The sequence below is a fragment of the Centroberyx affinis genome, unplaced genomic scaffold, assembly GCF_046629955.1.
Source record: "Centroberyx affinis isolate AG114_WGS23_722 - 3 ecotype Tasmania unplaced genomic scaffold, CSIRO-AGI_Caff_v1 ptg000622l_1, whole genome shotgun sequence".
NCBI classification, from domain to species: Eukaryota; Metazoa; Chordata; class Actinopteri; order Beryciformes; family Berycidae; genus Centroberyx; species Centroberyx affinis.
This window is the reverse complement of record NW_027279251.1, coordinates 64,598-208,776: the sequence shown is the minus strand read 5'-3', so window position 1 is coordinate 208,776 and position 144,179 is coordinate 64,598. Positions and strand designations below refer to the sequence as shown.

Genomic DNA, 144,179 nt, shown 5'->3' with positions numbered 1-144,179 from the left:
ATGGCTCCCCTACCAGGCCCACCGACCCACCTGCAGAGAAAACAACAACAAACAAAAGTCGATTGCATTAATAATCATGCACATACATATGCAAAGGGAGACACACTCAGGCACAAAAATGCTTCTTTAACTTGTCTCCTTTTCATCAAGTACTGCCTGCACAACCCATATAGTCAAATTCCCGTCGCCCTACTTGGAAATCAAACTGGTTGTAAATCATTAAACTTTAAATAAAAAAACATACCTTTGGTGTTGCCACTGGCCTCCTGCTGTTTGTCATCATCAGATGTGGAGGTGCAGGATGAAGAGCCACACTTCCTTTTGACCGTGTTAGGAATGTTACAGCTCTCCAAATACCTGGATAGAATCAGAGGGGGTGATGAGGTCATTAGCCAGGACCTAGGCCAGTAATCCCCATCCCATCACCAAATCCCAGATAGTTTATTTTAAGTGAATGGAAACATCCAAAAATCTAGCCTTGAGATATATTGAAATGTAGATGATTCCACAAGTAATGGATCAGGAACAATCCAGCCTCATTCTCAGAGATTAATGTCATGACTAGTAGCTGTGGTTGAACAAAAGTGTCATTCATTGACTTATTGTTTACTTACTGCTGCCAATGTCAGGGCTCATTCACTCATGTGCCATGGAGAGCCAAGAGTCTTTGGCTGGAGTGAAAACCTGCAGACTCTCGGCCCTCCATGCCACATGATTGCCCACCCCTGGTTTAGAGTATACTGTCAGTTCTGTCCTCTTGCACTTTGATCTCCTGGCAGGGAGCGTACCAAACTGCTGGTCCTCAAGGCCATAAACTACTCTCCATAACAGCACAGGAAACCTTGACTTAACCTAATGGCCGTGTTAACCCCACTCTCATTGTGGAATCTAGTGTAAAGTTCATAACCTCTGCTCTGGTAACAGAGAGCGGAAGAGAGAGAATTAGAGAGTAGATGTGTTTACAGTGCATGCATTAGAGTGGAAAATGTATAGGCACCCTGACAATTGCTACTTCATTTAGTATTATTAGTATTCCACTTCTCATTTCTCCTCTGATTACTCTTTTCAAAGATTTTTTTCAAACCTTTCAAAGATTTTTCAATGGTTCACTGCTGGATGAATGACTGTAAAACACGTGTCTAGGAAAGCAACAGGCAAGTTCATCTCGAACACAGCAGGGTGAGATGCATGGTAAATGAGTCTACATATGTGTGTGTGATGGCCAAAAAAGAAAAGGCAGTGTAGTATCTGTTTAGCAGCAGGGTGACATAGTGATTAGGAAGAGCGCTCTTTAATCAAACGCTCCATGGTTGCTGTTCTGCAGCTGACCGAAAAGATGACTCTCTCAATCGGGGATAAATACAGTATCACAAGGAATGAAAACAGATGGGAGGATCTGTCATCTGAACTGGGCTGCGGCGGCTGTACACACACTCTCTCGCATGCACACACACCTTATGATGCTGTCCAGACAGTTGATCTGCTGGTAGGAGTAGCCAGTAGGGGGCTCCTTCCGTACGAGCGGCGTGGGAACCAGGGCTTTGGGCGGTCCAGTCATGTCAGCTATCAGACCTCTGATTGGGTCACTGGTGATGGCTCTGAAGCTGCTTGCTGTGCCTGGATGGATGAATGGAGGGGCGGAAGAGCAGGAAAGAAAACCTTCAGCTGACTAATACAAATCAGTTTTCATCCTGTTCAGTGTATAAATCCAAGGAATTAAGTCTTTAACATTATCCATGAAAAACACCTAGGATCTACAATTACAATTACAATTTCCCAGCCTGACAACAGCCTAAGTCCAAATCTAACCCAGGATCTACTTTCTTTTCTAAAAACATTTCCTTTGATCTGCAATTGTGTTGGGAATCCCTTTTTTGACTTGCAACTAAAACAGACAGAAAGTCAAAAAGTAAAAATATAAATCAAATAAACCCAGAGAAAAAAAAGCATCTGCTGTGGCTCAATAGTTTGTTTGGTCCCCCTTACCTGTATAGTGAGTGCCAGGATTGCTTCCCATGACATTTGCTATGACTGAACTTGAACTTGTGACGATGAAAAGGAGAAGCTTCAATGCAAAAAAGGGGTCTAGGATAGTTTTTTAATGTCAGTCAAACTCATGATGTAAATGTGTTCGTATGTAGTAGATAGTAAAAAGGTTTGAGAATGTTGCCAACAAAAAAAATTCCCAAAGCAATATTGAACTAACAAGTTCTGGGACGGAGGAAAATGCATTCTCTTTTTGCTTTGCATGATCTGTCATTGATACCTACCCACTGCTCTAAATCCACAATATGAATGTCTAGTTTTAAAATTATCCATTGCTCTTTAAAAGTCTCTTGCATTCAGTATACATTGACTTGAAATATAAATAGGACAGCAAACAATTGACATTTTATTTTACCTGTGCTGGTGTGTTTTCTGGGTGGTGGACGGTTACGAGACTCGATGAAAACCTGTTGCCCATTAGTCTTGACCATGTGAACGTCCTTACAAATCTGCTGGAACGTCATCTGGATAATTCAAGAGCCATGACACATTCCCATTCAGTTAATTAGACTGCTTACAGTGGCACAAAAAGGTTTGTAGTAGGGTTTATGCATCCCAAAATTATGCTGTAAGAGATCATCAGTCTGTCACAATGCCTCAACTTGCATGGAATTCTTCAACTCTTCACATACATTTTTTTAATATATTTAAAGGAAATCATTTTCAATATATTCAAAGGATGCCCAATTTGTAACAGTTACTGATGTGTAGACCCTCAGAATTCATAAAAGGCATTTTGTTACAGGAAAAATGTCAAAATAACACAGAAATAAGAAGATTTACGGGGAAACCATATGGTTTTTAACAACACTTCACACTTATTGAAACCTGTCAGAAAGCAGCAGATCAAAATGGAGTTAGACCCAGAACCCTCTGGTAGCTCAGACTCACGGGTTTGTGTAAGGCGACTGCGGCGGCGTCATCCATGGCGGGGCCGTTGCTGTCACTGGAGGAGCCGGCCGAGGCAGTGAGGTGCTGTTGGTGCGAATGCCGGGAGCCTCGCGAGCCATTGGACCCGAGTGAGCTGTAGCCCTGCGAGCCGCCGCTGTGCACTGGCTGGACCAGGAGCCGGTGGATCTGCTCGCTCAGCTGGACGATGTCGGGTGTGGTGGACCGACTCTCGCAGGCCCGCGGCATGGTGAACACGTCCTCGTTCAGCGGGCTCCTGGAGAGAGATAGTGTGTACCGTTTAGTTGAAGCATTTCCATTTTAGGGCTCTGGTGGGGTTTGTTTTTTCAAGCATAACATTGAATAAGCTTACGTTCGAACTTTGTGGCGCCCTACGATGAACGCCACCTTCCGGCTCCAGGGGTTGACGAAGGAGGACCAGCTGGTGTCGATGGTCAGGTATTCCCCATTGCGGGCACACATCCTCAGAGGGGAATGGTCAAACGGCTGTCCTGCAAACTGAAAGACTGAAGGGAGAAAAGAAGGGAGACAAGAACGCAGACGTTACACAAGAAAGATGTATGCAAGGTATTAAGCCTGGAAAGGAAATTCAGTGCAAATAGGCGAAAACTAGGGTCTTTTATTGATTTTCCCTACTAAATCCACTTCACTCATGAATGGGAGAAGAAGATGAAGGGGGGGAGACAGTTTCAAGAAGGAATTTTAAGCTTTGAGATATGTATTGTGAATATTAGGAAGTGTGCCGTACACTTTACTCATTGTATACAGAGGAGACACAAAGAAAATGTAAAATATAACAGAAAGAGACTCAGAGATTAATGGAGGGGGAAGGCAGGACAGAAAGAGGCTCAAGATAAGTCAATCAACTAATCAGATAATCAGATAAGTCAATACAAGACTTAACTGATCATCTATTATGTGTAGACGAAGACAGATGAACAGAGCAAAATAGACTCACTCTTCTTGTGTATGGCCACCAACATGGGTCTGTCCTCAGGGTGGATGTAGAGGAGAACGGGTGTTCCCACCAGGTCCTGGGGCAGGTAGCCCAACAATGGCACTGCCCTGCAGACACATATATTTTGTTACACAGTAATAGTGCATTTGTATGATTGTTGTGATTTTGGAAGATGACAGGAATACAGCTAGGATTATGATACTGAACCTCAAACAAAAATTGTGCCTTTGATTTTTAACCAAAAAACAATTTGTGTATTCTTTGAAAGATGACCACTTTGTATTCACATTCTGGCAACGTTTATGTACGTCAAAATATTCAAAAACAATTGTGATTCTGTCACTATTCTGGAAATATTCATCCATATTTGGACCAACATTTTATCATTTTAAACACTAGAACCAGAAGGTACAGCAGACGCCATTGGATCAGAAGATGGGTACTGACCTCTCGTCGACCTCCTGGAAGAGGCAGCTGGGAGTGTGGCTGGTGGTGAAGATCCTCTTGTCTGCAGGGATGCGAGGAGCTGACAGACAGACAGAGTGGACATAGTTACAATACAAGAAAAGTGTGTTTCGGTTTGTCAGTAACATGGGGATGGGCCGGATGATACGACCAAATGACTAGACATATAGGATAATGGGTTATTAACAAGTCTGAAATGCATCTAATCATTTAGCATCTGAGATATTATCCGTATTTAAAAGAATATGGTGTTCACACCAAATGTCTGTGAAGAGCAGAGCCCGCCTCCTCCCCTCTCCCACACAGAGATCATTGAATTACTGATTACATATTGAGATGCGTATCGAATTGGTCTCAGAAGGACAGATACACACTTCTACCGGCAACATAATTACTAACAATACTAGTCAATACTCATAATAATAGTAGAAGTAGTAGTATTAGTAGTACCCTCGTATCCGGAGTGGACCCTCTCGGCGATAAGCAAGCAGCAGGGCTGTGGCTCGGCGTCATCTGAATCTCTGATGGTGAGCTGGTAGGGCGTGAGGCGAAAGGGGTAGTAACGCATCTCGCCGCCCTGTGGCCGGTCGCCGCTGATCCGGCAGAACATGGACTTCTCCTGGGTACAGTCGGCCGGCGGAGAGACTGGAGGGGAGAGGGATGGAGAAAGACTCAGTCAGTACAGCAAAGAGTATATCTGAAGACAGTCGATGCCATCCTGTACAAGACTCCTACACATTTTCCATTTCAAAAATTCCAGACTTTTCCAGACCATCGTTTCTTGACTAGATCTGTAGAGTATTCCTGTACATTCAATATGGTCTTGAGATTCCTGGGCCTATTAAACGCCTTCTTTTCCCTCTCTCACCCCTAACCTCCCCGGTTCCTTCTCCCAAGTTCCCTCTGCCTCAACTCACCTGAACCAATGCAGGTGGCCCAGGGGGGCAGGCGGCAGGGCGCTGTGCTGCTGTAGAAGGTGCTGACGTCCTGGGGAGCCAAATGCTCGGAGAAGATGGTCCCCTGGAGGCACTCGGGCTTACAGCGCAGCAGGGACGAGCCATGGGGTGATACATACACAACCTTCCCCGACAAGAATGACACCGCCATGGAGAATGTGTCCTAGATAAATCAAAGAGGACAGAAAGTGAGATTTAGCAAGATAACTGCTGGGAAAATATGGATAGGGGAAGTTAATAAGACACACTCTCCCCTGATTCAACAAATAAGGTTTATAAAAGCTATTCACGCTAGTCACGTTCCACAGACATGTAAGACAGGTGGTCTGGAGACTTGCAGGTATGAATGCGAGTGTCTGTCTATCTGCGTTAGCCCTGCAATGGACTGGCAACCTATTCCCTGCCTTCTGCCCAATGTACGCTGGAACAGGCTCCAACCCCTTGGTTTATTCACCAGTGGATGGAGCAGAGGCACGTCATGGCAAGAAATGTCCCAAATGCATCTCATCATGTCAATGACGTTGCCTCCAACACTGTGTGAGTCAGAGGTAAAATGTCTTCCGTTTTTCAATGAGGTATTAATAATGTCCATTGTTTTGGAAGGTGTGGGTTAAGGGGAACTGATTAGTACTTTAAGTTTTTAACTAAAGAGGAGGTTATTATTCTAGAAAAGATTAAGTTGAATGGTAAAGCTTGAGTACTGTGTAGTTATTTCTGGACGTGGACCTATGAAAAGTTTCCTAAAACAGCAAAATTGAGTTAGTTTGAGGTACTAAAGAGATAAAATGTTTGCTTTATGTGGCATCATCCAAGTCCATGCAATCAGCCCAAAGGATCTGTTTCTGAGTGAGTACTCTACAAGGATTAGTGAGTTAATCACTCAGTGTGCATTCAGCAGTGGTTAGTTATTAACTTACAGTGTTTTTGAGGGTGTATTCTGAGGTGATGTTGTCCAGCTCCTCAATTGTGAAGGTGGACAAGTCCAGACTGCAGCCGTGACATTCCTCCACACTCCACTGGTGGTAGTAGTCCTGGTTGGCTGGAAAGGGTAACATATTTCTCAGTCAGGGTGTGGATACATAGATATATTTACAAGATATCTTTAGAACTGCTCAAGACGTTTTACTTGTCTGGCTTTGGGATTCTCCCTCTCCTGGTGTACTGAGACTTCATTTTAGTGATATTATGACACATTATATGTGTCTTGTTTTGTCTGTCACTTATGCCCTGCCACTTTCTTGGGCCGGTCTCCCTTGTCAATAATCTCAGTGGGACAAACCTTATTAGATTAACATAAAAACAAAAACAACCTCTCACCTCGGACTTGTTTGACACAGCTGAGGGCGTATTTGAGGGCATCTAAGGTGCTGGAGCGGCCCTTGCCCTTGCGCTCCGCTGGCAGGCGGATCTTGAGCTCCTTGAGGGCCTTCATTAGCTCTTTCTGGGTCTGGGCCCTTGCTGATTGGTCACTACTGCACCCTGAGGTGGAGGGGGGGTCCCGCTCTGAGTTGGTCAACAGCAGGCTGTAAGCCAGTGAGCCACTGGGGGGCGAGAGACTCTGGGAGTTGGAGCTGGGCAAGGAAGAACAGGTAAGATTAAATAACCATTTTTTACACACAAATAAATAACGGGTACATTGAGGATGATGCAATAACCATAAAGGGCAGACAAGTGGCATTTGTTTTTATCATTTTCTTATCATAGGGACAATCATTATGACATCTTAACTATGAATCTGTTGATTAATCATTAATTTGATTTCCAAACGGACGCGTTGCTTAACGATGATAGTTTAATTTTTTTTGAAAGTTTAATTTTCATGTTCATCACACCGCGCAAAAAGTACTATTCAGAGACTTGGTAAAAATTCGTTACAAACAGGTACTAGACAGAAGTTTCTCCTACAATTTGCTTCATGACTGGATATCAAAAGGTTTATTACATGGACTGTAAACCTTAATAGACTAAATCAACTTGAGTTTTATGCTGTCACATGCCCAAAATATGATCATTTCCTCATATTATGCAATGTTCTTTATCTTGATAGAACAGCTGATGTAACTGCTGTCCAACCTGAGAGCAGTAGTGGTATGTAAATTTGAGCATGTGCAGTGGAATGTGCAAGGCTTAACAGAACATCAAGAACCTAATAAATACTCTAATTTCCTCCCACATGTAATTTGTGTTAAAAAACAAACAGTGACAGCCCTAGTCCATGCATGTAACTACAAATCTTTAGAATGCTGTTAAAAGAATTTGATACAGTTAGCAGGGGAAATTAACGATATCCCCCTAGGAATGCAGTAAGTTGCAGCTATTTGGGTTCTGTATTCAGAGGTCACGCGTCAATCAGTCCCTGGTCGCTCATAAACGGGTAACCCTACACCGGGGTCTGAAATTAACACCCTCACCAAGCGCCAAATGCTGGTAAAATATGGTCTCTCTCAGGTCTTTTGCGGATTGATCGATAAGGGTCACCCGTCACAATGGCCGGGAACTTTTGAGATTATAATATTTGAATACCTTGGTTATATAGTCTTTGGTCGTTGCCTGTTCTCAAATTTTAACTTCAACAGTGTTTGTGTGTGTATGTGCGCTTCAAAATGCTTTCTTGTAATTTTAAAAATTATAAATTACAAACTTAGAAAGTTGGCCCATTGTATAGGTCAGTGAGCAAGTTTCAAGTTAACACAATACGTGATTATATACACAAAATAGTATTAAAAAGCGGGTAGGGTGACATATTATGAAAAAATGTATATCTATTTATCTTGTCAAGTTAAAATTCCAGTAAGCCCTTGGTAGGTGAGCCAAAATGTTAATTTTGGACACTGCCTACAAGTCAACATAGATGCAGAAAATGTATTCATTGATGATTTTATAAAGCATGAAGCAGGCCCATGCAATTTTAACAATGCTAATGTGGTGCAGGCAATGCAATGTGAGATGAGGTAAGAGGAGCAAATGGTGTTAATCAAGGAGGCTGTCATTTTTATTCATCAGGCCATTTATCTGTATTAGTATTGGGTCAAAGAATATTGTATAGGCTGAGTCCCGGTTACCAAGTGAGAGGAAGAGGGAAGGAATTATCAGAAGGGAAGAGAAAAAATGGGAATAATGAGAGGAGGTAAAGGGGTTGAGGCACTGGGCATGGAGAGAAGTAAGGTAAGAGGAGAACAGACTGAACAAAGATTGCGTGATTAAAAGGTAGAAGTATCAATGTTATCACAGCCTCATTTAGAAATTGCCTCTTTGCTGTATGCAAGCCTGCACCAACAATAACATTCTGCATTTATTTTCATATTATATTTTCATCTTTTATTTAGTTGATGTTCCACTGGTTGGCCGAGCTCTATTGTGCCAAGATGCTACATACTTGTGCACTCAATTGTATCCATCAGAATACAGTATCCCAATTAAAATACAAAATAAATAAATTAAGTAATTTGTAAAAAAAAAACCCTTCAATTTTGGAAACAATTTCTCAGACGTTTTTTTAGATGGGGCAGCAGGATTGTACAGTAAGGCAAGACTGCCTTTCACCCAGAGGACCCGCGTTCAAGCCCCTGTGTCAGTTTGCACCTGTCCTGCTGAAGAGTCCTTGAGCAAGACACCAGAACATTAAATTCCTGTGGAAGGGGCGAGCAAAAAGAAAATTTCCCTACATGACTCAAAGTAAACAATTTTTGTACACTCTGTTAGGTGAATTTCTGTCTCCTCTCTTCTTTTCTCTTACCTCTTGTTGCTCTCCGTGGTTTCGAGCATCATGCCAGAGTCCTTGCCATTGGACGAGCTGTGGGAGCTGCGTGTGGACTGGCGTCCACGTGACCCATTCTCCGTCCCGCCCTCGCTTTCCCTCTCCCCAGAGTCATTCCCGCTGGAGAGGCCATCCATATCATCTGAGTTGGGCCCCCTCTGGTCGCCGGATGAGCCTCCAGATCCAGACCCTCCGCTGGGAGATGAGCCACCTCCTCCGCTGCTTCCTCGCTCCCGATTGGTGACATTGGCGCTGGGCTGTCCACCATTGCTTCTTGGACAGTTTAACCCTACTGAACCTGCTTCTTGGTCTTTCTCTTTCTCACTGGCCCTTGCCACTCGCCCCCGAGTGTTGGAGTTGTCATAACTCATACTAGAGTAGGACGAGGCTGGTACAGCTTGATTGAGGTGTCAGCAAAGGGAAATAAAATGAACAATGTCTCTTTAATTTTAAGTGGGACTACTATCTCTAGACAGGTGGATCATAGTTGTTGTAGAGGAAGCCATGGTTTCTCCTACAAGAGAATTAAAATCCGTTTTTGGCTGCAAACCCTTCTTTGAGGATTCTCACAAAGTGTTGATTTTCAAAGGGCTGCAAAATCCTGCAAAAAAAACACCAGCAAAGACCAATCTCCTTCCAAGAGAAAGCAAATTATCTTCAATTATCTTTGGAAAAAAGGGCCAGTCCAAGTATTGCAAAGGGTGCAGAAAGGAGATGAATTTCTGCTTATGAAACACCCTTGGCATAAGTACTCCAACAGATGGGATGAGAGATTGTGAGGGAGAGTGAGAGAAACCGCTCTGGCAGGAGCAAAAAAAATTCTTCTCACTCTGTGCCTGGTCTTCTCGCCTTTTCTGAGATGTGTCGCTCTTATGTGCTAAAGACCACCTGAGAGGACAGAAAAAAAGAGAAAGGGATAAAGAAAAAAAAAATAATGCTAGGTGGAAGATCACAACCTTTTTTTCAAAGTGTTTGTCATGGTCCAGTAAATAGTTCCTCAGGGCCAAAGCTATAAGAAAAACAAAAACCCACAAACAAACAATTTTTTTTAAAAGATTTATCAAATTCAAATATGGCAAGGCAATGGTTTCTGTGCCTAGTGGCGCAGCATGGAAGGAAGTCTGTGAGGATATAAGTGTATGTGTTCGTTTAGCGCCCAACTGTTAGCCCATTTCCCAGATATCTGGCAAAAACCAGTCCTCTCATCTTGAAAAGAAAAAAATAAGAATCCCTTGCTCCTATTTGGATGCAGCAAGTGCGTATGCATGCACCTGAATATAGAACAGGTAAAAATGTACTGACACCAAAATTACAGGGAACTTTTGTTAGTCGTCATAGCTAAGTCCCCTTGTACGTAGAGGACATTCAAAACAAACGGTAGCCAGGAGGAGGGAGCAAAGCTCACCATCACAGGGCTGCTATATATTGGAAGTTATTTCTGAACAGCAACACAAGGTGTATATCTGGCCACCACCTACGCAAGTGAAAGTCTACTGCTATTTACTCCTGGGCGGGGGAGACACCCCAATAATCCTTTAAGCCCTACAGACGCCATCAGAAGGAGATACAGCCCGGTCCTCAACCGCCAATCCTTTCAATTTCATTCACTCAGCTCCCCTCCCCGCCTCCCCCAGGTGAGCTGTGCTGGTTTTGACATAGAATTTGTTCAGGACAGGTTTAACCCGACCGCTACAGGCATACCTCCTGACGCAAAACCCAATAAGGCTGACTGGACAGGTTCAGAGCAGCCGCCAGCTGGGGCCTGCTCATTAGGTCAGGCAAGAGGATAACAGGTGTGAACCCTTGATGACGAACGGGACTCATAAGTAACGGATAAACAGAATAACTCGGACACAGAAGGATTAAATACGAGCGGTGAGCACCTGCAGGTATTCGAGTTGCATCAATTCATTTGAATACTGCCATGTTGCAATGAAACCAATGCTAATCAGCATCATGTTCAGCATCATGTTTGGTCAGATGGATGATGCTCCCCAGCACATGACAAACCCTGTGTGCTAGGCCTGAACCGGGTGGGGGAGGGAGCGTTTATCTTCTGGAAATATGGGTGCAAGCAGGGCGTGAGTGGGCGTCAAGACAGGCTGGCATCCATGCATACTTCCATGGGCCATGGCGAAGACACACAGTGGGGGGAGGGCGGGAGGTGGTGCTCAGGCTACTAGAATACCTGGATATGCCATCCTCGTCCCTGCCACCCACCCACTTACTCGCTAAGCTACCTTCGGGCTGTATCTCTAAGTGACAATCTCTGTTAAGTGCTATTCTGTCTCTGTCTTAGCATGAGAGAGAGTATGTAAAACTGCTTGCCTAATTTGGAAGTTTAATGTTGCCTTGCTTATTGACAAACACACATAACTCACTGAGCATGTCTCAGGAACTTTGAGAATGGTGAAAGTACACTCTTCAATTCGGCATATATCTGATCCACCAAGCAGCAATTACTTAGATACAATGTCAACTTTTGCAACTGCTTTGCAAGCCCTCTGCTCTCTACTGCCCCGCTGTGTATTTTGGTGGAAGGAGACAAAGGAAGGACAGGCAAACCAGTCACTGAAGCTGAGATTTTTTTTTTTTAAATGTGTGCACTGCTTGGTGGATCGAATGAATACCTTGAAGAGTGGACTCTTCTGTAACAAGTCGGAAAAAGTTGTGAGTCATGTTTTCCATGAGGAATGCATGTCTGCTGTTGAGGAAGGCGACATAAAACTGATATGCAGTTGGACACATCATTCTCTCTCATAAAAACAAAGAGGAAAACACAGCTTAATAAATCATGCACTCACTAAAGCCCTTATTGCTCAAATCTAAAACAACAAAAGCATCACTGTAGTGGTGAAATATAATGCCGGGGAAACCAGAGAATTTAGCTAAGTCATACACTATCAGTGTAACACCATTTCATCCACTTGACTTCAGCTGGGCTCTGGTCCAACTCTAGTGACAAGCAGTTGGCTACTGATCTGCTAACTAAAAGGGTAATCTTTGTATCAGAAACAGGCATCCATCCGATATAAATATTGGATTTGTAAAGCCTTCCAATTTCACACCAGAGGGTAATTAAGGAAGAATTACTGAATGTATAACATCAGTGTACCATTCAAACGTCATGAATTCAAGGCATCCCTATAACCAAACAGATGATTCACAACATAGGAAATATGATACGTCTACGTCTGTACTTTTGAAAGTATTCACATGGGAGGGTGAGAACAACAGTTCAAAACACGTTTCTGTCACACTGCTGGCTTAAGGGAAAATGCACCCTGAAGCAGAATTTGTACACTATTTTAATGATGTTTGACAGAAATCTAGACTTGTGCTTATGAGCAAATCTCTGCTATAGAGACAGTGCTGTTGTGTGGTGGGTTTCACAGCCAACAAACTTAAAAACCGTGAATTACAGATTACAAATGATTCAAAGTCAACTTATTATCTTACCTGGTGATTAAATTAAGTAGTGGTAAATGTCGTATTTCACTTCAGGCCACTGTGTGCAATAATTTATCCAGCTTTATTGAAAAAGGACATTGATGGAGGCCAATTAAGTTCATTTTTTCTGTGTACCTTCTCCTCTCTGTTGGAGGCAGTGTGCTGAAATAATTCTTTGACAGACTTGTCTACTCGAAAACAGGAAAAAAAAATTGTCAGGCTGTCCATATCTGTTAAGATTTCCTCCTGATTTGTTAGCGCTATTGTTTTATATTGATATATATTGTGGGCGTGGCTTTCGAAGTATGACGCGCTCTGGCGTGTGTCTAAAGCTAAAGACAAGAAAACAAACTTCTAAAATTAAGATTATGGAAATAATAGAAATTCCGTGATTTCTCCTTTAATAATAAACTGCCTTTACTTAAACAGAATGCGCACTACGGATAACGATAGCGCATCGTGAAATAACACAGATGAGATCGATAACAGCAGTGTCCAGCAACACATGAATACATACCTTCTGGCCGATATATCATCATATTTTACTGTCTTCTAATCCGAGTAAGACGTCGCCCACGCAGTAATCCAATAGAAAATAATAATGTCACTTCAGTGGCCCGCTCGTACGTAATGTAACAGCGCAATTCCCTACCGTCATGTACAGATGGACGGCTGCAGTAGTGTGCGGTGTGGCTCCGTGCAAAAACATGTGAACTTGTGAGAGAAACGCCCTCCCCATAACAGAAAACCCTACGCGCACGAAACATTTACATTATTATTCAATACACAACGTTTATAGTTTCTACAGCTCAACTTCCCTCATCTGTCTGCGCGTACGTAAAATGCACGTCTGCAAATAGCATGAAGTTTTATTGCCCTGCCTGTGACTGTTCCTGTCCAGCAGCACTCCCTCGCTTTCCTGTGTACATACGGCACGTGTCCGCGGCTGTGCTTTCCGCAAGCCTCGCCCGCTGCTGATTGGACGACTCTCTGGACCAATGAAAAAAAGCGCCCTGCTGTGATTGGGCTGCGAACAGGGCCGGTACAGGCACAGGCGCTGGTCTCAGATCCGCCTCGAGTTTTTTTTGTTTTCTAAAGTTGCAATGAGTTGGGGAGGGGCGCGAGCTGATTCTAGATCCGTGTTTAAATAGACTCTGCACTGTACAAAATGTACATGAAGAGACAAAGAGACACGCTCCTAGCATGGGTTAAAAAAAGAGAAGAGGGCCCCCCCCTCTCCACCCCAAGGCCATAGGACTTCATACTGTACTATGAGACAAACCTAACAGCCCATTACAGAATTATTAGGTTATAAAAATTTGATTAACTCATTTATTGAATTAGAACTGGGAACAATTAAATTATACATTAAAACTAAATTTACACCTGACCTCATCCCAACTCTCACTTTAAAAACTAAGTTCATAAAAATGTGTTGTGTGGACTCATTTTTGCATTTAATTGATTAATCAATGAGTCTAGAAAATTATGACAAATGGCTATCACAAGTGACCAGAGCACAAAGTGATGTCTTAAAATGCCTTAATTAGACTTAGACTACCAGCCTAAAAAACGCCATAATTATCTGTCAGACGAGCTCCGGTATAAGACAGTAAAAGGTGTCAGTATAATATTGGGCTCTGAATCCAGACTTAAATGACTTATTAGGATCATTGGTCTACATTTAGAGCTAGGCGATAATTCAATATTATCATTTATCGTCTTTCAGTGGAATCATATCGTCATGATAAGGTGATTTTGAGAGCATGGAGGACTCTCTCTCTCTTTTTGTTTTTCACCATCCTCCTTACCGCAATTTACATCAGCTAGAGGCTTAGTTTATAGTGGAGTAGAGATCCAGTTGGAAGTGCCGTGTGCCTCCATTGGGGCTCGTAAAGTTACAAACACTGCTCTTGTAGCCAAAACAGGAACATTGCGGTACTGCTATCCTGCATCGCTCATTCAAAGCTCAGTCACAATGTACCACTCACTCTCACTTGAAAGCATCTTTGTGAGAAAACATGAATGCACCACCTCTGCCGCTGTCTGTCTGCCATCTCACCTTTTCTCTCACCCTTGCAAAATTATTTCTGCTCCTTGGTGTCAAAATTTTCAAGTTAAATAAGCTTATGCATAAACTGGAACATTGAGTTGTCCTGATGGGGCCGTTATCACCTACAATTCTTTCCTCTCCTAGATTTATCTGGGGGTCACACGTTAGATGAAGGAAGATTAGGCTACTTGGTGCTTGAATAATTTCATGGCAACAAGAGTGTGGATTTCTTTTTTCTTTTCGCCAGTTACGACTTGGTCCTGCACACTGCTCACATGGCCACAAATTAGCTCTTGTGATCTGCAGGGATTGCAACTGTTTACATTCCTTTGCACCTCTCTAGTAGCTTCTATGGTCTGCTATTGATGGCCTGGTGTAATTTGCCTTGCCTTTTATAGAACATAAAGCATGTGAAGACCACACAGAGATCTACAGTGCCAGGAGAGGGCTGCAGAGAGACATCTTCATAAATGTTACTACATGTTAGCCATCACAGAGGATGCACAAGTTGATCAGCTGAACACACGCTAGCAAAACCCCACACTTAAGCACAAAAGCTTGTGTATGGCCGATTTATAACTGTGTTGTAAACATCAAAACACATCTGCTAAGACCATGTGCTGAGGGCTGTTTGTTTGTATCCTGAGCCCACTAAGGCCACCTGCGTAGGTGACGTGCAGCTATTGCAGAAAATACCTGCACTCAGGCACGGTGCACAGACATGAGAGGTTTGCAACAGCTGTTCATCACACAAAGTCATCTGATTGGTGAGACACACATGCATTCTGCACAAATAAATGCATGATGCTCTATAATAGGCTTGTGCTTATCCACAACAATAACACGGATCACAAAGAGAGTATAAGAGAATATCAATTAAGTCTACTCAAAAAACGTGGAGACCAGAAAAATATAAGCAAAATATAACCTAAGCTTAATTACATTTCTTCCTCTGTAGCACTTAGAAATCCTGCCGTGACAAATAACCTACAGAGCCCATACATACTAGCTAATTTGCACATTAGGAGCACAGCAGCCTCTAGTGGATCAAAAGTAGAGTTCCACTTTAGTCAGATGTTCACAAACTACACAAGTAGGCTAATAAAACCGTTTAAAATGAAAAAATAGCACATTGTCTGCTCTTGCATCAACAGCTCAGTGAAATTTCTGAGTGAAAATGTCAAATACACAAATAAATCAAAACACCAGCAGCAGGGTGACAATGGGTGAAATGTGGGTGTCAAACTGCAAGGAGGGATGGTGCCTTTAATGGTCTGACATATTGGAATGATGATGTAAAATTATGCCATTTTACATTATCAATACTCATGTGGGTAGGCAGTGCAATGCATGTCACGGATTAACAAAAACGTGGGCTGTTGGTAAACACTGCAGATTGGAACATGTTTATTGCTTTATATGGCTTGGATCGTACGTGGTGCCATTTTGCATATCTGGAATAATAAACTTATCAGCAGCACTTTCGATTCACCATACAGTACATGATTCACATGTCATTATTGGCAAGCATACCACAAATACAGCATGGACCTATCACAGCTGGGCATTTTTGCAGTCTGGCTACTGTATTGTGCAATGTCCATGTGCATGTCCAGCCCCATGGAAACAAATCTCGAATTTCTCAAGTCGGAAAACTCAATTCAAGAAAAAGAAAAATCTCACCTTGCTGAAGACTTAACCCTTGGCTAGACTGAAAAATAGGTCTCGCAATTTGAAAGAGAGCCTTTGGTCTCTCTCTCCTCCAGCGGGTCGTACTATGCTTCTTCTAATGTTTCTTTCTTTTCATCAATGGTTTTGTCTAATAACATTATTAGCATGGATATGGATGAGCATTATGGATAGCTATACTAAATAAATATATAACATTAGGTAGTAATATCAACATTTTACATGCAAGTACGCTGGTATAACGATGTGATAGTATGTTAGTATGAGAAAAACACTCCCCAAACCCGAGAACTGTTTCCCAGCTTACCTTGGACAAGCTTCGTAATGATATCAAGAACTTTGATATTCCATAAATAAGTGTTTAGAAGTCTGAAATAGAGAGTAAAAACGTCGACATTCTCCTCTGGCAGTCTCCGATTCAGCTCTATAGACACTTCTCCTCACCCACAGTAGTGTACACGCAGGGATACACGTGCCCGTGTATGGTCTAGCGAGGAATTTTAAATCAACAAAAGTGATTGGACGCCACTAAGAATTGGCTCCGCCTAGACACGCCCCGGGACGTTTTCATTGGTTGAGGGGGGCGGAGCAAGCCGCACGGGGCTCGGTGATCACGTTGTAGGGTGACTGGTCCTATGTTAAGCTCAAAACATACTGGAACATAGGAGGGCGTATGTCTACACTTGATGCACCCCGAGGGGTCGTAATACCCTGTGTATAATCGCAACGACATTTAACTTGGAAACATTGTTCGGAGGTAATGTCATTATATTCCCCAGTAAAGAGTAGTGTGGCGGATTACTGCTTCAATGTAACGAATTGTATTTTAGTTATCAATCACCATTTAATTATCAATCCAAAAAGAACAAGTCAGACTGAAGGTGAACTATCCAGATCTATATCAATGACTCGTTTTCCGTATAATTAATCGTAATTAGTCGTCATCAGCGAGCTTATATGAGAATTGGCAAGAAAGTTTACTTTCTCTAAGTGGAAGTAGGCCTGTTCTCACTTTTCAGGCAAAAGGTTGACAACAACATTGTACACCAACGCTATTTTGGTTCCCCTGATCATTAACTGGAGGGGTAAATGACTTATGATTTTGAAGATAAGGATGTGCCCTAACCCTAACGATGTATTGTATAGTGAACTGACTAGGCGTACAAAACTTTTGAAATTAGTAATAGATTATTATTTGAGTAACGAGCTCATCACTCTCCATGAGACGTGGAGGCAGTCCCTGTTTATCGGCTGTATTTCACGCCAAGTCACGAACCACAGCGTGTTATTGGTGCGGGCTGTGGTTCGCGCTGCGCTCTTGCCTCGTACTTACGGCTGCAGCAGGGCCCGGCATGCACATTTCAACGTGCTCTCTGCAGCAAGAACAGGGTGACGTCAGATTTTCTCCTTTCCCACTCGACAGGCACGCGGCTGGCGGGGTGGTTGGTGAGGAGCTGTAAACAGTCAGAGCGCGGATATAGGGCAGTCGAGGGAGCTAGTGGAGCACTGGCCTGCACGAGGACCCCCCCCCACCCCCACCCCACCGACCCAAAACCCAACCCATTCACACGGAAACATGGACATAGTTTCTAAAGGGACACTGCATTGATCACCCATGGAGCTATTATCTGAGGGCATTCATAGGCAGACTATATGGTGGCTATTCAAAGCGTTAAGTGTTTCCCCCCGCTCGCCCATCACACACACACCCCCCACCAGCCACCCCAATGAAACCTAAAACACAACAATACTTCTGCCATGATACTATATCAATAGTATCAATAGTACCCAGTCAAAGCATTGCAATGTATATCATTAGATATTTTTTTTTATATTGGATGTTTTGAGCACTTTGCAAGACATTAGTAATGTCATGCCTGTGCTTAAAAGGGGGCAGCAGAGCAAACTCCTTTACACTTGGGGGAACGTGTGTCTGAAGTAATGCTGGCATAGACAGAAGCACATGCCTCACCTCTCTTCAACAGCTTACATTAGTCAGCGGTGAGCATTTAAGGGCACGTGATTGTTTTTATCCTCTCTATAAAATCATAAGACACTCGCCCCCTTCTCTTATCCCGTGTGTGTACAGAAACAATCTGGAGCTCCTTCAGATTAAAAAAAAAAAATGGCAAGATTCAGATGCCAGACTGCTAGGGGAAGCAGCTATTAGCGCTGCGTGGCCTGTAAACACAATTTTAGAAGTAGGCCTACAGCTATTTCACTCAGCGATTTCACATTTTCAGCAGCCTATGCAGTTTCACTTGGAATTTGGAGTCTCTCCCCAAAAGGAATTGTGCATGACTCTTATTGACAGAGCAGTGAAATTTCAATAACTGAATACCAATACTAGCTATTTTGTATAAACTGAATGACATAATCCAGAAATACTAGTTCTGATTGAGTGCTTGCTTATCTTGTATAGGGGCATATTTTTCTTAGGTGCTGGGAAATGGAAATCAATCTTCAATCAATCTTTATTCATATAGCACCTTTCTAAAACAAGGTGCTTTACAAGAGATAAAAGAGCAGCAAGAGACCATATGCTAAACAAAATAAACTATTGTGGTATAGGGTCCTGTTTGATACTTCACAGTTGTATTGCATGTCATTTTCTACCTGTAGTTTTCAGTTTTGGTCACATATTAATCTCATTGGGAGACATGCAAGTATATTCATGTGTTGTATTTTTTCATATTCTTGTATTTTCATGCCACTGTAGTGGAGGATTAACACCCATTTCTACCACATTTTTATTTGCAGAATAAAGTTTTCTTATCTTTTTACCTTGACATCTGAATCTCCCCTAAATCTTTATTAAATAAATTCTCAGTATAGCCTATATAAGTATGCATCATACTTAGTAGTATCAAACTGATGTAATCACTAATATGAATACCACACACATTTTGCACATCATTTAAGATGTAAATTCACATATTTGTTTTATTTTCATTCCCCTATTTTTCTCATTGTATATATTGCATATACTGTATCTTCATATTTGTATAATTATCACTTATTTCAAACTGCATATATTTCTTTTTTTTTTTGTATATTTTCATATTATTACATATTTCCATTCATTTTTTCCCCTGTGTGTTCAGGGGTTCACAGGGGAAGAAGCCTCGATCTTAGTTGCCATAGTTTCAGTTTCTCCTCCATGTAGGCTCACACTGACAAATTGAAGATATTTCATCAGGCATATTAAATATATTCAACAATATATTTGAAAAGGTGAAAAGTTTGCATGCCTAGACACTTTCTATACATATATATGACATTCTGTAGACCTGTTAATATTAATATGATGCATGTTTTGCATGATGCACATAAGCTGTAAATTCACATTTGTTTCTTATTCTCATATCACAGTATTTTGCATAGATACTGATTTTTTTTTAATACATATTCACATATTTCACTCTTGTTTTGATACATTTTCACATACCGTTTTAATTAATCATTTTCTTCATCTATTATGTTCTACTGCTGTTATTTTGCACACCCTCGTATTGCTGTAAAACTTATTCATATCCTGTTTTTCTTTGCTTTGTGCCACTATTTTGCTGCTGCAACAATCCAGCTTCCGCACAGGGAAAACCATTTTAATTAAAGTTTTATCTTATCTCATGTAAATTATATGAGGATAGGGTCTTTTAAGGGAAGCAAAGCACAAATCAATGTTTTTGTTTTTCTGAAAGTGGAATTCATTTTTGTTCATAATGGTTGTTTTTCCCCTTTTCATGATCCTCGACTGAAGCTCATAATTAACCCATGTTTTTTTTATTTCCCCACTATGCCTCTGGGGCAGTCCAAGCACCAACAGGCTTATCTTCCCCTTAATGTAGTTAGGCGATTAATTTTATTTCTTCTGTGAAATAACACACTAAATTAGTGACAGATGCTGGAGGACACCTGAATTCCTTGGGAGACATCTGTGTTCAGTTTGACAGTAACACTGAATCATATCACAGTATAAAGTAACTACTTGGCCTAGAAGATAGTTTTCAAACATATGTAATCTATTGACAATTAAGTTTTTTCAACAGTTCCAATTGGAGATGACTTCATTGAGTGTTGATATTGATTCTCAGAAGTTAAAATGACTTGAAGATTGCAGTTTGAAAACAGCAGAACAACTGGATGATGGGGAAGTTTCCTACAGCACAAAATATTCCTATTCACTGTATTGGAGAGCTGTTCAGCACCTTCTGAGTGGGTGGAGTAGGTGGGGAAAGTCCGTGAGCTCTTCCATTTCAGACACAATGTCCCGACTTCACCTCTCAACTCCTCTGACCTCATTTCTTACAATCAGTTTAGAAATGGTGTTTATTTGCTGTTGTCTCTGCTGCTTTTGAGGGTTTCTCTCTGAGCCTCTCATTATCTGCATGTTATAATAAATACAACAAATCTGGTGCAGCAGTTGTTTAATGTCATTATACATAAATCTTTTGATATGGGGGTGACAGATTAGTATTTCCCAATGAATCAAAATCCCACACCCAGAGGGGTTCATTGAGTTTGTGTAGGCCTATTCCTCATTTTTTCCATGCTACAACGGAGGACATGTTGCAGCCATTTCTTTAGTGCTAAGAAGCACTGATTATGTAATATGGCAATGATCTGCCCAAAATGCTGATTCAACTGCCATAGAATATCACTGTATTACACGTTGCTGTATGTCCTGAAGGGACGAGGTATTCACAGCTAACAAAAATATGCTGTTGCCATGACCTTTGAAGCAAAGAATCCCTTTTAATCAATGTGTGTATAATATCCCAACATGCTTTTCTTCATAGAAAGCCGCGTGGAACTGTAATCTGAGCTCAGCTGAAGACAGTTTCTTCTGGTAAAATGGCAGAATGTGTGGAGCGTTATGTAAGCTGGTAAGTGTTTGGGTGGATCACTTTGGCGAAAGCTGGCCAAATGCACTGAGCAGTGTAAAACAAAGAAGCAGTGAAGAAATATGACTCTAGTCAAGCAGATTTCTACTCTGATTCATAATTAGATTCCATTGTGGTTTTACATCATGGCTCTGAAGTGTCAGGCTGGGGATCTCTAGAGCTAGCTGAACTGCTTGCACTCTCAGAAAACTCTCAGAAAAGTCCTTCCCAGAAAAAAAGAGTTATATGTTTTGTCACTGGCACGATTTGTTTTTTCTGACCGTGTGGTAGACAACTTAACGCTGCAGCTGCTTCAAAAGCTGATGCAGAGTTTCTCAGTCTGACTGGCTGGTTATGTAACAAGTGGACAGCATTTTATTGGTTGAGCTGTACACAGCCCTCTGGACAGAGGTCTGTTTTGGTCTAATTGATGGTCACCGGCCACTGGCAGGCACTCTGTGTTCACACACACATGCATATGCACACACACACACACACACACACACACACACACACACACCTTTCTTGAACTGTGGACCCCTGCTTTCCAAAACCACATGACCACAAAAGTTGAGTACAGTACACAGTGTTATCCAACTCACCACTTCAAGTATTAAATTCAAATGAGGCAGGGTTTTTTTGGACAACGGAGATATATCATTTGGTATGAACCGTTTTACATAAAGTAATATGCCGTATTGACTTGTATGCTGTCATGTTTGGGGAAAAACCTTGTCAGTGTGTAAATGTTGGCTACTTGACATTTGGATGCAGTGCACAGATGAATGGCCATATATACAATTAAAAGATATTCAAAATCCTACGAAAGATTAAAAAAAAAAATCTTTCATCAAAAATTTCATGATAGGGAAGTGATGTAGCATTTATATGTAATTTGTAACAAATTTTTCACAATTAAAGGAATCAAACCTGTGAATGAAAATATGCAGTACTTTTAATGCTGTAAATATGTTTGTTTTTTTGTTTTTAAATAGGAAAATACAAATGAAAATTACAAATTTTTGAAATGTAAAAATATAAGAATTTGTCAAAAAATGTCAGATAATTTTCTTCATGAAATAGTCTTTTTTTTTTAATTGAAACAAAAAATAGAAAGCCTACATTTACTGTTGTGCCACAATGTTGCTGTACCACATAATCATGTCTATATGATTTCCAGTGGAAGCAGCAGAGAGCTTGCATGCTGAATGTTGTCTTAGATCAATGCACAGTAGGGCTGGAGGTTTATGAGGAAGCAGCATGATGTGTCCATTAGAGGGCAGCATTGTGTTAGATTGGTTGAAGGAAAACACTGACATGTAGGATTAAACCGTAACTGGCTGTAACTGTGAGGGCAACCAAGGACTTTGACATAGAAATGCATCCAGGCCCTTTCATTTTAGAATAATAAAAAAACAAAACAAAGATAAATGATAACTGAAACCTGAGTTCATAACTCAGACGGTTGCTTACTTGATCACCTTTACATGAACCATGTAGTGCATGTTGCCTCAGAGTGATTTAGAGTCAAGTATAATCACATACAGAATGAATTCTCAGTTACAGTCAAATGCAAAAAGGCTAATAAGACACCTTGAAGTGAGTTTTATGAGCAAATTAAGAAAACTTGACCACAAATATTAATATCAAATATGATCTCAATCTGTCTGTGTACCTTTCAGGCCCTGAAACAGAGGGACTAAGTACCAAAAGGCTTGTATTTCTTAAAACAATATGGATGCAAACACCCTCATATTAAACTAGACAGTCTCATATGAACCTTTGTGCCATTTAACATCCAAAGGAATAAGACTAAACTGGTATGGAGCCATCAAACTGTGTGTTGCTCTCCAAATATTTATGGGACTCACTGTACATGGAGCCTCTTTACATCCTTACCTACTGACAGTACTGAGAGTGAAAAACAAAAAGAGAAAAACAACATTCTTTATGTGGAAAAGATTTATTGATTTTATTTAGCAACTTCCCCAGAGAGCAAGTCCAAGGCACACAGCTGCTATTGACCAAACTATCTCCACGTCATGACAATAACAAACTGACTTCTAGGCAGATAAATACGCTGTCACTGAATGCGAAAATGCGAACCATATGAAGACCAGAACTGGCATCAAAACAATGGAGAAAAAAAAAACACTGAGATGTTTGATGTGAAAAGGGTGATTTCAATACATGTGCCCTCTTCCATCTTCACCGTGCTCCTCTTCCTCAGTCTAGAGGAGCAGGATGAAGATGGAAGAGGGAAATGGAGGAATTGAGTTTGAGGAGGAGGATCAAGAAGGAAGATGGAGATGGAGATGCAGGATGGGACTCAGGCCGGACCGGGACGCTGCGGTCTCTCCAGCAGGGTCGGGTAGTTGTGATCTGTGATCTCATCACCGGGCCACTGGATGTGCCAGCAGTCCATCCTAGTCTTCACCCAGTGACTGTGGCCTCCACCTTCTACAAGCTGCATGATGGGTCAGCCTGAAACACTTCAGCTGGACGACCCGCACACTGCAGAGAGAAAACAGAGAGGCGTGAAGCTGATGAAGGCAGAGAGGGAAGCGACAGCCTTACCTTTACAGGTCCCTGTGGTTGTTGAATTTTAGTGGTGGAAGAAGTACTCTGATCCTTTACTTAAGTAAAAGTATACAGCAATGTAAAAATACTCCATTACAAGTAAAAGTCCTGCATGAAAAATCCTACTTAAGTAAAAGTACATAAGTATTAGCAGCAAAATGTAGTTAAAGTATTAAAGTAAAAGTAGTGGTTTGGTCCCTCTGACTGATATTTTATTATATATGACATCATTAGATTATTAATAGTGAAGCATCAGTGTGTAAGCAGCATGTTACTGTTGTAGCTGCTGGAGGTGGAGCTAGTGAGAACTACTTTATATACAGTTAGCTAGTTTAGTCCAGTGGTTCCCAACCTAGGGGTTGGGCCCCTCCAAAGGGTCACCAGATAAATCTGAGGGGTCATGAGATGATTTATGGGAGAGGAAAGAAGAAAAAACAAAGTTCTGACACATAAATCTTTTTTCAATTTTTTTGACTTTTTCTCTAATCTTTTTTTTTGCTGAAATATTGGATCATTTGAACATATATTGAAATGAAACCATGTGAGGTTTAGAGGGAAAAATCACTATTTGGTGAAGCTGTTAACAACTCATAGGCATCTGAAATGTGACCCTGGCTACACACTGCTTTTTGTAAGACGTCAAAAGCCAAAAAGGTTGGAAACCACTGGTTTCATCTTTAACAATGTGTTGTATTTTAAAAGCTTGTTATATAATCCATTGTGTCAAATCTCCATCTGAAAAGTAACTAAAGCTGTCAAATAAATGTAGTGGAGTAGAAAGTAGCATCAAATGGAAATACTCAAGTAAAGTACAAGTACCTCAAAATTGTACTTGAGTAAAGAAAGTACAGTACTAACTACTAGTAAATGTACTTAGTTACTTTTCACCACAACACACAATTTCAACTGTAGTTGCTTGGCAAAGTTCAGGCACTTCAGTTTATGGGTTGCACTCAGTAAGGGCTTCTTTCCTGCAACCCTTCCAAAGAGCTTGTTGACATGGAGGAGGATTTTGACACTTGATAACCTCAGCACTCAACTCAACTGTGCAGTTGTGAAACTGTGATCCTTGGGTTCTTCTTTGCCTCCCTCACCATCTTCCTCCCTGTTCATGGGGACAATATGCACATGCGTCCTCTTCCTGGTGAATTTGCAACTGTTCCATATTTCTAAAACGTTTTGATTATTGCCCTGACTGTGCTTAGTGGTATTTAACTATCTGTCTCTGAGTTGAAAGCTCTTGGATTTTCCACAAAGTGATGGATGACAAATGGATTTTACATGTATGCAACCTCATATTTTGACCCCAGTGAAACAGGAAATGATGAAAGCAATACAGTTTCTGGATTCTGAGATCAATTAAAAAGGAAACAATAGAATTTTATTTATTTTATACAATACATTTTGCTCATTTTCATGAAGGGTGACAATAATTCTGGAGGTGACTGTATATGGATATTCCTGTATGATAATTTCAGAATTTTATAATGCATCAATTCGCAGTAAATGAAAAAAAAATTGACTGACATGGACTGATTGCAATGCAACACTGAATTTATTTTTTTGCCGTGGGATTTCAGTCCCTCTCAGTTTCCTTGGCTGTTTTCCTCAGTGTTTGGACCAGCCGACGGAAGAAGCGCCAGACTCTGTTCTTCTTCTTCTTGGTCTTTTTGATCTCTGAAAAATAAAAGAGGACAATGCCTCAATTCATCATCATGGAAGTAGACATGAGCTACAGTGTGAGCGGACCTGATGAAGAACTCCTACCTGATGTGGTGTGAGAGGATTGTTGCACCTCCTTCTCTTCAGTGCCAACAAGTCTGCTGGTCAAGCCTTCCTGGACTGCAGTAATGGCAGGAGCTTCAGTAGGGAGGGTCAGAGGAACCAGAGGAGCTTCAGAAAAGAGGCTCAGAGGAACCACAGGGGCTTCAGCAGTGAGGCTCAGAGGAACCACAGGGGCTTCAGTAGCGAGGGTCAAAGGGCCCACAGGAGCTTCAGTTGGGAGGCTCAGAGGAACCACAGGAGCTTCAGTATGGAGGCTCAGAGGAAGCAGAGGAGTTTCAGTAGGGAGGCTCACAGGAACCACAGGAACTTCAGTAGGGAGGATCAGAGGAACCAGAGGAGCTTCAGTAGGGAGGCTCACAGGAACCACAGGAGCTTCAGTAGGGAGGATCAGAGGAACCACAGGAGCTTCAGTTGGGAGGACCACAGGAGTTTCAATAGGGAGGCTCACAGGAACCAGAGGAGCTTCAGCAGCGAGTATCAGAGGAACCAGAGGAGCTTCAGTAGGGAGGCTCACAGAAACCACAGGAGCTTCAGTTGGGAGGCTCAGAGGAAAGAAAGGAGCTTCAGTAGCGAGGCTCACAGGAACCACAGGAGCTTCAGTAGGGAGGCTCAGAGGAACCAGAGGAGCTTCAGTACGGAGGCTCAGAGGAACCAGAGGAGCTTCAGTAGGGAGGCCCACAGGAACCAGATGAGCTTCAGTAGGGAGGCTCACAGGAACCACAGGAGCTTCAGTAGGGAGGATCAGAGGAAGCAGAGGAGCTTCAGTAGGGAGGCTCACAGGAACCACAGGCGCTTCAGTATGGAGGATCAGAGGAACCAGAGGAGCTTCAGTAGGGAGGCTCACAGGAACCACAGGAGCTTCAGTAAGGAGGATCAGAGGAACCACAGGAGCTTCAGTTGGGAGGACCACAGGAGTTTCAATAGGGAGGCTCACAGGAACCAGAGGAGCTTCAGCAGCGAGTATCAGAGGAACCAGAGGAGCTTCAGTAGGGTGGCTCACAGAAACCACAGGAGCTTCAGTTGGGAGGCTCAGAGGAACCAGAGGAGCTTCAGTAGGGAGGCTCACAGAAACCACAGGAGCTTCAGTTGGGAGGCTCAGAGGAACCAGAGGAGCTTCAGTAGGGAGGCTCACAGGAACCACAGGAGCTTCAGTTGGGAGGCTCATAGGAACCACAGGAGCATCAGTAGGTTGGCTCAGAGGAACCAGAGGAGCTTCAGTAGGGAGGCTAAGAGGAACCAGAGAAGCTTCAGTAGGGAGGCTCAGAGGAAACACAAGAGCTTCATTTGGGAGGCTCAGAGGAACCAGAGGAGCTTCAGTAGGGAGGCTCAGAGGAACCAAAAGAGCTGCAGTAGGGAGGCTCAAAGGAACCAGAGGAACTTCAGTAAGGACGCCCTCAGGAACCAGATGAGCTTCAGTAGGGAGGCTCACAGGAACCACAGGAGCTTCAGTAAGGAGGCTCACAGAAACCACAGGAACTTCAGTTGGGAGGCTCAGAGGAACCAGAGGAGCTTCAGTAGGGAGGCTCAGAGGAAGCAGAGGAGCTTCAGTAGGGAGGCTCACAGGAACCACAGGCGCTTCAGTATGGAGGATCAGAGGAACCAGAGGAGCTTCAGTAGGGAGGCTCACAGGAACCACAGGAGCTTCAGTAAGGAGGATCAGAGGAACCACAGGAGCTTCAGTTGGGAGGACCACAGGAGTTTCAATAGGGAGGCTCACAGGAACCAGAGGAGCTTCAGCAGCGAGTATCAGAGGAACCAGAGGAGCTTCAGTAGGGTGGCTCACAGAAACCACAGGAGCTTCAGTTGGGAGGCTCAGAGGAACCAGAGGAGCTTCAGTAGGGAGGCTCACAGAAACCACAGGAGCTTCAGTTGGGAGGCTCAGAGGAACCAGAGGAGCTTCAGTAGGGAGGCTCACAGGAACCACAGGAGCTTCAGTTGGGAGGCTCATAGGAACCACAGGAGCTTCAGTAGGTTGGCTCAGAGGAACCAGAGGAGCTTCAGTAGGGAGGCTAAGAGGAACCAGAGAAGCTTCAGTAGGGAGGCTCAGAGGAAACACAAGAGCTTCAGTTGGGAGGCTCAGAGGAACCAGAGGAGCTTCAGTAGGGAGGCTCAGAGGAACCAAAAGAGCTGCAGTAGGGAGGCTCAAAGGAACCAGAGGAACTTCAGTAAGGACGCCCTCAGGAACCAGATGAGCTTCAGTAGGGAGGCTCACAGGAACCACAGGAGCTTCAGTAAGGAGGCTCACAGAAACCACAGGAACTTCAGTTGGGAGGCTCAGAGGAACCAGAGGAGCTTCAGTAGGGAGGCTCAGAGGAACCACAGGAGCTTCAGTTCGGAGGATCAGAGGAACCACAGGAGCTTCAGTTGGGAGGACCACAGGAGTTTCAATAGGGAGGCTCACAGGAACCAGAGGAGCTTCAGCAGCGAGTATCAGAGGAACCACAGGAGCTTCAGTTGGGAGGACCACAGGAGTTTCAATAGGGAGACTCACAGGAACCAGAGGAGCTTCAGCAGCGAGTATCAGAGGAACCAGAGGAGCTTCAGTAGGGAGGCTCACAGAAACCACAGGAGCTTCAGTTGGGAGGCTCAGAGGAACCAGAGGAGCTTCATTAGGGAGGCTCACAGGAACCACAGGAGCTTCAGTAGGGAGGCTCAGAGGAACCAGAGGAGCTTCAGTAGGGAGGCTCAGAGGAACCAGAGGAGCTTCAGTAGGGAGGCTCAGAGGAACCAGAGGAGCTTCAGTTGCAAGGCTCACAAGAACTAGAGGAGCTTCAGTAAGGAGGCTCAGAGGAACCAGAGGAACTTCAGTAGCGAGGCTCAGAGGAACCACAGGAGCTTCAGTATGGAGGCTCAGAGGAACCGCAGGAGCTTCAGTTGGGAGGACCACAGGAGTTTCAATAGGGAGGCTCAGAGGAACCAGAGGAGCTTCAGTACGGAGGATCAGAGGAATCGCAGGAGCTTCAGTTGGGAGGACTACAGGAGTTTCAATAGGGAGGCTCACAGGAACCAGAGGAGCTTCAGCAGTGAGTATCAGAGGAACCACAGGAGCCTCAGTAGGGAGGCTCACAGAAACAACAGGAGCTTCAGTCAGGAGGCTCAGAGGAACCAGAAAAGCTTCAGTAGGGAGGCTCAGAGGAACCAGAGGAGCTTCAGTTGCAAGGCTCACAGGAACCACAGGAGCTTCGGTAGGTTGGCTCAGAGGAACCAGAGGAGCTTCAGTAGGGAGGCTCAAAGGAACCACAGGAGCTTCAGTAGCCAGGGTCAGAGGAACTAGAGGAGCTTCAGTAGGGAGGCTCAGAGGAACCAGAGGAACTTCAGTAGCAAGGCTCAGAGGAACCACAGGAGCTTCAGTATGGAGGCTCAGAGGAACCGCAGGAGCTTCAGTTGGGAGGACCACAGGAGTTTCAATAGGGAGACTCAGAGGAACCAGAGCAGCTTCAGTAGGGAGGCTCACAGGAACCAGAGGAGCTTCAGTACGGAGGATCAGAAGAACCGCAGGAGCTTCAGTTGGGAGGACCACAGGAGTTTCAATAGGGAGGCTCACAGGAACCAGAGGAGCTTCAGCAGCGAGTATCAGAGGAACCAGAGGAGCTTCAGTAGGGAGGCTCAGAGGAACCAGAGGAGCTTCAGTAGTGAGGGTCAGAGGAAACACAAGAGCTTCAGTAGTGAGGCTCAGAGGAACCACAGGAGCTTCAGTAGCGAGTGTCAGAGGAAACACAAGAGCTTCAGTTGGGAGGCTCAGAGGAACCAGAGGAGCTTCAGTAGCGAGGTTCAGAGGAAACACAAGAGCTTCAGTTGGGAGGCTCAGAGGAACCAGAGAAGCTTCAGAAGGGAGGCTCAGAGGAACCAAAAGAGCTTCAATAGGGCGGCTCAGAGGAACCAGAAGAGCTTCAGTAGGGAGGCTCAATGGAACCACAGGAGCTTCAGTAAGGAGGCTCAGAGGAACCAGAGGAGCTTCGGTAGCGAGGGTCAGAGGAAACACAAGAGCTTCAGTTGGGAGGCTCAGAGGAACCAGAGGAGCTTCAGTTGCAAGGCTCACAAGAACTAGAGGAGCTTCAGTAAGGAGGCTCAGAGGAACCAGAGGAACTTCAGTAGCGAGGCTCAGAGGAACCACAGGAGCTTCAGTATGGAGGCTCAGAGGAACCGCAGGAGCTTCAGTTGGGAGGACCACAGGAGTTTCAATAGGGAGGCTCAGAGGAACCAGAGGAGCTTCAGTACGGAGGATCAGAGGAATCGCAGGAGCTTCAGTTGGGAGGACTACAGGAGTTTTAATAGGGAGGCTCACAGGAACCAGAGGAGCTTCAGCAGTGAGTATCAGAGGAACCACAGGAGCTTCAGTAGGGAGGCTCACAGAAACAACAGGAGCTTCAGTCAGGAGGCTCAGAGGAACCAGAAAAGCTTCAGTAGGGAGGCTCAGAGGAACCAGAGGAGCTTCAGTTGCAAGGCTCACAGGAACCACAGGAGCTTCGGTAGGTTGGCTCAGAGGAACCAGAGGAGCTTCAGTAGGGAGGCTCAAAGGAACCACAGGAGCTTCAGTAGCCAGGGTCAGAGGAACTAGAGGAGCTTCAGTAGGGAGGCTCAGAGGAACCAGAGGAACTTCAGTAGCAAGGCTCAGAGGAACCACAGGAGCTTCAGTATGGAGGCTCAGAGGAACCGCAGGAGCTTCAGTTGGGAGGACCACAGGAGTTTCAATAGGGAGACTCAGAGGAACCAGAGCAGCTTCAGTAGGGAGGCTCACAGGAACCAGAGGAGCTTCAGTACGGAGGATCAGAAGAACCGCAGGAGCTTCAGTTGGGAGGACCACAGGAGTTTCAATAGGGAGGCTCACAGGAACCAGAGGAGCTTCAGCAGCGAGTATCAGAGGAACCAGAGGAGCTTCAGTAGGGAGGCTCAGAGGAACCAGAGGAGCTTCAGTAGTGAGGGTCAGAGGAAACACAAGAGCTTCAGTAGTGAGGCTCAGAGGAACCACAGGAGCTTCAGTAGCGAGTGTCAGAGGAAACACAAGAGCTTCAGTTGGGAGGCTCAGAGGAACCAGAGGAGCTTCAGTAGCGAGGTTCAGAGGAAACACAAGAGCTTCAGTTGGGAGGCTCAGAGGAACCAGAGAAGCTTCAGAAGGGAGGCTCAGAGGAACCAAAAGAGCTTCAATAGGGCGGCTCAGAGGAACCAGAAGAGCTTCAGTAGGGAGGCTCAAAGGAACCACAGGAGCTTCAGTAAGGAGGCTCAGAGGAACCAGAGGAGCTTCGGTAGCGAGGGTCAGAGGAAACACAAGAGCTTCAGTTGGGAGGCTCAGAGGAACCAGAGGAGCTTCAGTAGGGAGGCTCAGAGGAACCAGAGGAGATTCAGTAGCGAGGCTCAGAGGAACCAGAGGAGCTTCAGTAGTGAGGCTCAGAGGAACCACAGGAGCTTCAGTAGTGAGCGTCAGAGGAAACACAAGAGCTTCAGTTGGGAGGCTCAGAGGAACCAGAGAAGCTTCAGTAGCGAGGCTCAGAGGAACCACAGGAGCTTCAGTAGTGACCGTCAAAGAAAACACAAGAGCTTCAGTTGGGAGGCTCAGAGGAACCAGAGAAGCTTCAGTAGGGAGCCTCAGAGGAACCAAAAGAGCTTCAGTAGGGAGGCTCAAAGGAACCACAGGAGCTTCAGTAAGGAGGCTCAGAGGAACCACAGGAGCTTCAGTAAGGAGGCTCAGAAGAACCACAGGAGTTTCGGTAGCAAGGCTCAGAGGAACCAGAGGCGCTTCAGTTGGGAGGCTCACAGGAACCAGAAGAGCTTCAGTAGGGGGGCCCAAAGGAACCACAGGAACTTCAGTAAGGAGGCTCAGAGGAACCACAGGAGCTTCAGTATTGAGGGTCAGAGGAAACACAAGAGCCTCAGTTGGGAGGCTCATAGGAACCAGAGAAGCTTCAGTTGGGAGGCTCAGAGGAACCAGAGAAGCTTCAGTTGGGAGGCTCAGAGGAACCAGAGGAGCTTCAGTATGGAGGCTCAAAGGAACCACAGGAGCTTCAGTAAGGAGGCTCAGAGGAAACAGGGGAACTTCAGTAGGGAGGCTCAGAGGAACCAGAGGAGCTTCGGTAGTGAGGGTCAAAGGAAACACAAGAGCTTCAGTTGGGAGGCTCAGAGGAACCAGAGAAGCTTCAGTAGGGAGGCTCAGACAAACCAGAGGAGCTTCAGTAAGGAGGCTCAGAGGAACCAGAGGAGCTTCGGTAGCAAGGCTCAGAAGAACCACAGGAGCTTCGGTAGCGAGGCTCAGAGGAACCACAGGAGCTTCAGTAGGGAGGCTCAGACAAACCAGAGGAGCTTCAGTAGGGAGGCTCAGAGGAACCAGAGGAGCTTCAGTAGCGAGTGTCAGAGGAAACACAAGAGCTTCAGTTGGGAGGCTCAGAGGAACCAGAGAAGCTTCAGTAGGGAAGCTCAGAGGAACCAAAAGAGCTTCAGTAGGGAGGCTCAAAGGAACCAGAGGAGCTTCAGTTAGGAGGCTCAGAGGAACCAGAGGAGCTTCAGTAGCGAGCGTCAGAGGAAACACAAGAGCTTCAGTTGGGAGGCTCAGAGGAACCAGAGAAGCTTCAGTAGGGAGGCTCAGAGGAGCCAAAAGAGCTTCAGTAGGGAGGCTCAAAGGAACCATAGGAGCTTCAGTTAGGAGGCTCAGAGGAACCAGAGGAGCTTCGGTAGCGAGGCTCAGAAGAACCACAGGAGCTTCGGTAGCAAGGCACAAAGGAACCAGAGGAGCTTCGGTAGTGAGGGTCAAAGGAAACACAAGAGATTCAGTTGGGAGGCTCAGAGGAACCAGAGAAGCTTCAGTAGGGAGCAAAAGAGCTTCAGTAGGGAGACTCAGAGGAACCAGAAGAGCTTCAGTAGGGAGGCCCAAAGGAACCAAAGGAGCTTCAGTAAGGAGGCTCAGAGGAACCAGAGGAGCTTCGGTAGCAAGGCTCAGAAGAACCACAGGAGCTTCGGTAGCGAGGCTCAGAGGAACCAGAGAAGCTTCAGTAGGGAGGCTCAGAGGAGCCAAAAGAGCTTCAGTAGGGAGGCTCAAAGGAACCACAGGAGCTTCAGTTAAGAGGCTCAGAGGAACCAGAGGAGCTTCGGTAGCGAGGCTCAGAAGAACCACAGGAGCTTCGGTAGCGAGGCACAAAGGAACCAGAGGAGCTTCAGTTGGGAGGCTCAGAGGAACCACAGGAGCTTCAGTGGGGGGGCTCAGAAGAGCTTCAGTAGGGAGGCTCCGAGGAACCACGGGACTTTCAGTAGGGAGGCTCAGAGGAACCATAGGAGCTTCAGTAGGGAGGCTCACAGGAACCAGAGGAGCTTCAGTTGGGACGCGCACAGGAACCACAAGAGTTTCAGTAGGGAGGCTCAGAGGAACCAGAGGAGCTTCAGTAGGGAGGCTCACAGGAACCACAGGAGCTTCAGTAGCGAGGCTCAGAGGAACCACAAGAGTTTCAGTAGGGAGGCTCAGAGGAACCAGAGGAGCTTCAGTAGGGAGGCTCACAGGAACCACAGGAGCTTCAGTAGCGAGGCTCAGAGGAACCACAGGAGTTTCAGTCTGGAGAGTCAGAGGAACCAGAGCAGCTGAACCAACAGCAGAGTCCATTTCTGGGCTTGGTGTTGTGTTCTCTTCCAGTTCCACCTAAAGAGGAAGAGAAGCCATTTGAATTTTAGAAAATATTTTTTTTTCTTTGTAATATACAGTGTCTTCAGTATCCAGCTACTCAGTCGTACATCTGCACAGGCCTTCTTACCAATTTGGTGGTCAGCACTTCAGACATTTCCATGTGTTTCTGTGGCTCGAACATCACACAGATTTCCCCCACTGTGACGTCAACAATCCTGGTCAGCAGCTCTGGCCCAAAGCACTTCAGCTCCTCCAGCAGGACGTCTGGAGTGTACTTCTCTCTGACCTTGTTCTGGATAGAAAGGACCTTCTCATCCCGGATGGAGCGGGAGAAGGAGGCCTGACGGTCCGTGAAGGTCAGAGAGGCGGACAGCTTATCCTGAACGGCCTTCGTGAGTCCGACGGCCAAGTCGCTGAGCTGCAGCGGGGGTACGGACAAGAGGATCGCCGGATTAATCCAGAAGCCCTGCAGGACTTTGGGGACAACCCGCATCACCACTTCCTGGGGGCTGAGGAGGCTGGAGCTGGGCTGCTGCTTCTCCATCAGGCTCCTGATGGCTTTGTCAGCCAGACGGATGATCTGAGGGTCTCTGTCAATGAGAGTCGCTCAAAATGAGTTGAAATACAGGTTTTCTGAAAAGACACAATTTCCCCACAGGAATCATTCGACTTTCATCTTATCTCATAACTGTGACTTACTGAAAACAAGGACTGTTGGCTTCATGTGAGTTGAGCACGATTCGGGCTAAAAACTCAATAACCATCATTTTCATACTGATGTTCACCTCCCACATCTGAAACAAGAAATGGGATGCAGCATTCAGATTTGACATATTTACAGGATCAATCTAGTGTTATGTGATAATTTACTCCAAACTGAGTCTTTTCATGGTCTTGGTCTTACCAGTGTGAGGAGAGGCTGGACACTTTCATCAAAACTCTCAAGATCAAACCTCCACAATCTTCAAATAGAAAGAAAACAGAAGGTACATCTTAACTGTTGCTCTATTTTCTTCTCATTAGTAACAGACTATCTTAAAGGAATAATCCACACAAAAAATGAAAATTCAGTCACGTTTGCACGTACTCTAGCCTCGATAGGTAAACAAGAAAACAAGAGCCTTCCAAATAAAAGCGCAAGATTTTAAAATATAAATACTATTTTAAAGCAATTACTTTGTATTTAATTGTCAAATTCAATACGTGAGCACCCATATTAATGTTTGATGTCATAATAATAATGAAAAATGCCATAAAATGTGCCATTTTTAACTATAAACGCTGCATGTATTACACTGTGCAGAATACATACAGAACAGAGACTAAAGTGGGCATCAAACATTAAACCGATTTTCTACTGGCATGGGGGTGAGTAGATAATGCCTGAATTTTCATTTTTGGGTGAACTATTCCTTTAACATGAGCAGCGTTTAAGATAGATTGAGTGGTGGACTGTCTCACCGCTCCCTGAGAGATGTCTTGCCCTGCGCCACCAGCCAGTCAGTCATGTCCTCAGCTGTCAGCTCAGATGGGACCTGCTTTTGTTGCTGACGCCTCAAAAACTGCACCATCATTTTTTTCTACAAGACAACAGAAAACATCAAATGTTCTCATGTATAATCATAGGAGACACTTTACCAGAATTTGTCAGGTGTTTTATTTTGTGCGGGCCTGAAACAAAAGTGGTTCTTACTTGTACTTCATAGTACTTCCACTCCCAGCAGAGCTGTACAGTGTCTCTGTACACCGGTACATTGAGCAATGCCTTTGAAGGAAATGCGATAATGTCACTCAAAAGCCTCTTATGCTCAAAGTCTTTACAATTTAACTGCAATAAACAATCCTCACATACCTTGATGGGTCTATAGATGACCCTTTCTCCTTCAATCCAGTCCATCGATGTTTTGTTACTGGATGACAAATCAACAGTGCAGAAACAACGACACAATAAAACCAACTACCAAACTCACAACTTCAGAAGAGATGTAAAAGCACTCAAACACAGTTGATACTGGTGGCTGAAATGAACAGAGGGTGTTCAGGGAGAAAGTTTCTGTGAGGGACGGAATGGACTTATTGTTGAGTCACTGGGAGTAGAATTCTGCTCTTCATGACAGACAGATCCTGTTTTGTTCAACTGTTCAGGCAGAGATGACCAGGGAAAATACATGTCCGCAAATATGATGATCAAGTTCGATCAATAAGTTGCCTTTAAATGTTTTATTTAATCACACAGGAATGTCTTTTTGCAAGGCAACACTTGAATAGATGTTAATCCTGTGTTTTGACTTGGTTAGTTGGTTGGTATTGGGAGTGTAGCCTACATTGCCCTAAAAAACGGCCAGGTGTATCAGCACTTTTATATCCTTGATACACACACTGTGTAACATTTTGGTCAACATTGCAGGATTACACAGCCTAAGTAGATGGATAAACACTCTCACATTGTCTACATGGCAGTTCCTAATGCTATGGTATTATGCTGCAAGTCTGACTTCAATTCCTGTTGACCGACATGTTGCCTTGTCATCTTCTCCAAAATGTTGCTTGTTGTATCACAAGCTTTAGGTCCAAGATGCACAAGCAACATTTTGAAGCTGTGGAGAAGGGAAGTATCGCTCACAACAGGGATGGGACTGGCAAGCAGGACAAAATCAATGTAACCACACTGGCTATAGGACAATAATGAAAAAATACTTACATACTTTACATTGCTTCACAACACTTCCCATGTATCATGGCCCTTATTCCTCCCTCTAACACATTACACTGAATTGATCTATTAAAAAGCAACTTTTACTTTGAGTATATTTTAAATGAGCTACTTTTCTTTTTAATTGAGTAGGTGTTTACACCAGTGATTTTCCTTCTGCTTAAGTAAAATCTCAGCATACGCTTCCACAAAATTCAGCGTCACAGGGCTGTTAGACTCTTAGTCTTGTTATGCTATGGCCTGTAGGTTCATAACATAACAAAATCTCAATCTTCATCACTTCAGCGTTCTGACTAACTCTGCTAACTCTGCTAACAAATCAAGTTATGCTTGAAGTTTCACAGGAAGAGAGATCTTCTGCCATTGAAAGTGCATTATATTAATAGAATTTTAGGCCTGTTTTACCAATCCCCTAAACAAGCCTGGCAGGTTTACATGTGTGCCATTAAAATTAGCCAGCGTTAGAGCTGACACAGGTTCTCATTTCCTCACTTTTAGGATAATGCTAGTCGTCTATAATTACTTAACATACTGTATGCTAAAGCATTAGCATGTGCACCAGACAGAGCTATCTACCAGAGGCACAGAGATGATTTTGGTGCTAATAGACTACTCATCATTTGCATGTTGCAAGGCCACCAACTCACCTGAGAACTGCTGCTCAGGGATTATGGCTGAAACTCAAGGACGTCACTTTGTGTTGAAAAGTGGTGGGGACATAAGGGCTCAGATGAAAAAAAAAAATTTAAACGGTCTTCTACGATTTTAGGCAATGTAATGGGGGGATCGGTATGAGGTCAGAGTAGATCATTATGGCGAGAAAAAAATTGCATAATGGTGCATCAAAAGGGCATAGCCTAGGCTACTACAGAGTCGACAATATGAAAATACTCAGCATAAAACGCACAACAACGTTGACTGCGCCAGTACAGTCATCCATATGCATCACATCCACAGCTGCAACACCATGTCAAGTATTTGTTAAAGTTACTGATCGGCGCATGCACGTTTTTGGGTCATTTTAGAATCACTAGGCTAGGGGGGATTTTTTTTTGTTTTAGCTTCTGTTACTTTTTTTGGACAATACGCATTTGTTTCTTCTATATTTACATTGCATTGTATGTTTTCTTATTGTGCAAATAAACCTTTCTCAAAGCGTTCTCATTTGTTAGTTAACATTTCTTAGTGCAAGCTATTTTTCAGAACATTTTTAACAAATTATGCTTTTAAAAAGTGATGAGGACAAAATCGGCCATTTCAAAAAGTGGTGGGGACATGTCCCCAGCGTCCCCAGTGTAAATGACACCTATGCAGTTACATCAGATACCACCAAATACCTCCAAACTGTTTCTGTGATTTCCAGTGAAAGTGGTAAAGGGAGGCTGCATGCTCATGTTGTCCCATAGACCAGTGCACTTAGAAAAGCATGATGAAGAAAATGCCTCAGTGCGTCCATTAGAGGGCGGCATTGCAGGATTGAACTTTATATAGGAAAGTGTAGATGCCCAGGTTCTTTCTCTATAGATTAATAAACATAAATACAGAACTGGGCCTTTAAAGCATTATCTTTACTAAAGTGTCTAGGTGGTCTGAAGGAGGACAATGTGTTGTATATGTATTCAATTTTTAATTAAAACACTCATAAAGATGGAAAAAATGTGTGTATGGACACATGCCCCTTTGCCGAATGAGAAAATAAAGTACACCTTTATCATCATCTTGTCTTTACTATTCTCATTCTATTCTGACATCAACTGAAAAGCTTTTTCTCATCTGCAGCTATTGTGCAATACACAGTTTGACTTTTCAAGAAGTAAAAGAGGAGATGATATTGCTCCCATTTAGCCTCAGTCATTTCCTGTTTGATTCAAGAACTAATTCAGAACTGATTCAAAAATTCCATTGATAATATTTAAACTGACGAAGACTAGGACATATACACATATCAAGTGTCTGCTAATAGAGCAGGGAGGGCAACCATGTGCCATGGAGGGCTGAGAGTCTGCAGGTCCTCATTCAAACCCCAAAAATTAGTCATTTTTCATTTAAGCGCGACTTTTAAAAAGTTTGAGAACTACGGATTTAAACGAAGACGGAAGTGAGCGGGAGTGAACCCTCTCGCTCCCACTGCTCTCTGTCGGAGTACCGCTTTAAGAACAGGGCGTATCCGCGCGCTGAGAATGAGGAACTACGTGTCTGTTTGTAGAGCCAGATGAAGTCCCTCCACACAACAGTCGGTGACCAGCGTTCAATCTGACACTTGTCAAAAACATCACCAGACAACCGGCCAGCTGCAGCCCGGACCATCCATGGCTAATTCAAGCGTCGTTACGCGTGAGTTTCCAAAGCTTTTTCCCTTCTAGTTTGCACCGGAATGCTCGAGCTGCATGGCACAGTCAGAGTCGTTTATTTTCAAAAAACAAAACAAAAAAAACAACAACTCATCATCCCCATAAAAGTTTAGTTGAACTGTCTGTTCTTAATTCAAAGTAGACAAACGTTTTAGTGGCGCCAGGCTATCAGTGCCAACCTTATGAAAAGTTACTATAGAAATCCTACGGTACATTTTTACAGCAAAACTTAAAGATACTATGCAGCCACTAAAGGCAAAAAAAAATGTATGAAACACTGAAACACTATAGTAACTTACTATAGCAGATGCCAATACTATAAAGTACGAAAAGGTAGCCATAGACTCAGTATTGAGTACCATAAACACACTATAAATCCCTCTATGTATATTATGTTTCGTCAACATTTTAGACCTCATTAGCCTAACGAAAAAATCTACTTTAGTTTGTTTTTTTAATATCCTATAGTCTAACTCTAGCATTCAGTTTTTCTATGATATTTGTAGGCTATTTTAGTATCTATCTAAACATTGTTGTAGGATTACTGTAGTACTTTTCCGTAAGGTTCAGCTCGTCTCAGTAGAGTATACTCTACTGAGACATAGGATCGATTATTGATGTAACAAAGTTACACACATTAAGTGTTGTCATGAGGTTTACTGTACATATGACGTTTCATTAATAACTTAAAGGGATATTTCACTTATAATAGCCTACATGTAAATTCTTTGTTGTCAGATTTTTGTGTAATTTATCCCCCAAGAGATTTTTGCTGCAGTCTTTATTTCAGTAGGCTAGATATTCAGGGCTTGTCGTTTTTTTTGATCTGCCTTCCTAAAAAGTGTCATTCACTCTAATAGAAAATCTAACATGAAAACCTCATGACATCACCCAGAAGACAAGTCAAACTCCTTTTTCAGTACCTCTCAAACCAAATAGGTTACATTTTGTTCAACTTTATGATTGAGGGATCTGTATTAGATTTTGTCAGATTTCCTTTTTTTTTAAAGTGCCTCTTTAAAAGTTGTACTCTTCAATCTCTCAGCTAGAATATCAGCAGCATTACTGCATTACTAAGTGTTGAAAACGGCACACTTGATTTAATTTAAAAAAAGAGATCTACTGTCTGCAGAATTATTGAATTTTACCTCTCCTCAAGATGCTGCTTTGTGTGGATGAGTGGGACTAACTGACCTGCTCTAATGATATTGCAGGAACATTGAAAAATCAGTTCAGTGAACATTATCTCAGGTATTTTTTTGGCTATTATGCTTGGATGGAGGGAAACTGTGACACTGCTGTTTATTTTTCATTTGAAATTTACTTTTATTATGTATTCGGTAATAAAAAGCCAGAGTTCAGTAGTTTACTGCCAATAGTTACTGAGCTGAGTAATTTGTATATTAGACTATTTGCTCTATTATCGTTTGGCTCAATTATTGACTGGTCCTTTCAAATGATCAAGCTGTCATGGTCGATGAAGGCTTGACACCCTTCGGTTCAGAAAAGAGCCACTCGTGTGGATTTGTTGAAGTAAATCCAGGTATTAAATGGGACCATTTATGTGACCAACTGGAGCATATTCCTCTGCATCAAGACAGCGCTCTCTTTCAGTTCCTGTTTATGCCCCCCTCTTTATTTTTCCCTATAACCTGTCCAATGACATGGCCTGTGTGGGACATTTCCACTGCTGGGCCTGTTCCCATTCTCCATGACCGGCCGGAGAGCCTGTAACTCGCAAAAGGCCAATGCTTAATCCACATACTCCTTCAATTAGATCTTGTCATTCAGTATAAGGGCTTGGGATAAATCAAGAATATACTCACGTGGTGTGTGTGTGTGTGCGACACAGGCATACTTGGCTCAAACTCAGTGGACTCGTTCCAGCTGAGCTTGACTTTCATGTACAGGCTGAGGAGGTTTATGTGATCCAGATGGACGAAAAGTCAGAACATAAAGCAACTTTCATTTTGCAAAGGCTCAATATCAGAGCGTCACGCCAAATACTGTTTCATATCTCACTGTTCAAAGCTTTCCTAGCACATCACTTCCAAAACCAGCCTGCTGTTTGTCTTGCTTTTGAAACAGAATTGCATTCAAGATATTGGAGGCTTATGAGTGCAGATGAGCAGTCTGCTGGCACTTGAGGGAGGGGGGGGGGGGGGGGTATTAAACAGCGCACAAACTGTCAGCCGTATCCTATTCCCTGTCTGTTTAGCATCAACATTGTCATTCCTCCAAATGGCAGTAATTTGAACTGGTGGCTTGTGTGTGAAATGCGGATGGTCGACACGTTGCATCCAGTGATGTTCCAGACAGATATTTGCACTTGACCTGAACAAATGCAGCTCTAAACCAAACAGTTATAGATGAGGTGAGGATGGAGCGATGATGACCTTGTAGAGCTGCACTGTTATTTGCTGTGGCAAGCTACATTTTTTTTAAGTTGCTGTAGTGAAAAGATCCTAAGCTGCTGGATCTTAAGGTGATGTTCTTGTCCCACATGCCATCGAGGGTGATGAGTGTGCTTAGGAACTTGTGAACAGATAGTGTCATAGTTTAGACCGCTTGATGCCTGGATAGTTTTGATCCCTGAGTGTCCTGCAGCATGACACTGAACCCCTACCTGCATCAGGGTCACAGTAAATGGCCCACCTGCAAGAGAAAATAAATTTTCCCCAGTAGAGTATCACAAACAGAATGCAATTTAGCAATTGGATGCTGAAGCTTGCCATGCATATTGTGCAGGCTCACTATGAAGCAGGCTTGTGTAAAGGCAAACAATGTTAATGTGCAAGACAATTACTATCTATGCAAAAATTGTGATGTTTCACTGATTCAGATACTCAAAGTAGGTAATTTTTCATGCCATTACCAGCAATATAGCGGACATATTTGACATAATGTGTGACAGGAGTGCTGTATCTCTCACTGTGTAAGAGCCATGGCTGCAAATGAAATGATGAGGTCTCATCATCACTTGCTGATGAGCATGCTGAGTGATTTATCGACTACCCTACCTTCAGATTTAATTAAAAACTATTTTTCAGCTTTACGAAAACACCAGCCATTTCCTCTGCTGCATGGCTGCGTGACCAAGGGCTAAAATGACAGGACCGTCCCAAGTGAACTGGAATATTAGGTCACCTAGTGGGACTGAAATGTGCTTTCCCAGTTGCACATGATTTCCTGAATATCAGGAAATGGGTGAGCCACAGACAGATGGAACCTTTTAACCCTAATATTCAATGCAGAGCTGAAATCCACAAAGGCAGTTCTCATCCTCACGTGTCATAGTAGTTGAATGAAAACACTTTATATCCACTACGCACTACGTCAGCTTTTCAGCAGTTAAGGAAAAGATTTGTTGAATGACTCACAGTCATGTAGTCTATTTATACAGTTATCTAGTAACTTTTTAATGGGGCTCATACTGTATGGCTTGGGGCCACCAAACTGAGATGCCACATAAAGGATCTTGCCATGTAATTATATTCCAAACAAGACTAGGTTGACCTAGTGCAAGCCGGGCCCTTGATGTCTCGCCTCCTCTTGGCGTTCACACCCTAGTATAATTTGTGTTCTGCCCTCTGCATTGTAGTGATATACTAAGTGGCACTTTGTACAATTTTAAACGCCCATTCACATCTAGACCGATAACTATAAAGATAACTATAACTATAACTAAAAGATTGAAATCGTTCTAAGTAAATAGAACGTCTGTGTTCACACTATAACTATAACTGTAAAAACATCCAAAATGGCAACATATACATATGGCAAGCTATATTGTTGGTTCCATCTCAGAGCGATTTTTTTTTGGATGTAGAGACAATGATAAATCATTTTGCGTTACAAAATGCATTTGCGTTATCTTTTTAATGGCTATGACCGTAAGGTAACGAGTAGCGTATTGAAAACCTGTTGCCACGATGAGGTTACAGGTGTTTCTAGCCTCTTTGATCCACAGTAGATGTGGTGTTCAGAGTCACCTACTGGTAAAGAAATGAACAGCTTCACTTGGTGACTACCACTAGCTCTCATATAAACATGGCACAATCATGTCATCTAAGCGCAGTAAAAGAGAATTATTGATTCTTCTTATCCACATTCTTCTGCCAGCACTCTGGCATTTGACCATTTGACCTAATCAGAGCATTTATGAGACTTCCTGTTGATTGGGAACCTATAATAGGCCAGGTGCATCAAAGATGGCTGCTGCCAGGTTGACCCTGGTTACTAATCTGTAACGCCCCTTTCAACCGTGCATGGTGGGATTAGCTCACTGGTTCGTTAGATTGCAGAGTGTCAAAAATGATGTATTCAGTGAAAAAGAAAGTCACAAAGCTAATGTTGAGGGTACAAATCTACTCAAGACCAAGTGAAAATATGAAACTATAGCTTGAAGATGCTTGATGTTGTCAACATATTTCACACTTATAAAGCAACCTTGCATGCTTGCTAAATACTCATCTACCTTCCTGTTATGATGCTATTCACACTGGTACAGATCTGGAGGACTGTATGATGTAAACTACAGATACTTTAATGCACAAGGTCCATCTTACTGTCTGGCACAAGAGTTTGGGCTATTTTGTCCCCAAAGATGTGAGCACCATTTCGGTCAGCTGTGTACTCAAACATGAGCTGGTCCCACTAATGATGTTAGACTGTGTGAATTTTCATGCACCAAAATCTTGTCTATATTCAGTATTGTCCCTTTCATCCAAACTTCATCCAAAAACAATAAACATTGAATAACAAGCAATGTTTTTTTTTCTTTTCCTGTCATTAATTATAGTTAATAGAATACAGTAAATTATCTAAAAACATCATTGTGCAACACCACATCATTGTAAAACATTATCTTCCAGTTAGAGCGCTTTCAGTAAAATTACCCCACAACAAAATCGTTATTTTTAAGATTTTTATTTTTTTAACATAAAATGCAGGGAGACAAGGAGGGGAGGAGGCAGGTGGAGGTGAAACACGTTTCTATTCACGTGGCTGCTTCTGTCTGCTAAGACAAAGCTTGATTGAGTTCTTCACCACGGGAATGGGGATGATGGGGAGGAGAGGCACATCAGACAGGTCAGCAGTGGACTTAATTTGTGCCCTATTCTTCACTTCACTTGATGAAGTGTAAAATGATGATGAAAGCATCTTCTCCTTCACCTCTGCCTCCATTGTCATGCCCTTAGTTCAGTGAATGAATCGTTACCAGCTTTGAATTTCTTGGCTGGCATCTCTGACTGGGGAGAGCCTTGCCTCTTTGTGGCTGGTGGGTTCATGCTGGACGACTCCTGCTGAACCGACCCCAGTAGAGCTGCAAGGGATGTGGCACCCTTATTTGGGGTGGAAGAGGGCATGGCCATAGGGGAGGGAACAGACATGCTTTTGTTGCTATCAATAGACAGGTCAAGATTGCAGTCATTCATAGAGTAATGTAATCATTCTTCTCTAGATTTCCCACTAGTGTTCTGATTTTTGACTCTACTAGACCAACCCATTCGAGGTGCTGCTTCTTTGTTGGTGCACTTGCTAGCAACACAATGTAGTGCTCGTATTTTTCAAAGAAGTTTGGTGCTTCAAACAGTCTGGACCACTCTGCTTTGTTCTCCAATATTTTGATAGTGATAGCAAGACCCTGTTTGATTGCATCCATCATGACCATCCGGGTAGAGGTAGACACATTGTAGGCCGAGTTCTGCTGGGAGTATGCTGGGGTGATGACTGGCATCAGGTGGTAACGGTCACTTACATTAACCCTGGGGTCCCAAACTGGAAGGTTTTGCCTGCAGTCCTGAGTCTGTTTTAACAAAATTGGGATTGGCCATTCCCACACGGAGAAAACTTTGAAGAATTTCTCCACTAGAGTTGAGGCTACAGTGTTGGGGTAGAGCTGGCAAATCCTGGCTACCAGTATGGCCTATGATACCCCACGCAGGAAGTCCAGGGTGTTGGAGTAAATGTTGTGGCGTTTAGCCCACAGCTTGATGGTCCTCAAAGCGAGCCTGAAATTGTCTACATTGGGTATGAGGTTAAGAATCTCCTGTGTAACTCGGTAGCCGTTGAGACTCCTTATGCACTGGGTATTCATGCCCTTCAGCAGCCCATCATATTGAAGATCCAGGTTTTTGGGAATGACTGGCAATGCTAACTGGGCAAACAGCATGTCGATGTCAATTCCGTCAAAGGTTAATTTAATGACTGGACAAAGGCCTCTTCCACAGCCCGCAGGTCTTTAACCTCCTCTTGGTTTTTCAGCTTCTCATAGAAAGAACTGAAGAAGTCCGTTCTCTCAACATGCTGAGGTGCTATGCAGAGAGCATCGATATCAGCTCTTTTCGCATGTACCCCCATACAATAGGAGCCAAATGTTAAGATCATGCCTCCAACATCTATTAATGATATAAATCTTTCTTTTCACTGATGTCCTCAATCCACAACAGTAGGTTTAATTTATCTAACACCTTCTCTCTGTGCTTCAGCTCCAACTCTTCTTCAAAGCCACCATACTGTTGCAGGGTTTCATCCAACTCCTGGGTCAAAACCAGGTCAGCCTGCTTGGGCAGATCCAAGCTGATGGGAGATGTGACCCCATACAGCTTGGTAATCTGCTGGGCTGCTGGAAACGCTGTTGAATTGAAACGGCATAGCGGCGACAATCAACCGCACCGTTCTCTCCGTATTGTCCTTGTTGTCGTTGTGTTGTTCTTCTTTTCTCTTCTAAAACTGTAGCTTAAGCCTTGTAATGCAATCGCAAGCGAAGTCTGTAGCTTTGTGTCCACTAAATGCATCGCGCCTGTATTTTATCCTGTGCCAAAAGGATAGTGAGCTGCTGTTGACAGAGATGTTGACAATGTCTCGCCTCTTGGCTTTCGCACCCTAGTGTAATGCCTGTTCTGCACTGCCCTCTGCATTGTAGTGATATACTATATACGTGGCACTTTGTATAAACAGTGCAAACAATGCGATATCACGTATACCACCATGACTGTAGGTCTTGAGGCTACTTCTTGCGCAGCTTTCAACAATGGGTAGTCAGTCAGTCAGTCAGTCAGTCAGTCAGTTAGCTACTTTCACTCTTCTAGGCCGGTCCCATGGGCCCGGCAAAAAAAAAAAGCAGTATTGGAGCTGTGAGGTTTTCATTAGACAGCAGCAGTGTGTATCCAGAGATTGTCGAGTGGTTGAGTCTCAGATGGTCTCAGTTTGAGTCCCAGCAGGCTTTGTAACCTGCGTCTCCACTGTAGAGCTGCCGCGGTTACTGCATTACTGCATTACCGCGGTAACGCAATCATGTCATGCCCACCGCAGAGTCAAGCTGATCACCGCTTCACCGCTGGGTTTTTTTTTTCTTGTTTATTTTAGGCCTATTGTTTATGTTCCATGAACGTTTTCGCTTCAAATTAGCGAAACCCAACGTTACTTCTCCTGTTTGGGAACATTTTGGCTTTGAGCCCGATGAAGAGGGAAAGCCAAAGAATTTGGATGAGGCAGTGTGCCGCATTTGCAGCAAGAAAATCAACGTCATGTGAGGAAACACGACAAATCTGGCATCGTATCTTAGGACCACTCATCGCCTGTTATACGATGCAATGAAAGGCACCCCATCTACCTCGGGAGGTACCGGCTCGGCACTACGTCAGTTAGGAGTCATTTGCCAGAGTGACTAAATACAACCGGGACAGCAACAAGTGGCGAGCACTTACAACAACTGTAACACTGTTCTGAGGTTTAAATTATTTTTTTTATGGCGGTTACCGCGACGGTTTGAATGGCTTTGCTAATTTGTGCGGTAAAAAAGGAAAAAATCAATACCGCGGCAGCTCTACTCCACTGTCTCCCTCACTACTTACCCACCGCTTAAGAACAATAAAATAAAAGTACTGGGGATGAGTAGACTGCACACTCTCCTTCAAAACCCACAGGAGTAGACTCCTAGAGAGTGGAGGTCCAGAAAGGTCAGTGTAGTGGGTCTGCAGTCATTCAGGGCTGTATTCCTGGTTTTAATGGGAAGAGAAACAACATGAACATTTGATTTGATATTTGAACTGGTTGCTATTTCTTCCATACTATAATCTCTGTCTCTCTCTCTCTGTCTCTCTCTGTGTGTGTCTCTCTCTCTCTCTCTCTCTCTCTCTCTCTCTCTCTCTCTCTCTCTCTCTCTCTCTCTCTCTCTCTCTCTCTCTCTCTCTCTCTCTCTCTCTCTCTCTCTCTCTAGTGTATTCCTGAGAAGTATGTTACTAATAAGAATAGGTAAAGTCTTTGCAGTCATTTCCAGGTTGAAAGATTTTGCTCGGACTGGTTTTAAATTACTGCCACATCTGAAAGTGTAAGTAGAGGTTTGCTCAGAAGAAGCTCATTACATAAGTTGGCTGCATAACCGAAAACTGCTGAAAATATAATGTGGAAATCAACCAAACGATGTACTGCCTTATCACATGCTGTCTGGTGTTATGAGGTTTTCTGCTGATGCCAGCAGGGAGAAACATTAACTTCCTCTTTCCTGACCTTCCCCCCAGCAGCCTCCTTTAGACATCAACCTTACCCACTGACCATTTGTTGGGTTTGTACGCCTCTGCTTTGTGGCCTGCTTTAATATACATTAGTGCACACATCACACAAATGATGGGTGTCTTCATCATTACTAGTTCTGATATTCAGGAGAGTAGAGGAGAAGGAATGGGACAGGGAAAGAAAGTAGAAGGGCGAAGATTAGATGAGTGCGAAGAGGAGGGGGCAAGCTGTTCAAGAACACACTGCTAAACTGTCTGACAGCTCAGTTTTTGAAGTTATTTTATTCAGGTATTTCGAACCCAAATCATTCCCTCTGGCGTTTCTGCTGAGATTGATTTTACATCATTTTGCAGCAAAAGACGTCGATATCTTCATGCGGACAGAGCTACTCACAGGCTAAATCCTAATAAAATGGCAGGAAATTAAACTCTAACAGAACGCTGATGCTGACCTATTCAGCCTTCGCAAGGACTGTTCACTTGACACTGTGGACAGAAATACATTTGCTCCTTGAGAATCAGTTAAGGGAATACAACTTAACAGGGTGGAAATTAACACAGTCGAATGCTGTAGCTGGTTAGTATGTCTACTGTCATCATTTTGAGGTCCTATTCCTTTTAAAGTGGTCAAAGCAGCCAGTTAGTTTTGGGATTTACCAGCTACTATGCTCAGTAGTTAAAAACTTTCCTCCCCTCCCCTGTTTAAGAAGTCATGTTTTTCCCTGTGGCCAAGAACAATTGACCCAGTCAGTATTTGTTTGACTCTTTCCCAAATCTCAAAACTAGAAAATCATCGATATGTGCAACCTGCTACACAGAGCGTGAGTGTGAGACTGACTTTGTGCTCTCAGAAAATGTTTGTTTGGGCCCTCACACCTTTAACCAGAAAATAGGTCTCCATGCCGTCATACCACACACACACAAAATCACCATTGCTGCTCTTCTGCAGTTCATTTTCAGTGGAGCGTTATATCCATGTGACTTCATAGATTAGGCAATGAGCAAACTCTGTGAAAGTTTCTCACTGCTAAAAAACAAGATAGCAAATACAACCAGATTGTCCCAGGGCATAGGAAAAATATTTGGTTACTTTGGTTACTAAATTTGCAGTTCCCTTTTTTTAATATTAACCATCTCTAAATGGTAGCCAATTCTATCAAGAGCTTTCAGCTGATGTAACGCACCTTCGAGGGTCCATATTTGAGATCCTCAGCTCTTGGGCAACAACAACTGAGAACAGCTGATTGCATTTCTAAACTTTTGATTTGCCTGTTTCAGCAGTATGGAATAGACATGGATAAATTAAGTGCTGTTTTGGCTGGGGACTGTTTATTTTGTTACTGACACTCCTGACCTAATTTGTTAAGTAGCTTCCTGGCTAGTTAGGTATTTATTTATTTTTTACATTAACTGAGCAGACACTTCTCAAGCTACAAGACCGGCTGCTTTGGAGTCGGGCGAAGCTAAAGTTCAAACAGTGTCACAGTAACCTAAATTCTGAAACAAATCTACTTATCTGACCATTCACTGTTAGCTATAACATTAATGTATGAGTCCACACCTCTTTTTCAGACATCTCTCTCTTCTTGAGCCGGTAGTTATATATTTAGCCATTGTTTGTGCACGGCCAAACCTCCACTGGGACCTCCATGATGGTGCCAACTGTGGTTGCTAGGAGATTTCTGACGCAGCTGCAAAGCCTCCATAAGCAGTCTCTTCTACCCATTTGCCAGCTGCTATATTCCAGTCTTTCATTTTAATGGTTATGATACAGTCCTCTAATTGGCCCCTGATTACCCATGAGTCATTTGGAAAGCTATGCAAAGCACCCTGACTGGTCGTGGACCAGGACAGTCTACTAGTGTGGTCAGTAGCCTCGTTTCCAGACCAGAGCACATGGACACGCAACGGTCACAGGACGGTCACTGAGCACACAATGGGCTTTATCACTGGGCTCAGTCTGATGCACCAGGGGACAATAGGAAGAGCACAAATGCCTGTTAGGATAGGGAGGCACATGCTTAGGTATGCAGACACATGCATGCGCACATACACACACACGCACACACACACACGCACACACACACACACACACACACAGATATACAGCGACAAAATTGCCCTACATGAACATTTGATTTGATATTTTAATTGATTGATATTTCTTCCACACTATAATCTCTGTCTCTGTCTGTCTGTCTGTCTGTCTCTCTCTCTCTTTCTCTCTATCTCTCTCTCTCTCTCTCTCCCTGATGCGGACAGGAAGACAGACAAAAGCCCTCTTGTGTGTTGTGTTGGAATGCCTCACGTGGTGAGCCAACAGCAGGAGCCAGGGGAGCTTTCGCCTAGCTGACCATAGGTCGCACAGTCTCCCATTTGACCTGTTAGTCTTGGGGTCAATTCACTCAAATCAAAATGTAAAATGTAATCTAAAAGCAGTCATGTAAAATGAAACTGCAATGCACATAATCGCGACAGAGCTGTTATTCTCAGTAGATTCAAAATTATCGTTTTTTTTAGGTTAAAAAGAGGTATGGCTTTTTATTTTTTTGTTTTTAAAGAATTGATCGGGAATTGATTGAATTGAATGTGAATTGACACCACAGGGCCGCTCCACAGCACCCTTCCTAACACAGTCACCCAAGAACAGACAACACAGCAGTTGTAGTGTCTCGTGGCACCGTGATGGGTCTAAAGTCCTGTGTGTAGGTGGGTGGGCAGTTGGGAGTGGGAGCAGAGGGAGGCTTGAACTGAACTGATATAGAGTTTATGGCCGTTACATTGTGTGCTGTGTTCAGTTTGTGCAAAAGGTACACTAAACCAGAGTTTATTAGCAGGCTCAAATGAAAGACAGAAATTAACTGTCCTTATCAAAGCGCTGGCATCAGTGCTTTGATACTACTGATAGGCTCCATGCTTATCAAGTCACTTCAAAAGTACATTTTAAATCAGGAGCTATACAGTTGTAATTTTATAGTTTCTGGATGACGCTCACGGGAAGATTTGAAGGCATTTTACTAAAGGAGTAATGGTGAAAGAGAAAGCATCGGCAATACCAACAGTTTATTGGACACGTTGTAAAGCAATCCTTCAACAGTGAAACTGTACACTGCTTCTTTAGTGTCTGTCTATCTCTTTGGCTCTATCTTCTCTTAGAAAACTGCGTGAAAGAAATGGAGGGGGTGAGTGGCGAGTTTCAGGGATAACGGCTCTCCCTCTGAATCAGCATGTCTCTTGGGTGACAATGACAGTAGCTGTGCCTGCCTCTCTGGACAAACTCATTCATTCATTCATTTATTCTCCTCTCCCTCTTTCTCTGTCTCATCTTCCCACACACACACTCACTCTGTACTTCCCAGCTTTACTCTACAGTGTCTTTAACACGTTCTCTCTCTCTATCTTTCTATCTTTCACTGTTTTTTTTCTCTTTCTCCTTTATTTTTCTTCTTCTTTCTCGCCCATTTAGTTTTCTCTGTCTGTTTCTCGCACCGTCTCTCTCTCTCTCTCTCTCTCTGTCTCCCTTCCTCTCCCTCTTCCACCACGCAGCACCCTCTCAAAGCTGTGTGAAGGGGGGGACATGACAAACCGGCCAGTCGGATAGAGCTGAAGCTAAGGGCGGAGACGGTGGCGGACTTTTGATTCGGCCAGGAAAAGAACATGAAAGATCTGTCATGTTGCATTATTCCACCTGGGCTGACAGCTGATGGCCTTTATATCCCCTCAGCTGCTCAGCCGGGGCTTCAAGTGCGCCCGCAGACTGACTGTGGAGATCAGGTTGCGGTCAAGGGCGCTGTAACAGCACTCCATTGTTATGTTTCCTGTGTGGCATATTTTCTTTCGCAGTCACTTTTACATTTTCTGTGTGCGTGGTTAACTTGGTATCAGGCATGAATGAACGGTGGTTAGAGAGACTGTACAACCTGAGTTTAACCCCAGAGTTGGCAAGCATCCACCCTGCTGAAGTGTCCTTGAGCAAATCACTGAATCTCTCGCTGCAATCCATTGGAAGTCAGAAGTCGATGGTTCTGAGTTGGTATTACTGACTTCCGATCTAAATGCGTTCCAGTGCGTCTGTTTGGGAAAACTAACTAACTAACCACTAAAGTTAACATTAGCTATAGGCCTGGGCAATATATTGATATTATATCAATATTGTGATATGAGACTTGATATCGTCTTAGATTTTGGATATCATAATATCGTGATATGGCATAAGTGTTGTCTTTTCCTGGTTTTAAAGGCTGCATTACAGTAAAGTGATGTCATTTTCTGAACCTAACAGACTTTTCTAGCTGTTTTATTATTTGCCTTTACCCACTTAGTCATTATATCCACATTACTGATGATTGTGTAAATATTTTGTGAAAGCACCAATAGTCATCCCTACAATATTGTCGCAATATCGATATTGAGGTATTTGGTCAAAAATATTGTTATATTTGATTTTGTCCATATCACCCAGCCCTAGTTAGCTATCTGACAAAACTCTAATAAAGTTAGTAGGCTTCATACTAGCAAAGACTTCTATCTAGTAATGAAGCACAAGTCAACCGAACTACACATATACACTTATAACACAAAAGCTACATGTCAAGAAAAATCAAGTATTATTAAGTACAAATTGATGCACAGGGAATTCAGTTTACTTTTCACCGCGTGCGCCTCCATACTGCTGTGACGTCAGGTGTGTTTATGCTGGAGAACCCAGAGAATTACCCTACAGTGATCAGTGAAGTATCACATTATTATTAAACTCTTGAGCTATGTACACAATAACTACTGATGTTTTGTTTTCTCTTTCCCCTCACCTAATGATTCATTTCTCTCTCTTCTCCTCCTCCCCATCCCTCTGTCCGTCCTCCAGCGGGTCAGAATACAGATGCTGGGAAAGGTGGAGACGGAACGACGGGGGAGGCCAACATCGCCTTCGTCCTGGTGCCCGTTTTCTTCCTGCTGGGCCTGCTGGGCGTGCTGATCTGCCACGTGCTGAAGAGGAAGGGCTATCGCTGCACCACCGAGGCCCAGGATGAAGACGAGGAGAAGGACGAGTGCGACGGAATGGAAAAGGACTTGGAGCTGGGCGCAGGTGAGGAGGCATGAGGGGAGGGAGGGAGTTGAGGCTGCCTCATAGTAAAGTGAAATGCAGCATTGCAACCTCTTGGAAAATCCCTCAGTGACTTGTATCATGAGGCACAGACTTGTGTGAATAGTGTGTTGTCACATTGTGTCCTATTCAGAGCCTCTCCCTCCTTCCCCACCCTCTAAGTGACACACCAGGTGAAGCATCTGACACTACTGTGATTCGCTCTATGCATTATTGCACCAAGCTCTCTGTTAAGGCACCTAACATTCATATACACATCTGAGACGATTGCTCAGCCAGGCCCACAGGCCCATGAGGATGGAAAAGAGATTAGAGGAGAGGTGAGGGAGGTGAGATGAATAGGACAGAGAAGAAGCTAAAGATTGGTAGCAGGAATTTCCCAATGCTATGGGGCATTGCAACATACTGAAAAGTTGCCATATGATCAGTGTCAGGTGAAAACCTTGTGTCTCTCAAATCTCAACTTTTTTGAAGAAAAGCCTTGTTCTCCACAATGCATGTTTTACTTTATCCAAAGGGGTTTTGAAAGGGTTTCATAAGCCCAAGGGGTCGTAGAATTTTCTCAACCCATAGAAGACTAAGTGATCTGTCAATTGAAGTTAAAACATGGAAATCACCAAAACTTAGTTATGTTTTCACACAACAGTAGTCATATGCCATTTGTTGGATGCCTTCATTCCAAAGCTCCTTACAGCACCATGAGTACATATATTTTTTTTGCATGGGTGGTGCCAGTGGGAATCAAACCTCTAGCCCTTTACCCGTTGAGCTATACAGGATCGAAAAATGTATTCTTTATTCAACAAAATGAAAGCTTAAAAAAAATGCCAGGCCAGTTTCAGTCAGTGCACAATCTTAATGACTTAGACAAGGTGTTTACATTAATTACTGGCACTTTTTAATCAATATTTTCACAAAGAGGAGATGCTCAAAGAGATTAGCTTAGATACAATATGACAAGAAATCATAACCCTTTAGATAAAATATACAGTGATCAATGAGGTGCTCTACAGATACAGTGTATAGATAATGCAAGACCAGAAGCATCGTCTACTGAGCCAAACTTTGACCTTAAAATGTTGCTACACCTTTTTTAATATTACCTTTTTGCTGGTCAGTTTAATCAAATGATGAAAACACCTGTCTTCATTCATGTAACCAGAGAATTAGCTTTTATACTGCAATGTTTAGCTAATCAACCTGGTAAACCTCTGTACCTTGTCCCATTTTCTCCCTTCGCTTCATGAGTGCACATGGATTGAAAAAAAAAAAAACAGTAAAACATTAACTTCAGTTCAGTACCAGGTCACATGCTCTCGAGTTTGATGCTGTCATCTGGGGTGATTTTGCAATTTGAGCCGATGGAAAAGTAAATGCAGAAGAGGTGATTCCTCCTCTCTGGGTCTCCACATTAGTCATTTGTCTGCATGAGGTTTTCCATTCTCCCGTCAAGCTCATGTGATATTCATAGTGAGATTCAAGGTCAGCAATCATACCATAAAATCAGAAGATGCCCTCACCTGCCCCCTACTACTCATAGGGATGTGATACATTCCAGTCTTGTTATGACTGCATATGTGCCGGGTAGGTGGGGAGAGATAATGATAATAATAGACTTTATTTGTATGGCACCTTTCAAAACAAAGATGCAAAGGATGACATTGATTTTTCTCAGAGAAAAGGAGCAGGAGGGAGAGGGAGTTGGAAAGGGGGCGAGGCGAAGACACCTGCCATCATTTATCACCATTTTTGTGTGGAAAACAATGAAAAATGCTGAAATGCTAGGTCAGAGCTCGGTTATGGAATATATATTCGTGCCAGATGTTATTTAAAGAGTATGTGCTGTCGATAAAAAGGTGCCGTTCATTGGTATTCACATTTGCCCTGGTGGAAGAATCATCGGCAGTCCCTTGTGAAATTATAAACTTAAGATCAGAAGAGCTATAGCGCATCACTATTTAACTCATCACTATTTTCAATGGTGCTGCTGACAGTGGCAGCATTACCATTACCTTGTGAAGTCTCCTTCTCATCTCAGGATGTTTCTCAACCATATTACTCCATTGAGAGGGGGCCTCTATATCTTTCTAAGGAGTGGCAGCCAATAGAAACCAGCAGGACATACATTTCATATTCACATCACTCATGTTCTGACTCAGCTAGGGGCGTGTTGACTGAGGTGAAACAAAGTTGCAGGAAGATTTGCTCTGCATACGGCCAGAATAACTTACCTTGGTGCTTAGTGATACACACAGAAAAGTAAAGGTGAGAACTGGAACTGATGCCATAGAAGAACCATTTCTGGTTCCACAAAGAACCTTTCAGGTTCTTTAAAGAACCATTTTTGCACTCCTTTGCTTAGACACTTGCGTTGTGTTTTTGTGTATAGCCTCATTTGCAATTGCACAATATATACTATGGAGGGGTTTGGTTGGTTTTCCACATTTATGCCATCACCCACCACCCAATAACTAAGAATATATGGTTCCTTGGGATATTAAAAGGTTCTTGAAGGTTCTTCACACCTTTATTTTTCTGTGTGATACTTCTAGATAATGCTCAATTTCTGTAAACATTGTGTACATATGAAGAGTTTCCTGGCTTCTCAAAAGTCTGGGTTTTACTCTCTGAGCACCAACATGCTGAGAATATAAGCTATATTTACTCACTTACTTCCTCTTTAATTTGAAACAGATTTGCTGTATTTTTCATGACACTTTGTGCTGGTACAGTACTTGGCTTGACTACTCAGCGCCAATATGCAGTTCTGGCACCCTGTCTAGGCAGCTGGTGCCAAAGAGGAGCGAAGAGGAGAGGAGGTGAGGGCCCCCACTCTCTCCTCCAGTGCCTCTCATGTGCAGACTTGAAGCCTCTGGCATGGCGGGGTTGCCCTGGGGTATGTCACAGGCATGAGAAGAGGGAGGGAGAGCGAGCGCCGTGTACACTACGCTGCCAACAGGAGTGTGAGAGAATGTCTGTGTTGACTGCCTTTCTCTTTTCTCTCTCATCGTACAAGGAACTCCTCGACAGCTTTCCTCCGGACATATCTCCATTTTGCCGTGCCGACTACAGCAGCCCCAGATGCCTCTATTATATTCTATTAATTATTACACCCCTTGTCGAGTAGACTCAGCGTTCTCCTGTTGGTAAAGGAGAGGCCTAAAGCTGGTTTCTGTGTTGGCTTTTTTCCCCCCACTGAGGCTTTGTTGTGCTCTCTCTCTCTCTCTCTGTCTTTCTGTCTGAGTCTGTTTCTGTTCTCAATGGGCCCAACCCTTTCTATCTCACATTATGACGAAACAAAAGCATAGGAAAAGGAAACAAAACATTGCCTGTGTGTTCTGACCTCGCTCATTCAACCAAGAAACAGTCGAGCCAGTCTCCTCTCCATTCACCATGATCAGGTTTCCATCTTTCTTTGAGTGTCTCTCTCTTTCTTTGAATCCCTTTTTCCTACTATTGCTCGTAACCTCTGGAGTAAAAGTTGCACCCTTTACGTTGTGCAAATCTGGCAGTTGTGACTGTTGTAGAGCAAGGAGATAAGGCTGGTTATTGGCAAGGACCTCACGCTACGATTGTATCATGATACATTGCGATACGATACATATTGTGATACATTGCAATACTCTACATAATTTACGGAAAATTTAAAAATAGAGCTGAAAATACAACTTGCTGTGTACCACCTGTGTAGTCTAATATGTACATCACATTATATTGATAACTCAGTGGACAAATTGAGTCAAAACTGTTTAATTCAAAGGGATTTGAGGGAAATTTAAGGACATTTTAAATGCGTTTAAAACACGAATAAATATTTTTAATGTATCAATACGAGGGGCTGGAAAATCGATACAGTATCATGGAAAAAAATATTGCGATACTCAGCTGTATCGATTTTTTTGCACAGCCCTACCAGGAGATTCCCATAAGTCGCTGACAGTAGCAGCAGTTTTACCAGAAGTGGCCGAAACTCAGGAAGTTCACACTGGGGTGTGTGTGTGTGTGTGTGCTGGGTGGAGGGGCTCATACTCCATAGTCTTTGACATGCTGGTGGAAGGAAGAATGTGTATGTGTTGCATGTTTAAGTGGATTTCTGCACACAAGGATCTCATGTTAATAGGCAAACAAATGGTCTTTGTGTGTGTGAGCGTTTGCATTAAACCCTCATTGCTTGCATTACTGTTTAATCCAACAGTAAAACCAGTTCAATCACTAGGTTGGGATATAAACAGCTGCCCTTTACAAAATATGAGTCATGATGTCCATAGTGAAACCAAATGTGTTGGGATCAAGTTGAACACTTGTGATGTGAGCAGGCCTTTGCTGTCCGGCCCTGAGGCTGTGCCTGAGGAGCACTGGCTGGCAAAGTCACTTCTTAAAACACGAGGCTTTTATATAGTTTGCTTTACCCATTGTTGCTGCATTAGCCTGTTCTTGGAATTTTTTGGGGCTTTTATTTATTGTTTTGTTGTTGATGTTGTTGTTGTTGCTAGTCTGTTTTGAAAAGCGCTATATAAACACCATAGTGATTCATATTGTTATGTAATGTGTGTGAAGCTGTAGCCTAAATATTGTTGACTTTATTTTTGCAGGTACCCTGTCTTAATTTCTTGTATGTCCAGCAAAGCTTTTTGTGGATATTATAGTTTTTTTATGCTTGCTGCACAGTTTGTAATACACGTTTCTCTCTCTCTCTCTCTCTATGTGTGTGTGTATGTTTTTGTATTTCCAGATCTGAATGACACCCTGAGTGACAACAATGACACCGTGGGACAGATTGTCCGCTACATCATGAAAAATGAAGGTATGTGCCTGAGTTAGTGAGTGATACAGTGTTGTAAAATAAACATAGCTTAAATAAACAGCTTTTGCCACCTTGTAAAAAACCTTGTAAAAGTCCGTTTGATTACACATTGTGGTTGTGGTTCCCCCTTTTGGCTGGTCCTGCCGTTCCTTTTTTGGAACACGAACAATTCAAACATTTATGCAGAGCTTATATTTTTCAGCGCACATACGTTTGCCATTTTCTCATGTTTGATACTGACGGCCTCACAACATTTGATAAGGAGGAGGGTTTGATTTCGGTGAAGTCCAGCCTTTATCGGCTCTCTTCCCATGAAATCATTACAGCTGGAACTCTATCATTGTTTTGACCAGCACATAGTCACATGCTATTCGGGAAGGAAGCAAGTGTGTGTATTAGGGTGGGGTGGTGTGCACGTGATTTTCTTTTCCATCCGCTGCAGTAGAGTTTGATTCATGAAGGAAGGGTTTACTGATAGTTCAACACAAGGACAAGTTGGATACTGCAGTGGAAGTTGAAGGAAAATTTCTGATGACTGTCTTTCACACAATGAACTGTATGATTACATCACTATCATAGTTTCTCATAGGAGTCACATGAGAACTTCAAATATGATTTGATTGTCCGATAGTCATGAACTGAATGGAGACATTACTAACAAATGATTTCCCAGAGATGGAGGGTGAAGTTAGATTATATAACATACTCTACTCTAGTTCTACTTCTCCATGTGAATGTATTTCTTTGTTTTTTGAGAGTGTATGACATAGCAACAGGAGCGATTTAAATATCAGTACTAGCATTGTGCCTCAACCTAGTCAACCTGATTAGCATGCATACACATGCCTTTCCTGTCCGTCTGGATTATTTACCTCAATGCTAATTAACTTCCCATGACACCAGAGTTCTCAGTGAAATCAGGCTAACAACTGTTAACTCTTGTAGGCAGATAACTCCTGTCCAGAGGTGAAAAGAGAACTGAAATATCTTAGTTTAGTAGTGGAACTGCTATTTCAGTTGAATACTATAACTGTACTTCTACAGAATTACTTTAGTTTCCAAAGTGGATAAAATGTTTTTGCATGATCCTTGCAAATAATTTGATGGTTCAACATTAGTCCGAGGCTTGGGAATTATTCCTTTTTACCTTATTTCTACCAAGTAATAGTTCTGGGAGGTTTTAATGTATATATTTTTTTACTGTTCTACTCCAGATTTCATTTTTCCTCATGACTCTTATTTTTTAAAACAAAACCTAATTTAAGTAAAAGTAGGAGTAAATACTTGAAAAGTTACTCAAAGTAAAAGTACAGGCTCTTTACTCTGCTCTAGTTATTTGAATATGTTTTTCATACGTTTGAATACTTTATTTTCCAAGCTCTGCTCCTAACCCTCCATTATTATTTAGAGCTCTGACAGCCCGACAGTATCTGTGAGTCCTGATCTAGTCCTGACGCAGAATTCAACAGCGCCGTCCAAACCACCCTCCTCTCCTCTCCAATGACTGACAACTTTACTGAGAACGAGCCCCCTCCCCAGAGGTGGGAACGATTCTGTCAACCGCACGAACAAAATACATAAAAAGGCTAAGGTCGTGCCGTTGGGACCGGCCGTCATTGTCCTGTGATGGAAGCGCTCTTTGTGTCGGCCCTGATAAGCCGAGCGCCGAGCTGATTCACCGGTGCGTTCACAGTAACCGTAATGCTTAAGTCGTAGTCCATCACAAATATCAGGTGGGGTGCTGTGAAAATATTCAGTATTTGACGTAATTAAAATAATAATCCGCAACATTTTCATATAAATACAGTAAAAAAAGTTTCTGTTTTGCTACTCTCTGTCTATAACACAATAGTGATTCAACCTAGCCTGGTATCCAGCCCCTATGAATCACAGTTTTCAGCACTCTTCGACTTTGCATGCCATGCAAATTCGAAGAGTGCTGAAAACTGCGATTCATAGGAGCTGGATACCAGGCTAGATTCAACCTATACCCAGTTCGTGAAAGCTTTTACATTTGCTCTTCTAAACACCTGGTGTGTGGGAGGTTTTTCCTCGGAAAAATCCTCTGGCGCACACGTGATGCGTTTTAAATTTCCACCAACCACAACAGAAGTTTCTTTGGAATAATAGAAGAGGAACTGGGTGGTTAGACTGAGCAGCGATAGTCACCATGTAATCTCTAGGAAATGCAGTGCAAAAACACCACAGCAATGAACACTTAGTATGAAAGATGACACCAAAATGTTGTGGATTGCCACTTTAAGCTTAAGAATCATAGGAGATTCTAGTTTAACTTGAATATTAAACTGGTTTATTGTGTCTATACAGTGCAGTATAGTTGTGTTTTTATTATTGTTTTAAGTTCCTAACAGGCTCGTAACGTGTCATGACACATTTATTGGATGTACGTCTAACATGATTGCATAACAGACTTCAAAATAAAAGTCCCCCCAGATGATAACATTTCTAAAACACTAAAATCGTTGGTGTGGAAAGGAGCCCTTGCTCTTTTGATTCTGGGGAGCTGACACCAGAGCCTGGTGTTTACTGTTACTGTCCATTGTAGCTGCACTGGAAATACCTATCCTATACCTATATCTATCTACCTATATTTGGATAGTTATCTGCAGGAATAAGAAAAATACACCACCAATCAACAAAATGGGTCCAGAAATGCAAGGTACATCGCAAATAGCTCATTTTTTGTTTAACAGTTGAAAGTGTTTTAGCGTGGATTTCTCCATTAAAGACATTCTGTTTGCAATTCGACTGACCTTGGCCCGAAACTGAAAACCCTTTCAAATCATTTTTTGTGTGATTGATAGTCCTGCATTTATTCATCCAATTACACAGTCCTGAAAGCAAAAACCCCACCAACCTGGTACCTCAGTCAGGCTCGGGCAAATAAAACGACTGAAAGCAAGTTTGTAATACTGATAGCCTTGGACTAGAAATAACGTGTACTCACCAATGCGGTTATTGTGAAATACCGTCTGGTACATGATGATATGAGGATGATAAGAGGTGATAAGGAGGATGGCAGTTTGAGTCAGAGGTCCAAGCACAGTTACAGAATCACAACATGAACTCCTGTCTACCTGTGTAAGCTTGTGCTCCTCATGGTGGATTGAGTGAATGCATCAGGGCCAGGCTTTAGGGAAATCTGCCTTTGGGAGTGAATTATGTAAATCTACATCTCAAGTGTTGGCTCTTTGTTGATGCTGTTTTATCTGGTAGCAAAAGTAGGCGTCTAGTAGATGTTATTGTTCGTGTTCAGTAACAAAATCAGGACTATTTTCTGCCTCACCAGGGCCAAATTTAAAGAATCCAGACCTCTTATTTAGACAATAATAGCATCAGTACACTGAAATTAAACTGCTCCCAGAATCCTTTGTTGTTTTGAGATTGTGGCTGTGTTCGGAACCGGATACTAACCGCATACTAACGTACTATTCATACTACAGTGTGAACAGTCTGCTAGTAATGGCAGACTTAATTTCATAATTTCAATCATTTAGTAGGCAGTATGCAGTACATACTCATTGAGTATGTAGTAGGCAGTACGTTAGTATCCGGTTCCGAACACACTCTGTGTCTCATATTGTGAGGCTTTATGTTACGGTTTGTTGGCTTCGACAAAAGTTTTTGCTGGACTGGCATATTGCCCTGAGAATTTGATGAGTTGTGTACGGTGGTTGTGTGTTCGGTGGTTGCATGTGGTTTGCCGTTTAATTGTGTTAAGGAACTTATCTGTTGTACCCATCTTTCAATAAGCGCTCTGCTTTTGAAGTCGCTGGAGCGTTCTCCTTGCTAATTCCCACACTACTTTTATCTCTCCTTTTCTCTCTCTCTCTTGCTCACTCTCTCTCTCCCTTTTCAGCGAACTCGGACGCCCTCAAAGCCATGGTTCATGAGAACAGCATTGACTCAGATGGGTAAGTGTCCTCATGTTCTTTTTCCTGAATAGGTAAATTGTGAAATGTTACCTTTAAGTTGCTCTTTACCTCTATTTGGTTTGACTGATATGGTCAGCACTTACAAACTCAAACCTAAGTGGTGGAATTGATCAGAGGCCGGCTGTGTTGACCGTCACAACCACTAGATGGCAGTACAAGCCTCCATGAAAGCATGCTAGGCCTCCATGCTGAAGTGACAGAGCTAGGAGTAACCAGAGCAGGAATTGAACAGGCGAGGCAATCAGGTCACATTTCTCTTCTGATTCTTTCCAGATTGGCAAGGTTTGATTGAGGGCAAGCCACCGGGGAGCATTCACAAAATGCCAATGTGCCCCAAATTGCTACATTATATGCTTCACAGCATTCTGCATGGCATTGCTTTGATATGAAAGCAGAGGGAGCATAATAACTTTCACTGATCACATTAGAGCGCTCTGAAGGTGGATCTCAGGGGGGATTTCAGGGGGTCAATGGAACGACAGCCGTTTGTATTAAAAAAAAACAAAAGCATTTTAAGGCGTATCACAGCAGAGCACAGTTGTTGACATCATGTTACCTTAATGGGTCCTTCAGTCACATCAATGAATATGACTGCTAATCTCTTAAAAGGGAGAACGAGGCCAAGGTACTGTAGGTATTCCTACTCTTGGAGTCTTTACAAATAGGCTACATACAGTATAATGGAATGAGGCTTTTTATAGCGTAGAATCTATAGATCTGTAGGCGGTTAAATGGATTTGTAATGGGTCGTTCACATTCTGACATTCACATCTCAAAGCAAGGGCTGCTCGCTTGTCGCTTGGAAAATGGCCCCCGCGTCACGGGATCAGGAGTTGATGGTGCAAGCCGACTGCCATGAGATTAGACGGCTTCGCTCTCCATCCTACCGCTCAGTTGAACGGAGAGAAATGAGGAGAGAAAACGAACGGGCGCAGCGCCGCTTCGCCATTGAGATAAGGGGGAGAGGGAAGGAGGGAAGGAGGGAGGGAGGGAGGGAGGGAGGGAGGGAGGGAGGGAGATGGGCAGATTGGAGGAGAAAGAGATGCTTGTGACAGAAGAGAAAGCTAAGTAAATGCCGAGTTACTCGAGTATGTTACCCTCTCTCTCTCTCTTCTTCTCTTTTCTTTCTTGTCCCGCTACATTCTGTTTGGAGAGCGACAGAGTGAGAGAGATAAAGAGAGGAGAGATGTTTTCATGTGTGTTGGGGTAAAGTGGGGTGGGTGGGGATGAATCGTAGCAGCGCAGTCTAGTGCCAAGGATTAGGTATTGAGGCGGTGTGCTCAGTCGAATTTGGTGTCCCGGAAAAAAAATCTGGAGAAATCTGCAATCGCGCACATTTCCCCCCCAGCATCACTCAATGCTTTGTCACTTCTTCAGTTCTCTCTCCAAATCTCTCTTTCACTTATTTCCCCCCCTCTCTCCCTTGTTTTTGCTCCCGTTTCCCTTCACTTTCTGCTCACTTTGAGTCTTTGTTCAAATGGCTCTCCATAGCACTCCGTCTCTTTTGCTCTCTCTCTCTCTCTCTCCCTCTCCCTCTCCCTCTCCCTCTCTCTCTCCCTCCCTCTCAGCCAGGTCGGGCAGTCTGCCAGTGGATCACTTAGAGATGGTGGAATGGGGAGGTGGGGTCGGGGTGGGGGTAATTTATGGGACACTTTGGGGGGGAGACAGACAGACAGACAGAGAGAGAGAGAGAGAAAGAAGGAGAAGGGCTCAAGTGTGGCCAGGGCTCGCTTTCTCTTTCTTTCTCTCTCTCTTTCTTTCTCCCCAGATGCGGTATTCAACTTCCTCTCTCCTCGGTGCTGCTCTCCCCCTCAGTAATCCACAACCTATCTCTTCTTTCTCTTTTCTCTCTCTCTCTCTCTTCTCGCTCCCTCTCTCCCCTGGGTGCCGTCTCCCCTCTCTCGATGTCTCTCTCTTCACCACTCCACCGTCCCTCGGTCCCTTCCCGCTGTCGAGGAGGCGCTCTATTCACATCAGTTCATTTCCCCTTTGCCATGTCTTTTCCTCCTTCTGCGGACTACACACACACACACACACACACAGACATTTTGTACCTCTGTTCATCTGGGATCCTCACTCTGTACATGTGCATAATGTGAAGATTTTGTGTGTGCATATGTGTGTGTGTGTGTGTGTGTGTGTGTGGGGACAAGAATATCACTCTCACACACACACACACACACACACACACACACACACGCACACACACACGTTGTTTGTCTTCATCTTAGCATCCCTCTTTCCCCAGTCCAATCTTGCGTATCCATTTGCATGGTGCCTTCTCCATGCTGATGGAGACAAATCAACAAGAAGTGCTCTTAGGCCAGCAGACACCACACACACACACACACACACGCACACACACACACTGTCACCACTAGCACCGCTGACGCCACTCAAGTCATTACGCTGCCTCTCCCTTGACTGCAAGAGGACACACACACACACACACACATGCACACCCACACACACACACATATCTATATATATATATATATATATATATATAGCACTTCTACACATTACACCCAGGCATCCACTGTGTGTAAACACTCTGAAGAGCTTTGCCTCCTGCAGGGTCATAAAATGCACACACACACACACACACACACACACACACACACACACACACACACACACATGCACACACACAGTTCCTCTCAAGAAAGATTTGAAAAGGCAAACTGATGAGTATAACAAGAGCAAAGCTCGCCTGGATTACTGCCTGATAAAACACTTCATGAAAAGCCAAATATAGCCGTGGTGAAATATGTGGTGTGAAGGCTTTCCTGTCAGTTTGTTGCATTACGCAGCGACATGTAGTTGCCTCACATGTAATTCCCTACTGATCAGGTGCCCAATACCTCACCTAATGCCTATTTGTACAGAAAATTGCTTCCATAATCACTCTGACCATGATCATCATTCAGAATGATTGGTCTCAAAGAGGTTGTCAGTAATTACTTTTGCCCTGTTGAAATACAAAATGTCACTGTATTCTAGGCTGTAATAAATGAAGCACTGTGGAGCTCAGCAACCGCTCTGCAGGAGTCGAACGCCTGGTAAAATGGAAATGGTTTGGACTGAATTCAGGTCAGCTGGTAACTTGTGAAAAGTCTCAGTTCTCAAGGCCACACTTTTGACAGCTGATCTAAGAATAAGCAATTTTCCTCTCACCTAGCTGTGGCACGGTGGACCTTCTATAAATATTTCCAGGCTCTCTCACTCACAACTAATATGAAACAGGTGCATAATAATTACTGTTCAATGGCTAATTTACACTGTCTTGCCTGTGTTCTCCTAGTAATGACAGTTCAAATGCGTTCACTTACACTTACACATTCACTTACCATGATTACGCTGAGAAACACTATAATTATTATGATAATTTTGTCATAGCTGCAGCAAGAACGTAGTGTATGCACATCCAAAATCTGACTAGGTTCTTGATGGAAGAAGTGAGACAATAAAACGTCCAGACATTGGATTGATGCTTAGTGGTTTATCCAGTAACATTTCAACAAAAACTGCACTAGCATACGGAAATTCTGTATCACCGACTCATAACTCTGGTTCTCCTTCTTCTCTATTTCAGTCCTCCGCTCACTCCCACCTCCCCCACCACCCCGACCCCTCCGCTGACTCCCGTGTCACCGGGGGCTCCCGCGGGCGCCGCCAAGCACACGTGCAACCACCTGCACACCATCGGGGGTCCGGGCGGCCACAAGAACATCTGCAGCCGCTGCAGTCAGAAGAAATGGCCACTGATGAGGAGGCCGTCGGCCCGTAAGCCGGAGCAGCGCCGCAGCCACCATGGAGAGGTCACCGTCCTGGCTGTGGGCAGGTGTGTGTGTGTTAGTGTCTGTGTGTGTGTGTGTGTTGGTGTCTGTGTGTGCGAGTCATGTGTCATTACCACACAGCAAAAACTCTGAAAGCGTCCACACTTAATAACACTGGAAGGTTTGCTGCTCGCTTTCACACCAGACTAGAAACACACAAGTCGGCTGTCAAGAGTGGCCTCGGGTCAAGATCCGGGGGTTAAAGTTCAGTGCTTAAGCCGTGTTGTGGAGCCACACCTCCTTGGCAACGAGTGCGACCCCTTGTAAAAGACGCACTATAGGCACACAGGGGTCGTGTTTACAAAAGTGAGACATTGCCGTGGCGACATTAGTGACGCTAATGGTATCCAACAACATTCTACAAAAGAGTTTGCGAGTTCACAGGAGAGGTGAACGTAGAGTGTGAACATGTCTACTTTTGATAACGCCCAAAGACGAGTGACAATTAAGAAAGCGCACTTATGTCTGGTATGAATAGTAGTGGCACAGGAAATTCCCTGTGTACAAGGCTCTGTGGGAATTTCCTCCGGCGTGGGATGAACCCGCATCAGCATACCACAGGGTCCTGCTGTCTTTCCATTAAATAAGTATGTGAGTGTCTGTCTGAGCAGGCTGTATACCAGAGAGACATATGATATCTAACAACATTTTACAGAAAGAGTTTGTGAGATTACATCAAGTAGAGCTAAACCATCAACAAATCGAAATCGCAATATGAACTTCTGCAATTTCCAAATCACAGAGGCTACAAGTAATTGCTTAAGAGAGAGTTTCGTCCAAAATGGATTTCTGAACAAAGTGTTTTAGAGCTCTAGGTAATCTTTGGCCCAAGTACAGTATTGGTGAAAACCTTTCATCATACTCAAACTCAGTAAATCCTGCACACTGACATCTATTTTCTTTTTTAACAAATCACTTACCTTTAAACAATTTTAAACTTCTAAGAAAAACTATGACAAGAAAAACTTGTGATGATATGAATTACAGTTTAAATCGCAATTGCAATATTCTGTCAAGTAATCGCAATTCGATTTTTTTTGGTCAATATCTTTCAGCCCTAACATCAAGTCTTAAACATTAACATGCGAGAAATGTCTGAGAAGAAAGTTTAGAGTAGATGCGTATTTGCAAAGAGAACACTTCCCAGTCCGAAAGTGAACCCCGGGGAGAGAGCGCTGCCTCGTCCCCTTCAAGCAGCGCTCCCCTCCTCCTGCTGTCCCGCTGGGAACTGATTGGGATGCAGAGAGCTTGCTTTTCATTTGCACACCCAGATGAATGGCCGTGTACGCAGAGGGTCAGCATGACCTGGATACAAATATTCATTTACTGATTTAATTAAAGCTTTGGAGTGTGTGTGGGTGGATGAGAGAGAGAGGCATAGGGAGTGTGTGTGTGTGTGTGTGTGTGTGTGTGTGATCACTGTGAAGGGAACGGAAGCAGGAATCCAGCTGCGATTTCAATGAAAACGGCTGATACCCACTGATCAGTTCACGTTCAGCAACATGAGTGATTAAGCTGTTTCGGGTGTGACATGTCATTTCGGTAGCATTTTCTCCGGTTTATTTATATCGGAAATATTTGTTGACAAAGAGAAGCCAAGGTCGGTGTATTTTTCTTTTGACCTAGAAAAAGAATTCACACTGGGATCTTCTTCTGGGATCTTTTGCCTCAAAACTTCCTTGAAATATGTTTATTTTTGTCATGTCGGGCCCGCCGGTGGGTCCCCACATAAGAGCAGAAGTATGTTTTTAATGAGCCAAGTCTCCACTTCGGGTCCCGGGGCTGAAAAAGCTTCTCAAACCCCGGTGCTGTGGTCTTTTCTGTCCCTTCTCAGGTTCCGGGTGACGAAGTGTGAAAAGTCGGGCCGGGACAGGCGGACGCTGCTCATCACCGATTCCAACGGGAGCGTCCCGACGTCTCCCACGGAGGCGGAGCCCAAGAGCAGGACCACCTCCGAGTCCCAGCAGGTCAGTGGTGAAGTCCTGGAACCAAATTCACAGTGCAGTTGCAGCGGTAGTGTGGTCTCTCCCTCCCTCTACCTTCATTCTCCACCTTTAAACCTCTCCCTTCTCTTAGCTTCTTCCCCCTCTCCCTCCTTTCCTCTCTCCCTCTTCCTTTTTGGCTCCCCATCTGTCTCGTTCTCTCTCTCTCTCTCATTCTAGTAACTCCAGTTTGTGAAATTGTAAAGGTCTGGTTGATCAACAATAGTGACTACAAGCCTCTCCTCCATGTTTATTGTTGTTTACATGAGCCACCGCAGAAGTCCCGCCTCTCTGTTGATCTGATTGGACAGTAGGGGAAAAAAATAACAGTGACGGGGTGCCTTTCCACGGAGCTGAACATTTTTCAATTTGGTGCACCCTTCTAAAAAAGGTGCAAAATACTTTCTAGTGTTGTTCCACTGACAAGGTATGATGGCTGACTGTGGGGACTAGAATATCTGTCTGAGCTTTCTCAGCTGATGAAGGTAAACTCACAGTAGAGCTAACACTTGCTCTTCTTGCCACATCCCAGGAAAATCACCCTGTGTTCTGTCACAGCGTTCACAGTTGGTGTCCTATTTATTGTCAGTGGAGCAGATTCAGAAAGTCCAGCTTGATAACATGAGAGATTAGAGTCTTTGCTGTTTTGTCTCAGATGTCGGGATGGGCTTGTTTAGATTCACCAGCCTTGACTGAATCAATATCGTAAGAATCTACACCCTAAAACAAATTACAGTACATTTGTTTTAGGGTGTAGATGCCGTGTACTCGTGTTTTACAGACCGTACAAAATGCAAACAGTCCGTTTACAGCTTTAAAAGACATTTAACTCTGGTATTTGACCGTGTCATACTGTCAGTCCTTGTACTGAGAGCTCATTCAAACAATATGAGATGGATAAAATAAACCACCAAAGCCTGTAGTGGGGGAAAGTGGTTCTCAGGTGGCACAGCATCTGGTTGAGGACTTAAGTTAATAGTCTGTCCATCAAATGATTAATTTTCTTTATTGAATCAAGATTATTCTCTTCCTACCAGGAGCAGACGGACCACTTGGACAACGGCAAATGATAAATATGCAGGTAATGTATCATATTTTTATCACCTTTTATGTGTGTGTCCATTTCTCAAATATACCTGTCTAACAAGATGTGATCACCTCACAGGGCAGGAAAGAGAGGAGAGAAACGACAACTGGACACTTTTTAAACCCAAGTGAGAATGTAACAACGTATCAGCACTTGGAGGGAGGAGGAGCGGTCCCTCCCCACACCTTCAGGAGACTGAAAAGTGATGCTGACAGTGAAGATGGCGGCGAGGGTGAAGAGCAGATCCCCCCCCCCCCCACCTACCCCCCACCTCTTCTCCCCTTATAGCACATCTGCCAGTGTCATACTGGCCTATTATTTTATACGTAGACGGGGGATGAGGTGTGTGTATTTGTGATACTCTATTTCCCCCTGTAATAGGGATTTATAGTAGTGTCTTGCTCAAGGGCACTTATGCAGGGCAGGCAGTTGATAAAAGACGGTCTTATAACTCATTATGCACGTATGTCTTTGTGTGTGTGTGGTATGCGGGTATAAAAGAGCCTTTGCATGTCATCAGTCAGTTAATTTATACAGGTTTGTCTGCCTGCACACCTTCCCCAAATAAGACGGTTATGGTCAGGCTGAGATGGTTTTGTAGGTTGCCACTCCCAAAGAGGATGGAGGAGCAAACTGGTCACCTGATCGTGGTCGAGTGGTCACAGAACCAGGAAGTAGACTGGACCGTTAGATGTGACAAAAGCGCAAAGCGATGGAAAGAGCCTCTTCTTGCACCATATCGTGCGATGACGTGTACAGCGTTAACGTCTGTGGTCGAGCGTCCGTACAGAGCGTGTTGTCTGATTTTTCAACTCTATAATCCCGCCACTCGGCATCTATAATGCATCAGCGTTAGTTTTCCAACCCCAGTCTGACCTCTAGTGAAGAAGGAACCACAGTATTCTCAGTAGGACAAGAGGTTTCTAAATCTTCCTCCCTCACAGAACAAATGGGCTCTAATGCCCAGACAGCAGCTGCTCACTGAGTGTTTTCTAAGCTGTGGGTCGCAGTGTTGCTCTGCTAAGAATAGTGAAACACAAACCCACATCCTGAGAGGGTCCAGCCTCTTCCCAGCCGTCAAGGTCACTGTTGACCTACCAGATATGTCTTCCATTTGTACTTCCTCATGTGTCAAGTGGAGACTGTTAAGAGTTTTTCATCCTGTGATGCTGAATGCAGACTCACAGATTAGATTGTGTTTTTTTTAAACTGTGCCAAAATTGATAAAGGTATGACATTACATCACCTCACACAAAGGGCATTTAAAACCATTTTTGGTTCCTCCTAAGGCTTGGTCAAAGATCATTTGGAAAGGACTGGAAAAGCTAAAGCAGAATGGCTGAAATTTGACTTTGTTTACCGCAGAGCAAATCTAATCGGCCATATTGCTTCTGCCAATTCATTTTAGATCTGTCTTGGCTTGTGTTGCCTCCCTATTGGCCTTGTTCTGCAACCCAACTGTTTGATGGCAAGGGGAAATGGCCCTGCTGTTTAGCCTAGCTATAGACTGAATACAGAAAATTCATCTGATTAAGCTAAATGAAGCTATTTTAATTCAATCTTGACTTATTGTATTTTACTGTGAGCTGCCTGTGTATTTATCATCACTGTGCGACGGGGTCAAGAGCAGATACTGTACAAATGACTTAATCCTTCATGGATTATTTATCAGTTGGTCCACCAGGAAGTAAGCCTCGTCATTTCTAATGAAATGTGCCTTTCATTTCTAAGCATGTGTGTGCTTGCATGGGTGTGTTATTGTGAAGGGCAGACAATGGACGCTGTCTTTCACCATATGTTTACAGTATCAAGAGTCAATTCACCAAAAGTTGTTGCATGTTGAAAAAGATTTTTAGTCATGCTTTGTTTCATGTTACCTCCAAAAATGTTGTCTTGCTTTAATACTATTCTGTGTGTGTGTGTGTGTGTGCGTGAGAGAGTGAGTGAGTGTGTGAGTGAGTGAAAGATGTGCATGTCATTGGAATAATGCAAATGTGCGTGCCACACACTGAAGCAAAATGATTTTGTATTGCTTAAACCAATGAGGGAATCCCCATTTCTTTTCAAGTAATCAATGCCATTCCATTCTTTTCCCAATTTTTATTCAAAGTATAATTGTATAATTGATTGTAAAGTTATGACAAAGTTATATGTTAAGTTATGACTTTACTATGCAATGTTCCATCGTTGCCGGATCATTTTGAGTCCTTACTTTTTTTCTTTGTCGTCACTGTTGGTAATACCTAGAAGTTTTCAGTCTTGACAAAGTAATGAATCCAAAGCCTCTACAGGAGCCAAAGTGTTTTGTGCCGACTTCAGGAGTCTTAAGTGCTTTACCTCTCTTCATTCTCCTTCTTAGCTAAACTGAGGGGGCAACATCAAGCTAGGTTGAGGCGATGCGGTTAACTCACAGTTTAAGCTTTAGATTGGAATGAAGTATCATACAGAAAGACTCTGTCAATTGAGACGCATCCAGCCAAAAGTCTGAATCTTTATGATCAAAACTCCTGTCATTTTAGAGATGCTTATCGTCATGAATCTCATTGTGCCTTTTTTATTTTTTAAAGAAAAACAGAATGACATGTGCCTTTGGTATTGTTCATGTTTTGGGAGTGTTTGCCATGTGTTTTTAGAATTGTATACTGTGTATTGTACTTTATAATGAAATTAATTTAAGGAAATAAAGCTGACTAACAAATGACACACTGTAAATACTTTTTCAGTTTTATAGTACAAGAACAATTCAGTTTTATTTTGACACAAATAAATAGACTTTGGTCATGAACTGTTTAGCATAGGGAGTGTATTTCGACAAACTCCTTGTGTGAGATACTGGAACATGACTTTGATTAAATATTTCAGTGGAGGGCCGTCGTCCGCTGACCTGCAGGCCAACCTCTGCCTCCCTGCCCTCATTTCAGCGAACCATCCATCTATCTTCATATTCTATTCTTTCTCATTTCCTTCTTCCCTCCTCTACATCCTCTTCCCCCTTCCTCCACACACACACACACACACACTCCTCTCTCTTTTCGTACCGTAATGAAAAGATGATTTGTCTTATTCATCTTGAGTAGGTAGTCTGACGACCTCCGGCTCTCGCGCTCTTATTATTTCCAGATAATGGAGATGAGATGGAGAGGGAGAGGTGTTTTGTGCCGATGTGCAGGACCAAGGACTAACAGTTCTTGACTTTCTCCTCTTCCTCTCGACCTTACAAGTGTAATCAGGTGCGCTCACACAAACACACACACACTTTTTACATAGGAAAACACAAGTTCATGAGCTTAACGAGGGGATAGAAGACCAGAGGGATGGATTATGAGTCCGTTAATTAGGGTGCTTCACAGAATTATTCTAACATTAATGGATGATGTAGTTGCTGAAAGACGGCGAGGACGCGGTGAGACGAGGCTTCGGAGTGACGCGCCGCTGTCACCAGTCGCCTTGTGAGTCACCAGTCGCCTTGTGAGTCACTTGACAGCGCTGGAGGGAGGATTGACTTTCAAAGTGTTGACAGGGACGGGAACATTTACATGCAGTGGAAAAGAAACCCTGATGGCACACAAGGCAGCGTCACCCCACCCATGGCTCTAGGCTTAGTCTAAACCTGCCTTTTATATATATATACACACACACATATACACAAGCACACAAGATGGGTTCAGGGTGTAAAACCTGTTAGAAAGAAAATGTGGTTGACAGTGCAGGACATGAGTAAGCAACAGAAGGACCTGGTGCAAATATTGACTTTTTTGTGTGTGTGTTTACCGTGGCTCTTACCTTGGACAAACTGGTGACACCCATCTTGTTCTTTCCCTCTGCCTCTCACAAATTCTGCCTGGAAATTAGGCATGCACATAAAAATGGTATAGATAATAATACCTCTCTCTGTTCTGCCTCTTTCGCATGACTTCATAAGCAGTAAATTTATCTCAGGCACTGAATTATTCAGGCCCCCAGGCGACAGGGTTCCCATGCCGATGCCAGGCTAAGTGCCCTACATCTTATCTTTGTGCCTGGCTATCAGCCAAAGAGGATGGAGCTTTGGCTCCCGGGGCAAAAATTTTAGGGGAAACATTTGGGGCCGCGGGGAGGAAGTCTAGTCAATGTTTAACACCTTTGAACTGCATCAGGGCCGTAAACGCAGTGACCTTCTGCAGTGGCTCCCTGCCCGCCTCGCTGGAACTTAAACACAGCGGTCCGCTCGTTTTCTCTTTCCATGTTCTTCACTTCTCCAGCGTGAACTGATAGAAGGCGTCAGCGACTAGAAACAGCTTCTATCCCGAACACCTTGAAGAAGAAAATTGGATTTTGGTGACTTCATGTTGAATAGTATCTCGCCTGCTTTGATTTCAGTCTGACTCCAGATGCAACTGCACAATTTAAAACTAATACTTAACTGTAGTCAAACATTAGCAAGTATCCTGGGAAACTGGGTGAACACAGAGAAAAGGAAACTACTTTGGACTGTTTTTCAGTCACTAAAAGGAGAAAATGCCATGCAGTGTCATGGGTTTTCAGGTCAAAAACAGGTGGGATATGTTGGTTCAATGAACAAAGATAGCACTTTTTTTTTGGATAGTCCAACACTGAATGTTGATTTTCAACAGATGACAAAAAGTAGATATTTGTAAACCCTATTTATTTATCTATCTCTATCTATTTATAAACCCTAACCCTATACAGACATACAGACTATGTAACCCTAACCCTAAATCTATAGCCTAACCCTAATCCTACAATTAACTAACCTAACCCACACTGAAAATCTATCTACTACTTTTCACACTATTTAGAGTATCACCTGAAAGTTAGACTTTTTAATGACACATCTAAATAAGGTGTGACCTTAACAAATAGTGAAAACCACACTAGAGGCCACAGTTTAGATGAAATGTTCCTGTATCCGCTTCAGAGGCAGCAGGTTGTGACCCTGACCTCCTGCCCTTGTAGTACACACTGGAACCAGGAAATAAACCAAGGAAAAAAATCCCTATTTGTGCTGTTCCTACAGCTCCAGAGAGTCGGGACGAGTCGGGACGCTCATGTTTCTGGCTTCGGAGGGATTTGGTCGTGTACACAGCCCTAAAGTCAACAGCACAAGATCTTTAGAATAACGTGAATCCCGTTTTGGGGAGGGCAATGTTCTCTTTAAATACACACTTATTCCTTTGAGACAAGGAAGTGAGCCACACCACACCACAATTAAGGGTGACATCATTAACTCCAACAAAGCCTTGAGAAAAACAAACATGTTAACTAGGCACACACACCTCCGGGACTATCTACAGTCACTGCCTAATGGACCTAATAAAAACAACATAGAGGAATCTGACACACAAGAACGCTTTATTTGCCCGCGCACTCCGTCTACTTTCATTAAAGTCAGTGGAGGAGATTGTGGCACAAAATAGCTTGTTGCAAAACCGACTTTTGTACTGTTATCTTGAGGCGGGTTGAGACGTGATTCAGCGAAATGGATTACCTTGAGTCACTGAAATGACAGCAGTAGTAAAGTGCAGCTCTGAAGGAAACTGAGCAGTAAGTTGTATAATGGAGCACAGTCTAGGGAAAGGTGGACATGCTGATTTAAACTCCATTAACTGTCTATATTCTACAGTTTTCACTTTTATACTAGGATGTTAGTGGTGGAATCGCACCCCACTGTCTATTGTTCACACACACACACACGTTATCAACATATACTGCACGTTCTCAGGTGCACACAGAGTACATAAACCTGTATTTTTAGCTCATGTTGTTACGCTAAATTATTCATAGGGACTTTTATTTTGAAGAAGCCGCACTGTTTTCACAGAGCAGCATGGTCTTAAATGTTAAATTTTAACAGGTAACCTAATCTATATTTTTTCATTAATTATGTATTTTGGGTTTTAGGCTTATCAAATGCGTTTTCTTTTATTACTATTCTGCTATGGGTGGAATAAGGCCTCTATTGGCCTTGAAAGTGTGTGTGTATAAGCCCAAATCCCCTTGTAAGGTGTCTTTTGTCTCCTTATGTGCATGGAGGTCTGACTGAAATCTATCTATCTATCTGTCTGTCTGTCTCTGTCCGTCCGTCCGTCCGTCCGTCCGTCCGTCTGTCTATCCATCTGTCTATCAATCTATTTTCATCTTCAAACTGAAAGGATCAAAGTAATCTGGTGACGCAGGCTGAGCTCAGCTCTGTTGTTATGAAGTGAGATGCTGCATTGATTAAAAGATGAGTCACGTTGGTTTTATTCAACGGCCGCTGCAGTGGACATCCTGAGAGCCTGCTGTCATTGTTCTCCATGCATGTATGTAAATGTTCATTTTCATTTCAAAAGACAGTCACACACTGCACTTGTTGCAGGCTTATTTCCTTTGTGCGACCGGCTGCAAATTCATTGGGACAAACTCAAAGTGTGTGCAAAAAAACATTTGTCTTACCAAGTTATTTAATCTTATAATCAATTTTTTCTTTAAAAAAACAAACAAAAAAACATGAGAAAATCAATCTATCAATAGGATGCGACAATTTCATTCGTTGTCAATGCAGTTTCAATTATTTTAAAGAATCTTTTTGAAACGGGTGACAACATCTTAAATCGAGGCAGATTAAAATTCTTGAAACGAGTCGATTTGCATTAAGAACAAGCAAAATTCTCTCATCCCACTGGCACATAGTTTGACTTCTTTGAAGAACAGTAAGATTTTATGCCTCAATCCCTAGGCTACACACTGTTTCAGTGTTGGTTTTGGAAAAAGTCAGTGGAAAGGAACAAAATACTGAGAGCCTGTTTGTTCTTCAAATTATGGTTATTACACCATGCCTGCTCCTGGCAAAACAGCTGCCCACTGTATCCACAAATTATCCACTTGACGTTTGCCTCCATAACAGATAATAGAGCTAAAATGCAAACTGAATGATTGCACAAGATGAGCAGCCAACACGTCAATGTGTCTTGTCAAAGTTTCTCTGAGAAAGACACTTGACCCCTTTCAGCATCAGAGCTTCGGCTAAAAAACTAAAATGTGAACGTAAACGCACACCCAGAGCCCTATATAGGTCTCAGTGTGGCCTTAAGGCTCGCTGCTTATCTCATTGTGTGACATCATATGTGGCATGAAGCCGTCTCCGGTATCAGCTCCTCATGTGACGCTTGGTATTGCTGTGATGTGTGAAACTCAACACTGTGCGCTACATGTTAGGAGATTTAGTGAAAATGTCATTTCAATAAGCTTGAAATGAAAGTGTGAAACAGATATCAGACATAATGCAAAACATGAGAGGGCCTGGTAAGTTGTAAGCCGGACTGCAGAGGACTGTGCAGATCTTCTAACAGCTTTTCTGGAGCTTTCCACTTCACTTTCCAGTAACATTACCACACATGAGCCAAATCTACACTACCAGTCAAAGGTTTGGACACACCTGATTGAATGTACTCTGTTTTTCATCTTAAAGCCATTTTGATCTAAAGGCTTATGCTTAAATCCTTGAAATTTGTTTCTTAGTCAAATACAAAAAGTGAAGTTGATGCCTATGTATGTATTTCTTTCCAAGGCCTTTGCCTTTCCATCGAGGCAAAGGGCGGCTACTTTAAAGAATCTAAAATATATGATAGTTTTGATTTGTTCAACACTTTTTTGGTCACTGCATAAATCTATCTGTGTTATTTCATAGTTTTGATGTCTTTACTATTATTCTAAAATGTGAAAAATGTGTCCAAACTTTTGACTGGTAGTGTACAAGACCTCATGAACACTGTTTTATAGTTTGTTTTAATCCCCTAAAGTATTGGATGAGTGTGCAGCACAATACAACGAGAACCAGAAAGTTTAGAGAATGGCAAGTGTTTGAAAGTCATGTTGCTATACATTTCTATGACCGAAACCTTACCTGACACTAGCTGAAAAGCCCTGATGCAGCAAACTCCACCCATCCGGTACAAACAACAGGTAAAAACAGGCTATTTACAAAATGCCATTTGCCCAAGATCTGGAAGAAACACAGAAATCTCTGTAAATAATAAATGAATACAAAAAAAAAACATAGCCTACCCTTTAAGAGAGAGACAAATACATCTGATGTGGAGATCTTGTGAGGAACATATGACCCTGGCATGCCTGGAGAACAAAGTGAAACTAAAGAGAGAACAAAGTTTGAGGCTTAAAAAGAGCACACTGTAATTGAGCGAGAGCCATGGTGAGCAATTACAGCGGAGAGCGTGGAGAGAGAGGGATGAAGATAGAAGGGGGCGGGCGAGATGAATAGATAAATGTCCAAACACGGGCTATTTTGGTACCGTCAGGCTCCGTTCCCCCTCCTGCGCCGAGACACTGGGACAGACACACTAATAGCCTCTCATGTGGTGAGAGCCTAAAGTCAGCCGATCCCGGGCTTCAGTCACGGCGTTGCGCGCGAGCCGTGTTTCCAAGGCTCTGGTGTGTATCCTCCCGGCCCGAGCAATGCCCCGAGGTGTTCATTAGCCGCGGCCCCGGGGCCCCCGGCCGCCGCCTGCCAGGGCTCTAACTGCTGTGACGGCGAGGTTTAAACACCCGGTCCCACGGTGATCGCACTCTTTTATGAAAGAGGGAGAGAGAGAGGGGGAGAGAGAGATGCAGCACATGGAAACATGCACATGGCGTCCTGCAGAAGCCCTGTGTCTGTAGAAAGTCTCATTTTCTGGAACTGAGAAGTTGATTTTTCCGCATTGAGGCCCATTTGCTCTCTGACACTGTATCATGCATTATGAAAGGTTTGGCCAGGGTCATTTAAGATTTTCTATATGGTGAAGACAATGTCAAAATACTAGATAGATAGATAGATAGATAGATAGAAAAAGCCTTATATGCTCAGCTCAACTTGTTGCATGCATCTTTCATTCTCTAATGATGGAGAAATATGGGTGTGTATTAATGCTTATATAGAGAACCAAGAATAAAACAGCCACTATTTTTTGTCTCTAAAATCTTCTCACAGTCAGTTCATAATCAACGAATTACTAATGAATACACAAACTATTGCTACCATGACAGCTTACATTTTTAAAGTACATTTCTTTATTTTACAATACATACAAATAGAATGAGTAGAAATGATTTGGCAGGCAAAAAATGACTGTAAAGGGAGTCACAGTAAAAAAAAAAAAAAAAAAAGTTTCTGTTAAACAAAACAGCTTAATGAGCGTTTAAGGCTCTTTAAAAGGGCATTGTACTGTATGTGTTGGTTTTAATGCTTTCTGCGCCATCCAGCCTCAGTTAGTTCATTATCAAGCACAGAAACAAGCTCCGAATTGAACTAATGTCACAGGCCAGACAACAGACACAAACCCTGACCTATAAAATAGAAAATATCGTACCAGCACAGTGGATTGATGGCCCCTTTGTGGTTTATTCACCAATGTTTTGACCTTAGCTGGGCTTGGTCACGCTCTGAGACCAGCTGCGGTCGAAAAGTTGCTGAACAGACGGCTAAGGCAGCGCCAATGCAGTGTAACGGCTGCCTCTTCTACATTTTATCCATTGGTCTTGTGTATCCAGCACCTGGTCGGGATTTCTAATGTGCATAGACGGCCTCCTCCTTGCTACAAACCCCTGATATGCTCCTGATGTGCTACCGCATGACAAAGGGCCTTATTCATAAAAAGTTCTCACACAGTACTTCTGCACATGGGAAAATATGTTAAAAATTGCATCATTTTTGCATCAAAATGAATTTATATGTATCCAATGATATATGAATAGTACGTAAACGAACTTCTAAAGCTTCCAAGTAGATTGATGTTATAATTTTCATTCTGTTTTATCATATCCTTTGAAATGAGAAAGCAAACATGGTGAAATCAATGTTGGATATTCTATAAATAAGGCCCGCCTCCTCATGCTCTTTACTACTAATGTTCACTGTTTCTCCGCACGATAATTACTGAACCGAGAGCGACGTGAGTGAAGGTATCATAAATAACAACAGAACACAAAAATAGAGAGACAACAACATGGGTAGCGTACAAAAAAAAAAAAAAAATCATGTGAAGACTTTTCCTGTTGCGCTCGCTCAGTGAAAACGAGGACAAGCTCCCTGAAGAGATAAAAAGCTATGGCAAGCCGCTGTATATCCACTATGGAAATATTGACTCTGCACACATAGAAGAGCATGTGGTAATGTAGTCAAAAACTCTTCTCACAAAATGACCGGTACATACATCATTTCAACAAAGTATGGTACTTTTTTAAGGGATTTTGAAGTCCTTGGTGGACAAAATAATAACATCTTTACACACTGAATCCTGTATGTTGCATAGATATTAACTGATGAACTTGAATGGATACACACAGTGTTTTAGAATAAAACTCTTCATATGTTGTGTATTACTTATATCTGTGCAAGGGCAGTACTGATATGGCAAAGCAGTGTGTAAGTAGATGTTATCAGGACCGAGGAGTGTATTAAAACACACTAGATTCAAATGGACTTTCTAAAAAGGCTTATATGGCTGCAGGCAATATTCACAGTCTACAAACTGATGTCTCATTTGTGGCATTATGCAAGCGTTGCTGCATGGGAAATGTTGTCCTTTCCATCGCAAGGCAGGCATTTTTATTTTCTATGTGACCACAAAATAAAAAATATCCGTGACTTGAGTGCCAAAATAAATCTGTACTTTTTGTAAACAGTTTTCCTTCATTTATCTGCATTCACTCCCCGCTTCATGTTCTCAGACACGATACAAAGATTAGATCTTTGATTCAGCATTGTGGCAAAGTTTCACTCTGGTTTTGAACGCTATGACACGCCGCCTTCAAGTCCAAGTCGCTGTGTGTTTCTAGAAAGTGAGAGAAAGCACAGTGGGCTCCAGCCTTGTGTGGTAGTTTGAGCTCGGACAGAGGGAGGCCGTCACTCACAGTCCTCCCCGGCGGTGGCTGCCTCCAGCGCGGCCAGAGCCTCCGCCACCATCGAGTCCGTGACGCTTTGCACCTCCTCCTCCTCGTCCCTCTCCTCCTCATCCCCGCTCTTTGTCACCGAGATCCCGCTCTCTATGGTGGAGAGGTCCGGAGTCTTTGGCGGTCTGTGGTCCTCCCTGGTGTCGGCCGACGACACGCTGGTGGTGCTGGTGTGGATGTCCCCCGACAGGATGCTCCCTTCGTCCCCCGTGTCGCACAGGTACTCCGGCGTCCCGCCCACGCCCTCGTCGATCTCGTCCGCCGACAGGCTTTCGCTCCCCGTCCCGCACCCGTCACTGTTGGAGGGGTCCCAGCCGTTCCTCGTCACCCCGTGCCCCCGGTCGCCGTAGCTTCTCTTTCTACCCGGCCGGTCGTAGGGGGAGGGGCTGTCGTACTCCCGTATGCTGGGGTAAACCGGCACCTGGCTCGGCTCCTTGTCCTGCATCACCCATCTCGGCCCCGGAGCCTCCGGCTGGATGATGTAGAGGCTCCCCTGTGCGGGCGGCGCGCTCCCCTGCCGAGGGAGCTCCCTCTGGGCGCCGCCGTGGGCGGAGTGCAGCCTGTTGACGTGGTTGTTGTCCGCCTCTAGTTTGAGCGTGCCGTCGTTGGACTTGCTGTAGCCCAGGTTGTGGAAGCCCTGCTTTTGCTTGTTGTGGTTGCTGAGCGGGTCGCCGCTGGGGACGTCGGCCGACAGGTGGTGGGGGTGGTACAGGGAGCTGCCCGCAGAGTCGCTCTTACTCCCGTCCACCGCAACAGAGGGGTCATAGATGTAGCTATGAGAGAGGGTGAGAAAAATAGATAGAAAGAACATTATTTAACAAAAAACAGAACAACTCCCAACTCCCTCAACTCATCCACTTAATTCACCATGAATATGACTTTTAATCAAACTTACTACAGATTATGAGAGACATATTTGAAAAGCAAATGCAAAAGCAGATCAACACTGCAAAAAATCTCCATCTTAACAAGTCATTTAGTCTATTATTGAGTCCTAAAATCGTAATTTTCCTAAAACAAGTGAAAAAATCTGCCAATGGGTTTTGATAATTTCACTTGTTTACAATGCAAATCAACTTGTTTCAAGAATGTTGTAGAATCAAGTGTCATTTTCTTGACAGTAGTGCAGTGATCTGCCTTATTCTGACTTGTTTCAACATATTGACAAAGTGGAGTTATTTTATCTCACTGGCAGAATTTTTCTAAGATTTAAAGTTTGAATATGAGACTAAATGACTTGTTAAGATGGACATTTTATGCAGTGAAGTCCAAAAGGAAGGAAGCTGAATTTATAATGTGTCTTTCTAATTTCCAAACGAGACAGAGTTACACTTGACTTTCACCATTTTATTTCCTGGATCGGTGCGGCGGCAGACAGGGAGAGGACTATTTACGTCTCTCTGAATGGGCTCCAGGAGTCAGATGTTCCCGTGACACTGTGTGAATCGATGAAACACCCTCGCATACGCTGACAACAACACGGATACTTCACTGCAGTCAATGTGCCTCGCTTGACGCCATTGTTGCATCTGAGGAATGCACGCGCTTTGTGTTTACACGCATTGCCTCTTGCCTCCGCTGCGGTGATGTTTGCATTGCTCATGTGACTGTCAGATATATTATGCTGCGTCTTGTTGGAAGGAGTGGAAAGAAGAGGACAAGGGGGTGTAGACAGACAGAGACAGCAGCCATAAAGGCCTGTGACTGCACTCTTCTCTCTGGTACAAACTGTAAAATACTGACTTTTATTCTCAGATGCTGTGTTTTGTTTGTGTTCCTAACTCCCACAGAGGAGAAGGTAGGAGAAGAGGATGAAACAGGAACTGACAGAAACAGACAGATACACGACACATGCACGCACGCACGCACACACACACACACACACACACACACACATACACACACAACAATATTTGTATTACTACATTTTTGAGGATCTCCATGTACATGCGCTCTTCTCCTGACCTTAAAGCTGCAAGATGCAATTTTGTTCACGTTAAAATAATAAATAAATAGCATATATTATACACTATCAGTCTTTGTATTTGTCTGTCTGAGATCATGTTGTTGTAATTCCTTGGTCACAGATAGACGTCGATAAAAGCCAAAGATTAATAAATGCCCCTTTAAGCTGTAAGCCTGAAATAGCCCCTTGTAGAGGGAAGACTGGCAAAATGTCCTAATTCTGGCTGATTTTCTTACAAGGGTATAAGTACAAGAGCACGCACTCTCTCTCTCGCGCTCTCTCTCTCTCTCTCTCTCTCTCTCTCTCTCTCTCTCTCACACACACACACACGCACACACCTAGGTAGGTATTACAGGAGTGTTGGTAGGGGGGCATTATTTTGCCTTTATTTTGTGGACAGTGTAACAGGCTGTCAGACACTTCCCGCTGCGAGAGCCTTATGTTCTTCACACCGTTCTTTTCTTCCTTCCATTTTTTTCCCTCCTCCACCTGAAGGCCCCCCTCCTGGACTCACAACCCCAGCAGGGCCTCCTCAATCTCGCACCTCTCTGGGTGCCTCTCTCCCTCCACGCCGACCCTTTCCCCCTCTCCTCTCCTCCCCTCTCCTCCCGCCTCTGTCTCTCCTTCAGCATCCTTCTAATGTAGTTGCCGCTCACTAATCTACTATCCTTTGCACTTCACTTCCCCTTGATTTGAGCGCCTTCCCTCGAGCGTTTCCTTCTCTCAGCCCTCCTCCCCCTCCTTCTTTCTCGAGTCGTCCTTTCTACTCCTTTCTTCAGCTGAGCATCTCTCCTCATCTCTGTCCCCCTCCCCCTCTCTTTAATACACACACAAATATACATGTTCTGTATGCATGCATGCCTACTTAACATGAACACATGCGTCCTGCGTATTAAGAGGACAATAGGCGACGTTTTGATATATCGACTGATGCAACGATAGCTCTTTCTCCCCTTTTCCACACACACATAAAAACACCACCCGCCCACACATGCACACACACACACATACACACATCCTCTCTGATTTAAGCACCTCTCTCACCCCGCATCCTTCCCTGTCTCTCCCTTCACAGTAGAAAGCTGAGAAAATGAATGTTTTCCATTTCTCTCTCTCTCTCTCTCTCTCTCTCTCTCTCTCTCTCTCGTGCTCCTAGCCAGCACCGCCGCTGTGTCCTGGCCGCCAAGGTGAAATTTTGAGGCGCGCTTTCACAAAGCGAGACACAAGCTGTTTTACAAAAATGAAGACCAATCATTTCGTAGGTGCTTGTTCATAAGCCGGACAAAAGCTTCATGAGAAAATGAAACAGTGTTTTCCCTCAACAATAGGAGGCCGCCCCATCCGTCTCCGAGCTATTTCCAAACAGCAGAGCGAATCAAATGGACCACTTGTTGCTTTGATTCTCTGTTTTCTGGGTAAATGGACAGAGACACTGTTTCAGACAGACACAAATGCCTGCCTTTTTGGTATATTTCATAAAAAAATAACCATTTTCTGTCTGGGTAGGGGAGGAATGTGATGTGTTTGTGTTTGTGTGTGTTTACGTGTGTGTCCTGGGTCAAAAACATATCTTGTAGCCTGCGAGGAGCACCAGACAGATGGAGTCTACACCGCATTAGGTGAAGTCAGACAGCGTTGGCTGGGTTCAAGCCCCTGTGTCGCCAAGCATCTGCCCTGCTTAAGTGTCCTTGAGCAAAACACCCAATCCCCTACCAGCTCCGGTGTTGCTGCTGCGGAGCTGACCTTGCACTCCGGCCACACTGGGGGAAAGCAAAAAGATAACTTTCCTGCACGGATCAATAAAGTATTACATTATTAAAAGTATGCCCAGTTGACTTTCAAATACTTTTCTTTGATAGTCTCCTCTGTCTGGCACTCTGTCTGGCGTTTGTGGTAAACCAAACCACTCCTCTGGCACAGTGATTCTCAACCTTTTTCATATCAAGGACCCTGATTTAGTCCACATTAGGGCCACATTAGGACCCCCATTTGATGAGATTTTGTCTCTGGGACTCAAATCTGAGAATATTTTTATTTCTAGATGTGATTTCCATGACTATCTGCATTGTAGGTACAGAGATAACAGTGTTAACTTCTTGTAAATGAAATAATGGTGAAGTTTAACAATTCATCAATTTGCTGGGGACCCCCTGGAACCCCCTCAAGGACCCCTGGTGGGCCCCGGACCCCACGCTGAGAACCACTGCTCTAGCACATAAGTCGTTAAATGAACCATAATCAGTGTCTGCAAATAAAAAATGTCTCACGTCTTCTGTACACGTGGAAGCCGATGTGTTTAAGGAGAAGATTTTTAATGTTGCAGAGCTATAACAACCATTAGGGAAGCTTCACAGCTGCACCTGCAGAATGTGACCACAATACTAAGACATTGCTCCTTCTGCTACAGAGACCTAGGCTGATTACATCCATTCTAATACATAATGTGTGTAGCAATGCCTATGGATTTTATGCCACCAATACCATTAGACCTGTGATAAACATCCTAATGTTTTTCTTTTTTCTTTATGGCAGCCACATCGTCCTGCTAAGTGAAGGGGAGTTTCCACCTTTGTGGTGCAAAGCATTTCACAATGTGGAGGACAAAACTAAACAAAATGTTTAAAGCTGTAATATGTGCTCTTGAATTCAAACGTATAACTTCTACAGTTGAAAGGAAATATCATTCAATTGAAGAATAGCACATATTGCTATTCTTATGAATAATGAACTTGAAGATCTTTTTAATTATGCATCTCTCTGAAAAAAACATTGTAGGCTACAACACGCCTAGTTCTAGTCTACTCAAGACAAAGATATTATCAGATTAGTGGGTCACACTTTATTTGAATAGTCCAGCGCTGATAATTAACTTCCTATCAAGTGACTATAATGCGTCACTAAAATGTCCAATGAGTTTCAGGTGATACAATAGTGTGAAAAGTATTCAATGTCTGGGTTAGGGTTAATCTTAGGGTTGGGGTTAGGCCTAAAAATGGGGTTAGGGTTAGGTTAAGGTTGGGTTAGGGTTAGTCACACTTGATTGTTGTACATCTACTTTTTCTCACCTGATAGTTGAGTATCAACACTGGACTGTCCAAATAAAGTGCTACCCATTATTGCAGTACCTAATATTTGACTAGTCTTGTTTCTCAGTTTCAGAGCAAAATTAGAATCACACATCTCACTTTCATTCAGATAAAATACCACAGAGTATTTGCCAAGAGTAGCGTGTGATCGCTGGCCTGTGATAAGCCTGTGAACGGCCGGTCACACCTTCCGCTTCAGGTTTTCTACACGGCAGCGTGGAATGTCTGAGCATCAGGCTTGGGACACTGGGGCCAGTTGTAGAGGGATTTGACCCAGTAACCCACCGGTCCACCCGGCCAATCCCCAAACACCGCTAAGCCCAGAAATGTGACACTCCAGACAATTAGGGAGGTGTGTGTGTATGTGTGTGTGAGGCTGAAAGAGAAAGGGAGAGAGGAATGTATAAAAGTTTAAGTTAGACTGTGTTTGTGCGTGTGTGAATGAGACCGAATATCTGTTCATGAGTGTGTGTGTGTGTGTGTGTGTAAGCATTCACATGTGTGCCTCTGACATGGGAAAGAAAAGTGTGTGAGTGCGCGAGCGTGTCGAGGGGGATTATGACTCTGGTATGCGAATCAGAGTATGCCCTTTCATTAAGCCGCAATCAAAATCTCGTTTCCCTCGCCCGCTCTCTCTCTCTGTCTCCTTCTGCACCTCAGAAGGCAGCGGCAGCGCTAAGCCCTAACAACGATGCCTTGTAGGCGTTTAACAAATGGACAGTCCCGCAAAGAAATACAGTAACCAAGGGTGATGGCTATTGGCATATTGACTCGCAGTTTGTACAAAGAGCCGATGTGAGTCCAGACGTATTATAAATGGACCTCTCACTATTTGCATGAAACAAGACAAGAAATCATTATGTGGCCGAGGAGATGTTTGAATCGGCATTCAGGTGAACCTGCCGTCTGGTTTGCTGTGGACTGATAAGGAGGCGCAGGGAATCCAAGTGGTTCTTATCAAGGAGCTGGACTGGAATTTGTGTTTGACTCAATGTTCGGCAGTTTTACAGATTTTGATTGTACAGATTTTGTGATGTATTTAAAATTCACACAATAATGCTCAGAGCCTAATTATACTCTCTAATGCATGCACACACACGGTCATATGTTTAGGCATTAACTCACACTCTTATCCAGAGCGACTTACATTGTAGGCAACGTTAGAACATGATTCATTCATTCATTCATAGATAATTGATTCCTTATAATTCAATTGATTCATTCACAGATAATCAAAATTACAAGCAACCAATAGTGAGGAGTGCAAGGTCAGAGACGATATTCCTGTGTATGATCATGTAAGGGAGAGAAGTGCCAGGAAAATAAGCCAAAATAAATGAAAAAAGCTAAGCTAAGGGGTGAGGTAGATTTTTTCTCTATAAACCCACACTGACACATACACACACTTAACACACACACACACACACACACACACACACACACACACAGACAGATACACACTTCTCACCTTTTTATCATCCTGCAGCATCGGCACCCCATTTGGCCAGCTGTGTAGTGGAGCTGTGGAGGGACATTAACAATTCAATTAAACTTTCATCACACAAACACCCTCAGCTGAAGTAACACAGCACCCCACCCACCCTCACCCCACCCCACCCCCACCCAGGTCCTAAGTGACCAAACTTCTTAAAACATGCCAAGTGCCATCAAATTCTGGACACCACTTTCTATTGGTGACATTTTTCCATTGATGCCTGTTCTCACTCATCAAGGAAAGGTTACAGCCAAAGAGCTTTTACGGTTAGCTCCTCAACCACCAGTCTGTACAATAAGCGCCACAACACACACACACACACACACACACACGCACACACACACACACAAACACACACACACTTTTGACAGAGTCTGAGACTGCTATTGATTGAATAGTGCACCACCTCTGACATGTGAGTGGTTTTTAAATGAGGGTTTTCTGGGGCTCTCTTGAAGATTTCACCTCATCAGTCAAGTTTTGCTTTGCCCTTGGTCTCTATGCTGTTTGGACATGAGGATGAAAACTATGTCTGCCTGAAGCACCGATAAAGATGTTATTGCCATCCATCACTGTTGTGTGCGTCTGCGTCCGTGTGTGTGTGTGTGTGTCTGTGTACGTGTGCAGGATGGGAGTGACCTTTTCTCTCCTGGTGGTGTGTTTCTCTAGGCTTTGGCATTTCATTGCCTGGGTAAATAATTAATCACCGAGTCTTGAATGGGTTTGTCCGCAAGCGAGGGAGAAAGTGAGAGAGAGAGACAGAGAGAGACGGAGAGGTAGAGGACATAGTATCTCTTTGTGGAGCAAAAGGAAGGATGTGTGCCCACGAGACAAAACAGTTTCCAATCTTAACCTTAACTCTCTGACCCTGCAGGCACCAGCAGTTACTTTTACCTTTAGTAAAATGCTTGGAGAAAATAGAGTGAGAATTGCTTCACCAAGGACAATAAATGAACAGGAATTTGTTTTGGTGACATTGGAGACATATTGACTGATTGATTATAGAGTATCACAGTACATGCTGACTGAGTTGATAGTGTTGTGTTTAATACCGACATGCATATGGTATACAAGTAGAAAAACACAGTATACATGTTCAAAATTTTCAAAATGTCCATATTTTTCTAAATGTCCTTAAATTGTACATTTTGTGGAAAGTAAATAAAAGGTTAAGAGGTTATGTATGCACATCCAACCTATATCATATATACCTATATATCCTATACAACACGCTTTTGCCTAATAAAGACCTCATGGTTAAAAACATTGCATTGAATATTAAGAAAGTATTAAGTATTAAGACAGGAGCTCTAATCCAGTGTGCGGATAATCCTTTTGTGCGAGTAAATAAAAGCAAGAGTAGAAATGCTGGATTCTGTTAAGACAAGTGAAGATTATTCATAAGGAATATGCCGAAACTCCATTAATTTGTCTAACTCATTTGCATTCGTTGTTCCCTGGGTAAAATTCCCTGTAAATATTCATGACGCGGTAAGACCAGGCAACTATGATGTAAGGGGCTATAGCTAGATGGGGCGACTTTGTGCCCCCCGGGGGGGAACAGGCTAAGTGGTCCAGGTGGGTTTTGATTGGGGAATAGTTTAAAGAAAGCATGTGGGACCGGCACTCTAAACATAGCTCTGTTTGTGTTGCAGCAAATTCAAAGGCAAACAGAATCGAAAAAGGATCTGCTGAGTTATATAATAAGGTTTGAACGCTTGTACCCGCTGCAAGCCGCCTAACGACGCTATCAATCAAACCCCGCGAACCAAACTGTCACGGGTTACATTTTTTTTTTAGCATGAAAGGCAGTATTATTTGTACAAAAGCAACATTTATTGTGATTTTGCATGCTTTTGTCATCCTGGGACATTTAATTATCCCCCTACAGGTCTGTTGCTGTGTGCTACAACATAAAAAAGCAACTGAGTCCAGAGCCGGAGGTGGGTGTTGTCATTGAAAATACAGACGCAGACAAAGTCAACTGGGACAGAATGGACACAGAACAAATCTCAAAGTAGTCAAGAGAACAGTCAAGCACCCTCCTTTCTAGGGTCTTTGAGTGGCCTCTACTCTCTTTGTTTCTCTATCTCTCTCTCATATAATGAACCCTTGTGATTTGAGCTGTGCTTGACTGGCTGAAACAATCGCCGCTGCACATTCATCTGATTGATCATTTTACACATACATTTTCACTCAGGCCTTGCAACACATTCACAGCTACTTATCAAAAAAAGACCAAGAGTGGTATGTCACGCCAAGTGGAAATTCAGAAGTTCAGCTGGGTGTTCGGGTGGCCTAGTGGTTAGAGAGACTGTGCTTTAAATGGAGGAGCCTGTTTTCAAGCACCCACCCTGCTGAAGAGTCCCTGAACTTCCAGGAGGGGGGAGAAAATTATTTCTTTACAGGAATCAAAAAAGTATAAGATTATTTGTTATTATTAATTCATTACAGTGATCTTCAAAGTGTAGTTCATTCCTGGCATCATGCTTTCATTAGTCTTATTATAGAAAAAAGTAGTGTAAGTATTGTGACAGTGTAGTAAAACTGGATATTTTTGCTTCATACTCATGAATGATTTGTATTTCAGGTCAAAAGATGAATATGACACAAAAGCAGAGACTTAAACCATGTTGGAACAAGGCCATTTGTTGTGTTCAGTCCCCCTCAATGTCAGATGAGCATAGTATTGGGACAAATTAATATGCAACTCTAATATGCAATAACTTCTTCAAGTCTGGGACCTATCGATATCAACAACCTCTTCACATCTTCCTTTGAGATGCTCTGCCACGCCTCAACTGCAGCCTTGTTCAGTTGTTGCTTGTTTGTGGAATTTTCCGATTAGGATTTAAGCCATTAGACTGACTTGTATCCACATTTTCTTCCAGATGAGCTGCTTGGTTAAGTGTGCAGTATGTTTTGTATCATTGTCTTGCTGCATTGTGAATTTCTGCCCGATGAGCTTGGAGGCATGTTTTGGACGCAGGCAGACTAGAGCAGTCTGTATACTTAAGCGTTCATTTTGCTGCTGCAGTAGCAGTATCATCAGTGATGACAGCGTGCATGCCTGAGCCATGACACAGCCTCCTCCATGCTCCACAGATGAGGCGGTACGCTTATGCTTACTTTCCATCACTTTGATAAAGGTTTATCTTTGACTTGTCTGTCCATAAGAATTTATCCCAGAACTCTCCTTTGCACATTCCAGTCTGGTGTTTCTGTTCTTGGTAATGATGAGAAGTTTGCAGTGTAGCTTTTGTATTTCTGTCAAAATCTTTTTGCCGATGGTGAATTGTGATACTTTAACCCTTGCACTCGGGAGATTGTCTGTGATCTCTTCGGCTGTAATTGCCTTCTCAGTTCTAATGATTTTTCTGTCATAAGTTGTCTGGGTCGTTGCCGGCTCCGTATACCTCCAGTAGTTTCTTTCCTTTTGCAAGACATTCAATATTGTTGATTTTGCAATGCCCAACTGCTCTGCACTGGTACTAACCAGGCTTTTCTTTGATCTCTTTTTTAAAATGTCTCATCTCTTGTCTTCATCTTGGTTTATGCCTTCTAACTCAGAAACAAGTCGAGACATTCACAGCTCTCACGTATGCACAATTAGTGCAACATGGAACACCTGAGCAATTACTAATCCCCGTCACTTGTCATTTGTTCCAATCCTTTATGCTCACTTGAAACTGAGGAGACTGAACACAATGAATGGCATAGTGCTAACATGGTTTAACATGCAAAAATACCCAGAGATAAGAGACATTCTGTATTTTTGTCTCATATTCAATCTTTGATCTGAAATACAAATTTCATGAGTATACTGTAAAAATACATTTGCAAAACATTCCCCACTTCAATAGCTATTTTGATATGTGACTGATGACTATCAAATGAAGAGTCTGTTGATCAAACCAGTGGATTATATAGCTTCCACTAGGGCCAGTACAAGGCGATGAAAATAAGCATGAACCAATGAGACACAAAGGGTAGGATGTCCTGTTCAAGGATAGTCACCCCCTGAAGTCAGTCTCATGACTTTCCCTCCCATGTGCCAAATCATGGGGATGAAACCAGGCTTGAAGCTGCGAAAACAAGGTTCTGTACCATGAGACTGGGCATAGCAATTACGCAATTAATTTGTTTGTGTCGATGTAGTGAAGGGTAAACCCACTTAAACAGTTCATCCACCGTTTTACTTGTGAAATAGTTAACCTTCCTTTTTCAGCTATGAATTCACAGTATGCATTAAGCAGTATCAGACTGAGGTAGGTTACATGCTACATATGAAGTTGATGATGTTGCTTAATGAAAGTAGGGTCTTGCTGACAGAATTACATGAATACTGTTCTGAAAATACTGTTTCTGGTTTCAGTTCTAAGTTTACACACCTTTTTATTTACACTGCATCACAGCATGTGTACTAGGCTCTTGGATACCTGATACCTCATACATATTTACTTTGCCCTCTGAAACTTAGCAGATATACCTCAGACCTCTTTACTTTATGTAAAACAATTAAATGTCAATGTTTCAAAGATATTTTTTCTGTACATAAAATAGAAATGTTTTAAATGTAATTAAATTATTGCCACCACAATTTAATGTGTAAAAAGGTGTATATTAATTTCGTTGTGTTTTTGCCTATCTCTAACATCCAGTGATACAACACATACGACCAGACAGGCCTACTAATGGCTGGCTGACTGGGTCGGAAAAAGCTGGTTTGCATCGGAATGGAGTTGGGTTGCAAATTTGCAAGGCAAAAGCTGGCTCTGGGTTGACTGAGTGCTGACAATGTGATTGCAGTGTTACCTGCCTCGGGCTAACCATTCTGCTGTTGGTCAGCAGAAACAACTCGCAGTCAGATGGGAACTGGTACTGTAGGGGAGTGATGACAGCTAGGGCAGGCCGGCAGCTAAAGACGCTCCACTAAGCAAGAGGGGCGCAGTGAGTAACAAGCTCGCTACAGGACAGTCCTGATAATCAAACAGCATTAGCATTAAAAGTCAAAGACCACTCCCCAGAGCTCTGCTGCAGGAAAATTACAAGACAAACATGCCTAGCAAGGCCGGCTAATACTGTCTTGGCTCCAGTGTGTCTAGTGGCAGCTGTCATCATTGCCACTCTGTGTTTGAAGAGTAAATAGCTATAGATACACATAGAGAAGTGGGAAAACCAGGAAGTAGCATGCTAGTGGGGTGCACACCTGTGGATTCCCACCACTAACATGTGTTTTAAGATCATAGGTAAAGCACATCTAACCATCATTTTTCTTGTTCTGTAAGCTTACTGTGTCAACTTTAACACACTTGTCTCTTTCCACTGCCAGATGGCTGCATCCTAATGCTAACAGCCAGGCAATAAAATAGACTGGTAGCATCGCTAGCCTGTTAGCTTCACCCTGTAAGTAGTTATACCAGGCTTTGCATTGAAAGCAGCATTTTTATACTAGTAAGGAAACACACTGCAATGTGTAACGGCCTTAATCAGGCAACATCAAAACCAGCCATTTTTATATGAATGCAGTGCACCTCCCCCATTATGTCAGAGAGATATAACCAAAACACTGACTTGGATCTACAAAGGAAGGCAGAGTGTAACAGAAAGTAAAGATCAGAGGAACAAAAGATGTAGAAGATTCATCACAAACTGATAGTCATGCAAGCCTGTCATTAAAGAGTTATCTCAGCCTCTAAAGCCTCCCACAGGCCGAACAGTAACCAATAATAGCTGACTAACATTCACATCAGAACATCCAAATGACCAATCACGTCGTTCCCCTGGAGAATTCCCAAAGTCATAATGAGATAAAGGATTCAATCTGTGTGTCAAATGACTATCATTCATTCATATATTGGCCATTGTTCTCTGGCAATAATAGCGCTTTATCTGCCCCCCCGTGCCATTCAATATATTATATATTGCTCCTGTTTTTTATGATAGGGAAGATCGTAGGACGATTACTGAAGGAGAGAGATATTTCAGGCACCTTGGCCAGGCTCCCGCTTTTTTTTTCTCTCTTTCTCTTTCAGAGTTTTCTTCAGGAAAGGAAATTGAAACATTTCATCTTGGAGAAACAGGTGCAATAAAAGTGAGATTGCTGTAGATTGTCCCCTAAATGTGAATCGGCCTGAAATCCAGGGGATACCCAAGGCATAGGCAGTCAAGGCGATTGTGAATGATTGCTGTGGGTGGAAAATTTCATCCAGAGTGATAAAGCTTAAGATAAGCCTTCCTCAAAGTGTCCACTTTAAATGGATTTTAGTTGTTTTGAGTATTGTTTGAAAAAAAGGGGGTTATTGGGTAGCTAACACTAAATGAGGAGTTAGATTCCAAAATGGGTGATCCACTAACTGAAAGAGTGACTCCTACTCTTTCAAAATGAGTGACAGCACAAGATGAAAACATATGATGGCACTTTTTAAAGGATAGTAGTTACCTCAAGTCCTTAGCTGACAAGATAACACTTTTACAGACTAGATCCTCTATCCTCTATATATATATGATTAACTTCCAAAATATATATATAGCATTTTGGATTAGAGCTCTTCAAATGCTCTTCTCAAATGCATACACTCTTCCTCTTTGCATAAAAATATTTCCAGCCCATGAAACCTTAGAAAGCATGTAACCAACCATCAGACTGTATAGACTCTTATGAAAATGAAAATTGCCAAATCTTGGGGAAAGCTATAAGCTTAATGTGACAACATACAGTATGTCATTTCATAAATATTAAAAAATGCGATAGTCACTATCTTGTTTTGATCTCCTGCCTCCCACACCAGCACAAAAACAAACTACACACTGTAAAGTCCTTGAGCTACTCTTCCCTGTCTAGCATATCTGATATCAGTATCAGTTTTTGTTGTGTTCTTGGAAAACTGAAATCTATCCACCAGCATATCTGTGCAACTGGCGGTTTGAGTTGCTGGTGTAAACACTGCGCATACCAACTCAGTAAAACCAAATACAGGTAGATGAGGTAAGACACATAAACAGAACCAGGGCTTGAATAATGTCAGAGAGTCTTGCCGATGGGTCACCTGAAAATCCCTTTTTCCTATCTACCGACAGTAACTGAACACAAGAACCAAGCTTGCATTCGGAGAAAATGATGCTCCGAGGGCGTAGATATGAATTCTCCTGCTTTTCCTAGAAGTTTCCAGAACCTCTGCTGAACTGCCAAACAAAGGAGTCGAGTCTTTCGCAGTATCGTGTCGTTAGCTGGGTCTGCTGCTAGAAAAGGTCAGCTTATGTAAGGTGCGTTACATTATAGGGTCGTAATTTCAATTTTGACACCTGCTGTAGGCCTATCGGTGTGTGTGTGTGTGTGTGTGTGTGTGTGTACAGTGAGAAGGGAGATCAGGTTCATGTGGGTGTGGTGATGGAAAAGCGGGCTAACTGGTCTGACATCCCTCACACTCTTCTCTCTCTCTCTCTTTGTCTGTCTCTTGTTCTTTATCTATCTATCTATCTACTATTCCGTCACATCTACCGCCTTGCATGTCAGCCCTTCAAATTATGGCTTGGCGAAGAAGAACAATGCGACTAGAAATATGGCGGGAATGTGCTACTACTGTGTGTGTGTGTGTGTGTGTGTGTGTGTGTGTCTGGAATGTGTAAAGGTAAACTTGGGGACAGATGTTAGACTTCGTGACCCACATGCAACGCATTTTCAGGAAAAGGCATTTTTTGGAGAGGTGTCATGCGAGTGCTTGTTCTTTATCCTTTCTTTCTACACATCAGTTGATTTCACTGGCATTGTGCACCTGTTTGTCAAAGTACTCATCTTCACTCACGACAGATTACAGCCACTAGGGGTGGAAAACTACATTGTTTGTTCACCAGCTATTATAGAAAACAACCTGAAGAAATGGCTTGTTACCGTCTATAGTGGCTGGCAGAACAAACTTTCTCGACACAACAAGATCTACCAAGGTTTCAGTATAGTATACTATCATAGTATAGTATAGTATAGTATAGTATATAGTATTAGTATAGTAGTAGAGTATTTTTGGGGGAAATTTCAGCTGCAAGAGGAATAATCTGTGTGCAATTTTTTTTAAACTCACCATCTAGCCTTATTTGTTTGACATTTTTTTCACTGAATGCCAAATTAAACCTCATCTATAACCTTTCCCATTACATGGTGTTGCAGTCGGTTGTTATCTCGCACATGTTTGTGAACAAGAAAAAAAAAAGGTTTCTTAAGTATAAGTGGAAACAAAGCCATCATTGAGAGGATTTCAATGAAGTCCTCAGTTCCTGGTAATGACCCTCTGCATTCCTCTGATGAAAGAGAACGGCAGCATTCGATAAGGTGTTCAATTTAGGCCTCTTATCAGCTTTGGGGCTTTTAAAATCCAGCTGAAATGTCAATACACTGTTTCAATATCAGCAAAGTGACAAAAAATTACTCTGTCTAACCCACTGCTTTGTCCTGCTGCTCTTAATAAGCTGCATATAGATCGGATAACCTGCCAGACCTGATAACTGAAACGCTTTCCATAAAAGACTTGAAACTGTTCATTTGTGACTGACACTGTAAGTGTATCTAGGCTTTGATAACCCAAACCTTTTCAATTACAGTGAACACTGTACAGCGCTGTAGCTCCTAGCTGATCACAAATCGTCCTCCTGTTTTTTTCTTTTACTCTGTAGCACTTTGAGATTTGCTTCTAATGAAAAGTGCATTACAAATTGAATGTATTATTATTTATTATTATTATTAGTTGGTCATATCTCTGTTATATAAAAACACTTAAGTCTTTCTTCCAAAATAAGACCCTATAACTTTTGTTTTGAGTATAATTATATATGAGCATATTTAGTGTTCAGTGAGCTGACCTCGACGGTGCAGTGTCAGTTGGTTCATTTGAATAAGCCAGGTACAGTATGATCAGGTGGGTTGCCGGGCTGGCTGTATCCATGGTGAGTTGTCATAGCGACCAATTTATACAGTAGGTACATAATCCGTCCTCATCAAGGGACAATCTGCAGCAGGCTATCTGAGAAATCGCTCGCAATGCACATCGTCACTGTGGCTTCATATTTTTGCTTTGAGATTTGACAACTGCAGCATAAGTCCTTCCATTTTAGCCTGAGCGTGAATGTAGGGGAGGACAAGCATCCACTGGGCAGGTAATATCAATCAGACTTGTGTCTCAAGTGTCAAAAATACCTTTTCTGATTATGGATGATGTCATGAAGCTAAGTGTGTGTGTTTGTGTTTCTCTGTGTAATGTGTGTGTATTGTCCAAACATCGTTTTCTCATGGCCTTGGGCAGCGGTCCCATGAAAACAAGCACTGTCTCCTCTCTATTACCCAACACACACACTTATCAATAGCACTCCCATCCTCTCTCTCTCTGTCTCTCTCTCTCTCTCTCTCTCACTGCAAACAAACCTGCTGCTGTTTTCCAGCCCTGCATCCTGACCCAGGAGCTCAGAACTGTACTTTAGTGAGTAAACAAGTCTGCCTTGGAATGGAAAGGGTCATTTCAAATGATATACAGCCAGTGATGCAGTGGTAAATAGAAAGTTGGGTAAACTATGACTTCTAGCTGGTGATTACCATAATGCAAACAACCAGCATTGTGAAAAAAAAATCAATTATATTTGCAGAAAAGCATTGATTTATGCTTCTTTTTCCTTATATAACTCAGTTAAGTTTGGTAGTTCTTAAATTTCATTAGAGAGAGAGAGAGAGAGATAATGAATCTTCATTATGAAGATTTATGTCAGTCTAGAAAAGATGGGCAAAGTATTGTGCAAATAAAAAGGTGGGTAACCTGAGTTTAGGTGGGTTAACCATCTACTACATCCCCCTATACAGCACATTCTTTAAATTCTGCATAAGTGAGTAATTCTACCTGTACAATCTATAATTTCCAAACCAGACTATATAGTAAACAACAAAATGCAACCTCATTGTGTTTGTCCTCTTCCACAGTATACGGAAGCATCGGACTAAGAGCAAAGCCAACTACTAGCCCTTAGGCAAATAGTATTTGCATACACTTTTAATGGTTTATTTTAGTCTAATTAGGTGCTACATGGGTGGAGCCTGCCACAAAAGACAAGACAACAAGAGGCAGAAAGTTTAGCAGCACAGAAAATAGCTCTTGTGTATCTGAAGTGTCCTGAAGTGGTAAATCCCAGCTATCAGGGGTTTAACAAAAACTACTAGAAAACCATCATGAGGAGCTGAAGAGTGACTCATTGATACATGACAGCCACTAACACAAAGCCAGTGACATCATGTCTCCAGAGCACTGTACGATAAACAACACTCATGACACATGTGGGCTTGGGTGCCACCTGTTACCTAAGCAGTGAGGTAAATAATCTAAATGCAGTAAGTCACTGAAATGGACTATATGATTAAACAGAAAGTCTGTATGGCATTTTAAGCGTGTGATTGACTCAGAGTTCAGTGAAGTACATGTTGGAATTACAAACAAAGCTGCAAGGCCATGTACGCAAGTTCAGTGTATCTGATTCAAGACCCCCCCACCTCACCCCCCTTTAACCCCTTCCCAGCAAAGAACAGACATCACCAATAACAGCCAACTGTTCACTGATTAGCATCACCTGCCTGTTTGCAGTCTGTTGAGGGTGTGATGGACACTGAGCTTGGCTGCCATATGCCACACTAACTGTATTATATCTCCCAATATTAACCTGAAAGTTAATGAAACTTAAACCTGATGTTTTCAGTTTTGTTTTTGCACACACACACACACACACACACACACACACACACACACACACACACACACACAGTAGCCTATGCTATATAGCTCTAACCGGCCTATTCCATCACGTGGAACAGGTGTACAGACACACACACCCGTTTTATCAATACCCTAACGAAAAATTGCTATAATATTCCTATAGTAAGCTATAATATTCCACCTAAATAGTAAGTTTATAGTCACCTTATCGTACTTTATGGTATTTTATTTCCTATAGTATCACTTAAATATCCCTAAAATATTCATATAACATTGAAATGGGTACTTAAGTTATAGTTTATGGCTTTTCTGTGATATTTGTATAGTATCCTTCTAAAAACGTGTCATAAGATTACTTTTTTATTCGTGAGTTACTCGCCATATGGCTGACGTTACAGCTAAACTTTCTACTGCATTTGTGAATATCCGTCGAAGCTACATTAACAAGGCTATAATAATGTAACAACAACACTTTTCACAGTCATTATCCATGAATAAAACAGTAGTGTAATAACAGAGCGAAGCACAAAGACAGGCAGAGTGACCAAATGTTGTTTCAACCTACCTGTTGCGCTAAGCGAAGGTGTGGCACTTTGCCCTAGGTATCAAAAATGCACGGATAACTTCAGTTGTCATTTAAACTATTTCACTCCCGGTCCGTTAAGTTAGTAGAAAGAAAGATGGATTTAAAAAAAAGAGGCTTCACTCATCATCTTGCACTAGAAATTACTTCCTTTCCCTGGTTTGTGTTGTTGTGGTGTGTCGCTGAGAAGAGGTTTCCCCCCCCGTGACTCCTGGGTCCCATGTCTCCTGTTTGAACAGCAGTCTGGTGATGGTTAGTTAGCCTGGGAAACTACTGGGACCAGTGTCAAGGTAGCACTATTTAAACGATGGGATTTCCGGTCACAGGTATCAAAATAAAACTTTTATTGCCTATAAGAAAAGACACTTATATTCCCATAGGGATTTATGGGTGAGTCTGAGCTTCTCATTTGTCAGTTTATAGTGACCTTATCGTGCTTTATGGTATTTTTTTTTTTCATCTTCTGTTTTCTATGGTAATATTGCTATAATATTCCTCTGAGGAAATTGTAATTTTTCTGTAAAAGCACAAATATATTGTATCTTTTGAATAATACAAAGTACCAATTGTTTAACAATTCTAAGTACAATTATTGTTGTTGTTGTTGTTGATTTTTTCCAAAATGTCATTTTCAGAGCATATATTCATTACTACCATTCATATTCATCCATAGACAGGGATGTAGTGGAGGGTAAGCCCATCTAAACTCACTTTACACACCTTTTTATTTGCAGAATAGATTTTAGATTTTTATTAAATCTTAATGAGGTAAATTCACAGTAGCCTGTACATGATACTAAGAAGTATAACTGGTAGGCTATAAGTTATGTGAGGATGTCTTTTAAGGGGAAAAAAACATAACTTAATAGATTTTTGGTTATACTGGTAGCTTCCTAACACTACATGCATATGAGCCTATATGCAAGATGCCATAATATAATACTTGCATGGATTCCATCTATATAGAGCTCGTCAAATACCTGCAGTAACTTCCTGTTTGGTCCTGCCTGTCTCTGGCTGGCTTGACGCAGCTCAACCTGCCCGCCTCTGCCTCTGCCTCCACAGTTACCAATAGTTGTTGATCATATGATGCGATTAGAGCAGCTCACATGCACTTTATTCAAACCCGGCTTCAGCCTATAGAAAAGGAAGAATAGTGAAAAGGTGTGGCAAGTTACTGAGTGTAACTCCAACTCTGATCTCTGATCATTTACATAGGCAGAAGACACTGCAAAAAATGCCAACCTGAGGGACATTTAGTCTCATAGTCATTGTTTGGAAATCTTATTAAAACAAGGGAAAATTTTGCCAATACAGTGAAAAGATTCCACTTGTTTTTTTTTAAATGCAGTTTCACTTATTTCAGGAATTATCTACAAACAAGTGTCTAATTCTTGAAACAAGGCAGAAAAAAGCATAACATGACTAGTATCAACGAATTGTATTGGAACATCATCTCACCCCACGGATACATTTTTGCACACTGTAATACTCAAAACCAGATGAAATTACTTGTTATGTAATGGTTTTTTCCAGTGTAGGGAGGGGACTATTTTGTATGATGATACTCATCTAGGCTCAGATAAACAAATGACTTCCTTAATGATGACACAAGCATAGCCTGGCACACGCACCTCTAAACCGGTTTTCATGTTTACAGACGCAGAGATACGAAGGTTTATTCTTGGAGGGGGTGAAAAACAGATAGGCCCATCACCTTGCATTTTAAAGTAAATTCAGTATGGGTGAAAGAGGAACACAGCTCAGGTTAAGTATTCTTTGTGAAGGCTGTTTGTCCAAGCAGTATTGGACAAACATGAACAGCTCCCAAACAATGAAGTCAGACTTGAACCTGTGATGTCATCAAGCTGTAAAATCTGGATCTGCTCCACAGAGAATGAATTAAGAAAGATGGGAAAGGTGACTGGCAAAGAGCAGGGATTTTCTGGGGATACACACATACATTTTCTGGTTCACATCCAGCCCACAGTGAAGCTCATTTGGGTTGAAATTTAAAAAGCCGTGCGTCCACAAGATTATTCTCTCATTGATTCAAGCGGCTCCAGATTTTTATTTCTTTGACATAATTGATTTGACTCGTCTGGTTTCTGGCCTAATCCTGTTCTTGTCAGTTTCTGGGTTGCTCTTGACTGCAGGAATAACATGAATGAATTCTTAGAAAATGAGTGGAATTCCCCTTTAACCGAGAAACAAGATGAGCAACTTTTCTGGCAACTGCCTGGTTTGAGTAAAAGGTTGGAGGGATGAGTAAGAGGTGTGTGTACGTATGCTTATAAATGTGTGTGTAAATGTGCATATTTATCAGTGTGTGTGTTTGCATGTGTGCGTGTGAACATTTATGTTTTATGTATGCATATTTTTTCATGAGTATGTAAGTATGTGCATGCAGGTGCGAGTGTATTCAGACACGGGCCTTTGGAAAAAATAACAAACATAAAAAAAAGCAGAATATCAGATTTTCTTCTCATGAAACTGGAGATGTTTTTCCACTCCGGCTGCGGTTGACAGCATGGCGGCTAACATCCTGGCACCGACACAAAACATGACAACAGTGTGACACATCGGATGCAAAATAGACCCCTTCCTGACAAGACTTCAAATATACGGCCAGCGGAGGCACATAAACCCCTCCATCTCCCTTTTCACTCTGCTGCTTTTTACATTTTCCTTTAAAAGGATTAGAATGAAACTTCTGACGTGGAGGAAGGAGAGTGACAGACAGAGAGAGAGAGAGAGAGAGAGAGAGAGAAAGGGAGAGAGAGAGAGAGAGAGAGAGAGAGAGATAATGAAAGATTAAATCAATAAATTTTCATATATAGAACTAGAAAGGGAACTAGAAACTGCATCATTGTAGTACAATATGACAGAAAGTTTACCCAACCACGTTAAAGTATTTTAAAGTGTGATTGAAAACTTAACTGATACTATCTGAATTGTCCTGGTGCAGTTCATCCCCCAGAGATTTTCAGACACTTTGTCCTCTTTGTTTTGACCTAGATACCACCGGTCCTCCACCTAAAACAACTAGAAATTATTTGGATTGTTCTGTTGGGTGGATGTGAACTCTGCCTCTGCCTGACGAAATCTTAATGTTCAAACTGAATTTGCCAAATGTAACGTTGTTAACCATTGTCTTTGTAATGTTGATGGTTTTTCATACCAATAAAAAGGAATATCATTGAATATCATTCAAATGATCTGATGTTCAAACAATGTTGAATACACTTGTTTTTCATCTTCAGTACTAGCTTGTTAGTGGGATAAATGAAAATGGACTTTGTTATAGAATGAATCATGACTGGTGTATTTGCCTGGAAATTTTTCTGATATTGAACTGTGTCGCTTCAAAATGAGATGTCCACCATTTGAAAAAACTTGACACTCACTCTTATAATAGTACAAAATTATGAAGAATTATGATACATCCTAAAGGACAGCATTTACCAATGCACAGAATTGGGTCCTTTGGGATCCTTTGGGTGACCAAAGGACAATACCTGGATAATTTAGATACTGAATAATGAACTTAAAGAAAAGTTATTTTTTCCCATATGGATGTGTAGCATTTTGGAAAGGGATTTATCTTCTTTACTGTGTCCTTCCAGTACTTTTCCATCCTCTTTCACCCTGTGCATTGGCCAGTGTGCGTCTCCCTCCCTGCGTTTCTCTTCCATCCTCTGTTTCTGTGCTCAGATCCAAAGCCCCAGATGCGCCAGCGCAGCAGCGCACAGTGGCTGCTCTAATCTCTTTAACCTATCACAGGCAAACAGCGCTTCTGACATCTCCCATTTCCTACTGCTCACCTGAAATCAAAATAGAGCAACAGACTCAGGGAAGGAAGGCACCGGCAGGCTTCACATATCAGTGTCTTTCCTCCCAGCATGCTTTAGAGGAATTAGGTCAGGGCTTGTTGGTATAGTTATCTTTCCTAACCGCGCCTGTGTTGAGGCAAAATGTGGGGAGAGAATACAAGATAAAAGGGATGAAATGAACTGTCGATGATTCAAAATGGCGGTGTTCTTCAGTTGTTGTGCTTCAGTGAGTCCTTGTTGTGATTATTAGATTTGCATTTGTTATAACTGGCAACTTGTCTCACCTCACGACGTAGAATGATCTGGCGCCCTGCTTTGAATAGACCACCTCATAAAAATGTCAGCTTTGTCTTTGAGCAGTCTAAAATTGGTGTGATTTCCCTTTGCAAACATCCCACATTTGGTCAAAGGCTTTTAGTTGCTCAAACAAAGGTTACTCAAACCATGTATGACCTGCTGCATGTATCTGTATGTAACTGGGAGGGGTTTTTCACAGTTGGTGAGTTTGGTATTGGGCTTTACTTTCATTAAAATGTCAGCTTACAGTGAGGTTAATGCGTTTAGTCTTGGCTAGTTTAATTTGGCCAGCTAAAGAGAGAGAGAGAGAGAGAGAGAGAGAGAGAGAGAGAGAGAGAGAGAGAGAGAGAAATATGACTCACAGGCTTCCCCACCTCTGAAAGTACAGGTTGTAAAAATGAAGGAATGGAAAAAAGACAAAGATGACAAAAGGAGGGCCCCGGCTTATAGAGTAAATGCCATCGACAATGGAGTGGATATTTTAGGCTGAGTAAATAAGAGGCAATGTCATACTGTACCTACTGTAGGACACACACACACACACAGGCACACACGCGCGCACACACACTCTGTGGCCTGTGGAGTCCTCCTGTTCAACAAACAAGCGGTGTAATTATATGCCTGTGTGGTGCCGCAGGTGGAATGTGCTAGCGATAGTCAAGCCCTTGTTGTCATAAGGATTGGAAGCAGCCCCAATAGCCAACAGACATGAGCTCACCATCATTACAATGAGGGGCGTGGCCATGCCCGTCACTGCTGTGGAGCTGCTGTTGCCGTGGAGACAGGACACACACTCGCGCACAAACACACACACACACACACACACACACACACACACACAAACACACACACACACACACACACACACACACACACAGACACCACCGGGAAATTAAAACGGTAGCCCAAAGCAACAGGCTTTATTGGCCAATCACAGCTCCATCCCAGATGTGTTTACTTTGCATGTGTGCGTTTGCATGTGTGTGTGTCTGTGTATGTGTGAGTGTGTATGTATGTGTGTGAGGGGGTGTAGGGCACTGTTTGAGAATCCAGGTGCACTGCACATGCATTGCCTAATTATAATGACAATGTCAGCCAGTGTTGGAGAAATATTCACCACGCTTGTCTGGCATTCGGCATCAGGCGCAGGAAGAGCAATTACTAGCCCATCAAATCATTTTACAGCTCTGTTTTTGCTTGCATGCGTGTGTGTGTGTATGTGTGTGTTTGTGAATCAGCGGATCATTTGAGCCTGTCAGCATTATCCATCAGTGTTTTCTCACTCTGGGAAACAAACCCATGAGTTAGCTGTATTGGCCATTCTCTGCCAAACCATCAAGCTACTAAACATCTAGCTACTGGGTACGTCAAGACGGGGCTAATTGTAACTGCTTTGAACAGAACATATGTTCACATCAGTCAGTGTCTCGTTTGAAGCCAAAGGCAATAATAAAGTACTTTCATGTCTAAAAGCAGAAGCGTGATCGCAATGTCTTGTAGGAACCTCTGATTACAATGAGAGGCACGAGGCAGAGTGGAGGCAAAAAGTGAACCATTTTATTACATTAAAATGTTTCATACAAACAATGCATACACACTAGTTCATATTGCTTCAGACATAAGTTTCTTTTCTGTTAGAATTCCAGTTAAACAACTCTGTAACAAAATGTAAGTACAACATTTATGAAAATATAAATCTCTAAACAGGTAAGTCAGTCCTGACAATACAAAGAATACCATAGAAACATTCATTACCAGTATGTCAACTATGAGTTGCAAACATGTAAGTTATTAAAAGTCATTCAAGTTACATAACATACAATAATACCATTTACTGGCTTCCATATGGACACATTCAAATATACTCTTAAACTGGCATTCCAATATATTAAGTGGACTCATTTAAACTTTTTAGCAAAGATAGTACATTTTCTCTATCATGTTTTAACATAATCACAGTTAAACACTGAAACAATTTGGTAACAATATAATTACAGTACAAGCCTCAAAAACAAATGAGACAGTCAACAAAATGAAACACCAAACTAAGATTGGGACTTTGGCAAATACATGGTATGATATTTCTTCATTTAGAAACTCTTGAGCTGTAGGGAATTTAAATATTTTAAAGCTTGATACTGCTACCTAGTCTGAAATTATCCAAGGGCCATTATCTTAACAGCTGAAAACAAGTAAATATACAATTAGACGGAATAGCCCTTAAAAAGTATATGTAAAAGTGTGTGGTTTTGTTTCTATCATCCCTGACAGACTATTTGTCTTATCAGAACTCAAAATCCCAGAATACAACTGTGAGTTTTGGTTAATAACAGATACACATGGAAAAACAGGGCTTAACAGAAAAAACGAAAAAAGAAAAATAGAACATGCTATCAAGGTACCAGCAAGGTACAATCTCATAAATTTCCATACAAATCATCTATTTTTAGATTGTCAGCAAACCAGATTTTAACATCTTGTTATTTTTAACCTGTCATGATGTTAACCATGTCAGCCTTTATATAATTATCTGCCTCAGCTGTCAGCTGCAAAATGGTAAGGAGACTTAACTTTGTAATGATAGCAGGCATAAAGAGAGACTGTCTGGCAGCGTTTCAATTGAGTCAGCTGTAGCCTGCAAGTACCTGGATGGCCCGTGTGTATCTATTGGGCAAAACCAACACCTGTTTTAAGACAAATGTAGATCACTTAAAACAATTAATTCTATATGCTTTATATGAATAAATCTAATCACAACATTTCTCACAAATCACTCATAAAGTGCTTCCACTTACAGTATAAATCTCTAGATCTATTCACACGGCCAAGTTGTTTCAATGAAACTGTGGGCTAATCACTCTGTCCTTTTCTATCCGAACATTTGTCAACTCCACTGAACCTAAAGCAAGTACATTGGTTAAGGCGTGAATGTGTATGGTACTATGCTACACTGTATGCTCAATAGTGGTGTTTCCCTCAAATCCCGACAGAACAGAAATTGATGGGTTGGGAACTGCAGGTAAATTCACATCAAATTTATGCAAACTGTTCAAGGATACATTTCTAAACCTATAGTTACAAGGAGCAATGCCATTGATCTCTCATGTTGTTGACTGGTCTTCAGTACATTGATCATTTAGATTTTACATGAATGCAAGTATAATGTAATTATGCTTATACTGTGTTTACAAATTCCCTGCATCTTCATAAATCTTGTAATCTGCACATATACGAACATTTTAAATTCCAGGCACTCACTTTGATTGCATTAAGCACAACGGAACATTTTAAGGAGTTGCACAAATTGCAGCAGCCAAAAAGAGATATGTACACATATTCATAGTTCTTCCTTTTTGTACAGTACCGATTGATGTTAATACAAACATAAATACACCCTTTTTTAAGAACAACATTATGGCTTAATGTGCACAACGTAAATGAAGATAATGTACAATGAAAAGTGGCTAAGATCATTGGAATGGCTTTGAAAATGTTTGACCAAGACATTTGAATAATAACTTTGTTCTTCAAATGCAAAAGGACACATAATGGCAAACTAATACCTCATAGAATGTATCTTTTTCTTCTTTTCAAATAATAAAAACCTAGTCTTTTTCTAACAGTCTTTATGTGTAAAACAAACGGAAACTGTATCATAGGTTGGAAGTAAGTAATACATAACTTGAGTGCAGCGTTATAATGGTCGGCCCATTAACTACCCAGAGGGCTGACATCTGCAGCTGAATCAGGTGGCTGTAAACAAGAATCAACTGCAACCCCAGAGATTTTAAACCTCCTTACCTATCCCCACCATCCCGACTAACTCAACCCACTTCTCTGATCTCCACCCACTTACTGCAGCAGTTCACTCTTTTTTGTAGGGGTGGTCGTCTCAGCTTCACCAGAGTCAGACACATTGATGGGGCTGTCCCTGGAGAAGACCTCTGTTGACTCCCTCCATATGCAGTCGGCGATAGTCTTAAAGGAATGGTTGCCACACTTGGGCCGCACCTTCTGCGAAGCGTTGTTGACAATCTGTCGGCTGTTCGAGGTGGCGATCTTTATCTTGAGGGCAGCATCCACACGGTCCACCACCGTGTAAGTGCCGATGCTGCCATCCTCGAAGCCAATGATGATGTTTAGTGCTCGCTGGGAGAGGCAGAGGTAAGTGGGCGTCTTGTATAGTGAGCATGTGCCAATGCTCTTACCATCGGCAAGGCGCATCACAATCAGATTGGACACAACACCAGCATCATCATCTTCGTCACAGTTCCGGAAACAGACATATACCAGATAACGTCCATCTCTTGACAATTTCTGCCGCCAAATTATACCAGCAGCATGGACAAGCCTCAGTTTCCCACTGTGAAGGTCCAGGACATTGATGTTCTCATCACCCTTGGAGACAATTCCTAGTTTTCCATTGGGCGAGATCTGGAAGTCTTCTAGGTTTTTGAGGAAGTTGGTTGGCAACTGGACTCGCCTACAGACAGACTCATCTGCCACACTCCAGATGAAGACAGTCTCTGTGGACGTGATGAATACGACACAGTCAGGGCAGTCAGGAATGAGCTTGAAGTTGACAATGGTAATGCCATCATCACAAACAAACTTCTTGGACACACTGCCTGACCACAGGCTGACAGCAAGGAGCTTGTTCTTGGTGGTTCCCACAAGGAAAGTGTTTGCAGTGGTGATCAGTGCATTCTGAAGGGTGACTAAAATGTTGCACACTTTGTGCCCAGTAGCAAGCCTCCAAACTCTGGAGGCATTCTGTTCACAAAGGGACACCACAAACTGGTCATTGTGGGTGATCAGGAGCTGTGATATTTTCTGTCCATTGATGCGGAAGATATTTTCCCCAGTGTTAGTTTGCCAAATATACTGACTGCACTTGTCATCTGAAGTCACCATGAGATCCCCTGAGGAGGTTAGTACACAGTTCTCCACAATGCCCTCATGCTTGAAGACTGTCTCAATAAAGCCAGTGCTGAAGTTCCACTTGTGGATAGCCTCTGAACCATCCATGGTAAACACATAATCCTCTCTGCCAGACAGCTGCAAGGTCTGGATCTTCTTGCCTGTTTTGTCAATGTTGGACATGGCGGTGATGATATCAATGTCCCAGACAGACAGCACTCCACTGCTGGCAACAGAGAGGAGCAGGTTGTGGTGGGTGGACTTAATAAGTTTGACGATAGCCCCTGAGATCTCAATCAGGCTGGCCATGCACTGTCCGCTGTCCCTCCTCCAGACAAAGATGGACGAGGTGTTCTCCATGGAGGCCACAATGCTTTGTCCATTCTTGGAGAGAACAGCAGCCACAAAGCGTTCACTACGTTTGGCTTTGAACTTCTCTACCATTTTCCAAACTTTTGTGTCCAGGACCTCAATACTCCTGGCCTTACAAATGAGAATAGAGCGCTGGTCTTCAGATAACTCAATGCCCACCACTTCACTCTCATCCCCTCGACAATCATAATCCTCCATCAACCTTGGGTTGGTGATCTCTTTGGTGTTCCACACCGACAAACTCCCTTCATTATCAATCATCACCATCTGGTTAATGGTGTCCAGAACAAGGATGGACTTGACGAAGCCGCCAGAAAACTCAGAGGTCACAGTGGCCAACTTGTCCCCATTTCCCAGATGAAAGATGGATGCAGTGTTGAGGTACTGACCACAGAAGGCATACATTCCATCTGGGGAGCATTGGACACAAGTGACCTCATACCAGCAATGGAACTGGTAGAGAGGCCAACCGTAGAGTAGGTCAATGACATTGACGTCTTTACTAGCCTCAAGCCACGCCAAGGCATGATGACTGGACAAGGTAAAACCATTGATGAAGGCCACCCCTCCAGTGATGCCACCATGCTTAGACCCCTTGATTTCAACCTCAGACAGAAGGCAGGATTTGTGGTTATCATAGATGAGCAGTGTGTTTTTGGTTGTGGCCACCACCAGGTATTTCTCATCAGTGGTTAGCCTGATTCCCAGCACAACAGATCTAGCTGTGTCAATCTGTCGTAGCAGCTGTCTGCTCTCTACATCCCAGGTGCTGACAGACCCATCTTCCAGGGCTACAAGGACAATGTTTGGGGCTAGAGTAGGCAAGATCTCCACAATCTGCATGTAGCTGGAGCAGAGAGGAAGCCTCTCTGGACTGTAGGTGACGTCCATAGAGGAGTGAAGAGGCACGATGGAGCAGTACTTAGGACCATCTTTGTCACACTCCAGGAGTAGGTGTCTGAGCTTGGGGAGGGAAGTGACAACTGGCAGCAGCCTTTGCTGCAGCTCCGCAGACAGTGATGCTGGATTCTTCATCACTTTTACCTTGATGCTACGAAGAGTGGTCGCCAGGAACTTTAGTTCTTTTTCTTGGGAGTAGCTGTAGGCTAGGTCTATGTCTGTTAATGCCTTTTCAAACTGACCGATCTTGATCATTGTGTAGAGCCAGCTGAAGTTCATGATGACCCCAAACATGAGGTCATCAGTGCGCCCACTCCTGGTAAGGTGGTACACCAGCTCTGTCATCTTCCTATGGTTGACAAAGAAAATGTCAGGCTCTAAGAGGTTGCACTGGAAAACCCAAGGCTGCTCGGGGGTCTGCCTGTCATAGGAGTACTTGTCAGAAGACGTTTTTTCATGGGACTGCTGATGGTGGGGGTTTTTGTGATGAGATATATTCAGGGAAGTAAAATGGTTGTTATCGTAAGTAAAGATCTTCTTCCTGCCTCCTGACCATGCCCCCAAAAAGTACTCAGCTAGGAGGCTGTGCATCTGGTGGACGTCCTCCTCGTTGCTAAGATACAACTTCTGGGCAATGAGGTGCAGGTGTCTGTTGGCCCAGACCATCAGGGTGACGTTGCGTACCTGACGTTCCACCAGATATCCCTCGAGCTCCTCTTTGAGCCTTGCAACCAAGTCATAAGAGATCCTCAGAGGGTTTTTAAGGTATGATGCCACAATGACATCCCCGAGAACAATGTTATCCAGGGACAGAATATCCTCCAGCTCTACCTCAGTTAACCCAGCCTTGGCCATGGTGATATAGCCCAATGCTCTGAAGACAAACCTTTGGCCCAACTTATTTTCGACTGAGTAGAAAAGCTGTTCTATGCTTTCATGCACTGTGGAGCACAGAGACCTGTCATCCACATCTTTATGAGACCTCCAATGAACTACCTCTCTGTAGATGAGGTTGACAAACATGGGTAACGTACACTTGGCAAGTGCCTCATTGACATAGATCTGCTGGCCCGATGTGACTTTTCTCTTTACCCCCAGCAGTTGCTGCTTTAATGTTTGACTGCAGACCTTGCGGTCCCTCTGGATTAATTCCACATAATGTCCTTCATCATGGACGAGGTGTCGGAGCTTCTGCAGGATGCCATGTTTATTGGGCAAGGTTGAAACTACAATGCGGACTGTCCGAGGCAGGACGGCGGGGAGCCACCACAGTTTGCGAGCTTCATCAGCGTCAGAAAGCTGCTCCAGGGCATCCAGGATGATTACCAGGGGCCTGTGGAATGAAGACTCCCCTAGCAGATTGACCAGGAGCTCCCTCATCTCCTGGACCTTGTTAGGCAGAAAGTGGATCAGGCAGCGGTAGTTGATAGCAATCTGTTCGCAGATGCTCTGGAGGAGGGTGCGAAGGTCCGTGGAGAGCTGGGTGGAGCCAATAAAGCGGACAATGACCACTGGGTCAGTCTCAGGGCCCATCTCTTTCTGCAGCCATGTGTAGGCCTGAAAGACAAAATGGAGAGAGATTAGGTTAGAATAGTGTGTTCTCAACGTCCTCCAACATTCTCAATGGCATTATGTATATATGAATTCATTTTTCTCATAATGAAAAAAGATTTTATGAATGAGCACTAGTCGATTTTTTTGAGGCTTCATTGATATTATAATTTCATTCATGAATTCATGAAAGGTCCCAGCTGAGATTTCGGGAGGCATTAAGATGTTATTTGACGCTTTCAGGGCAACTGTGATGAGTCCTACTCCCTGTTTAGCTCTGTGTGTGTGCGTGTTTCTATGTGTGTGTGTGTTTGGGAGAGAAAGGGACAGAGAAAGAGAGACAGATACACAGAGTATTTAAATAAATATTTTTCTCCTTGTAGGTCTAATTTATCATCCAATATCTCAGTTATGCTTATTAAACAATACTGTATGATTTGGGTGACAATATGTAAATTTTTTTCACACGCACACACCTTTGTTTTTTATAAATTCCGATTTTGTGTAGAAAGTGGCATATGCATACTTATTGTACAGTATACTCTGTTTATACATCTGGCCCCAGGTCTCAGAGCTCATCGTGATAGTGCTGCCATGGTAGATTGAGGTTTTCAGACAGAGCACTGTGGGCAACACAAAGCTCTGCTCCCAAAGGCCTCAAGAGCCACAGGGCAATATAAAACAAGGAAAAGCATTTGAACCTGTATCCCTATGGATTCAGTGGACTGGTATAGAGCACCTATCAAACACAACACATATTTATACAAGGTGTTTTAATTTTCCATTGTGGTCTCACATTTGATCTGCTGTATTAAAGGATAATTCCAGTTATTTTCAGCCTGGCCCTTATTTTCCTAGTTTTTGCTAGGAAGTTAATTAATTTAGTTTCTTTAACTTTTTGGGCAAAGAAAGTGTTGGAGCTTTCTTTAGTCCTTGAGTGTGTATACACAAAGCTCTACTGTGCAGTAAGTGACGCAATTTTGAACACAATCAATCGTCATGATGACAAAAACTAGGAAAATAAGGCAATTATCCTTTAACTCCACATAAAGTCCTTGCTTGTGGATAATGGGCCAGGGTTTCAGCAGAAGCTGTGATGAATGTGCATAATTCACAATTGTGCACATGTTTGTGCCTACATTAAAAAACTGCACCCTGAGTGCACACTCTGCACTGTGTCTTTAAGACCAATCCAATACAGGCTGGTGGTAAATTAAGAAATCAGACACACATGCCCAAAAAAAAGCTTTCTTCCTTACTTGTCTGATTGCCTGCGTCTGGCAGCAATGATAGCAGCCTTTCTGAATAGCCAATCTTATCACACCCAAAGACTTTTGACTTACCACCACTTTGCAAAAGATCTTATTTGCATTGCAATAATTTGGGGAGTTGATGCTGCAAACTGTTAGTGATTTTGACGTTATCTCTAATTTGCCTGGAGTTGCCCACAACTCATTATTATGTGCACAGAATATTGACATTTACATATGCATGGCTGTATTTTTCCCCCAGAGCTATTAAGTGCACACACCACTTGTTCCACATGGTATTCTAATTGGGTCATTTCAGATGTATGGTGTGTGCTGTGTGCAGTGCAGACCCTAGGTGAGTCAGGGCCTCAGTACTAGCACAGAGTAGTAGCACAGTAGCCTCACAACATTTTCACTTTCACAGTTTCACTTCCCTCTTTTCTCCTCCTCTTTTGGTCTTGCTTGAATCTATTAACATTGTTGTCATCCCTTTCTCTGCAGTTCTCCTTCTTTGACCTAGGTCAAGTAGCATTTGCAAATGATTATTTTGTTTTAACCTGCCAAATGGGTGGAGTTTACTACACAGGACAATACAATGAGTGTCAGAAGCTTTAGACAATCACACAAAAGTATGTTAAAGTAAATTTGGTACATTCATCTGGGTGCATCATCGTTACCTGACACAATCTGAATTATCCTGATGTGGTAAACCCCACCTATCTGGTATTCCAAGCAAATATTTTATGACCCAGTCTTGCTCCTCCAGCCTCTCCCTAAATGATGGAGTGGACAATTCCAACACGGCTGAGCCCATAGAGAGATCGGGCTGCCCATTTGAATGTGTGTGTGTGTGTGTGTGTGTCTGGCCACTTCCTATATAGAATATCACTTTTTTCTTGCAAGAATGCAATGCTGTGACATCTAATATGAAGGTGGACAGGAGGGGTAGAAATGTGGGCGTCTGCTGTAGGATCCTGGCTGCGATGTGATCCTAATGTAGCTGGGCAGCCAGATGGCACACACAAGGCCAGTGAATGAACAGAGAATACGAATACACCCCCCCCCCCCCCACACACACACACACATTAAGAAACAAATGCATCTACACTTACAAAGTAATTGAAGATGTTCATACAGCAACACAAGCACAAAACAAATGCGTAAGTCATATGCAGATGTGGACATGCACGCACACACACACATGCATGGGCTCACATGAGATTAGAGGCATGTGCATGGCAATGGACTAACTTGGCAGACACACAGATGGTCATGCAAGCAGTTGATGAGAAGAGATGAACAGTTGCACGCCCCCTCATACTCTGCTGTACAAAGATGGACACATGCTCAGATCAGACAGACAGACACACACAAGCATGAACACACTACAGGAGTGAGTGAGGAGCAAAGTGAGAGAGAGAGGAAGGAGCAGGGATCACCTAAAGCAAAAAGATAATACCATGATTATCTCTCAGATACTCGCATTTCTCTGTCTCACACACACACACACACACACACACACCAAACTGTAAAGCAAAGTTCGATCCCATCCTAACATCCACATCTCACCTGTTTGGCGACCTCAGACAGCAGCAGTGTCTTTCCAGTGCAGGGTCCCCCAAACACCACTTGGGGGCTCATCCTGCTCCCCTTGGACGGCAGAAGGTACTCCTGCACGTAATCCAGCGTCTCGCTCTTATACTCATAGAATGCCGCATAGTTCTTACACAGGGACAGGTGCTGCAGAATCTCATCGTACAGCGGGTCCGTCTCTGTGTCAAAGTTCTGCTGGACCGTGGCTTGGATGATATCCACCATGTCCTCATAGAACTGTTTACACAGACCCTCCACATAGTGGCTCTCCACTTCTTGGGAGTAGCCCAACTTCATGTCGCAGTGAGTGACTGAAGAATAGACACGGAGGTTGGAGGCGGCCACAACTGTGGGGATGAACTCATCCCGCACCTTCAGCAGACGTTCATAGGCTTCCTGGTTGCGCATGACGCGATCGGCGCTAACCACAATGTCCATGTAGCGGGTCATGTCAGGGAGTTTGGCGAAGCGGTCGAAGTTAGAGATCTTGCGGATGTAGCAAACACATTTCTTGAGAAAGGCAGGAGTTTGTTTGCCCAGGGCAAAGTCTAATTCATCCTCCAAGGCTGAAATGAGAAATAAAACAACACAACTTGGTCATTTCTTCTAAGCGGTCAGCCAGTCTAAACCCTTCCTGAACTTCTCTACCTATGTACATCAGCCTCAAAAGCTTTGCAAAGTTTTTGAAAGCTTAGATTACTGGATGGTTTTTGGTAAATTCCAAAATGGCCTAATGCCATGGTTTCTCTAAGCAGCTTGAGAGGGCTAGCGCTGGATGATGTTGTACACCTTCCAAAGCTAGCCATCAAACAGACGTAGGATTTAGAGTCTTGCAGCAGCAAAGCGTAACAGATTTTGGAAGCTTTTAGTCTGCGATTAGATAGATTTCTCTTGAGCCTTATTTAAGAAGAAACAAAGTTGATACAATCACATAAGCCAACATTGCAGAACTTTATCTTAGCCCCCCCAAAGAGCAGGCTCTACTGAAATTCTGCCAACATCTCCTGTGTAGTATTGCTCACATGGTAGAACTGCTAATTAGGTGAGAGAGAGAAAAGTAGGAGAGGAAAGTTGAGAGTTGCAGGAGAGAGCGCAGCTTCCTCTATATAATCAAGCACTGTTTGAAGCCCAGTGTGCTCAATTAAATGACATACTACCTGCAGTCCCCTTACACAAAAGAGTTGCTTCCCTTTCATATTAAACAATTACATTTGGATGGTAATTACTTAAGTAGCTTTGTGTAAATCTTACCAACACGCAAAAGGCTAGAGGCTGTGATTTTCCTATCAGCTCCTTTTGACTCAAAGGCCTGGCCTATAAAATAAGCACTTATCGACCCTGACAACGCATTGCTTAGGTCATCTCCCAAAACCACAAGAGCCTGATAAAAAGAAGAAAAAAAGAGAAAGAGATGTCTCCTTATTGAAAGATTAGATCAGTAGTGTCCAAACAGTTCAGTAATGAATGGGTGATTCCCAAATGGAGTGCCTTGTTGAAATTACAACTCACATAAAACACCTTAGGGCAGAACCTGCCTAACATGGTGAAAACAAACAGCGGGAGGAATTATTCAGTTGAAAGAAAGTTGCACCTCTTGCTCTTGCTGTTATTTTTTTTTTTTACCACTTAACGTTCCAGCAGCAGAGCTAAGGAGAACTAACAATGCCTGCTGTAGTAATCCACTATGGTGACTTCATCTCATAATCTACTTTTTCTCTTCTTTGATGTTACCAGTCTCAGTAGGAGCACTCAGAATGACTTCTTTGGTGAAAAAAAAATATGGTTTTCAGAGGTATTCCTAAGCCTCACATTCATTGGCAAGCATTCTCCAGCAAATTGGCTACATGTTCTGTTGTGAACAACACAACATATAGCTTCTCAGTTACTACCCTGGTAACTATCTAGAGATTTCACATAATGAGATACATAAAACAGAATGAAAGGCAATGAATAGAAAGGGAAAAGCTGTCTTCAATGGTTGAAGCTTCACTTGCATTATTAATGCCCTTGCAATTCCGTTAACCATTTACAATTCAAATGTAAACATCTCTGAACAATCGCAAAAAGAATTGGATTTTGTGCCTGTAACCATTGTATTAAGCTGATATACCCTATGAAATCACATATTGCAAATATTTGACATATTCGTAAGGGTGTGATTTCTTTTCTTTTTTAGGAAAAATGGATCTCTGGATTTTCCTTTCATTTATTTCATCTAGGGTCTAGTAATAAAAATTACTGTAAGAGAGAATGGTTGATACAATTCAGCTGATATGTGACAAAAAGGAAAAGCAGGCACATTGTGGTAGATAGCATTCGGAGCTTTAAAAGGGTATATTCCCTAATGAGGGTCAATAAATTATTTTGTTTGAATAATCAATTATTGAATCAAATAAGTGCATTGTTATACAAACTTTATCTGACGTAAAATGGGTCTCCTGTAAAGAAAAAGGAGCCTTGCTTCATGGCGTCACATATGTTTACAATTGCGTTTGTACCTTTCCCTATACAAAAGAACCAAATACACAACCTACACAGAAGGAAATCAAACAGGGCTACCCAACAGACTGTGCAGCACACATATCATTTAAAAGAAGCCACCAAAAGATTTAAAGGTGAGATGAAAAAATAATAATAATGGTGTAGACCTCAAACTAACCAGAGCAAAGGAATTTCTTGGCCTGAGCGGCCTTCATGGTCCCCTTCTCTTGGAGCTGCAGCACCGCCGTACGGAAGATCCTCTTGATCTCCTCCGACACATTCCTCCAGGCCTTGTCATTCTTGGTCTTTGCTGCGCTGCTTGACTCCATCTGAGCAGGACAGGAGTGGGGAGAGGACAGTTTGATTACACAGCGGTTTACACTGTGGACTCTTTGCATCGTGTGCAACTCGTTGCATCCAGAGGGAACGTGGTTATTCTCATTATCTTTAGTACTGTTTAGAGGTAAGGGAGGGAATACTGTTGTGGTCCATGTGAGGAAGGCTTCAGAGTGTTTGATGATTCTGCATGTGATTCTGCTTTTTGATAATATCATGGTGAAGTACAATTTTTTAATGTGTTGGTATGATACATAAATTTGCCGTAGTCAAATAAGGCAATATAGTTGAGTGGAATTGATTGATTCTTGATTGATTATATCTGGTGTGGAGTTAAATAAAGAAAAATACGAAGAGACGCTAATTAACTAAAGTAGGTAGCTTTAATGATCGTTTGAGGTAGGTTTTCTAGCATCCAAAGTGTGTTAAAAGGCTAACCGTGAATACCTCATTGACAGCTAATGATATACTGTATTTATGACTGAAGTGAGACCCAAGGCAAAAGTACCATACAGCTTTAAGAAAACTCAGGCAGATACTTATGAGCTTCATAAAGTTCCTGACATAAGAAGGTTGAACTCAGTAGTTTAACATTTTCCTTTAAAAGTAACTGTGCTGACAGAAGTGTTGTTAAATGACTTTTACAGGGTCATTTACAAGTCTAGTAAAAGCATTACTTGTGAAAGTGAATTCAAGGACAGGAATTTGAAAGGGTTCAAGAACTGCCTCAGACAAAACAACTTTCCCCACAAACTCCAAACAAAGCTCTGTGGTTTGCTTTTCTATATGTGCATATGAAATGTGTTTTTTTTTTTTTTTTATTGAATTCCTCAAGGACAATTAAATTCATGAACCACAGAGCTCAAGGACATGACTCCATTAGCAACATTGTTAAAGCCTCCACTTAGTTATTGAAGTGTAAGATGTTCCTTCATTTCAGAATGTTGTTGCTGCCTTTTATGGTTTTATGGTGAAAACACATAGGATGTTTTGAAGATGATCTTCCGTAAAATGTTCTTGAGAATTTGGCCTTTGGGTATGATGTAGCACAACAGCATCGATATTCCTTAAGTTAGTTGGACTGACAGAGTTGCTGTTCTTGAGCATCCAGGCTTTGGGTTTGAAGTAATAGATATTGGTTAGGTAGAACAGTAAGTTACATGGACTTACAGAGTTGTGGGAGTTCATAAACATCTGGACTCACGCTGCATGCTTCGCTGTATCAAAAGTTGTCACTTTTGGGTGTTTCATGGGGTGTTTTAGAGACAAAAATCTGAGCAAATTCTCAGTTTGTTTAACATTGTTTATGCGGACCTATTTTGTATTATATTTTATCATTATCTGCATTTCATTTTTGAATTGTTATCAGATTATGAAGTAGCTAGCAGTAATATTTCTTAAGTAGTAGTTAGTTAGACTTACAGACTTCTGATACTTCTTGAGCATCTAGGCTTTGGATGTGAAGTAGAAGATATAGGTTAGAGAGCAAGTTAGCAAGTTAGTTGGACTTACAGAGTTCTGGTAGTTCTTAAGCATTTGGGCTTTGGGTTTGAGGTAGTATGCGGGCGGCACAGAGTTTTCGTCCCTGCAGTACCACTCTTCCAGGAGATGCGTGTCCAGCCCCGCCTCCACAGCCGCATCCAGGATCATCTCAAACTCTGCTGATTCCACCTCCCCTGGCACACGGATGCTGCCGTACTTTTCCCCCACCAGACCCTGGGGGAAAGGAGGGAAAGGTAGAGGGCAGGGAAGGGGAGAAAGAGAGACGGAGAATGGGTGGCATTATAATCTTTCAAATGTCAGTGAAGGACTTGTGTGGTGGTCCACATGAAAGAGAGAGAGAGAGAGAGAGAGAGAGAGAGAGAGAGTGAGAGAAAGAGAGAGAAAGAGAGAGAAGAGCAGACTAAGTGTTAAATTGAGGGGGAGACAAGTAAGGGAGGGGACAATGAGTGTTAAAATGATAGATACAGTTATCTTCAGATCTGTTTTGATGTCAAGAAACACTGGAGAGAATGAGCAAGTGATAAAGGAGTGAAGAAGGAAGAGCAAGAAGTGTAGAGGAGAAAGAACAGAAGGGGAAAGGCTATTATTGTACGGAGAGAGAGAGAGAGAGATAGAGAGAGAGATAGAGAGAGAGAGAGATAGAGAGAGAGAGAGAGAGAGAGAAAAGCCTAAGTTGTTGTGACCGTGAAGTGTTGTTAACCCGTACTGGTTGACTATCATTAACAAAATACTTAAATAGTTGGCTGCTAATTGTGTATTTCTGAAAAATCTAAAACAGACAAGACTGATGTGTGACTTCTCAGTGGCCTTTCTCCTTAGAGTGGTGATTGCTCAAAGGCATTGAGGTGAACAACCAGTCAAGGACAGGCGTACATCCCTCTGTCTCACACACACACACACACACACACACACACATTCACTCACGCAGCTAGTGATTTTCTTTTCAATTCATTCTTTTTTAGTAAGGAAATGCAGCTTTGCTGCCGCAGCAAATGATTGAATGGCACACTGTTAGGTCAAGTACACAGACATGAACACAGTAATGAATAGTACAGAGGATAACTGAGAAATGTGGGCAGGTTTGCTTAATGTATAGAATGGATGGCAGTGTTTTCAATGAAAGGAAAAGAGTGGATTAAATAAATGTGGGTCTGTGGGAATAATAACTGCAAAAGAGAAATTCGAGTTAAGCGTGTTTTCTGTGCCACAGTTAACATTATCATCATCATCATAATCATAGTCATCTTCACCACCATCACCTCCACCAATATCATCACCATCATCATCATCATCATCATCAGCGCTGTAATCATAATCATATCCACCAAAACCAACACACCAATTACCGTCAATCTCTCCCCACAATCTTTTTTAGTCAGAAATGAGAACACTCAACACAGCAGCCTGATAATTAGGCTTCATCAAATTAAATAGTGGCCTTTTCATCCCGCCATTATCTCCCACTCCACATGGCATATCTAAGCTCCGACGAGTCCCCATTCTTCCTCCCGGCCAATCTGCACATATGCATTTGAGTGACAGCCAATTCAATACCATCAGAAATCATCAGGGGAAATTACTGGCACGGTCCTTGATGTGCACAATCAGTCACATGCGAGGACAATGGGAGTAAAACATCACTGGAAAGCTTAACTACATGACCAGCTGATCTGTGCGGCGTGCGTTGTAATGCACATGCAGCTAGACCCCCGGGGGCAAAGACAGAGAGAGAGAGAGCGAGGGACAAGCCAAATGACTGTGAGCTCCGTTGAGCAGGAAAACCACGTTGGTGCGCTCACGGCAATGACGCTTCAAAGCCATTCCATGTTGGACTCCTTGTTCCCTTGGCATTCACAGCAGGAACAGATGCAAAGAACAAGCAGAATAAGCTGACAGAATGTGGCGCATGGTCTGCAGGATGGCCTCAAAACCCACAAACCCCGGTGGTAGATTAATTTACATTTATAGACTTCTGTATCCATGTTGTAAAAAGGGCCAAAGGTTCATCATCCAGCATCTTAAGGAGGATCATTTCCAATATCAATCATTTTGGAGGAGGAGGTGCCGTTTTCAAAGGTTGAGCATCTCATTTTGGAACCAAACTCTTCATTTACATTATAGCCATTTAACTGACGCTCTTATCCAGTGCAACAGTAGCTTACATTTCTGTACCACTACCAAGGCTGCAGCCAATAAATCATCATCATCATCGGCGGTCACTCGAAACAAGTATGACTGTCCTCTCTGTTGGGTCGTCTACTTGTGGGTCTTCAGATGGCTGTAGAGGCCGATCCGCCATCCACATACTTTGGTGCAGTGTGGGCAGAGGTAAATGGTGGTGGTTGGTGGTTGCGGTGCTGTCGCTTTGTCTCTGCGGTATGGCGGAGTTCTGGAGCACGCCTGTGCATGACTTTGTTTAACATGGGGAGACTGGTGCACAGACAGCCACCACACGATCCTTGACAGATCTGGGTCAGGATCCAGTAGCATGGAGTCCATGACGACTGGGGGCCCTTTTCTGTTGCAGCCTTCATCCGCCTTCCCAGCCGTTGTGATGCACCCCTAAAGTCAGCCATCATCTTCCACCTGTTTCACCGTTGAGGTCTTGGTTGGATTGCTCTTTGTCAGGGACATCCCCCTCAACCTTACCGCCATGGGTGACCCTACCAGGAGCATAGCTCCAGACGCCGTCGCTCTCGGGATCTCAGGAACACACAAGCTTCTCCACCACGACAAGGTGACAATCCACGGAGAAGAAGCCAATAAATAGGAGTGGAAGGGCCGAAACAACACTGCTAACCCAGAGGAAAAGGTAAAACATTTCTGTGACCCTAGAATATTCAAATATCTGCAATAACACAAGTAGCTTAATAAGAAAATGATGCCAGGTACTAAATAAATGAACACTCCTGTGACTGGAATATTCAAGTATATCCAATAAAGCAAGTAGCCTAATAAGAATATAGTGGTACAGTAAGTACAGAGCAAGAGCCAAGTATTTTTAAGACATGAACAGAACAAGCTGCAAGTAGAGGAGGAAGGCAGGAGAGGATAGCAGGGGATTCCCACTTCTTGGCTCTACAGTGTTATCCCTTTATGTTTGTAAGTAGCTTTACTCTCTTCCTGCCAAAATAAAGAGTCTAATACACAAGGAGAGCAGAGTGCCCACTGTCCTTATAGGTGATTGACTAAAAGGTCATGGGCTGGATTCAAACCCAAAATGTCAGAGGTGCACATTGTAGCTTAGGGTAGCCTACTTCAGAAGACATTTAACTGCATTATTGTGCATGCCATTTGCTCTTCTATATGAAAACAGATCACATTCAATTACTTCAACAGCAGACTTGCGCATAAACTAACACAAAACCTGAGATCTCAGTGGAATAATCGTGATTTTACAGCTTTTTTGATTACTTTCAATTTCTCAAAATCATTAGATACTGAAAATTGGTATGATAGCAAGTATTGCTTTTCAATTCAGTTTCAGCTCAAGGAACCCAATCAAACAAGTTTTCGATATAGGAGGCTTTTACCGAAAGCATCTTATAGCACCATGAGTGCAGCGCTTTTCAACATGGGTGGGTCCGGGGGAATTGAACCCCTGACCCTGGCAGTTTTGAATCCAATGATCTGCCCATTGTGCTACACCGGACCACAACAAAGCAACACATGACTGTTTGGGGAAACATTATAACTTATGGGGATTGAACTTGTGATAGGACAAATTCTCTAACCACCCTGCTGTCCACCCACTTTAGATGGCTTTCTGTAACTGAGGGTGCTGCAGTGATGTGTCAGTCGAGGATAGAGGCATCGGAGAGAACGCTGAACTAAGCTGAGAGAGACATATAGCGAGACAGAGAGAGAGAGACAGGGAGAGAGAGAGACAGAGAGAGAGAGACAGGGAGAGAGAGAGAGAGAGAGAGAGAGAGAGAGAGAGAGAGAGAGTGGAAAGAACAGTCACTCTCCAAGTTGCTGACAAAGTCTCTGTCAGCTTGCCTTGCGGTGATATAGCAGGACGGATGGAGTGGGTGACTGGCTGAGTATGTGGGTGTGTGTTTGTGTGTGTGTGTGTGAGAGAAAGAGAGAGAGAGAGAGAGAGAGTGCGTGAGCGTGTGTGCCGATAGAGATCAGAGATAAAAGTGGCTAATATTTCTTATCAAAATGAACAGACGGAAAGGCAGACAAAATCGGGCATACAAACGCAAACACAGACACACACGCACAGACACACATAAACATAAACACACACAGTTACACCACTTCACCCTCCTGTGTAACCTACTGTCACTTGTGTCACCTACTCCATCTACCAAAGCAAAACTGTAAAAAAAATGTCCAAATATTTGCAGCGTGGTTTTACGCCGCTGTCTTAGCCAAAAAACAGGACTGAAACCAGTTAAAGTGGATTACACCATGACAGCTGACAAGCTAGAACCTGACTCTGGTGTGTGCGCGTCTGTGTGTATTTGTGTGTCTGTATGTGAGTCTGTGTGTGTATATGTATGTGTATGTGGGGACCAAGGGGTTGCAGTACTTCTTACTGCACTTAGCAGCCGCAGGTGCAAAGAAGCAGAAGGCTAAAGTGACAATAGCAAAGCTGATAGGGGCCAAAATGCAATTCCAGGTTTAGCCACACTCCTCTCCCTCCCTCCTCACTTTTTTCATCCTTGGAAGGGATTTTATACTCCGGCTAAGTGCACTTTATCTGATGAGCCGGGCCGCGCAGTCGGGAGAGGCGACTGAGATATTGTACACGGCTATGAATCAACAAATCAATCACTCTCTCAGTCAATCAATCAATAAAACACACAGTCAACTGTTAAGATATTTGCTGCATAAGCTTTGGCACTGCAAAGGGGGAAATGAGTCTAAAAAGGACCAGATGATCTGATCAAAGAAATAGTGACATGCACACTTGGTTTGAGTGCAGCATTCAAACCCAGACCAGCCTAAATGTAATGTTTGGATTAAAGCAAGCTTTGCATAAGCATACACATTGAGTGTCAACAGCAAATACTAGGAATTTTGATTAGTCACTCTTTGATTAGTCACTCTTTTTGCCATAGAAGATGCCATTGATGAAGAATGTCTTACGATTCTTTGTATGGGCGGGTTTCCTCCTTTCTTGGATTCTAAGAACGGATTTTTTGGTCTGAAATACCAACTTCCACTGAAGATGAGGCAAACCAGCCAGTCGGGCGATTACTTTAGCAGTTACATCATGCTGAATGAATGGGGGAGAAGCAGAAAGAAACCAGTGCTACAGTATCCCGAACTATCCTCTTACACCCAGTGAACCTGCTACATTTCCAGGCAAACAGAAAAAAAGCAGCAAAACTGGATGTGTGGCTACGTTCTGTGTACCGATATGCGTCCTTGAGGCATTCATCAAGCTTAGTGGTTTTACATGAGGGAATTCGAGACCGTTGGAGAGGAGAGGAGAGGAAAGGAGAAAAAAGAGAGGAAAAAAAAAAGAAAAACAGTCATGGCTCATTGTCATGCTTAATCTCCGGGTCAATGACACCATCACCATGCCAACCCCTGCTATCGCCATGGAAACCAACTTTATTGCACCGACAGGTTAGAGAAAAGCCCCCTTCACACAGGTGTGGTGTGTGTGTGTGTGTGTGTGTGGGTGTGTGTGTGTGTTTTAGCGTGTGTGTGTGTGTGTTTAACAACCCTGCACTGCCACCTGTCTTGTATTCAGCCGTGCCCTTTTAATGACACTTGCTGAGAGATTGCTTCCTACTCATGAAGAAAAATTGATATATCAAACGCAAATGAAAAGCTGGTTATATAACAGTTGACTGTCTCTGCTATAAACTGGCACAGCTCTAAATCAGCGATAAGGTCAAACATGCCCACTAAATTGAAAGAACAGTGGAAAAAAATCAGATGTGGAAACTGTCCTTTCATGCATAACTGCTGTGTTTTCATGTTCAAAGGCAATTTTCCATGCCATAAAGTTTTCTGAATATTAAGTGTTGATATCAGAACCCCTAATTCCCCATAGCCAGTTTAGGATGAATAGTAGGATGGAGTCTAGTGACAACCATGTGCATTTGTCAGATTAACTCCCCGTTTATATAAAAGTAAAAAACACAAAACATGAAAGAGCAATAGAACTGACTAGTTACCGTCTCTATGATGACTAGACTGCTGGAGAATGTTATTATTATGCTATTGGAGTCCTGGAAATGAGGGATTCCACGACATCGAGTGATTTGTGGTGAGGTGAGTGAGGAGAGATGTGTGTGTGTGTGTGTGTGTGTGTGCCAAATGGAGTAGTGAGAGGTTCCAGTTGTCACACACATTCTCAGTGGCAGCAGGAAACACACCTCTACGCCTCTCAATCCTGTTTCTCTCTCTCTGAAGAGCCACAGCATAGTGTTTCTAGGGAACCTCTGTTATCCCCACCTCCTCTCGAGCTCCCATCCCCCCCTTCATCTCTCCTTCCTCCTACCTTTATCTCTCCCTCTCCCTCTCTCTCTCTCCCCCATTCTCCGGGGCGTGAGATAATCAAAAACAGATCACTCCCATGTCACCCATGCTGAAAGATAATGCCTCCCCTCTCTCCTCGCAGAGGTTTTCACATAACTAATTCGTGCAGGTGTAATTTAGGCTTTTCAGAGATTTCCTCTGTCTTCATCCTCTTCATCCTCTATTCCTCCACCCCCAACCACTCTCCACCCCCCATCCTCTGAGCCCTGGGCTCTGCGACAGTTGTTGTGAGCTGCAGACCCCCAGAGCAGCTTCTCTTTGAAGTCGCCTCCTACTGCCATGTGGTTGTGTGTGTGTGTGTGTGTGTGTGTGTGTGGGCACCTTGGTGTCCCTGAGTGGGTGAATGGTGATGGTAATGGAAGGTGGGGAAAGTGGGGTTTGCATGTCAACGAGTGTGTGAGAGAAGGAGGAAGAGAGACACACAAACAGATATATATAGAATAGTAAATATATAGAAAGAGAGAGAAAAAGAGAGAGAGATCTAGTATGTTATTAAACAATGTATGGGTGTGCATCAAATGGCAGAGAAATATTAACACACCGGAGAGGCAGGGGAATGTGTCTGAACCAATACACATACACACACACACACACACGCAAACACACACATGCGCTACAACCTATGTGTTTGCCGTGTGCAAAAACAACAGCGCCCCTGAACGCCGCTGCCGGTTTCCCTGTCCTCATATATATCTAGGCCTACCGCCCTGTCAAAATAAACAACGGTACTCCGGAGATGGCCCAGACAACCCAGAACTGTCAGAAACGAGGATCCAAGTCCCTGATCAAAGGCCACCGCCGCCGCTCGAAGCTCCCCCGGTCCCGGGAAACGGCCTGTGGCGACGCGGGGCCGGGCTGCGGGGACAGCAGCAGCTGGCTTTGACGTGTCTGAGTGGGCCGAGACGGTTAATGCTGCGGAGCTGCTGGGGGTCCTCAGCACACAAATCTACATTCACCGCAGAGACCGGACCGCTAGAAGACGCCATTAAAGATTTAACCGGCCAGATGGGGAGGATGTGTGCTGTGGGGTGTGTGTGTGTGTGTGTGTGTGTGTGCGTTTGTCTCGGAGTGTGTGGGTGCGTGGAGGAGTCTAAAACGTCTATATCACCCAGAGTTAGAGAAAGCCCCTGCTGCTTCTCAATCCATGATGGAGAAAATGCCTCAGGTCAAGATGCTCTGTTTGTATGCACCTGTGTGGGTGTGTGGGTGTGTTTGTGTGTGTGAAAGTGTGTTTTGATGTAAAAAAAAAGTGAGAGAGACGGATCAGAGAGAGACGGAACAAAGAGCTGTGTGTGTGTGTGTGTGTGTGTGTGTGTGTACACCTGCGTTTCTGTGTGTCTAATTTCCCTCTGTGTGGTGTGTGGTCTTGGTTGGGGGTCAGTCGGGGTTAAGATGGTGAAATTGCAGCAGGGACGGAGGGCGGCGGGGCCGATGGGGAATGAATGAAATCAGTGCGGCATGTACAACACTCCGCCAAACCAGCAGCACAAAACCGGAGACTGTGTCACTTCTGTTAAACTCAGACCGGATCGGCTCAGTCCAGTTTAGCCTGATTCAGCTTATTTAGATTTACATTTTAAACATTACGTTAGCACTCCTGACCAGAGCAACTTAACAATGAGTGCCTCAGTAGAAAAATCTTAAACTCCTGGATTGTGAGCATTAACAGCAACCAATAGTAAGGAGTGCAAGGGTCAAAACCAAAGCCACCAGAAAATACATATTTAGCAAATACTCCTATATCCCTGCAATATTTATGCATACTAGAAAAGACACGCAGCGCTAGAAGAAAGGTAGAGGGAGGGGACACTGTCAAAAATACTTAACAAGTGATTTTATCTATTATTGGTTCTAATCGATTTTTTTTAAAACCACTGAAATAATCTGCCAATGGGGGTGAGATAATTTCCCTTGTTTATGAAGCAGTTTCACTTGTTTGAAGATTTTTTTTTAGAGTCAAATGACAATATCTTTTAAAATGGCAGCTCACTAGTAACAAGAAAATGTCATATGATTAAAAAAAAAATCTTAATGTGTTAATTTGCCTTGGAAACAAGTGGAATTATCTCAGTGAAATGCAGAGGTCTCAATAGATATATAGAAATAGAGATATTTTGTAGTGGAGTGTGTGTGTGTGTGTGTGTGTGTGTGTGTGTATGTGTGTGTGTGTGTGTGTGTGTCAATCAGTGTGCTTGTGAATGAAAGAAGCAGAGGGAAGCAGTGCATGCAGGGTGAAGGAAGATTGAGCGAGAGGAATAAAAAAAAAAAACTCGATCTAGGGAGGGAGATTATGCTCCCTGGAGGCCAGGGCTAGTTCCTACCCATAATGCATTACCTCTCCCTGTGATCTCTCACCTCAATTACAACCTCTAGAAACGGCTCTGTTCCATTTGAATAATTCACCATCAATTTCTCTTTCCCTCGTCTTTCTCTCTCCGCTCCTGTCTTCTTTCTTTCCTCTCCCTTCCTCTCCCTGACTTTCTTCTTCTGTGGCCTAAAATTATCTAAAACAGATCACTCACATGTCAGTGAACCAGTCAGTTAACTATAATTACACATAATGCCAACCTCTCTCCTTGCTTTTCACACACAACTCATTCATGCAAGTGTGATTTTAGCTTTTCATAGCTTTTCTGTGGTCTACAATATGCTTGCCCAAGCTCAGCTCACACACACACACACACACACACACACACTGACACTTCCAGTTAATGCTGAAGGCTTACAAAGAGGATTCTAAGTAGTGTGGTTGACCACTGTCAAACAGACAAGCACACACACATGCACGCTTGTACACACACATGCACACACACACACACACACAAGCAAGCATGCACACACAAGCACGCAATGACACAAGCTAAATCAAGCTAAAGCTAAATGCTTATGAAGGGTCTTCAAAGGTTATGGTTACTCTTGTTTCAGTTTTCATTCAGTTTTCGGCTGTGATCATGCCTGGATTAAATAAGATGTGGACAGGTGTGGAAGAAAAATCGAATTTCACTCTTAGGTAGTTTCACACTGTTATTAGATCTTCAAAACCACACATGGAAGTGCCTATAAAATTTCTACATAGCGTAGGCACAATCAAGTCTTACAGTAATTTCACATTGCAGCTGAATAGATAGAGAGGAAGAGTGGTAAAAACTAAAGTGGACGCTGATTTAACAGATTTCCACTCACTTATTCAGCCACTGTGGATGCAGGTATTTTTAGGCCAATTGTGGACACATAGCGCCGTGAAATACGATAATATCTAATCTTTACTATCAACCGTGTAACCGTAGCCTAAGCGGTGTGTAATACTCACAACAAAACACGGTCCAGCTGAGGTCTTCAGACATTCCTCCAGGAGCTTCATTCTGAGGCGCTGCAGCTCTGGACTGTCCCACTCCTCTGGGTCGATACCCCAGTACAGGTCCACAACCTGAACACACACACACACACACACACACCACACAGAGGAGAGATGAGTGAAGTGCTTTCTAATTATGTTTGGAAAAGCGCAACACAAATTAAACTAATAGAGCATGTATAACCAAAGTACCAAAGGTGAATTAAAGTAGAAAAAGTAGCTGTCTGCCAATTTTGTAATAGAACAGAATAGAATAGCATAGAATAGGTAGTAAAACCACCTTTCTCAACTCATAATGGAAAACTTCATGACTGCTTGTGTGTACTGTACACATTTCTCATCAGTGTGGACAAGCCGTCTGATCAGTTAATCAGGTAATCAGTTCACATGACACCAATCAGTTCCTTCAACCATGAAAATGACAAAACTTTCTCTTTAAAAACAGGGTCATTCAGTTGCTGTTTTGAAGTGTGAGTTTACAGTTGCAGAGGCAAACTTGCTATATTGTAAGCTCCTGCAAAACAGCCTCATTTTACCGTACTTTTCCTTGCATAACATAAGCATTGTCACCACTTCATTACAACCGAATAAACCATTTCAACTGGTGGTCAGTTTTCCTGCATGCACATTCATGAAATGCAGTGAAAGCTGAGAACCATTTAAAGGAGTGAGACCAAAGCCATTAACTTTTTAGGTTTCACAAACAGACCAGAGTATAATTAAACAAAAGTGGAAGGACTTCAATAATTTGAAAAACAGAGGAGGGTCAGTAGCCCTACATTAAATTATCTGAGCTGAACTGACGCCATTACCGTCTTCAACACTCACACACACCTATACACACACACACCTGCTCCATGTGACTGAAAATCACCACTGTTCAAGGCATTAGGGACCACTGGGAACAGGAGACAGAACACACATTCACACACACACACAGCAGCGGGGGGTTTCCCTCAACACATTTGTCAAAAGTGTTGGCGGTTCAGATAATTCCAGCTGTAAACACACCGCAGGGGGAATCTCCCACTGAAGGAGAGCAGGGAGAGGAAAGGCCTGGGTAAATGTGTGTGGCCACGCCACGCTGCTGCTCGCTCTGGCCCTTCTAAGAGGACAACTAGCCCTCCTGCCGGCTGCCCCTGCGGGCTTCAAATGTGGCTTGCAACTGTAACTATAGGACACATTATACCTTGTGGCCTTTTCTGCTTGGATGGTCAAGTTGCAGTCCTATATATCCATCCATGCAAAATGCACGATTTGCATGATTGCTGATTCTCTTCTGTTTGACTCAAGTCCCCCTGCTAGGTGCGGTTGATTCAATCCTGGTGGTTAGCTGGAATTGCTATGTATTCTGCTTGTCTGACTCCCTGCTGGCTGTGAGTGAGGAGTAAAAGGTACAACGGGGGGATGAGGTGGAGCCAAAGTGATTCAGCAGTGAGGGCCGCTGTCTTCCTTCATGCTCTGCTGCTCATCAGAAGAGCTAGCTCAAATGAGTTTAGCCTCGCACAATGACTGACACATCCGCAGAGCAGCAGAGAACAGACTGGCAGCTCCCAGCAGCCGGACAACAGTGAAACCAAGAGGGCGGGACTTCACTCTGACAGCCCGAGAGCTATTTGTCTGTCTCGTGATTGGTAGGAGCAACAGGAGAGCTGCAGCTAGACCATTGGCTTGATTGTTGTGGACCCGTGGGCAGCTGTATAGCTGTGGAAGGAGCAGTCAACTAGCTGCCTGTTTCTCCCATACCGCCTTATCACCAAAAGAGACCTAGATGACATAGGTGTGGATGTAGAAGAAAAAGTGTACAACTAGCAGATGTGGTATTAGTTTCAGATCCCTTTTTCCTTATCCTCCACCACCAAATGCTCTCACCCTGGAAAACCTCTCCCACACAGTCATGTGCACCTTAATTAGCGTCCCTCATGTCGGTTTATTGTGGCAAACTCATTGCTTGGCACATCAGTCACTGCGTATCAGTGTCACTAATCAACATCCAACGCTCATATGTGGGAGGCTCAAATCGGCCCTGTGTTGACAAGGACTAGAGGGAGGGGGGAATGAAGTGAGATGAGTGCCCCCCCTTTCCTAATAGGTTTCCACTGGGTTCCTGCGGGTGGGGGATTGGGAGGATGCATGGTAATTAAAAGCTAAAGACATTAGTCATATCTATTCACTGTATGTGTATGTGTGGGGGCATATTGATTTAATTTGCCCCCTTGCCAACCGTCCTTCCCTGGAGGGATGGAGGGATGAGGGATGGGGAGATGATAATGGAGAAAAGGAGGATAGAGACAGAAACAGTCAAGATACATAGGAGAAGGAAGACAGAATTGTTTACCCAAAATGGGCAAGGGCAGATAGACAGAGACAGACGAGGTAGGAAAGACAAGATGAGAGAGAAGCAGAGGAGATATTATTGCCAGGAGTTCAGAGGAAAAGTGTTTGGAGAAGGGATTAGTGAAGGAGGGTTTTTTTTTTAATGAAGGAGGCACAGCTAGACGGAGAGAGGACTCCTGTGGGACTGGATTTGGCTGGACTTGTTTCACAGAATCCTTGTTTCCTTTCACCCTCTTTCTCTCTCTCTTTTTCTTTTATACTCCCTTCTCATCCCTTCTTCTTCTTTGCTCTTCCTCTCTGTCTGACTGCTTTACCTCTCTCCTCTCTCCCACTCTTTCTCTCACTTTCTCTAAACTATGGAAGTGGGGGTGCTGTTGCTTACGTAAGAGCTGAAGCAGCTTCTACTAAGCAGCTTTCTAATGCCCTTGGAAGGCGTTTGCCCATGGCAGGTCAAGTGCAGGAGAAGCCTTTTTATTTATTGAATGTTAGACTATTAGAGTTTGGGATTATGCCCAAGATGCCCAGGAAGAAAGGGCATGAAATCAGGCGGGAAAAAGGCAGAAAAAACCCACCAACAGAATGACTCTCAGGCAAAACAACAGTAAAAATAGATATGGCACCAACAGAAATATATCTTAAGCTTTCTACTGCTGGGCAATTTTATTAAGAGCATGTAGTGAATCACTCAGAATGTTTGATGAATAAAGCCTTCATACCGCTCAAGGAAAATACAGCTCCAAATCCTTGGCCAAATATGAATTTTTGCTGTGATATGAAATATATACACAAAAATCAAGTTGACAAAACTCTGCAGTGCAGACAGGTCACATGGAGGGAGGTAAGTGGGGATTTACACTTCAATATTATATCTCTATTTTTTATTTCCCTTATTATTGGCCAAAGGCAAGTATTACCTGCTACGACCATTACAGGTCAAGTTTCTAGCGCATGAAAATGTAATAGCTAAACCTGATTCAGGTTGTCAATTATGAATGCTGGGCTGAGATTGCACATGTACAGCTTTGAGAAAATCTGCCAAGCGCTGACACTTTGGGGGCAATTATGGCAGAGACTTTTAGACACTGCAGCTCACCCATGGCAAGGTAAGGTTAAGAGCCAGTAAAAGACACAAGGTAATGAGAAGACAAGGCTACTGGCTACCATAATGAGACAGTCGCTGAGGGGGGAGCAGGCTCTTAGTTAAAAGGCTCAGGGAGATACTGTATATTTTCATTACTACGGAAGGTTCTTGATAGCAAATCTACAAGGAGACTCAGAAAACAAATCCTAACCTCAACCATGAGAATGTAGGTGAAAAATTGTTTACACCATGGCAGATTCATTTCATTCATTTCTGTTGCCATGGTTAATCTTGTTAATTCTTTTTTTATTCAATTGTCCAGTCAAGCCACTTGTCAATCTCGATCAAATTGTTTCTTATGATTCATGCTAATGCTTTCCCATTGGAGCCAATATACAGGTGGAGTCAAAGTGCCAAGACAGATTCAAACTTCTAAAGCCCTATCTATGTGGAAATTGCTACAATCACCAATAATGATATTTTTGGACTCAACTAAGAGAAAATGAGCAGAATTAAAACTTTAGTTAGTGTTTTGGTTTAATTTGGCTGTCAGTATCAGTGATAAGGAAGTAGTGAAACAACTGTCAAAGTCTATTCGGTAACAGACTTTCAGCTTTTTTTTTAACAAGCATGAAAAAACCTGACAACCTACTTTACAAGTGAATTCTCTCTCTTCTCCAACCAAGGAACATTGGCTGAAACATTGTCAGTGCAGAAAAGCTGGTTGTAGCTTAAGTTTTGGACAACATCACCCTTCAGCGACGTACAGGTGTTATGTATGTTACACCTATTGCTACATTGGTGCTGCAGCTACCAATCAGCTAGCTCACCACACACAGCAGTGCAGCGATGTGGTTCCTAGCAGTCTGAACGCAGAGTAAAAGCTGGCTGAGGTGAGCCAAGCTCATTCAAGGGCTAGAAGTAAAGGTGAAAACTTTGTGTAACTAGAAGGCACTTAGAGAGCGAAAACCTCTGCCAACGCTGAACAATTCTCCAACTGTTAACACCGAAAGAGATCATTCCTATTCCTTATTGATTTTAAGAGAAATAGATTTCTTGACCCTGCAAACATCCCCTCAGGATCTGGAATAAAGTCTTTATCTGTTTGTTTCCTAGTTATGGCAATAAAAAACGATAATCGTCTAATGGCAGAAATCCCAATCTGGATCACCACCAGAATCTAATCAATTGTTCTTTGGCCCAAGGCCTATCTGTCCACCAGATTTCATGGAAATCCGTTCATAGGTTTTTGAGATATCCTGCTGACAGACAGACAAACTAACAAGAGCCTTCCTCTTCAGCATCAAGGAAAGGAATAGTTCTCCCATATAGGTGCACCTATAACTGAAGAAGCCTAAGATTTATTTTCATGTTTGATTTTGATTATCTTTGCTGAGTGTCTGCAGCATTCTTGTTGAGGCAGTTGGCATGTTGACATGTTTCTGTGCTCCATTCTGTAGAGACAGGCAAGTGAATGGAGATGCTGGCCTGTTGCCAAGGAAAGACAGAAACAGACAGAGAGAGAAAAAGAATGAGAGAAAACAACAAGAGAGAATGGCAGGTAAACAGATGGAAGGAGGAGAGAGAAATGAATAAATAAGGTTCAACGCCAACCTTCATGCTTTAAATTGTTTCTTCTAACAGTTTTTTCCACATCAGATACATCACTGTACGGAGGAGGCATGGCAAAAGTTGTAGTCAAACCTCAAATCGTTCTATGCTAATGTGGAGAAAGAGGTGAAACAACATCTTCTCATCTCCTCTTTGACCCCTTTTTAGCGCTCTCTTCTAGACCGTTTGATCTCTGCGTTGTTTGTGAAGCTATTTAAAGACGCTATTTAAACAGAATTGACTGAACAAAAAAGCTATGAAGATCAAATGCATAGTGGCAGTAGGGGAAAAACTGATTTTTGACATGTGCCGGATACAATACATAAAATCAAAAATGCAAAAAACAAACACAAAAAAGCAGTGAGAGGCCCAGCAGGAAAAAATAAATTACTATGAACTCTTAGCAATGAAACATTTTGAAGTGTTCTCCTTGTGTGGGTGATGTATTCCAAGTGTGCTGGCTTTTTTGACGAAGCCACAGTGACAGGCTTATTTTCCCTTCTTTAAAAGTGCCCACATAATAGACTGCATGAATAGGTTTCTTTTTTTTCTTTTCTTTTTTTTTTTTTTGTGAAATGTCGTCTCACCCCTCATCTCGTCTCTAGTCTTGCCGCCTGTGTTGTGAGTTGTGGGAGACGTTTGAGTGACAGCCGTTGAACAGAATCTCACAGCTGTGGCCAGGAAACTCTTGTTGTAATTGCACTGTCTGAGAGTTTGTGTGTGTGTGTGTGTCTGCGCATGTGTGTGTGTTATGCCTGCTTAGATGGCCAGTGAGTCTGGCAACCATAGAAAGGTCCTATCACATTATCAAAACAATTGTTTCCAGTAGATCCAATGTAACTCTTGCATGTGTGAGCAAGTAAGCATCGTGTAACAGAATCTTGCAAAATCATTTTTCTCACACACTGCAGAAAGTCTCCACCTTAACAAGTCATTTAGTCAATTATTGTGTCCTAAAATTTTAATTTTCTTAAAATAAGTGAAAAAATCTGCCAATGGGGTCTGATAATTTCACTTTTTTTCAATGCAAATCAACTTGTTTCAAGATTTTGTAGAAGCAAGTGTCATTTTCTTGATATTAGTGCACTAATCCTGCCAACCTGTTGAAATGCGTGTCAACATATTGACACGCATTTCTAGAAAATTCCTGAAACAAGTGAAACTGCATTAGAAACAATTGGAGTTATCTCACCCCATTGGCAGATTTTTCTCTTGGTTTAACAAAAATAACATATGAAGGCTGAATATGAGCCGTTTTTTGCAGGGCAGGAGCCAAATTTGCATAACTTAGAAAATGTATAGGTTTAAGAGATGCTAAATGGGTTAAGATATTGGGAATTGGGATTTCGGAGTGGTATTGGATGAGGGATTGACATTCCAGCATGTGCACCACAATACAAATTGGACTGAGCAGTGGATCTATATATTTGAGTGGCCAATGACCCAACCACAAGCATGAAATCCACTGATCAATGCCTAACCGATAGCACCAAATGGTCCGTGACGATATATTTTGCTTCCACTGAAGCTCTATCAGAGCAGACCGACGCTCACGCAGACCGACAGTAATCTAGTGCGGTTAAAGACGGTCTAAAACCTTGTCTAAACCCTGTCCTCTGTGCTCCTCTGGCATTAGCACTCTCTCCTCCCCCATTCCCATCCACTCAGGGCTAAGTCTTAATGTGTTTGTGTTTTGTATATATTTGTGAAAATGTGAGCATACAAATGAGTGATGAAGAGAGAGAGGAAAGAGAGAGAGAGGGAGAGAGACAGAGAGAGAGAGAAGCGGAGAGAGGGATCACCAAGCCTGATCCCCTGGCTGCTGCTGTGCATTGACTGAATGAGGACGCGGCCCTCGGCCCCTGGGCTGGAAGATTTCCGCGGCCTCTTCCTCCCTCTATCCCTCTCTCTATCTCCTGCGATCCCTCTCCATCCTCTTAAGGGAACATTCTGGATGGAAATCGAGTCAAGTGATGAGGGACTGGGGAGAATTGGGTTTCAGCGGCTTGGCATATGTGTGTCAGTGTGCGCCAGTGTCTGAGAGACAGAGCGCGCGTGTGTGTGTGCATGTGGGGCGCAAATAGGAAATTAAAACAAAAAATAAACATGAGTCAATACAGAATCTGCTATGGACCACTTGCCCTATAAGATCGCATAGCATTTCATGCACAAAACGATTCACAACCAAAGCGTTAACTCACACACACACATTATCAGGCTCCAGTAAGCTTCGGTTTTAGCTAAGGTGCCAATTTTCACATGGGGTGGGGGAGGGGGTGGAGCAGGGGGGAGGGGGGGCTGGGGCAGGGGGGCAGAGGCAGGGGCAGGGGAGGAGGGAGAGCAGAGTAAGTGAGTCATAGTATTAACTCTCAGGCCTTGTGCATAATCATTTCAGCACACGCAGCATCACAGCAAGCTGAATCACCAGACAGACACGTGGCCACAGATACCGAAGCCAAACCTTTTCCGCCTGCCTTTTCTTGCTCTCCCTCACACTTCTCCATCACACATGGGCATTATAGAGATGCAGAGAATATTTGGTGCATCTGTTGTCCGGTCACTGTGGCTTGGACCTTCACACTTCTTATGAGTGGTTCAGTGTAATACTGGCGATCTAGGAATGTAAGTTTATGGTGCTGTTACATCCATTATAAATCATAAAATGTAAATGCGATGTAAATGTAAAGAGGGCCAGATATCCAACTGGCTCCAGGTGCTAGGTGTACATGAGAGGTAGGGATCGGACGAAATATCAAAATTCAATATCTCAATACAAATGGCAATATCGCAATACAAAAATGTGACAATATGTATCGTGGGGCAGAAAAATGAATTTGCGATATAAGCTGCATTTTATTCAGCTGTAGTAATCACAAATGAGACGGCTTGACCATCACAATTTCACAAGCTCTCCATCGAAATTAAATTATTTACAATTTGTAATGACATTTTAAAATTGTCATTTATATTCTAGCAAGAAGCTGGAAAGATTTGTGGCTCATAAATAAACATAATTCTTCACAGTCAGACTTTGTTGTCATGTAACTTTTATTTATTGCATCGTTTCGTGGTTGTATTGAATCGTGAACCCCATATAGCATATTGATTCGTATCATGAGATAAGCAGATGGTCCCATCCTAATGAGAGGCGACTCTTCTTGTTCAACATCATAATAGTTGAGTTTGGTCTGCAGACATTCTTATAAATGTTCATAAGCAGCTTGGGCAAAAGGCACGAATTGAGAGATCAATGGTATCAGGCAGATAAGTAAATCTTTGGTGACTTTACATAGTGTGAACTGGGCATGTGCGAACACTTTGGAACTACAGAACGGACGGCAAATGTTCCATCCTAATGATTGCCCAGTCTCTTTATGAAACTTAAACTTTCTTCTTTATGACTTAAGCAAGTTTGGTCCACCACCCCGTCTGGAATGTGATAGCACCAGACCTTATATTCATGTTTCTTGGCATATTTGATGTAGATTTACAAATGAAGATGAGGTGAGTCACTGGATAATCCTCGTTTCACAGAAGTCAGTCATTCTAATGACTTTTGTATTAAGTGTTGATATAATACATTTGGTATGTTTGTGCTCGGAGCTGTTCGTGATCCGAACATTCTCAGCATTAAATTGAGCATCCGCTGCCAATACCCCCACTGACTATAGCTTAGGGAACAATTCAAGGGTCACAAGTCCCTCATCAAAAACAAAGCTCTTCAAATCCTTCTAAGAACAATCTATGGTGGAAATCTCCCCCTGACTCCGGGGCTCTCCTGGATTTGTTAAACAAACAAACCTCTGATAGCAATCTTTCCGTTTACACTGATGCTGATTTGCAATGCAAATGATCCTCGATCAGTGGACACCGCAGGGAGACGGGGGTAATTCTCTGACAACAACAAAGGGAAAGCCCTAGCATCATGCTGTCTTATCCAGAGCTAGATATGTGCCAGCACTCACCGATGGAAGCCTTATCTCTACTGGCCTTCTGTCCGCTTAAAGGGATAGGGGCCTCTGCATGCAGCTCACTCTGGGGGCCCTTCAAGGCATTCACTGCTGTGTAAGCCATGATGTAGATTTGGAGGCACTTGACAGTCAATACTGGCAAAACTACTGCTCTGGAAGTTACAGGTCTCTTGGGTTGGAGGAAGGTAAGACAGAAAGAAAAAATCTGGGGGAAAAAATGGAATGAAGCAAGTTACCTGGAACTCAATCCCATAGTTCTCCCTGCAGAAGTCTCGTAGTTTGGGGTAGACGTGCTCCTTCAGCGCGTTCCTCTCTGCCTCCGTGTCTGGAAACAAAACAAAAATAGAGAGCATGACGATGACTTCGAAACCTCTTTAAGACTTTTAGCCTGCTTTTCTAAACAGAATTAAACCACACTCAATTGATTTCCTCTGCACACTCCCACAAAGACAAATAAAGCTTGCTTCCTCATTTCAAGAATCCAACATTTTGAGCCTTTTTGATGCCACCTGTGCCAATAACAAAATTCGTACAGTATCAATATAGCCTATTTTTCAATATGCAGCCTTGTTTAACACCCATAAAAATATGCTTATCTGCAAGAGCCTGACACATGGGCTACTTTTGAAGAAATGTAGGATTATGCAGTGTTACACAGGCAATGATCATATTGGACAGTCAGAGTGTTACAGAGTGAATGCCCATGGCTCGTTGTTGTGTCCCACTTTCTTCCCTCCTCTCCTCTCCTCTCCTCTCCTCTCCTCTCCTCTCCTCTCCTCTCCTCTCCTCCTCTCTTTTTCACTGTCTTCCAAATGGTTATGGTAATTTATTTGGACAGGCCCAGTCTCTTTCTCTCTCTTTCTCTCTCTCTCTCTCTTTCTGAAGGGTGTGGATGGACAGTTAAAAACAGAACATGCCCAACAGAGGCCGATGTGACGAAGAAGCCGACTTGCACATGTACGTACACACACACACACACACTCACACACACATGGTGGTCAGCACATAAACAGCCCCTCAGCCGTTAACCATGTCATACGCAGCATGAGTAAAAGCGCCCACAAATTTGGTCTGACGTATCTTTCTCTCATCTATCTTTAGTAAGGCTCTGGGCCGTGACCATACATGTATCCGCCCACAGCTACCCAAGCAAAATGTCAAATCAAAAGCGAACGGCTATGATAGTATGCAAATGAAACAAATGGCAGTTGCTGCATCAGTGGCACTCTCATCTCATCCCATCAGAGATACATTACAGCAAGACAATTACAATTAATGTACAGGATTTCTGATGGTGACACTGGTGACACCACAGACCATTTACCCAAAATGGCAGCTTGCATGTTGGCATTTAGATGACACAGGGCAAGCCTGGTTTTCTGTTTGGGAAACGTTGAAAGGTAGCTAACAAATCCAATCCAAATCTCTTTCTCGCTGTACTGCGTCTCGATGTGACCTGACAGACAGAACTGTGTTGTTGTTTGTATTGTGCTGATAACGGCAAAGTCGCCACTCATTTTTTTTTTATGGGATGATGATGAGGTATGGCAGCTTGACGTCTAGTATGTGTGTGTGTGTGTGTGTGTGTGTGCGTGTGTAATCTGTGTCTGTTTGTGTACACGCCCACATGCACAGGAACAAAGGCTGGTTGTTACTTTCTTTCTCGCTTTTTCTCTGTCCCTCCCCTTTTCCTAACTGTTTATTTTCAGTATTACCGACCGATCAATCTTTTCTTTCACACACGTCTTGTCTGCGCTCTCTCTTTCTCCCCCTCAACCCCGTCCTTTTCCTTCTCTCTCTCTCTCCCTCATTCTTTGGGAAAAACATGGGCAGTCAATTGAACGCAGAAAGACAGGCTCTCTGTTCCTGGATCTTTTCCTTCTCGGCCTATCTGATTCTATGCTAATGAAATGTCCATGTTGCAAATTTACATGAAGCACACCACAGCTGAAACAAGCCAAAAGCCAAACCAAAAGCAAACCATTATAATACGGATGGGAGACAAGCAAAAGTAGTTCTACTGACACTATTTAACCCGGTCCATTTGCTTTCATACCACTAGATATTGGTCATTCTGCAACTACCCTCTCTGATTTCTGAGTCTCATCAACAAGGCTCCGACAAAGTAATCATCCTGTCCTCATCACGCTTCGCCAACTGACACTCCAGAGGCACTTGGTATGCACAACCGCTTAGAGATCTCTGATTGGGAGAGAGAGAGAGAAAGAGAAAGAGAGAGAGAGAGAGAGAGAGAGAGAGAGAGAGAGAGGCAGAGAGAGAAAGAGAGTGATACTGAGAAGAGAGAGATAGCGAGGTAAAGAGAGAGAGTGAGAGAGAGAATGAGATCAACAAGTAGAACAACGCTGTGACACAGTGGTCATCCATGTTGACATGGACGCCACGATGTGTGTGTGTGTTTGTGTGTGTGTGTGTGTGTGTGGGTGTGTGTGTGTGTGTGTCTAAAGGTCCTTAAGCAAGGGATTAGTGTCACATGTGGAGAAGACTCAACAGAATGCTATATAGGACACTCTGGATGTCACACAATACCAAACAGACAGATGGGCATCTTGGTGAATTAGTGAGCAAAGGTGCATTCCATGTGCCAGTCATGTTGTTGGTTTGAATCAATCTGCCTATCTCCATTATATGTGACGCAATAAAGTGTAAGTGCCTTAAAAATAATCTTAGAAGTCTGTAATAGATCAAATTTCATAAAAATTTTAGCTAAACAGACACAAACTATATTCTTTGGCTGTCATTTTCGAGACACAAAGCACTGTTCGAAAAGTTTACAACTATTGTTAAGTTCACGTCATTCAATGTGTCACCCACACTCTTGTGCAGACGGCAAGATTTGAATCTGCACCGCAATGCTGCATAGCACAAGTAAGTAGTTTCATACAGTCAGTGAGCAAATCGATACCGAAAGGCCTGTAACATGCTATAGGCAAATTGTGGCCATATAATTCATCCATCCATATAAAGGCCAGATGTTCCTGCAGCTCCTGGGTGCAGTGAGACATACAGGCCATCGGAGTACCATTGAATCGTAATGAAGGAAAAGAAAAAGTGCAGATGCAGCTGGAGCTTGTAGTGCCACCACCAACAGATTGCACACTCAATGTGACACACCAAGAGAAAACTACAGTGTACAGTGACAGATGGTGATAGTGGTGCTGGATGTAATTGTAAAAGGGAAGTCTTCTGTTTCTCTGGCCATAACCTAATTCATGTTTGATGAAATAAGCATAACAGTGGTTACACACGCAAACACTGCTAGTCTCTCGATCAATACAACACAGTTTTTATGACAAAGTCTGAGACATAAAGAGATACTGAAAGACGTTCAGTGGGTAATGTCTCTGTTAGCGGCTGCCATTTACTATTGGCTGATATTGGGCTTTCACAGATATTGGAACTCATTTCAGCAGTAATAAACCAGTACAAATTCACATTCACACAAAGCAAAAGAAAAGTATTTCTATTGGGGTCTGCAGAGGACGATGATGATCATTTGGGGCAGTGAAGTGAATTTCCCTACAGAGATCAATAAAGTATCACATTATTAAAGAGAACATTTTAGTGACCACAACTGTAGTCCTCTGTCTCAATTAGGGACACGTTCCCAGGAGGAATCTATCTTTCAAGCAGATATTAAATGAAATCTTTATTGGTTGATATAGCAGACATTGTTCATTTTCACCGTCAATTATCAGCATCGGACCTCAAAGCCTTTCATCAGCAGGGCCTTTGCTGTGCACATAAAACAAAATGCCTTTGATTTATACACCATTTGCACCAAACAATACTACATTTTGGGGGGTAAATTATGTTGGTTACTAGTGGATAATCGCTATGTAATTGCACCCAGGTGTATCCACAGGGCAGGTTACTATCATATCCATCATTCCCCTCTGAAGTACATTTACAGTGCGCTCCATCAAATCGCTTGAACACCCAGTGAGTGAGGGGAGTGTGCAAGGGCAACTGCTGAATTTGTCAGAGCGACGTCCTATGGGTGTAGAATTGCTCTATAGCACTCTGGAGAACTCGGAGAGAGGTCACTAGAAGCTGCTGCCAAACTAGTCAGAGCGAGCCTCCTCTCTCTCTCTCTCTCTCTCTCTCTCTCTCTCTCTCTCTCTCTCTCTCTCTCTCTCTCTCCCTCCGGGGGGGGAGGGGAGGTAAGAGGACGGCAGACGGGGAGAGAAATAAGCTCTCTAGCACGCATCATAAACTTCACACGCCGCAGAGCGGGGCCGGGCTCGGCCAAAACCCAACCCTCACTGGCCCCCGAGAACCAATTTATTAAACAAGAGCCACCGTTGACACGGTCACCCCACCCTCCATTCCTCTCTCTTCTCCCTGCCACCCCCCCACCCCTCTCTCTCTCTCCCTTATTCTCTCTCACCAGATTCAATTCAGAAACTGGCTGGCCAGCGTAAAATTCTCTTTGGGCTTTATTAATTTAACATTTAAGCGTCCGACATGATTGACGACGAACCCCGAATTTATACGTGGGAAAGATAGAGAGCGATTACGGAGGGAGCGAGGGAGAGATTTTCAAAGGAAAGAGACAATCGAGTCTGGGAAAGCCGGGATAAAGATTTGGATGGGGTCTGAGAACTAAAAACCTACAACACGTACTGAAAAATGATAAATAGCACAAACAGCAGCGGTGGGGATAATTGTGGGGTGAAATGTAATGTAATCAGTGGTCTCAGTGGTGACATGCTATAGTCTGGATGATGATGTGCGTTGGAGGGGTTGATGATTTTATGCATCACATCCCAAGGGCCTCATGCTCTTATCAACTTTAAAGAGCTTAAGTGATAGCTTGCATACAAATAGCTGTCTATAGCACATCGCCGATGCCAGAGCCTGAGGTGAACAACGCTACAGCAAGGTAATGGAGTCGTCTTGATACGGTTATATGGATCTACATAAACACACACACACACACACAAACACACATATTGACAGATTAGACAGGCTGCGTAATACACAGACAGGTACACACAAACACACACACACAGATAAATTGCATTTGGCTCTTCTCTGGTTCGTTGCTGCCGTCTGGCAATTGACAGGAGCAGATAGCAGGGTTTTTAATTGATCGGCTGTGGCCACACACACACCTACACACACACACACACACACACACACACACACACACACACACACACAGTCACCCACCTGAGCCAAGAATTCAAGTGATTCATTAACATCATGGAAAGAGGATGTAAATCCCCTCTAATTAGTTGTTTGGATTACATCTTGGCAACACCGTGGAATACCTTAATAACCTTAATATACTCTATATCACTGCACCATGGAGTGAACTTTCTACTCTAACACCTGCATGTTGTGCCGACATCTCAAACCACTCTGCTGCATCGAGTTCTGAGAAAGGAAATTTACTTTGAATTATCATTGAAATTGAGTGGTATGTCCCTTTACGGACCACACAAACAAAAACAGCAGAGGTCTGTGGAGCTGAATACAGCAGTGGGAGTGCATTGCAGTCATCTGTGGCTTTTGATTAAGGGCATTAGAGTCAGTATATTCGGCGCAGCCAACACTATAACCAGAGAGCACATAAAACTGTAGGAACTGTAGATCAAAGCAGCGAGGGCCTCCAGTCGGCCAGACACAATAAAAAAATACAGTTATATTGTTATGATCATGTGCTTATCGCTGTGGATAGCACTGAAGAGATCACTCTACTTTGTAGTATCCAGTGTCAGAAATAGTTAAATGAGACGATCTTCAGCAACTCCTTCATATTCATACTATTACATTCATATCGTACACATTCAGATTTGGGAGCTCAGCTGGAGAAATTGGAGTTTAAGTGCCTTGCTCAACGGCACCTCGGCCGTAGATGTTGAAGAAGAGGAAAGTGTTACCTGTTCACTTTCCATGCCCTGATTTTCAGATTCAAGCCAACCACTTTCCAGTCACAAACCCACTTCTTTAACCTCCACCCAGAGAGTATACAACATAATGATGCCTATGGTTTCTTTTAAACCAAGGAGAAAATACCAAAGCGGGTGATGCTGAAGCAAAGGATGTTATCTTTATTGGACATTTGACCAACCACCCGTCTCAAGGTGTGTGTCATCAATTTGGTTGCCTGTCTGATTTGACCATATTATGCTGCAAGTTGGATGCTATCAGTAAGGTGCATGGATAGCCCCCTCTAGTGAACATGGAGAAACAAGCACTGCAGCAGGACTGAGGGCAGACCTGAGTCACATCTGTGAATAATTCTTAGTATTTATTTTAACCTACTTGGAATCGCAGAAGGGTGGGGTTACACTGAAAGTTAAGAAAACTAAGACAATCACAGGAAAGCATCTGAAAGTTTCTGTTACTGACAATTTACCGTACAATATCGTACTGATGCAGTCAACCTATCTGATATTCCAAGAGTAAAACAAACGCTAAGAATTATTTGCAAATGCTATTTGATCCATGTCTGATTTTAAGGGCAACAGTAGCGTTACTGTGCTACTGCTTTAAACAAGTGAGAGTGCAACTCTGCGGTTGGTACAGTAATGTTCAGCTCTTTCTCTCTCGGGCTTCATTACCAGGATGTGGCATCGGATACTAGTACCTCGCTCCACTGGAAACAGCCGTCATAATTAGCTCTTTTCACAGCTCAGACCGAGCTGTGTGTCTTTCCATTTGCACCGGCGGTGTTAAAAGATCTATTTGGAATAACCCCCCTCTTCGTTTTTCCATCCATGGGTAGATCGGAGCATTAAAGGCATGCTGTGACGGGACGGTCTGAATGACTGAGTCAGCTACAGGTGGCTAAACAATATCAGACTTTATCTACTCTCTCCATCTACTTTGGGCCATAACAGTGTGAAAATCATAGATAAATCTGAGGTCAGGTTCATTTTTTGTCCATAGCAATTTTCTCAGCGAGGGCAAACAAATGACAGTGATGTATCGGCAAGAGCAACCTCCCTTTTTAATCCTTGCATGCCCTCCTTCTCTCTCTCTCTCCCTCTCATACCCTACTCTACTTCCCTTGCCTTGTTTACTCCAGTTTTAGTGAGCCTATTTTTACCCCCTTGCCCAGAGGGTATATTCAAATACGGAGCTGCAACTGGGTGTCTCCCTCACGACCCAACTGTCTTGCACTCGGCTCACACTATGCACTCTGCGCGTCGAAAGCAATATGTTGTTTCATTGGGTTATTTTGAATAAATACTACACAAATTTGTTTTGTCAAGTTGTCATATGGCCCAAACATAATTTAAATATTTTCCAGAGGTTCCAGTAGGTTAAACAGATCTCTAAATGCCACAGCTCAATAGCCAGCCAATATACTATGCCCTATTCTAACAGGCCTGACTTTTCCTCCAAAATAGGCCTAATTAATTCACAAATAATACTGAACACGTAGCCTACACTGCAAAAAATGGCACGTTTGGCAAGGGATTTTATTTTGTATCAAGACTCATCAACCTTACTTCAGGAGGTTTGAGTCAAATTATGTTACTGCATTGTCAGAACCCCGCATTGTCAGCCTAATTTTCTACAAATTTCACATGATTAATGTCAACATCTTCTTCAGCTACTTCTCTCAAGAAATAATAATGGAACATGGATTTAAATATTTAAACACGAAACTTGCTTTAATTACATTTCTCTCATGCAAATATATTGAAAAAAGTTACATTATTGTGAAAAAAGTTAGGCCTATATTTAATAAAATTTGCAAAACTAACTGCCAGGGCATTAAGACGATTTGACTAAAACTATCCTGAAGTCTGGACACAAAATGTAATCCCTTTCCAAGCTTGTCATAACCAGTCTTAAAAAAAAATGCGGTGTCATAACAAATAAGGTTATGTTTTGTGTCATTTGAGGGTCCGTCCAGCCTTGGGAATTGCGTGTGTGTGGGAAGGAGGAGGCGTGGGGGAGCGGGGGCGGCGGGGTATCACAGTGACTCTTACCATCGGGGTTGGCACAGATGAAGACCCGGACGCTGCGGCCGGTGGGGACGTGGTGCGGCGGCAGGGCGAGGATGTTGCCGCTGATGGCCGCCCTGCGCAGCGCCGACTCCCGCGGGCAGGGCTGCCTGCTCCCCACTCCCGACGGCCACATGGGGGGCGACTTCCAGCGTGGCTGCACACATACACACACACACACATAGAGAGAGAGCAACAGAGATGGGGTATGTTAGCGTGGCCAGGGGCGCACACACAGGCGCATGAACAGACGTGCATGTTTGCGCGCACACTCCCCTCTTCCATCTAACATACACACACACACATGACACACACACACACACACACACGACACACACACGGGCATCAGTTCACTAAACCGGGCATCAGTTCCCTAAACTGGCAAAGGTATGGACTTGAATATTATTATTACTATTATACAAATATTATTTCCTACCGAAACTTAAAAACACGTTTATATCGACTAATGTCCGGGGACAAGTGGAGCAATTGCTGATGACTTACAAGATAAGATTTGGTCAGTGTGATGAATCATAAGATGTACTGTGGAGCACCGAACTATCTCGCACAGACTCACACATGCAGCTTTGAGAGAGCATGCTCCACTGATAACGTGTTTAAGTTAGGGCTTCCAAATAAATTTCTGGATTTTTTTGCTTGTTCTTTGCCCTCAATTAAAATGAAAAAACAAACAAACTATAAGATCAGATTCAGACTCACTTGCAGTAGCCTATAGGCTACGAAATGGCAAGTAACCATACCTTGCCATACCTAATTAATGCCCATGCACTGGCTACACACACAAACACAAACACACACACATACACATAACAATCAAGTTAGGATGGATCTGCCGAGGAAAATACACCCACAAACACAGTAATGAGAATCAAACTGTTTGTCATTGCATTCATGTCGTAGGGATATAATAATAGGATATTACGCACAGACTACTACCGTCATGATGCATGCGTAATTTGAATACATGTCCTTGGACGCATTCATGAATTTTCATGCCACCGTGAAACAAACCAACAGACAAACAAAACGAGACGATACAAAACTCAAACAGACGGGCAAGGCAAGCATCAGTCATAGTCCCACCCCAGAGAAGATGCTTGCAGGGGGGAGAGTAAAGGCGAATAACCGTAACGACGGTTATTCCGCCAGGAGAAGATGTCAAGTCGCTGGTTTTCCGGAGTTGGTCTATCCTGAAATCTTTGTTTCAAACACGGAAAACCTCGAAAAAGACGACAAAGCGAGGGAAAAGTTTGCGTAGTCCGCTACTGAACTCTAAATAAATCCTTTGTAAACAGAGACAACTAAATCACTGAGGCACCGCATCCAAAGAAAGGACTTGACTACTGTGGAGGAGTGATGCTGAGGACAGGCAAAACAACAGGACACTTCTTGTTGCTCACATTCATTCGCTTCATTTCGCGGCTTCCGAAAATATCCAAGCGTCGAGGACGAAAAAGGGAAGATAAAAACGCCCATCAGAGTTGCTGTGGCCAGGAGACGGCCCCTGGAGACGGGAAAACGGACGCCGTTTGACGGAGAGCTCTCCCTGGCATCCTGCTGTCTCTGCGAGCCGACCGAGCTCTGAGCTGGAAACAGTGTAAAGCCACAAACAATTAAAGTAGGACTCCCGGTCGGAATTTTCAAAATAAAACACTGCACTGGCGCTCTCGCGTTGCAACGTTATTTGAGTAATACGACCAAAGTGAAAATAAAGGTTTTTCAAGAGTAACCTGTAATAAAAATGAAAAGAAAATGCCGCTTTTGTTCATTTTCACAGCATAACAAAACAGCCCAGTACTCACCTATGCTTTCCCTAAACGTGACAAATTTTGCGCTTTTACTTTGAAGGCAAATAAATCTAACTTCCAGGCGTATTCCGACTCTTTCTGGCTGTCTTGACGCAGGTGGCTGGGGAGCTCAGGATCTCTCTCTCTCTCTTTATGTCTGTCTACCTCTCTCTCTCTCTCTCTCTCTCTCTCTCTCCTCTC

General features: G+C 43.0%; 5 protein-coding genes across 6 annotated transcripts in view; 1 reads left to right on the top strand and 4 right to left on the bottom strand.

Annotated features, from left to right (window-relative positions):
• per1b (period circadian clock 1b) overlaps positions 1-16,727 on the bottom strand; it is a 22,607-nt gene extending 5,880 nt beyond the window's left edge. Inside the window, exons 1-14 of the mRNA XM_071518700.1 lie at positions 16,591-16,727; positions 9,071-9,979; positions 6,652-6,905; positions 6,252-6,373; positions 5,296-5,497; positions 4,829-5,023; positions 4,361-4,439; positions 3,914-4,020; positions 3,308-3,461; positions 2,938-3,211; positions 2,402-2,510; positions 1,455-1,617; positions 245-357; positions 1-30 (exon numbers count right to left, since the gene is read on the bottom strand). The exon at positions 1-30 is cut by the window's left edge and continues 117 nt beyond it. Of these exons, the coding sequence (XP_071374801.1) occupies positions 1-30; positions 245-357; positions 1,455-1,617; positions 2,402-2,510; positions 2,938-3,211; positions 3,308-3,461; positions 3,914-4,020; positions 4,361-4,439; positions 4,829-5,023; positions 5,296-5,497; positions 6,252-6,373; positions 6,652-6,905; positions 9,071-9,462 (2,194 nt within the window). The 5' untranslated portion in view covers positions 9,463-9,979; positions 16,591-16,727. The remainder of the gene's footprint in view (positions 31-244; positions 358-1,454; positions 1,618-2,401; positions 2,511-2,937; positions 3,212-3,307; positions 3,462-3,913; positions 4,021-4,360; positions 4,440-4,828; positions 5,024-5,295; positions 5,498-6,251; positions 6,374-6,651; positions 6,906-9,070; positions 9,980-16,590) is intronic.
• Positions 16,728-38,064: 21,337 nt separating this feature from the next.
• On the top strand, positions 38,065-70,150 carry rell1 (RELT like 1). The gene is made up of 8 exons (XM_071518696.1): positions 38,065-38,181; positions 51,582-51,803; positions 56,554-56,625; positions 60,506-60,560; positions 64,177-64,425; positions 66,255-66,387; positions 67,440-67,483; positions 67,568-70,150. The coding sequence occupies exons 1-7, from the start codon at positions 38,157-38,159 to the stop codon at positions 67,470-67,472; spliced, it is 789 nt and encodes a 262-aa protein (XP_071374797.1). The 5' UTR covers positions 38,065-38,156; the 3' UTR covers positions 67,473-67,483; positions 67,568-70,150.
• LOC139643535 (poly(A) polymerase alpha-like) lies at positions 43,633-46,272 on the bottom strand. Its single transcript, XM_071518701.1, is given in 4 exon segments — positions 43,633-44,414; positions 44,417-44,611; positions 44,614-44,835; positions 46,254-46,272. Coding segments are annotated over 4 exon segments (1,218 nt in total).
• A 6,419-nt stretch (positions 70,151-76,569) lies between the features above and the next one.
• On the bottom strand, positions 76,570-96,518 carry LOC139643533 (uncharacterized). The gene is made up of 3 exons (XM_071518699.1): positions 96,273-96,518; positions 84,939-84,991; positions 76,570-79,191 (listed from the first exon to the last, which is right to left on the bottom strand). Exons 2-3 carry the CDS (start codon positions 84,968-84,970, stop codon positions 78,372-78,374), a joined length of 852 nt encoding a protein of 283 aa, XP_071374800.1. The 5' UTR covers positions 84,971-84,991; positions 96,273-96,518; the 3' UTR covers positions 76,570-78,371.
• Positions 96,519-104,272: 7,754 nt separating this feature from the next.
• Positions 104,273-143,667, bottom strand: LOC139643537 (NACHT and WD repeat domain-containing protein 2). 2 transcript variants are annotated; one of them, XM_071518704.1, is made up of 10 exons: positions 143,592-143,667; positions 143,275-143,410; position 142,441; positions 142,156-142,327; positions 134,422-134,510; positions 125,141-125,257; positions 115,336-115,539; positions 113,666-113,816; positions 110,983-111,572; positions 104,273-108,169 (listed from the first exon to the last, which is right to left on the bottom strand). In XM_071518704.1, exons 1-10 carry the CDS (start codon positions 143,665-143,667, stop codon positions 104,273-104,275), a joined length of 5,433 nt encoding a protein of 1,810 aa, XP_071374805.1. The 2 variants fall into 2 exon arrangements, with proteins under 2 accessions (XP_071374805.1, XP_071374806.1); XM_071518705.1 differs by lacking the exons at position 142,441; positions 143,275-143,410 and having other exon boundaries at positions 143,592-143,606.
• Positions 143,668-144,179: the final 512 nt, after the last annotated feature.

Coding starts and splice junctions, on each gene's coding strand:
- LOC139643537 (XM_071518704.1), bottom strand. CDS start 143,667: ATGGGCGTTTTTATCTTCCCTTTTTCGTCCTCGACGCTTGGATATTTT. Junction 125,258..134,421: donor ACTATGGGATTGAGTTCCAG/GTAACTTGCTTC, acceptor GTGTGTGTTCAG/GTTGTGGACCTGTACTGGGG. Junction 111,573..113,665: donor CAAGAAATTCCTTTGCTCTG/GTTAGTTTGAGG, acceptor TTCTCATTTCAG/CCTTGGAGGATGAATTAGAC.
- rell1 (XM_071518696.1), top strand. CDS start 38,157: ATGGCTAATTCAAGCGTCGTTACGC. Junction 38,182..51,581: donor TAATTCAAGCGTCGTTACGC/GTGAGTTTCCAA, acceptor TCCGTCCTCCAG/CGGGTCAGAATACAGATGCT. Junction 51,804..56,553: donor GGACTTGGAGCTGGGCGCAG/GTGAGGAGGCAT, acceptor TTGTATTTCCAG/ATCTGAATGACACCCTGAGT.
- LOC139643533 (XM_071518699.1), bottom strand. CDS start 84,970: ATGGGGTGCCGATGCTGCAGGATGATAAAAAG. Junction 79,192..84,938: donor TGCTGCAGGATGATAAAAAG/GTGAGAAGTGTG, acceptor CCTCTCTCATAG/CTACATCTATGACCCCTCTG.